Genomic DNA, 144,179 nt, shown 5'->3' on the forward strand with positions numbered 1-144,179 from the left:
TTTTTATAACTCCAGGGAATTCTAGAGTATCTAATGTACAATCATTTACATCAAAAACATCCTTAATTGACTCATATGTAAAATAATATATTCAATGCTTCCACATCTCCAGATCATCTGGCTCGCACACTGTACATGGGGTGGTGCTGCATACATGGACAAGCCAAGCTCAGAATCCTTCAATATGTAGTTTGATCTCATCTTAGAAAAACCCGACTGCCAACACCATTGCCCCATATCTCCAGTCTTCTGCAGGACCAAATTATTGGAAAAGATGAACAATGTTATAAACAAACACAAATAAAATACAAAAACTTCCAAGGGATCTTAGACTTTCATGCAGTTTCTTAGTCATTTGTCAATCAACCTCTTCATGTTGTTGCTATTGTCATTTCCTGTAAGATTGAGTGGAGTTCTTCCTACTATCTCACATGACTCTTTCTACTTTTTAATAATAGACCTGAGCCAGGGACAAGGGGGCATCCTCAACGTCTGGAGGAAAGAAGGTTTAAGCATAATAACAGACGCGGGTTCTTTACTGTAAGAGCAGTGAGACTATGGAACTCTCTGCCGTATGATGTTGTAATGAGTGATTCATTACTAAAATTTAAGAGGGGATTGGATGCCTTTCTTGAAAAGTATAATGTTACAGGGTATATATGCTAGATTCCTTGATAGGGTGTTGATCCAGGGAACTAGTCTGATTGCCGTATGTGGAGTCGGGAAGGATTTGTTTTCCCCAAAGTGGAGCTTACTCTTTGCCACATGGGTTTTTTTTTTGCCTTCCTCTGGATCGACATGTTAGGGCATTTTAGGTTAGGCTATGGGTTGAACTAGATGGACTTAAAGTCTTCCTTCAACCTTAATAACTTTGTTACTTTGGTGGCCTACTCACTGCTTGACTAAAAGGGGTTTTCTACTTTCATTTATTTGTAAAAAAAATCATGCTTGCTGTGATAAAAATAACAAAATCCGCCAGTACTCACCATCCCTGTGTCCAGCGCTATAGCGATATAATCAAGTGAACAGTGCTGCAGCCTATTACTGAGCTTCAAAAGCTCTGCCGATGTTCATAGTACTCGCCACCATAGTCGGTGATAGTCTGAAGCGCTGCCGACATTACGTCACTTCTATAGACTGCAAATAAAAATGGGAGCACCGGCAGAGACACAAAGACCCGGGGATGGTGAGTACCAACTGATTTTGTTATTTTTATCTTGGCTTACATGTTTGTTTGTTTTTTATAAAAAAAAATATGAAAAAGGAAAACCCCTTGAATGCAGAGGACTTTATTAACTGGTAAGCCTTGTCTATAGATACTCAAACAGCTTTTTAATTCCCTTCTTTGAGGTTATTATTGCTTCCTTTATTTATCTGCTTATGTAGTAGACATCAGCAGTGTGAAGTTAAAGGGAGTCTGGCAGTACAAAATGACTGTTTAAACCAAGTACAAGTGCCTGGGTCATGTGACTAGCCATGAGACTACTGAAAAGATTGTTTTATGAACTTATGATAGTAGTTGGCCAAACCCAAGAACTATTGTAACACTTTCAAATCCTCAGGATGATCCCAATCCAGTAGTGCCCAGACTTTCACCGGCTTCATGTAAAAACTGGTGGACGATAACACATATCCTAAAAAAGGGATCTCCTCAACCGAGAACATACTTTTCTATGGTTTGATAAATAATTTATTGTCTCTGAGTATCTGTAAGACCTGCCTGACATGTACCTGATGTGACTCAAGGTCTGGTGAATAAATTAATATGTCATTAAGATAGATTACACCAAATCTACCTACCAGGTGACTAAAGATGTTATTTACAAAGTGCTGATAGACGGTGGGAGCATTCGTCAACCCAAATGGCATCACAAGGTTCTCATAGTGCCCGTCAGACACATTAAAAGCTGTTTTCCACTCATCCCTCTCTTTAATACAAATGAGATTATATGCCTCCCTGAGATCCAGTTTAGAAAACCATTTTGCTCCTATCTGATTAAATAGGTCTGGGATGAGAGGGAGCTGATATGGATGCTTGACTGTGATCGGATTGAGTTTGAGGAAATCTAGGCAGTGGTGTAACACCCTGTCTTTCTTCTTTACAAAGAAAAGCCCTGCAGCAGTGGGGGATGAGGATGGGCTGATAGGACTCTTTGCCAAACTTTCTGCGATATAGTCCTTCATGGCCTGCCTCTCTGGACCAGAGATATTATATTGTCTGCTCTTTGGCAGCTTGGACCCAGGGACAAGATTAACGGAGCAGTCATAAGGATGATGGGGGAAGTTCTTGGCACCCTTGCTTTGAAAACACATACCAAAAGTCAAACAGGTATTTAGGCACAGATTTATGCTGATGACACTAAGATCTACCTTTCTGGACCAGACGTCACCTCTCTGCTGTCCAGAATCCCGGAGTGTCTATCAGCCATATCTTCCTTCTCCTCTCGCTTCCTCAAACTCAATGTGGACAAATCTGAACTCATCATCTTTCCCCATCTCATAGATCTTCCATGCCTAACCTATCTATCTATCGCAATTAACGACATCACGCTTTCCCCCGTACCGGAAGTCCACTGCCTCGGAGTAATCCTCGAGTCTGCCCTGTCCTTCAAACTGCACATCCAAGCTCTCTCCACCTCCTGTCGCCTCCAGCTCAAAAATATCTCCAGAATCCACCCTTCCCTCAACCGTCATTCTACTAAAATGCTTGTGCATGCCCTCATCATCTCCCGCCTTGACTACTGCAACACTTTTGTCTGTGGCCTCCCTGTTAACACCCTTGCACCTCTCCAGTCCATCTTTAACTCTGCTGCCCGACTAATTCATCTCTCTCCGCGCTACTCCTCCGCTTCCCCTCTCTGCAAATCTCTTCACTAGCTCCCATTCCCTCAGCATATCCAGTTCAAATTACTAATACTGACCTACAAAGCCATCCATAGCCTGTCTCCTCCATATATCTCTGAACTAATCTCCCGATATCTTCCCTCATGTAATCTCCGGTCCTCCCAAGACCTCCTTCTCTACTCCAAACTTATCCGCTCCTCACCCAACCGCCTCCAAGACTTCTCCAGAATATCCCCCATCCTCTGTAATTCTTTGCCCCAACACAACCGACTATCAACCACATTCGGATCCTTCAGACGGAACCTGAAAACCCACCTCTTCAGGAAAGCCTACAGCCTGCACTGACCCCGCTGCCTCCTCATCACTACCGAAGTTACCACCTCACCAATGCCGGAGCTCCTGCAACCCTCAACCTATTGTTTCAATCCCCACCATCAGGCCCGGATTTAGGGGGGGCCAAGGGGCCCGGGCCACCCACCAAGCGGGGGCCTCCCACCAATAAAGGGATAAATATCTCAAAACATGTAAAATACACGTCTATTTGCTGTGAACCATTTCTAATGATAGGGAACATTTAACAAAAGAGAAACTATTGAAAGTGTAGGGACCTGGCTACGATCTACATCTCAGTGGCTGATGCAGAGCGTCAGAGTCATGGCACCTGACCTGCGTCAGCATCCACTGACCTGGCTAGCCTAGCCAGACTTCCTTAGTACCCTCCCTGTACCTAATGCTTAACTTATGGCACGCGGCAGCCTTCTCCGATCCCAACAGAAGCTTCTAGGCGTTACCTACCAATAAGGTTCATATCGACTTACAATCACGAATGGGAGGAGATGCGCCTTATCATGAAAAAGCACTGGTCCATTCTAAGTGCGGAGCCCTCCTTAAGAGAATCGTTAGGGACAGGCCCTTCTATGACAGCAAAGCGGTCAAAGAATTTAAAAGACCTTCTGGCTAAGAGCCACTATGTTCCATCTAGAGATAGTCCGTTTGGAATCGGAAGGTCTGTCACGGGATCTATACCCTGCGGCCACTGCCTGGCCTGCACGAATGTCCTGCGCTGTACCACATTTAGCTCATCCGACGGTAAAACTACATTTGATATTAGACACCGCATTTCGTGCGGGAGCACAAATGTCATCTATTACGCCACGTGCGGCTGTGCAAAAATTTACGTCGGACATCCAGGGAACTGAGAAAACGTGTACGTGAGCATGTGTGGGACATTCGTGCGGCTCGGGCAGTGACCGATCTATCCCTCCTTAAAACCATCCCGCGCCATTTCAGGCAATTTCATGAGGGTGATCCCTCATCATTTATGGTGCGGGGGATTGACTTAATACATTTGGGAATCCAAGGGGGGGACTATAAAAAGACCCTCGCGCAGGTGGAGGCCAAATGGATAGTTGTACTAGACACCATGACCCCACGGGGACTTAATGAGTCCCTCTCCTTCTCCTCTTTCCTCTGAGCTCATTGCTTTCTTGGTTCCCAGCCCATTCCTGTATACATGGTTTTGCACCCATTTGGTGGTGCTTATATTTCTTGTTGTCCTTCCCCCGGTCTCCGGGTGTGTGCTTTTATTGTTTTTATTTGTGTTTTTATTTATGTGTTTCTCACTTTATTTCATTTGTTTGTTGTCCAAAGCAGGATTTCCTCATTATCATCTGCCACTTGCCAATCTAAATCAGCGATGGAATCATTAACGGTGCTGGACTATATTAAAACTATTACGATGGGAATATGCTGTACGAACAAACACATTGGAAAGCAGACACGGAGAACATTGGAAGCAACATCCTTTTGATTTATTCTCATTAAACTGTCGGTGCTGCTGCGATGCATATCATTCCCTACGTATAGATATATATTGAATTTATTAGGCACCTTTATTTTATGTGGGTGAACACTTGTTTCCATTATTGGTGCAGTAGGGAGTGCGCCTGCTCTCCGTGCCCCTTGCTCCCTGCTGTGGGGCGGCGCGTCTTTCTCCTCCTCCATGCGGGCGGGGACTGCTCCTCCTCCCCGCTCGCATGTGATGACGATGACGCCCGGCTCCATCTGCGGTGGACTCTGGTGCTGCGGGGCGCATGCGCCGCCATTCCCTTCTGCCATTGGCCGGCCGGACATCACGTGCCGGGTCAAAGGATGATATAAGGTCCTGGCTGGGCAAAGACCTTATCCCCTTGAAAAAGCGGGTTTTCACACCCGCGAAACGCGCGTCGGGGGCACTCACGCCCGGTTCTGGACTCCCCATCGTGTGCCTATAGGTGAGCACTCTTATAGCCTCAGGATCACTATGTGTTTGATCATGGGTTACTGTGAGGCATATGGGTGTGGGTAAGCTGCCCTCATGGGACTCGCTTGTAGCAGGTGTACTCGTTACTGTTTATATGGCAGCTGCCCAGCCTAGCATTCAGTGTGGAGTCCTTGGTGCTCTTATGTGTTGTTCCTGCATATAGTATGTGTTTTTTGTGTATTATAATATTCAGCGTGTTAATAAATTTTCTACTTTTATATATACCTATTTGCTCTTGTGTCCTCCGCATTTATAATTGATATTTTTTGAGCGGGTTTTGTTTGTGTACTGAGGCGGTTCGTACTCTTTACAGCCACAGATGTAACACTGACATAATGTTTTTGAGGTTTCTTTGTCTATCCACTGACCTGGCTAGCCTAGCCAGACTTCCTTAGTACCCTCCCTGTACCTAATGCTTAACTTATGGCACGCGGCAGCCTTCTCCGATCCCAATAGAAGCTTCTAGGCGCTACCTATTCAGCTACCTTCGAGGAAGGAGGCGGAGCCATGATGTCGGCGTGAGAAGAGAAATACTGACTCAGCAACAGCATTGACTCTCAAACGTGTCAGAACAATGCGTTGGTCCTGCAGAGCTGACGCTACTAAAGCCCTTAAGCATGACTATCAGCAGATTAAAGACGTACTTAAACAGATTGTTGATGAATTTGAAGAAAAAAGCTGTGTACGGTGTGAAGCAGAAGGACTGCTAAGGCTTCTTTCACATTTCCGTCGGTACGCGGCTGTCGCTAAGCGTCGGCGCGACGTATCAACGCACGTTTTTAAAATTCGGCACAACGTGGGCAGCGGATGCAGTTTTTGAACGCATGCGCTGCCCATTCTAAAGTCCTGGGGAGGAGCTAGAGATCTCCGCAAGGGCATGTGCAGTCCAAAATGCAGGATGCGATGTACAAAAAAACGTTCCCTTGAACGTTTTTTCATGATGACGGTCCGCCAAAACACAACGCATCCAGTGCACGACGGACGCGACGTATGGCCATACGTCGTGATCCGTCGGCAATACAAGTCAATAGTTAAAAAAAACGCATCCTGCGGGCACATTTGCAGGATGTGTTTTTTTCCAAAACCGACGCATTGTGATGGATCTAAAAAGACGGAAGTGTGAAAGTAGCCTAAGACAAATGAATTAGCTTGAAATTGGTATTAACACCACCTTCTGGAATGATATCCTGCAAAGAACAGATGCTACTAGTAAAAATCAACAACACACAAAACTTGATCTAAACACTGCTGTGGCGTCACTGACCAGCTTAAAAAACTATGTTGCATCAAAGCGTGACTCCTTCAAAATTTATGAGAAGCAAGGCGAAGAGCTGCGTGGTTCATCTGAGTATGTTCAGACGATAACTCGACACAGGCACCGAAACGTGTCTCAATCCATTGGACTATGGCCATACGGAAGAAGTACAACTCAGCCCTTCTGAAAAATACAGAATGGAAACTTTCTTGCCTATCATTGATCAGCTTATCGCTTCTCTTGACCAACGTCTTCAAGCATATAAAGATATATCAAGCAATTTAGGTTTTTTAGCCATCTGAAAGAACTGCACAGCAGAGCAACTTGTCAGTTCTTATTCAGATGACTTGGACATTACATTTATCGATGAACTGTGTCAGTTTGCAACATTTGCCAATTTATTCACAGACGGAGCCAAAAGATATCAGCACTGAACTTTTCATGTACAAGCTTATCATGGGAATGGGTGTGCAGGACACTTTCCCAAATATTAAGATTGCTCTAAGGATATATCTAATTTTGATGGTAACAAACTGCGGTGGTGAGCGTTCCTTATCAAAACTCAAAATTAGTTGAAAAACGATAAAATACATCCATGAAGCAGGAACGACTTGTAAATTTGGCTATCATGAGCATCGAGTCAGATATACTGAGTGAATTGGACATTAGTGATTTTGCAGCACGAAAATCAAGGAAAGTTCCTGGATTGTAAAAAATGAATGATTTTACCTTAACCCCTTCGTGACATGCGCCGGACTAGTACTGCGCTGCCGGTACTGCATTTGTGCCAGCAGCAGTACTAGTACGGCGCACCGATCACCGAGGTCTTGCGCTGAGCTCCGCGGTGATCAGGTGCGGGTGTCAGCTGTATATGACAGCTGACACCCCGCAGCAATGCCCATGATCGGCAGTAGCGCCGATCGCGGGCATTTAACCCCTCTGATGCCGCTGTCAGTAGTGACAGCGGCATAGAGGGGGATCGCGCAGGGACGGGGGCTCCCTGCGCTCTCCCACCGGAGAAACGCGATGAGAACGCGTTGCTCCGGTGACCCGGAAGGAGTCCCCGGATCCAAGATGGCCGCGGGACTCCTTCCGGGTCATGAAATGACATGGCTAGCCGGCGCCTGCTGAGAGTTGCTGAGAGCAGGCGCCGGAAAGCCTCCTGAACTTGCCTGTCAGATCAACAATCTGATCTAATACAGTGATGTCCCACCCTGGGACAATGGTAGAAAGTAAAAAAAAAAAAAATAGAATGTATAAAAAAAAATTTAAAAAATCCCCAAATAAAGAAAAAAAAAAATTCCCAGTAAATCCATTTATTTATGTAAATTAAAAAAAACAATAAAAGTACACATATTTGGTATCGCCGCGTCCGTAACGACCCGCTCTGTAAAACTATCCCACTAGTTAACCCCTTCAGTGAACACCGCAAAAAAAAAAAAAAAAAAACAAGGTAAAAAACATTGCTTTATTATCATACAGGCGAACAAAAAGTGGAATAACACGCGATCAAAACGAAGGATATAAATAACCATGGTACCGCTGAAAACGTCATCTTGTCCCGCAAAAAAAAGCCACCATACAGCATCATCAGCAGAAAAATAAAAAAGTTATAGCTCTCAGAATAAAGCGATGCAAAAACAATTATTTTTTTATATAAAATAGTTTTTATTGTGTAAAAGCGCCAAAACATAAAAAATGATATAAATGAGGTATCAATGTAATCGTACTGACCTGAAGAATAAAGCTGCTTTATCAATTTTACCACACATGGAACAATATAAACGCCCCCCCTAAAAGAATTTCAGGAATTGCTGGTTTTTGTTCATTCCGCCTCATAAAAATCAGAATAAAAAGCGATCAAAAAATGTCATCTGCCCAAAAATGTTACCAATAAAAACGTCAACTCGTCCCGCAAAAAACAAGATCTCACATGACTCTGTGGGCCAAAACATGGATAAATTATAGCTTTCAAAATGTGGTGATGCAAAAACTATTTTTTGCAATAAAAAGCGTCTTGTAGTGTGTGACAGCTGCCAACCCTAAAAATCCGCCAAAAAACCCGCTATAAAAGTAAATCAAACCCACCTTAGTTAGGGAAAAATAATAAAATGTAAAAAAATGTATTTATTTCCATTTTCCCATTAGGGCTAGGGTTAGGACTAGGGTTAGGGCTAGGGTTAGGGTTGGGGTTGGGGTTGGGGCTGGGGTTAGGGTTACCATTGGGATTAGGGTTAGGGGTGTGTTTGGATTAGGGTTTCAGTTATAATTGGGGGTTTCCACTGTTCAGGCACATCAGGGGCTCTCCAAACGCGACATGGCGTCCGATCTCAATTCCAGCCAATTCTGCTTTGAAAAACTAAAACAGTGCTCCTTCCCTTCCGAGTTCTCCTGTGCGCTCAAACAGTGGTTCCCCCCAACATATGGGGTATCAGCGTTCTCAGGACAAGTTGGACAACAACTTTTGGGGTCCAATTTGTCTTGTTACCCTTGGGAAAAAAAAACCTGGGGGCTAAAATATCATTTTCGTGGAAAAAAATATATTTTTTATTTTCACGGCTCTGCGTTATAAACTGTAGTGAAAAACTTGTTGGTTCAAAGTTCTCACAACACATCTAGATAAGTTCCTTGGGGGGTCTAGTTTCCAATATGGGGTCACTTGTGGGGGGTTTCTACTGTTTAGGTACATCAGGGGCTCTGCAAATGCAACATGACACCTGTAGACCAATCCATCTAAGTCTGCATTTCAAATGGCGCTCCTTCCCTTCCGAGCTCTGCCGTGCACCCAAACAGTGGTTCCCCCCAACATATGGGGTATCAGCGTTCTCAGGACAAGTTTGACAACAACTTTTGGGGTCTAATTTGTCCTGTTACCCTTGGGAAAATAAAAACGTGGGGGCTAAAATATCATTTTCATGGAAAAAAATATTTTTTATTTTCACGGCTCTGCGTTATAAACTGTAGTGAAACACTTGTTTGTTCAAAGCTCTCACAACACATCTAGATAAGTTCCTTGGGGGGTCTAGTTTCCAATATGGGGTCACTTGTGGGGGGTTTCTACTGATTAGGTAGATCAGGGGCTCTGCAAATGCAACATGACACCTGCAGACCAATCCATCTAAGTCTGCATTTCAAATGGCGCTCCTTCCCTTCCGAGCTCTGCCATGCACTCAAACGGTGGTTCCCCCCAACATTTGGGGTATCAGCGTACTCAGGACAAATTGGACAATAACTTTTGTGGTCCAATTTCTCCTGTTACCCTTGGCGAAAAAAAAAATTGCGGGCTAAAACATCATTTTGTGGAAAGAAAAAATGATTTTTTAATTTTCACACCGCTACATTCTAAACTTTAGTGAAACAATTGGGGGTTAAAAGTGCTCACCACACATCTAGATAAGTTCCTTAGGGGGTCTTCTTTCCAAAATGGGGTCACTTGTGGGGGTTTCCACTGTTAAGGCACGTCAGGGGCTCTCCAAATGCGACATGGGTTCCGATCTCAATTCCAGCCAATTTTGCATTGAAAAGTCAAATGGCGCTCCTTCCCTTCCGAGCTCTGCCATGCGCTCAAACAGTGGTTTATCCCCATATATGAAGTATCGGCGTACTCAGGACAAATTGCACAACAACTTTTCGGGTCCAATTTATCCTGTTACCCTTGGGAAAAAAAATTTGGGGCAAAAAGATCATTTTTTGTGAAAATTAATAAGAATTTTTTTTTTACGGCTCTACATTATAAACTTCTGTGAAACACGTGGAGGTTCAAAGTGCTCACCACACATCTAGATTAGTTTCTTAGAGGGTCTACTTTCCAAAATGGTGTCACTTGGGGGGGTTTCCACTGTTTAGGCATGTCAGGGGCTCTCCAATCGTGACATGGGCTCCGATCTCAATTCCAGCAAATCTTGCATTGGAAAGTCAAATGGCGCTCCTTCCCTTCCGAGCTCTGCCATGCGCCCAAACAGTGGTTTACCCCCACATATGGGGTATCGGCGTACTCAGGACAAATTGTACAACGACTTTTGTGGTCCAATTTCTCCTGTTACCCTTGGTAAAATGAAACAAATTGGACCTGAAGTAAAAATTTTGTGAAAAAAAAGTTAAAGGTTAAATTTTATTTAAACATTCAAAAAATTCCTGTGAAGCACCTGAAGGGTTAATAAACTTTGTGAATGTGGTTTTGAGTACCTTGAGGGGTGCAGTTTTTAGAATGGTGTCACTTTTGGGCATTTTCTGTCATATAGACCCCTCAAAGTCACTTCAAGTGTGAGGGGGTCCGTAAAAAAATGGGTTTGCAAATTTTGTTGCAAAAATGAGAAATCGCTGATCAACTTTTAACCCTTATAACTCCCTAACAAAAAAAAATTATGTTTCCAAAATTGTGCTGATGTACAGCAGACATGTGGGAAATGTTGTTTTTTAACTATATTGTGTGATATAACTCTCTAATTTAAGGGCATAAAAACTAAAAGTTTGAAAATTGCTAATATTTCATAATTTCAGACAATTTTTTTTTTCACAAATAAATGCAAGTCATATCGAAGAAGTTTTACCACTTTCATGAAGTACAATATGTCACGAGAAAACAATGTCAGAATCACCAGGATCCGTTGAAGCGTTTCAGAGTTATGACCTCATAAAGTGACAGTGGTCAGAATTGTAAAAATTGGCCCTGTCACTTAGGTGAAAACAGGCTTTGGGGTGAAGGGGTTAATTACTCTGTGTAAATGATTTCTGTAAATAAACTTGTTTTCGTTTCATTTAGTGTTTTTGCATTACACATTTCAACACCTTGAAAAATGGGCCTCCCTCCAAAATGGGCCCCGGGCCACCCACCTCTTAAATCCGGCCCTGCCCACCATCCTGTAGAATGTAAGCCCGCAAGGGCAGGGTCCTCGCCCCTCTGTATCAGTCCGTCATTGTTAGTTTGCTTACTGTAAGTGATATCTGTAACTTGTATGTAACCCCTTCTCAGGTATAGTACCATGGAATCAATGGTGCTATATAAATAAATAATAATAATAATATCCACCCTTGCAAGCTGGGTACCCAAGTAGTGTCCTTGGTAATACTCACTTCAATTTACCACCTCCAAAATCTGGAACAAATATTGTCCTGGAAGTATTCCGCCTTCCAACTTGGAGCGAAAACCGCCGTCACTTCCGCCCACATGATGTGCTCCATGGAGACGCATTCTGCAGGCTGGATGTGTAGTCGGTAATACCATGCATGACATGCCTTCTTACCAGCGTCAGTTGTTTGTGATCAACTCCTCTAATACAACACATGATTGGCTTCTTCCGTTTTAAATAACCCTCTGCATATTCTCCCTTTATCCCCTCATCAAAGCTCAGGCGAAACGCGTGTCGCGCAGGTGCAGGCTGCATGCGGGGTCCATACTTACTGGTCAGTATACTGCCTTTGTTCCATGTATTGGCATTAAGCACTTTAAAGGGAACCTGTCACCTGAATTTGGCGGGACAGGTTTGCGGTCATATGGGTGGGGTTTTCAGGAGTTTCATTCACCCTTTCCTTACCCGCTGGCTGCATGCTGGCCGCAATATTCGGTTGAAGTTCATGCTGTGTCCTCCGAAGTACACGCCTGCGCAAGGCAATCTTGTACTGAGTTATTCTGCTCTTTTTCTAATCATATCAATTTTAATTTATTTTAATTTATTTATTAACTCTTGATTGGATTAGATAAACTTATTTATACACTCCATTTACTATTACTTTTTTATTCCATTTGGATCATGTATTCGTGTTTGCTGTAGCTACTAATATTTATTTCATGTGCATGTGCATACCCCGCACCATCCTGGATTTTTTTCTACTTGTTGGCTCCCCCACCCCTTTTTTAATATTATGTAATTTGTAACCAAATAAAATAATTATTTATAATATTGGTTGTTTATCATATTTTTAGGTTATACAACACCTCCCGAGTCTGCCAATCTAACACAGGGTTGTGCAAAGTGAGCCAAGAAAGTCTAAGAACCACAAGAGAGGGCATACCCTCTAGCACATAACAGTCAATACCTTCAGAGTGCATAACCCCCTACTTGTAGATGTAACCCCTGAAAGGATTGAGTAAAATACCCCTGCCTCAGGGGTGTGGAGTCAATGGCGATTTTTGGGTATAGATGTTGACAGTATATGTGGTTTGAGGCCATGAACCTGGATGAACCTAGCATTGATCAAGTTAAGCCTGTCCCTACTGTCAGAAAGACAGAAATAACCACCTTAATTGTGCCCAGATGGATATCAGAAGGCAGAAAAAATTGTGTCCTACCCACGGAGGAGAAATGTACACATGGGTTGTTAACCTCCCCGCAACTCAGGCACCTTAGTTTTCCAGTGAAATAGGGAAGGACACATGCCCACGAAATGGCCTTTTCTACCACAGTAAAAAACATTCTACCCCTTTGCGCCGAACAACAGACTGCATTCCAGAACAGTTTCCCCACCTGACCCAACTGCATGGGTTCCTCAGATGACTCAGGCCGGACTGGGACAAAAAAGCAGCCGTGCCACACAAACCCCACCAGCCCACAAACTATAACACTCCTCACCCCGATCAGTGCTTTACTTTACTTTGTTGTGCCCCTCAGTCTCCTAAAAGGAGATTTTTGAAAAGCCACAGGTGAATGGCGCCACAGTGCGTATGATCGACCACAGCTGCATTTACATGGCGCTCTACAGAGCTCCGATTTTCAGGATCATGGAGGTCCCAGCAGTTGGATTTCCAGAAATTGGAAAGTTATCACCTCTCCAGAGGAGAAGGGATTACTTGGGATAATCCATTTAAACAGCTTTTCCAGAATTTTATTTGAATTTGGCCATAGTAATATTGAAAATACAAAACCAATATTGACCCTTCCAAAGTCCAATGTTGCCTCTTCGACAACAAGACAGGAGAAGTGGTACTGTGCAGTGCATACAGGGCCGGCTCCAGGTTTTTGTAGGCACCGGGTGAAAGAGTCTCAGAGGGCCCCTTTAACACATATCACAATTCATAATGCACAGATAAGGCAGAGAAATATAGGTATAGTACAATGCCAAAGATTTCACTTCTTACATTACATGAGTGATTGTACAATAGGTCAGAAACCAGACAATATAGTCCTCCATACAGTATTATGGGCACCACATAGTCCTCCATACAGTATTATGGGCACCACATAGTCCTCCATACAGTATTATGGGCACCACATAGTACTCCATACAGAATAACATGCTCCATATATTGCACCATACAGTATAGAGCCCCATATATTGCTCTATACAGTATAATGAGCCCCATATATTGCTCCATACAGAATAATGAGCCCCATGTATTGCTACATACAGAATGAGCCCCATATAATGCTCCATACAGAATTATAGGCCCCATATTTTGTTCCATGCAGTATAATGAGCCCCATATAATGCTCCAAACAGTATAATGAGCCCCATATAATTGTCCAAACAGTATAATGAGCCCCATACCTTGCTTCATACAGAATGGGCCCTGTTATGATCAGGTAATTCAGAACCACAATGGACATTGAAGTTCAGAGCACACAAAGTGACCTGACAAATACCAAAAACAAAGGACGAGCTCTGAGACGTGGGAACTCTGCTGACCGCAATCCCTAATCCTAACACACCACACTAGAGGTAGCCGTGGATTGCGCCTAACGCTCCCTATGCAACTCGGCACAGCCTGAGAAACTAACTAGCCCTGAAGATAGAAAAATAAGCCTACCTTGCCTCAGAGAAATTCCCCAAAGGAAAAGGCAGCCCCCCACATATAATGACTGTGAGTAAGATGAAAATACAAACACAGAGATGAAATAGATTTAGCAAAGTGAGGCCCGACTTACTGAATAGACCGAGGATAGGAAAGATAGCTTTGCGGTCAAAACAAAAACCTACAAACAACCACGCAGAGGGGCAAAAAGACCCTCCGCACCGACTAACGGTACGGAGGTGCTCCCTCTGCATCTCAGAGCTTCCAGCAAGCAAGAAAAACCAATAAAGCAAGCTGGACAGAAAAAATAGCAAGCAAAAATAACACAAGCAAAACTTAGCTTATGCAGGATAGACAGGCCACAGGAACGATCCAGGAGGAAGCAAGACCAATACTAGAACATTGACTGGAGGCCAGGATCAAAGCACCAGGTGGAGTTAAATAGAGCAGCACCTAACGACTTAACCTCATCACCTGAGGAAGGAAACTCAGAAGCCGCAGTACCAGTCTCATCCACCAAAGGAAGCTCATAGACAGAACCAGCCGAAGTACCACTCTCGACCACAGGAGGGAGCTTGGCCACAGAATTCACAACAGTACCCCCCCCTTGAGGAGGGGTCACCGAACCCTCACCAGAGCCCCCAGGCCGACCAGGATGAGCCACATGAAAGGCACGAACCAGATCGGCAGCATGGACATCAGAGGCAAAGACCCAGGAATTATCTTCCTGACCATAACCTTTCCACTTAACCAGATACTGGAGTTTCCGTCTCGAAACACGAGAATCCAAAATCTTCTCCACTATATACTCCAATTCCCCTTCAACCAAAACCGGAGCAGGAGGATCAATAGATGGAACCACAGGTGCCACGTATCTCCGCAACAATGACATATGGAACACGTTATGGATGGAAAAAGAAGCTGGAAGAGTCAAACGAAAAGACACAGGATTAAGAACCTCAGAAATCCTATATGGACCAATGAAACGAGGCTTAAATTTAGGAGAGGAAACCTTCATAGGAATATAACGAGATGACAACCAGACCAAATCCCCAACACGAAGTCGGTGACCCACACAGCGCCTGCGGTTAGCGAAACATTGAGCCTTCTCCTGGGACAAAGTCAGATTGTCCACCACATGAGTCCAGATCTGCTGCAACCTATCCACCACAGTATCCACACCAGGACAGTCCGAAGACTCAACCTGCCCTGAACGAGGGTGGAACCCAGAATTGCAGAAAAATGGCGAAACCAAAGTAGCTGAGCTGGCCCGATTATTAAGGGCGAACTCAGCCAAAGGCACAAAGGACACCCATTCATCCTGATCAGCAGAAACAAAACATCTCAGATATGCTTCCAAGGTCTGATTGGTTCGTTCAGTCTGGCCATTTGTCTGAGGATGGAAAGCCGAGGAAAAAGACAAATCAATGCCCATCCTAGCACAAAAGGCTCGCCAAAACCTCGAAACAAACTGGGAACCTCTGTCAGAAACGATGTTCTCTGGAATGCCATGTAAACGAACCACATGTTGGAAAAACAACGGCACCAAATCAGAGGAGGAAGGCAATTTAGACAAGGGCACCAAATGGACCATCTTAGAGAAGCGATCACAAACCACCCAAATGACCGACATTCTTTGAGAGACGGGGAGATCCGAAATAAAATCCATAGAGATATGTGTCCAAGGCCTCTTCGGGACCGGCAAGGGCAAAAGCAACCCACTGGCACGAGAACAGCAGGGCTTAGCCCGAGCACAAATCCCACAGGACTGCACAAAAGAACGCACATCCCGCGACAGAGACGGCCACCAAAAGGATCTAGCCACCAAATCTCTAGTACCAAAGATTCCAGGATGACCAGCCAACACCGAACAATGAACCTCAGAGATAACTTTATTCGTCCACCTATCAGGGACAAACAGTTTCTCCGCTGGGCAACGGTCAGGTCTATTAGCCTGAAATTTTTGCAGCACCCGCCGCAAATCAGGGGAGATGGCAGACAAAATTACCCCCTCTTTGAGAATACCCGCCGGCTCAGACAAACCCGGAGAATCGGGCACAAAACTCCTAGACAGGGCATCCGCCTTCACATTTTTAGAGCCCGGAAGGTACGAAACCACAAAGTCAAAACGGGAGAAAAACAGCGACCAACGAGCCTGTCTAGGATTCAACCGTTTGGCAGACTCGAGATAAGTCAAGTTTTTGTGATCAGTCAAGACCACCACGCGATGCTTAGCTCCTTCAAGCCAATGACGCCACTCCTCGAATGCCTACTTCATGGCTAGCAACTCTCGATTGCCAACATCATAATTTCGCTCAGCAGGCGAAAATTTCCTGCAAAAGAAGGCGCATGGTTTCATCACCGAGCAATCAGAACTTCTCTGCGACAAAACAGCCCCTGCTCCAATTTCGGAAGCATCAACCTCGACCTGGAACGGAAGCGAAACATCTGGTTGACACAACACAGGGGCAGAAGAAAAACGACGCTTCAACTCCTGAAAAGCCTCCACAGCAGCAGAAGACCAATTGACCATATCAGCACCCTTCTTGGTCAAATCAGTCAACGGTTTAGCAATGCTAGAAAAATTAGCGATGAAGCGACGATAAAAATTAGCAAAGCCCAGGAATTTCTGCAGACTCTTCAGAGATGTTGGCTGAGTCCAATCATAAGTGGCCTGAACTTTAACAGGGTCCATCTCGATAGTAGAAGGAGAAAAAATGAACCCCAAAAATGAAATCTTCTGAACACCAAAGAGACACTTTGACCCCTTCACAAACAAAGAATTAGCACGCAGGACCTGGAACACCATTCTGACCTGCTTCACATGAGACTCCCAATCATCCGAGAAGACCAAAATATCATCCAAGTATACAATTAGGAATTTATCCAGGTACTCTCGGAAGATGTCATGCATAAAGGACTGAAACACTGATGGAGCATTAGAAAGTCCGAATGGCATAACCAGGTACTCAAAATGGCCTTCGGGCGTATTAAATGCTGTTTTCCATTCATCGCCCCGTTTAATACGCACAAGATTATACGCACCACGAAGATCTATCTTGGTGAACCAACTAGCCCCCTTAATCCGAGCAAACAAATCAGACAGCAGCGGCAAGGGGTACTGAAATTTGACCGTAATTTTATTTAGAAGGCGGTAATCAATACAAGGTCTCAGCGAACCATCCTTCTTGGCCACAAAAAAGAACCCTGCTCCCAATGGCGACGATGACGGGCGAATATGACCCTTCTCCAAAGACTCCTTCACGTAACTCCGCATAGCGGCGTGCTCAGGTACAGATAAATTAAACAGTCGACCCTTAGGAAACTTACTACCAGGAATCAAATCGATAGCACAATCACAATCCCTATGCGGAGGTAGGGCATTGGACTTGGGCTCATCGAATACATCCCGGTAATCAGACAAGAACTCTGGGACCTCAGAAGGGGTGGATGATGAGATAGACAGAGATGGAACATCACCATGTACCCCCTGACAACCCCAGCTGGACACAGACATTGATTTCCAATCTAATACTGGGTTATGGACTTGTAGCCATGGCAACCCCAACACGACCACATCATGCAGATTATGCAACACCAGAAAGCGAATATCCTCCTGGTGCGCAGGAGCCATGCACATGGTCAGCTGGGTCCAATACTGAGGCTTATTCTTGGCCAAAGGCGTAGCATCAATTCCTCTCAATGGAATAGGACACTGCAAGGGCTCCAAGACAAACCCACAGCGCCTAGCAAACTCCAAGTCCATCAAATTCAGGGCAGCGCCTGAATCCACAAATGCCATGACAGAATAGGAAGACAAAGAGCAGATCAAAGTAACGGACAAAAGAAATTTCGACTGTACCGTACCAATGGTGGCAGACCTAGCGAACCGCTTAGTGCGCTTAGGACAATCGGAGATAGCATGAGTGGAATCACCACAGTAGAAACACAGCCCATTCTGACGTCTGTGTTCTTGCCTTTCAGCTCTGGTTAAAGTCCTATCACACTGCATAGGCTCAGGTTTATGCTCAGATAATACCGCCAAATGGTGCACAGATTTACGCTCGCGCAAGCATCGACCGACCTGAATGGCCAAAGACATAGACTCATTCAGACCAGCAGGCATAGGAAATCCCACCATGACATCCTTAAGGGCTTCAGAGAGACCCTTTCTGAAAATAGCTGCCAGCGCACATTCATTCTATTGAGTGAGCACGGACCACTTTCTAAACTTCTGACAATAAATCTCTATCTCATCCTGACCCTGACACAGAGCCAGCAAATTTTTCTCTGCCTGATCCACTGAATTAGGTTCGTCGTACAGCAATCCGAGCGCCAGAAAAAACGCATCAATATTACATAATGCAGGATCTCCTGGTGCAAGGGAAAATGCCCAGTCTTGAGGGTCGCCACGTAATAAAGAAATAATGATCTTAACTTGTTGTACTGGGTCACCAGAGGAGCGGGGTTTCAAAGCCAGAAATAGTTTACAATTATTTTTAAAATTCAAAAACTTTGCTCTATCTCCAGAAAATAACTCAGGAATAGGAATCTTAGGTTCTAACATAGGATTCTGAACCACTAAATCTTGAATATTCTGTACATTTATAGCGAGATTATCCATCAAAGAGAACAGACCTTGAATGTCCATGTCCACACCTGTGTTCTGAACCACCCTGATGTAAAGGGGAAAAGAAAGACAGAACACAGTGCAAAGAAAAAAAAATGGTCTCAGAACTTCTCTTTTCCCTCTATTGAGAAGCATTAGTACTTTGGGCCTCCATTACTGTTATGATCAGGTAATTAAGAACCACAATGGACATTGAAGTTCAGAGCACACAAAGTGACCTGACAAATACCAAAAACAAAGGACGAGCTCTGAGACGTGGGAACTCTGCTGACCGCAATCCCTAATCCTAACACACCACACTAGAGGTAGCCGTGGATTGCGCCTAACGCTCCCTATGCAACTCGGCACAGCCTGAGAAACTAACTAGCCCTGAAGATAGAAAAATAAGCCTACCTTGCCTCAGAGAAATTCCCCAAAGGAAAAGGCAGCCCCCCACATATAATGACTGTGAGTAAGATGAAAATACAAACACAGAGATGAAATAGATTTAGCAAAGTGAGGTCCGACTTACTGAATAGACCGAGGATAGGAAAGATAGCTTTGCGGTCAACACAAAAACCTACAAACAACCACGCAGAGGGGCAAAAAGACCATCCGCACTGACTAACGGTACGGAGGTGCTCCCTCTGCGTCTCAGAGCTTCCAGCAAGCAAGAAAAACCAATAAAGCAAGCTGGACAGAAAAAATAGCAAGCAAAAATAACACAAGCAAAACTTAGCTTATGCAGGATAGACAGGCCACAGGAACGATCCAGGAGGAAGCAAGACCAATACTAGAACATTGACTGGAGGCCAGGATCAAAGCACCAGGTGGAGTTAAATAGAGCAGCACCTAACGACTTAACCTCATCACCTGAGGAAGGAAACTCAGAAGCCGCAGTACCACTCTCATCCACCAAAGGAAGCTCATAGACAGAACCAGCCGAAGTACCACTCTCGACCACAGGAGGGAGCTTGGCCACAGAATTCACAACAGGGCCCCATATAATGCTCCATACAGAATAGGTCCCATATAATGCTCCATACAGAATATGATGGGCCCCACATAATGCTCCAGTATATGACGGGCCCCGTATATTGCTCAAAACTCCAAATAGAATGGGCGTCATATAATGCTCCATACAGTATATGATGGGCCCTACAGTGCCTTGCGAAAGTATTCGGCTCCCTGGAACTTTTCAACCTTTTCCCACATATCATGCTTCAAACACAAAGATACCAAATGTAAATTTTTGGTGAAGAATCAATAACAAGTGGAACACAATTGTGAAGTTGAACGAAATGTATTGGTTATTTTAAATTTTTGTGGAAAATCAAAAACTGAAAAGTGGGGTGTGCAATATTATTTGGCCCCTTTACTTTTAGTGCAGCAAACTCACTCCAGAAGTTCATTGTGGATCTCTGAATGATCCAATGTTGTCCTAAATGCCTAATGATGATAAATATAATCCACCTGTGTGTAATCAAGTCTCCGTATAAATGCACCTGCTCTGTGATGGTCTCAGGGTTCTGTTTGAAGCACAGAGAGCATCATGAAGACAAAGGAACACCACAGGCAGGTCCGTGATACTGTTGTGGAGAAGTTTAAAGCCGGATATGGATACAAAATGATTTCCAAAACTGTAAACATCCCAAGGAGCACTGTGCAAGCGATCATATTGAAATGGAAGGAGTATCATACCACTGCAAATCTACCAAGGCCCGGCCGTCCCTCTAAACTTTCATCTCAAACAAGGAGAAGACTGATCAGAGATGCAGCCAAGAGGCCCATGATCACTCTGGATGAACTGCAGAGATCTACAGCTGAGGTGGGACAGTCTGTCTATAGGACAACAATCAGTCGTCCACTGCACAAATCTGGCCTTTATGGAAGAGTGGCAAGAAGAAAGCCATGTGGAAGAAGGTGCTCTGGTCAGATGAAACCAAAATCGAACTTTTTGGCAACAATGCCAAACGATATGTTTGGCATAAAGGCAACACAGCTCATCACCCTGAACACACCCCCACTGTCAAACATGGTGGTGGCAGCATCATGGTTTGGGCCTGCTTTTCTTCAGCAGGGACAGGGAAGATGATTAAAATTGATGGGAAGATGGATGGAGCCAAATTCAGGACCATTCTTGAAGAAAACCTGTTGGAATCTGCAAAAGACCTGAGACTGGAACGGAGATTTGTCTTCCAACAAGACAATGACCCCAAACATAAAGCAAAATCTAGAATGGAATGGTTCACAAATAAACGTATCCAGGTGTTAGAATGGACAAATCAAAGTCAAGATCTCAATCCAATCGAGAATCTGTGGAAAGGGCTGAAAACTGCTGTTCACAAACGATCTCCATCAAATCTCACTGAGCTCGAGCTGTTTGCCAAGGAACAATGGGCAAGAATTTCTGTGTCTCCATGTACAAAACTGATAGATACAGGAAAGAAATATATCTTGGTACCGTGTTAGCCATTAGATAGAAAGATATTTAGAATTGAGAGTCCTCAGTGGTTGATACCTATTAATGGCTAACTGAAAAGATGGTAACACATTGCAAGCTTTCGGGACTACACAGGTGTCTTCATCAGGCAAAGACTAAAAGAAATTCTGCAGAATCACATATTTATGCACAACGTAGCATAGAAAAAAACAATAAAAAAAGGGCGGAAAACCATGGATAAGACAGGTGACATGAAGCAGAATTACCTCGAGTGATAAACAGTTATGTCCATAAATATTGTGCCAGTTCTTAGATAAGGAATGTTTTATTGTCTTCTGATTGGGGTCTGGTTCTGTTGTGATGACCCCTCATAGTCTGAGGGGCAAGTTCCTTAGTTGATGTAAAACTAACTTGCCCCTCAGACTATGAGGGGTCATCACAACAGAACCAGACCCCAATCAAAGGAAAATAAAACAATCCTTATCTAAGAACTGGCCCAATATTTATGGACATAACTGTTTATCACTCGTGGTAATTCTGCTTCATGTCACCTGTCTTATCCATGGTTTTCTGCCCTTTTTTTATTGTTTTTTCTATGCTACGTTGTGCATAAATATGTGATTCTGCAGAATTTGTTTTAGTCTTTGCCTGATGAAGAGACCTGTGTAGTCCCGAAAGCTTGCAATGTGTTACCATCTTTTCAGTTAGCCATTAATAGGTATCAACCACTGAGGACTCTCAATTCTAAATATCTTTCTATCTACTGGCTAACACGGTACCAAGATATATTTCTTTCCTGTATCAAAATGGAGGATACCAGAATGTACCGCATCTTTATGGAACTAAAACCACTTCTGAAAAAACGTGCACAAATGGACAGCGACATTTTTTTCCTATCTAAATGCAAAAAGGAGAATCTAATTCCCAAAGGACTCTGGATTACAAACCCAATTCTTCATACCTACAATACCCATTATGCACAGAACCTGTGTCACAGGACTTCTGAGAGATTAAGGAATCATCTTTTGCATGTCTGCTACAGCATAAAGAGTAAAGTCCAAGGGCAATTTGAATCTCTGAGGAAGACACTTACAGAAGACGCAGAGCAAAAATTACAACAATATTACAACAAACTACGGGCCCATCTAATTCATAACAAGGAAAAGAAACTGCACAGATTGCGCCTCAATTCAGGACTCTATGCAAACAGATACAAAACAAAGCCTAACCCAGACAACTTGGACAACCACTCCATTCCAGACACAAATAACTGTGTCATTAATCTCTCAGATTATAAACCCAACAAAGTGGAGCTGGCCGTGCTTTCCAGAGGACTCTCATTTTGTCCTACTAAGGCCCTGGATAAAACTGAACTCTGCAGTGATATGGAACATTTTTTCAGGAGACTGCACCTGAGGGAATATTTCAATGATACAGAAGATTCAGAACCCACCTGGACTGAAGGAAAAGGGATCCTAACAACAAAGAAGAGGTCAGACTGGACACCTCCACCTGGACGCAACCCTCATTTGGATAACTATATAGACTCCTTCAGATATTTGATAAAATCCACCATCATAGATACTAACAGGAGACAAGCATCCAACATCAGTGCCCAGAAGAGAAAGGCCATACAGTCTCTGAAAACCAACAAAGAAAGCATCATCAAACCTGCTGACAAGGGAGGTGCAATAGTCATGATGAACACATCAGACTATATGAAGGAAGCAAACAGACAACTTATGGACACACGCTACTACAAAAAATTGGAGTCGGATCCTACACAGGATTATTACAAGGAACTAAACAAGTTAGTATCTTGTCTGTCCGACGAATCCATAAGAGCCAATGACCTGATACCAGAAAGTCCAAGAACAGGGATATTCTACATGCTTCCCAAAATCCACAAATCTGGAAACCCAGGAAGACCAATTATCTCATGTGTGGGCACCCTTACTGAGCAGGTATCTGGATGAGTAGAGGGTATTCTTAAACCCCTGGTAAAGGATACACCCAGCTTCATTCAGGACACAACTGACCTATTGAATAAACTATCAGCAATAGGTCCTCTACCAGAAGGAACCATCCTGGCCACCATGGATGTGGAATCTTTGTACTCCACTATCCCACACCAGGATGGATTAAATGCCTGCAAATTCTTCCTGGAGAACACAGGGACTGATGCAAATTCAAGAAGAACAAAGAAGAAGATCTATCTACAGGAGACTGGCACAGTAATGGGAAGTAAAATGGCCCCACAGTATGCAAATCTTTTCATGGCCAAGCTTGAAAGCGACTTTTTGTCCTCATGCCCCATCAGACCTCTGGCCTACTACCGCTACATTGATGACATTTTAATCATCTGGACGGAGTCTGAGCCACAGCTAAAGACGTTCCATGAACAGTTTAATCAATTTCATCCTACCATCAACTTGACACTCAACTACTCCTGCACTGAAATTAACTTTTTGGACGCCATCATTAAGCTGCAGAACAATAAAATAGAGACATCCCTGTATCAGAAGCCAATCGACCGTCCAACATCCTTAAATGGGACAGTTTCCATCCAAAACACATAAACTCTATTGTCTACAGCCAAGCCATCAGATACAGTCTTCCAACCCAATGGATAGGGATGAACACCTTGATCGCCTCAGAAAGACCTTTTTGAATCAGGGCTACCATCCAAGAACAATTGAAAACCAGATCACAAGAGCCACCAGAATATCAAGGAATCACCTGCTACATTACAAAGCTAAAGAAGAAAATAACCGGGTACCTCTAGTAGTCACCTACAATCCAAATCTTGAGGTGCTAAGGGGAGCTGCACGGAAATTGCAACCTTTACTGCAAAAAGATGCCCGCTTACAATCCATTTTTCCAGACCCCCCATTACTGTGTTTTAGGCAGCCCCCAAATCTAAGAAGCATCATTGTCAAGAGCTCCCTGTCCTCTTCAACAGCTGCAGGTACCTTTCCTTGCAACCAGAAAAAGTGTAAAACCTGTCCATTTATAATGACCACGTACAAGATAAAGATCCCCAATTCACATCAGGACTACAAGATCCCAGGTACTTTCAGCTGTGTCACATCTAATGTGGTGTACCTAATTATTTGTACTAAATGTCCAACTGGGGGTCTGTATGTGGGGGAGACAGGGCAAAAGCTTAGAACAAGAATGAGTTCTCACCGCCACACAATAAGAGAAAAAAGAATGGATCTACCTGTGGCAATACATTTTTGTCTCCCAAATCATAACATTATGGACATGAAATTACTTGTGTTAAAAGGTAGCTTCAAATCTCAGAGAGACAGAAGAGTCTGGGAATATAAACTGTTGATGACCTTTGACAGTCTCACTGCAGGAATGAATGTGTCGCACGGATTTATGTCTTTTTACATCAACTAAGGAACTTGCCCCTCAGACTATGAGGGGTCATCACAACAGAACCAGACCCTAATCAGAGGACAATAAAACAATCCTTATCTAAGAACTGGCCCAATATTTATGGACATAACTGTTTATCACTTGCGGTAATTCTGCTTCATGTCACCTGTCTTTCCCCCTTTTTTTTTTCTATGCTATGTTGTACATAAATATGTGATTCTTCAGAATTTGTTTTAGTCTTTGCCTGATGAAGAGACCTGAGTAGTCTCGAAAGCTTGCAATGTGTTACCATCTTTTCAGTTGGCCATTAAAAGGTCTCAACCACTGAGGACTCTCAATTCTAAATATCTTTCAAAACTGATAGAGACTGTTGTGAGTTCTGTTTTTGGGCTCCCTCTGGTGGTTACTGATGGTACTGGGTGACTTGTGTTCTCTGCGGTCTCTGGTGTCCACCTGTTCCATCAGTTTATGGGAGTTTCCTATTTAACCTGGCTTTTTTGTCATTTCCTCGCCGGCTATCAATGTAATAAGCGTGTCTTTTTACCTTTGCTCCCTGCGTCTGTTATCTTCAGGACAAGCTAAGTTTTGATTTTCCTGTTCTACGTTTTGCTTAATTTTTGTCTTAGTCCAGCTTGCAGATATGTGATTCCTTGCTGCTGGTTGCTCTAGTGGGCTGAAATTACTCCTCATGTTCCATGAGTTGGCACATGAGTTCAAGTAATTTCAGGATGGTTTTTTGAAGGGTTTTTCGCTGACCGCGCAGTTCACTTTTGTATCCTCTGCTATCTAGCTTTAGCGGGCCTCATTTTTGCTGATTCTATTTTCATAACTACGTATGTGCTTTCCTCTCATTTCACCGTTATTACATGTGGGGGGCTGCTATTTCTGTGGGGTGTTTCTCTGGAGGCAAGTGAGGTCTGTGTTTCTTCTGATAGGGGAAGTTAATCCTTCGGCTGGCGCGAGACGTCTAGGAATCATCGTAGGCACGTTCCCCGGCTACTGCTAGTTGTGTGTTTAGGTTCAGGATCGCGGTCATCACCCTAGAGCTTGTTTTGTTTTTGTGCTTGTCCTTTTGTGATCCCCTGCCATTGGGATCATGACAGTATAGCCGGCCCCAAAAAAAAAAAATTGGTCATCGTTTTGGCTGAAGTAGGAGGAAAAGTAGTCTGAGGAAGTTTTTTTTTTTTTTTTCTCCCCTCCTCAGTGTTTGCTGCCTAGCCTTAATTGCAGCTTGACTGCTTCCTTCCTCCTCTTAATCCTTGAATGTCTCTGACCTCAGCTGTTTATCATGGACGTCCAGAGTTTGGCTTCCAGCCTGAATAATCTTGCTGCTAAGGTTCAAAATATACAAGATTTTGTTGTACATACGCCTATGTCTGAACCTAGAATTCCTATCCCAGAGTTTTTTTCTGGAGATAGATCTAGTTTTCTGAATTTTAGGAACAATTGCAAGTTGTTTCTTTCCTTGAAATCTCGCTCCTCTGGAGACCCTGCTCAGCAGGTCAAGATTGTTATATCTTTCCTGCGGGGTGACCCTCAGAATTGGGCATTTGCATTGGCACCAGGGGATCCTGCGTTGCTCAATGTGGATGCGTTTTTTCTGGCATTGGGTTTGCTCTATGAGGAACCTAACCTAGAGATTCAGGCTGAAAAAGCTTTATTGGCTCTCTCTCAGGGGCAAGATGAAGCAGAAATATATTGTCAGAAATTTCGGAAATGGTCGGTGCTTACTCAGTGTTATGAGTGCGCTCTGGCTGCAAAATTCAGAGATGGCCTTTCTGAGGCCATTAAAGATGTTATGGTGGGGTTCCCGGCGCCTACAGGACTGAATGAGTCCATGACTATGGCTATTCAGATTGATCGGCGTTTACGGGAGCGCAAACCTGTGCACCATTTGGCGGTGTCTTCTGAACAGGCACCTGAGATAATGCAATGTGATAGAATTCAGTCCAGAAGTGAACGGCAAAATTATAGGCGGAAAAATGGATTGTGTTTTTATTGTGGTGATTCAGCTCATGTTATATCAGCATGCTCTAAACGCACAAAAAAGGTTGATAAGTCTGTTGCCATTGGTACTTTACAGTCTAAGTTCATTCTGTCTGTGACGCTGATTTGTTCATTATCATCCATTTCCGTCGATGCCTATGTGGATTCTGGCGCTGCCCTGAGTCTTATGGATTGGTCATTTGCCAATCGCTGTGGGTTTAGTCTGGAACCTCTGGAAGTTCCTATTCCTTTGAAAGGAATTGACTCTACACCTTTGGCTATGAATAAACCTCAGTACTGGACACAAGTGACCATGCGTATGACTCCCGTTCATCAGGAGGTGATTCGCTTCCTGGTACTGTATAATTTACATGATGTCTTAGTGCTTGGTCTGCCATGGTTACAAACTCATAACCCAGTCCTGGACTGGAAAGCAATGTCTGTGTTAAGCTGGGGATGTCAGGGGGTTCATGATGATGCATCTCCGATTTCTATCGCTTCATCTACTCCTTCTGAGATTCCGGTATTTTTGTCTGATTATCGGGAGGTTTTTGAGGAGCCTAAGCTCAGTTCGCTTCCTCCTCACAGGGATTGCGATTGTGCTATAGATTTGATTCCTGGCAGTAAATTCCCTAAAGGTCGTTTGTTCAATCTGTCAGTGCCAGAGCATACTGCTATGCGGAATTATGTTAAGGAGTCCTTGGAAAAGGGACATATCCGTCCATCTTCGTCCCCTTCGGGAGCAGGTTTTTTTTTTGTGGCCAAAAAAGATGGTTCCTTGAGGCCTTGCATAGATTATCGTCTTTTGAATAAGATTACAGTCAAATATCAGTATCCTTTGCCATTGTTGACTGATTTGTTTGCTCGCATTAAGGGGGCTAAATGGTTTACTAAGATTGATCTTCGGGGTGCGTATAATCTTGTGCGGATAAGGCAGGGTGATGAGTGGAAAACCGCATTTAATACGCCTGAGGGCCATTTCGAGTACTTGGTGATGCCATTTGGACTTTCTAATGCTCCTTCTGTCTTCCAGTCTTTTATGCACGATATATTCCGTGAATATCTGGATAAATTTATTATCGTGTATTTGGATGATGTTTTGGTTTTTTCTGATGACTGGGAGTCTCATGTTCAGCAGGTCAGGAAGGTGTTTCAGGTCCTGCGGGCCAATTCTTTGTTTGTAAAGGGTTCTAAATGTCTCTTTGGAGTCCAGAAGATTTCTTTTTTGGGGTATATTTTTTCCCCTTCTACTATTGAGATGGATCCCGTCAAGGTTCAGGCTATTTGTGACTGGACGCAGCCTACATCTCTTAAGAGTCTACAGAAGTTCTTGGGCTTTGCTAATTTTTATCGTTGCTTCATAACTAATTTTTCTAGTGTTGTTAAGCCTTTGACGGATTTGACTAAAAAGGGTGCTGATGTTACTGATTGGTCTCCTGCGGCTGTGGAGGCCTTTCAGGAACTTAAGCGCCGGTTTTCTTCTGCTCCTGTGTTGCGTCAGCCAGATGTTTTGCTTCCTTTTCAGGTTGAGGTTGATGCTTCCGAGATCGGAGCGGGGGCGGTTTTGTCACAGAGAAGCTCCGATGGCTCAGTGATGAAGCCATGTGCGTTCTTTTCTAGAAAATTTTCGCCCGCTGAACGGAATTATGATGTTGGTAATCGGGAGCTTTTGGCCATGAAGTGGGCATTTGAGGAGTGGCGTCATTGGCTTGAGGGTGCTAGACATCGTGTGGTGGTCTTGACTGATCACAAAAATCTGATGTACCTTGAGTCTGCCAAGCGTCTGAATCCTAGACAGGCTCGTTGGTCACTGTTTTTCTCCCGTTTCAATTTTGTGGTTTCATACCTGCCAGGTTCAAAGAATGTGAAGGCGGATGCTCTTTCTAGGAGTTTTGTGCCTGACTCCCCTGGAAATTCTGAGCCCACTGGTATCCTTAGGGATGGGGTGATTTTGTCGGCTGTCTCCCCAGACTTGCGACGTGCTTTGCAGGAGTTTCAGGCGGATAAACCTGATCGTTGTCCGCCGGAAAGACTGTTTGTTCCGGATAATTGGACCAGTAGAGTCATCTCCGAGGTCCATTCTTCTGTGTTGGCAGGCCATCCTGGAATATTTGGTACTAGAGACTTGGTGGCCAGGTCTTTTTGGTGGCCTTCCTTGTCGAGGGATGTGCGTTCTTTCGTGCAGTCTTGTGGAGTTTGCGCTCGGGCTAAGCCTTGCTGTTCTCGGGCCAGTGGATTGTTGTCACATTTGCCTATCCCGAAGAGGCCTTGGACGCACATTTCCATGGACTTTATTTCGGATCTCCCTGTCTCTCAAAAAATGTCCGTCATATGGGTTGTGTGTGACCGCTTTTCTAAGATGGTTCATCTGGTACCCTTGCCTAAGTTACCTTCCTCCTCTGAGTTGGTCCCTCTGTTTTTTCAAAACGTGGTCCGTTTGCATGGCATTCCGGAGAACATCGCTTCTGACAGGGGATCCCAGTTTGTGTCTAGATTTTGGCGGACGTTCTGTGCTAAGATGGGCATTGATTTGTCCTTTTCGTCTGCATTCCATCCCCAGACGAATGGCCAGACGGAACGAACTAATCAGACTTTAGAAACTTATTTAAGGTGTTTTGTTTCTGCTGATCAAGATAACTGGGTTTCCTTTTTGCCGCTTGCCGAGTTTGCCCTTAATAATCGGGCTAGTTCTGCTACCTTGGTTTCTCCTTTCTTTTGTAATTCGGGGTTTCATCCTCGTTTTTCCTCTGGTCAGGTGGAGCCTTCTGATTGTCCTGGAGTGGACATGGTGGTGGATAGGTTGCATCGGATTTGGAGTCATGTGGTGGACAATTTGAAGTTGTCCCAGGAGAGGGCTCAGCAGTTTGCTAATCGCCGTCGCCGCGTGGGTCCTCGACTTCTTGTTGGGGACTTGGTGTGGTTGTCTTCTCGTTTTGTTCCTATGAAGGTCTCTTCTCCTAAGTCCAAGCCTCGGTTCATCGGTCCCTATAGGATCTTGGAAATTCTTAACCCTGTGTCGTTTCGTTTGGATCTCCCGGCATCGTTTGCTATTCATAATTAGAGTTGAGCGACCTTGACCTTTTTAGAGTCGAGCCGGGTTTCGCGAAACCCGACTATCTCAAAAGTCGGGTCGAGTGAAATCGGCCGATTATGACGTAAAGTCGGGATCGACCGAAACACGAAACCCAATGCAAGTCAATGGGGCAGCATAGTCGGCAGTGAGTGGGGGCCAGGAAAACACCTAGAGTGCCCATTTTAATGTCAAAACCATCCATTCTTCTTAATGAAGCTTGTCAAGCGTAATTTACCTTATAATAATTGGAAGGCATTTGAAATTGGGGGTCATTTGGCTAAAGTTGTGTGGGGTAGGGCTGGTTCAAGTAATTAGTGGGCCCAGGAAATCTGGACCACGTCACGGCAGTGGAGCAGGGAGAGGTAAGTATTTCAACTTTGCAAGTGCTGTGATCCTGAGCAAGCAGGGGGGGCCCACTTGTTGGCATTGGCACTGGCACAGGGCCCCCCAAAGTACAGCGGTGTGTTTGCACGGCGGGGGCGCCTCCCACCGGCAGCAACACTTTTGCGTACTATGAGAGGCCCTGTGCCAGTGACGTCGCCAACTAGTATTCCTCCCCCCACCTGATGAAGGAACCTGCACTTTCATCTGCACCTTCCTCTTTGTCCCCGTGTAAAGTGGTATGGTATGCGGGAAGAGCAACCTGACTTTCAGCAGGGTCACAATGTTGTTGTGTAGCATGCACGGGGAATGTTGCGTTATGGGTCAATGTACCAGCAGACTCATCTATCACTGGCTGGGCAATGGGCACGATGAAGTGGAAACACAGATATAGGCCCAAAGAATAAAGTGGGCTAAATGCAGTTCAAAATTGGTAACACAGGAATAACCAGGGGGCATTGCAGTGGAGGACAACTGGAATGAGAGGCTGACACAGAGAGTAGGGCCAAATCAGTAAGTAGTCGAAATGCAGTTCAAAATTGGCAACCGTAGTAAACAGGCGGCACAGCTTTGTTCAGTGGAGGAGAACAGCAAGGAGTGGCAGACACCGATAGTAGGCCCCAACCCAACTAGTAGGCCAAATGCAGTCTAACATTAACAACTACTTAACGAGAGCCTGAAAATGGAATTTCAGGACAGGAAACCAGGAGAACAGCAAGGAGTGGCAGACACCGATAGTAGGCCCCAAACCAACTAGTACGCCAAATGCAGTTGTTCCATTTAACCACAATTTAATGAGAGCCTGAAGATAGAAGCTCAGGAAAGGCAACCTGGGGAACACCTTGGAGTGTAACACACCATCTCTCTCCACCCCATACCCATTTTGTAGGCCTAATGCAGTGTACTTTTCTACAACTACTAAACGAGAGTCGGAAGACCGAAGCAATGGCAAGGAAACCTGGGGAACACCTTGGAGTGTAACACACCATCTCTCTCCACCCCATACCCAATTTGTAGGCCTAATGCAGTGTAGTTTCCAAGAACTACTAAACGAGAGCCGGAAGATCGAAGCTCAGGAAAGGCAACCTGGGGAACACCTTGGAGTGTAACACACCCTCTCTCTACACCCCATACCCAATTTGAAGGCCTAATGCAGTGTAGTTTCCAAGAACTACTAAACGAGAGCCGGAAGATCGAAGCTCAGGAAAGACAACCTGGGGAACACCTTGGAGTGTAACACACCCTCTCTCTACACCCCATACCCAATTTGAAGGCCTAATGCAGCGTAGTTTCCAACAACTACTAAACGAGAGCCGGAAGATCGAAGCTCAGGAAAGGCAACCTGGGGAACACCTTGGAGTGTAACACAACGTCTCTCTACACCACGGAAGGGCTGATTCTTAGGAAGGAAGGCTGTTGGAAATAAGCATTGCGCGTCCGAGGGTGATTATATTCTTATTAGGTGTATACTCACCCTCGGACGCGCCCTGCTTCTTTATTTGGAATGAATGTTTATTTGCAATGTGGTGTTGACTTTCTCTATTATTTTGGTAATTAATGATTTTATTATTTTCATTGTTTTGCATCTTCTCGGCAATAATATAAAGAAGACGCGACAGGACAACACTCGGTGGATGCCATATCTGTGTTTTCAATTTAAAAAACCTTTCAGTTAACTACTTGCAGGAGAAAGTAATTGTAGCTGGTGGCCATTTTTAGTACTGTACCAGATTTTAGTTGTGTGTTTGTTTTTAATGTTAAAATGTCTGCATTTGATATCTCACCAGTATTTTCTTTTTTATAAGCAAAATACTTTTTTTTTTATTTTATGATGTTGGTTCAAGGGGTACACGGGCAGCAGTAGACAGGTCAGTGGAGGCCTAGTGGAAGGAAGGACCGCAGACAGGCTTCGAAGCCCTAACATAATAAATTGGGCTGCCTGTAGGCAATTTAAAATTGGTTCCAGGGGAACACGGGCAGCAGTAGACAGGTCAGTGGAGGCCTAGAGGAAGGAGGGACCGCAGATGCGCCAATGTTTCCCCCATACCAAATTTGTAGGCCTAATGCAGTGTAGTTTCCAACAACTACTAAACGAGAGCCGGAATATCGAAGCTCAGGAAAGGCAACCTGGGGAACACCTTGGAGTGTAACACACCCTCTCTCTACACCCCATACCCAATTTGAAGGCCTAATGCAGCGTAGTTTCCAACAACTACTAAACGAGAGCCGGAAGATCGAAGCTCAGGAAAGGCAACCTGGGGAACACCTTGGAGTGGAACACACCATCTCTCTACACCCCATACCCAATTTGAAGGCCTAATGCAGCGTAGTTTCCAACAACTACTAAACGAGAGCCGGAAGATCGAAGCTCAGGAAAGGCAACCTGGGGAACACCTTGGAGTGTAACACAACGTCTCTCTACACCACGGAAGGGCTGATTCTTAGGAAGGAAGGCTGTTGGAAATAAGCATTGCGCGTCCGAGGGTGATTATATTCTTATTAGGTATATACTCACCCTCGGACGCGCCCTGCTTCTTTATTTGGAATGAATGTTTATTTGCAATGTGGTGTTGACTTTCTCTATTATTTTGGTAATTAATGATTTTATTATTTTCATTGTTTTGCATCTTCTCGGCAATAATATAAAGAAGACGCGACAGGACAACACTCGGTGGATGCCATATCTGTGTTTTCAATTTAAAAAACCTTTCAGTTAACTACTTGCAGGAGAAAGTAATTGTAGCTGGTGGCCATTTTTAGTACTGTACCAGATTTTAGTTGTGTGTTTGTTTTTAATGTTAAAATGTCTGCATTTGATATCTCTCCAGTATTTTCTTTTTTGTAAGCAAAATACTTATTTTTATATTTTCTGATGTTGGTTCCAGGGGTACACGGGCAGCAGTGCCCTGGTCAGTGTAGTAGTAGTTGAAAGAATGGACCGCAGACAGGCATCGAAGGCCTAAAATAAAAAAATTGGGCTGGCTGTAGGCAATTTTAAATTGGTTCCAGGGGTACACGGGCAGCAGTGGTGTGGTCAGTGGAGGCCTAGTGGAAGGAGTGACCGCAGACAGGCATCGAACGCCTAAAATAATAACACATGGCTGTAGGCAATTTTAAATTGGTTCCAGGGGTACACGGGCAGCAGTGGTGTGGTCAGTGGAGGCCTAGTGGAAGGAGTGACCGCAGACAGGCATCGAAGGCCTAAAATAATAACACATGGCTGTAGGCAATTTTAAATTGGTTCCAGGGGTACACGGGCAGCAGTGACCTGGTCAGTGTAGTAGTAGTTGAAAGAATGGACCGCAGACAGGCATCGAAGGCCTAAAATAAAAAAATTGGGCTGGCTGTAGGCAATTTTAAATTGGTTCCAGGGGTACACGGGCAGCAGTGGTGTGGTCAGTGGAGGCCTAGTGGAAGGAGTGACCGCAGACAGGCATCGAAGGCCTAAAATAATAACACATGGCTGTAGGCAATTTTAAATTGGTTCCAGGGGTACACGGGCAGCAGTGGTGTGGTCAGTGGAGGCCTAGTGGAAGGAGTGACCGCAGACAGGCATCGAAGGCCTAAAATAATAACACATGGCTGTAGGCAATTTTAAATTGGTTCCAGGGGTACACGGGCAGCAGTGACCTGGTCAGTGTAGTAGTAGTTGAAAGAATGGACCGCAGACAGGCATCGAAGGCCTAAAATAAAAAAATTGGGCTGGCTGTAGGCAATTTTAAATTGGTTCCAGGGGTACAAGGGCAGCAGTGGTGTGGTCAGTGGAGGCCTAGTGGAAGGAGTGACCGCAGACAGGCATCGAAGGCCTAAAATAATAACACATGGCTGTAGGCAATTTTAAATTGGTTCCAGGGGTACACGGGCAGCAGTGGTGTGGTCAGTGGAGGCCTAGTGGAAGGAGTGACCGCAGACAGGCATCGAAGGCCTAAAATAATAACACATGGCTGTAGGCAATTTTAAATTGGTTCCAGGGGTACACGGGCAGCAGTGACCTGGTCAGTGTAGTAGTAGTTGAAAGAATGGACCGCAGACAGGCATCGAAGGCCTAAAATAAAAAATTGGGCTGGCTGTAGGCAATTTTAAATTGGTTCCAGGGGTACACGGGCAGCAGTGGTGTGGTCAGTGGAGGCCTAGTGGAAGGAGTGACCGCAGACAGGCATCGAAGGCCTAAAATAATAACACATGGCTGTAGGCAATTTTAAATTGGTTCCAGGGGTACACGGGCAGCAGTGGTGTGGTCAGTGGAGGCCTAGTGGAAGGAGTGACCGCAGACAGGCATCAAAGGCCTAAAATAATAACACATGGCTGTAGGCAATTTTAAATTGGTTCCAGGGGTACACGGGCAGCAGTGACCTGGTCAGTGTAGTAGTAGTTGAAAGAATGGACCGCAGACAGGCATCGAAGGCCTAAAATAAAAAAATTGGGCTGGCTGTAGGCAATTTTAAATTGGTTCCAGGGGTACACGGGCAGCAGTGGTGTGGTCAGTGGAGGCCTAGTGGAAGGAGTGACCGCAGACAGGCATCGAAGGCCTAAAATAATAACACATGGCTGTAGGCAATTTTAAATTGGTTCCAGGGGTACACGGGCAGCAGTGACCTGGTCAGTGTAGTAGTAGTTGAAAGAATGGACCGCAGACAGGCATCGAAGGCCTAAAATAAAAAAAATTGGGCTGGCTGTAGGCAATTTTAAATTGGTTCCAGGGGTACACGGGCAGCAGTGGTGTGGTCAGTGGAGGCCTAGTGGAAGGAGTGACCGCAGACAGGCATCGAAGGCCTAAAATAATAACACATGGCTGTAGGCAATTTTAAATTGGTTCCAGGGGTACACGGGCAGCAGTGCCCTGGTCAGTGTAGTAGTAGTTGAAAGAATGGACCGCAGACAGGCATCGAAGGCCTAAAATAATAACACATGGCTGTAGGCAATTTTAAATTGGTTCCAGGGGTACACGGGCAGCAGTGGTGTGGTCAGTGGAGGCCTAGTGGAAGGAGTGACCGCAGACAGGCATCGAAGGCCTAAAATAATAACACATTGCTGTAGGCAATTTTAAATTGGTTCCAGGGGTACACGGGCAGCAGTGGTGTGGTCAGTGGAGGCCTAGTGGAAGGAGTGACCGCAGACAGGCATCGAAGGCCTAAAATAATAACACATGGCTGTAGGCAATTTTAAATTGGTTCCAGGGGTACACGGGCAGCAGTGGTGTGGTCAGTGGAGGCCTAGTGGAAGGAGTGACCGCAGACAGGCATCGAAGGCCTAAAATAATAACACATGGCTGTAGGCAATTTTAAATTGGTTCCAGGGGTACACGGGCAGCAGTGGTGTGGTCAGTGGAGGCCTAGTGGAAGGAGTGACCGCAGACAGGCATCGAAGGCCTAAAATAATAACACATGGCTGTAGGCAATTTTAAATTGGTTCCAGGGGTACACGGGCAGCAGTGCCCTGGTCAGTGTAGTAGTAGTTGAAAGAATGGACCGCAGACAGGCATCGAAGGCCTAAAATAATAACACATGGCTGTAGGCAATTTTAAATTGGTTCCAGGGGTACACGGGCAGCAGTGGTGTGGTCAGTGGAGGCCTAGTGGAAGGAGTGACCGCAGACAGGCATCGAAGGCCTAAAATAATAACACATTGCTGTAGGCAATTTTAAATTGGTTCCAGGGGTACACGGGCAGCAGTGGTGTGGTCAGTGGAGGCCTAGTGGAAGGAGTGACCGCAGACAGGCATCGAAGGCCTAAAATAATAACACATGGCTGTAGGCAATTTTAAATTGGTTCCAGGGGTACACGGGCAGCAGTGGTGTGGTCAGTGGAGGCCTAGTGGAAGGAGTGACCGCAGACAGGCATCGAAGGCCTAAAATAATAACACATGGCTGTAGGCAATTTTAAATTGGTTCCAGGGGTACACGGGCAGCAGTGGTGTGGTCAGTGGAGGCCTAGTGGAAGGAGTGACCGCAGACAGGCATCGAAGGCCTAAAATAATAACACATGGCTGTAGGCAATTTTAAATTGGTTCCAGGGGTACACGGGCAGCAGTGGTGTGGTCAGTGGAGGCCTAGTGGAAGGAGTGACCACAGACAGGCATCGAAGGCCTAACATAACAAAAATGTCAATACAATGGTATTGTCAGTGGCAGGCATTGAAGGATGTCAGCGCATAGACTAAACATTGGTGGAGCTGTGAGATAATTTTGCAAGTGGTAGAGCACTGTTTGAGCTGGGGTGGGGGGAAACTGTCTTGTGGCCGGCGGTACAGGCCCAGGGCCCCTCATATTACAACGGTGTGTCTGACGTTGGGTGCGCACCACCACCGCCAGAGACACTTTATTGTACTAGGAGGGGCCCAGTGGCAGTGCCGTCGACCAAAAGCGGGCTCACCCACCTCTTCAGACAAACTGCACTCTCACGGGTGCTGTCGCCAAGTGTCGATACCACGGCCCCGTGTGGGGAGTTTGGCCATTTAGTGAGGTGTAAACATGTCGTATGCTGGACAATCAGGTGCTGAAAATTACGAGATTGGAAAAGGCATTCAGAATAGTCCACAGGCAAGACCTTTTCATAGGAAAGCTAGGTGTCAGCCGGGCAAGGTGGGGCAAAAGATTTCGAAATCCAGTTGTGGTTCATTTTAATGAAGGTTAGATCATCTACATTTTGGGTAGCCAGACGAGTCCTTTTTTCTGTTAGTATTGAACCTGCAGCACTGAATACTCTTTCTGATAGGACACTAGCTGCCGGGCAAGCAAGCTCCTGCAATGCATATTCTGCCAATTCTGGCCAGGTGTCTAATTTTGATGCCCAGTAATCAAATGGGAATGACGGTTGAGGGAGAACATCGATAAGGGATGAAAAATAGTTTGTAACCATACTGGACAAATGTTGTCTCCTGTCACTTTGAATTGATGCTGCAGTACCTGTCCTGTCTGCGGTCATAGCAAAATCACTCCACAACCTGGTCAGAAAACCCCTCTGGCCAACGCCACTTCTGATTTCTGCCCCTCTAACTCCTCTGGTCTGCTGGCCCCTGCAGCTCGTGTGAGAACGATCACGGGCGCTGTGTGCAGGGAATGCCAGAAGCAAACGGTCAACAAGAGTTGATTGTTTGGTTGCTAATATTAGTTCCAAGTTCTCATGTGGCATTATATTTTGCAATTTGCCTTTATAGCGAGGATCAAGGAGGCAGGCCAACCAGTAATCGTCATCATTCATCATTTTAGTTATGCGTGTGTCCCTTTTGAGGATACGTAAGGCATAATCCGCCATGTGGGCCAAAGTTCCAGTTCTCAAATCTGCGGTTGTGCTTGGTTGAGGGGCAGTTTCAGGCAAATCAACGTCACTTGTGTCCCTCAAAAAACCAGAACCCGGCCTTGCCGCGCCACCAATTTCCAGTGGCCCCGGAAAAGCTTCCTCATTAAAAATATAATCATCCCCATCATCCTCCTCGTCCTCCTCCTCCTCTTCGCCCGCTACCTCGTCCTGTACACTGCCCTGGCCAGACAATGGCTGACTGTCATCAAGGCTTTCCTCTTCCTCAGCTGCAGACGCCTGATCCTTTATGTGCGTCAAACTTTGCATCAGCAGACGCATTAGGGGGATGCTCATGCTTATTATGGCGTTGTCTGCACTAACCAGCCGTGTGCATTCCTCAAAACACTGAAGGACTTGACACATGTCTTGAATCTTCGACCACTGCACACCTGACAACTCCATGTCTGCCATCCTACTGCCTGCCCGTGTATGTGTATCCTCCCACAAAAACATAACAGCCCGCCTCTGTTCACACAGTCTCTGAAGCATGTGCAGTGTTGAGTTCCACCTTGTTGCAACGTCTATGATTAGGCGATGCTGGGGAAGGTTCAAAGAACGCTGATAGGTCTGCATACGGCTGGAGTGTACGGGCGAACGGCGGATATGTGAGCAAAGTCCACGCACTTTGAGGAGCAGGTCGGATAACCCCGGATAACTTTTCAGGAAGCACTGCACCACCAGGTTTAAGGTGTGAGCCAGGCAAGGAATGTGTTTCAGTTGGGAAAGGGAGATGGCAGCCATGAAATTCCTTCCGTTATCACTCACTACCTTGCCTGCCTCAAGATCTACAGTGCCCAGCCACGACTGCGTTTCTTTCTGCAAGAACTCGGACAGAACTTCCGCGGTGTGTCTGTTGTCGCCCAAACACTTCATAGCCAATACAGCCTGCTGACGTTTGCCAGTAGCTGCCCCATAATGGGAGACCTGGTGTGCAACAGTGGCAGCTGCGGATGGAGTGGTTGTGCGACTGCGGTCTGTGGACGAGCTCTCGCTTCTGCAGGAGGACGAAGAGGAGGAGGAGGGGGTGCGAACGGCTACAGCCAATTGTTTCCTAGACCGTGGGCTAGGCAGAACTGTCCCAAACTTGCTGTCCCCTGTGGACCCTGCATCCACCACATTTACCCAGTGTGCCGTGATGGACACGTAACGTCCCTGGCCATGCCTACTGGTCCATGCATCTGTTGTCAGGTGCACCTTTGTGCTCACAGATTGCCTGAGTGCATGGACGATGCGCTCTTTAACATGCTGGTGGAGGGCTGTGATGGCTTTTCTGGAAAAAAAGTGTCGACTGGGTAGCTCGTAGCGTGGTACAGCGTAGTCCATCAGGGCTTTGAAAGCTTCGCTTTCAACTAACCGGTAGGGCATCATCTCTAACGAGATTAGTCTAGCTATGTGTGCGTTCAAACCCTGTGTACGCGGATGCGAGGCTAAGTACTTCCTTTTTCTAACCATAGTCTCATGTAGGGTGAGCTGGACTGGAGAGCTGGAGATCGTGGAACTAGCGGGGGTGCCGGTGGACATGGCAGACTGAGAGACGGTGGGAGATGGTATTGTTGCCACCGGTGCCCTAGATGCAGTGTTTCCTACTACGAAACTGGTGATTCCCTGACCCTGACGGCTTTGGCCTGGCAAAGAAACCTGCACAGATACTGCAGGTGGTGCGGAAAATGGTGGCCCTACACTGCCGGAAGGGATGTTGCGTTGCTGACTAGCTTCATTGGCCGAGGGTGCTACAACCTTAAGGGACGTTTGGTAGTTAGTCCAGGCTTGCAAATGCATGGTGGTTAAATGTCTATGCATGCAACTTGTATTGAGACTTTTCAGATTCTGTCCTCTGCTTAAGGTAGTTGAACATTTTTGACAGATGACTTTGCGCTGATCAATTGGATGTTGTTTAAAAAAATGCCAGACTGCACTCTTTCTAGCATCGGATACCTTTTCAGGCATTGCAGACTGAGCTTTAACCGGATGGCCACGCTGTCCTCCAACAGGTTTTAGCTTTGCCACGCGTTTTGGGCAAGATACGGGCCCGGCAGATGGAACCTGTTGCGATGTTGATGCCTGCTGCGGCCCCTCCTCCTCCGCTTCAGAACTGCTGCCGCCTGCACCCTGTTCCCCCAATGGCTGCCAATCGGGGTCAAGAACTGGGTCATCTATTACCTCTTCTTGTAGCTCGTGTGCAACTTCGTCTGTGTCACCGTGTCAATCGGTGGTATAGCGTTCGTGATGGGGCAACATAGTCTCATCAGGGTCTGATTCTTGATCAGCACCCTGCGATGACAATGTTGTGGTCTGAGTCAAAGGACCAGGATAGTAGTCTGGCTGTGGCTGTGCATCAGTGCACTCCATGTCAGATTCAACTTGTAATGGGCATGGACTGTTAACTGCTTCACTTTCTAAGCCAGGGACGGTATGTGTAAAGAGCTCCATGGAGTAACCCGTTGTGTCGCCTGCTGCATTCTTCTCTGTTGTTGTTTTTGCTGAAGAGGACAAGGAAGCGACTTGTCCCTGACAGTGAACATCCACTAACGACGCGCTGCTTTGACATTTACCAGTTTCACGAGAGGAGGCAAAAGAGCTAGAGGCTGAGTCAGCAAGATAAGCCAAAACTTGCTCTTGCTGCTCCGGCTTTAAAAGCGGTTTTCCTACTCCCAGAAAAGGGAGCGTTCGAGGCCTTGTGTAGCCAGACGACGAACCTGGCTCCACAGCTCCAGACTTAGGTGCAATATTTTTTTTCCCACGACCAGCTGATGCTCCACCACTACCACTACCCTCATTACCAGCTGACAATGAACGCCCCCGGCCACGACCTCTTCCACCAGACTTCCTCATTGTTTTAAAAACGTTACCAAACGAACGGTATTTGTTGCTGTCACACAACTTACACGGTGAGCTATAACTTCAGTATGATTTAGCTACCCCTTTACAGGTGGGTGAGACCACAACGAAAATCAGCCACAATGTTACACACTCTGTTGTTGTTGGCAACAAATGAGATGGCACACACGCAGGACTGTCACTGAAGCGCAAATGTAAATATTTATCTCCCACTGATTTGTGTTTGTTTTTTTTAAAAGGGAGACTTCAGAAAAAAAAAAAAATAAAAAAAAATTATTTTTTACAGAAGAATTTATAAAACAAATAAAATGAAATGATTGTTTCAGGGAGAATTTAGGAAAAAAAAAAAAAAAAAAGGCTTTGTAGGGCCCACTGAGTGAGAGAGGACGCACACAGGAGTCAGGAGTGGCACACAAGCCCAGAGGCCAATATTAATCTCCCACCGATTGATTTAGTTATTTTTTTTGGTAGATTTTGGAACCCAAATCAAGCAAAAAAATTAATAGGCTTTCTATGGCCCACAATTGGGGAGAGAGAGAGAGATAGCACACCCAGGATTCAAGACTGGCACACAAGCAGAAGGGGCAATATGAATCTCCCACAGATTTTTTTTTTTTTTTTTTTCAGGGACACTTGAGAGAAAAAAAATTACAAAAAAAATGATTTTTTTCAGGAATAATTTAGAAACCAAAGAAAATAAAATGATTGTTTCAGGGAGAATTTAGAAAACAAATAAAACAAAAAATAGGCTTTCTAGGGCCCACTGAGTGACAGATGACGCACACAGGAGTCAGGAGTGGCACACAAGCCCAGAGGCCAATATTAATCTCCCACTGATTGATTTAGTGATTTTTTTTGGTAGATTTTGGAACCCAAATCAAGCAAAAAAATTAATAGGCTTTCTATGGCCCACAATTGGGGAGAGAGAGAGAGATGGCACACCCAGGAGTCAAGACTGGCACACAAGCAGAAGGGGCAATATGAATCTCCCACAGATTTTTTTTTTTTTTTTTTTTTTTTCAGGGAGACTTGAGAGAAAAAAAAATACAAAAAAAAAGATTTTTTTCAGGAATAATTTAGAAACCAAAGAAAATAAAATGATTGTTTCAGGGAGAATTTAGAAAACAAATAAAACAAAAAATAGGCTTTCTAGGGCCCACTGAGTGACAGATGACGCACACAGGAGTCAGGAGTGGCACACAAGCCCAGAGGCCAATATTAATCTCCCACTGATTGATTTAGTGATTTTTTTTGGTAGATTTTGGAACCCAAATCAAGCAAAAAAATTAATAGGCTTTCTATGGCCCACAATTGGGGAGAGAGAGAGAGATGGCACACCCAGGAGTCAAGACTGGCACACAAGCAGAAGGGGCAATATGAATCTCCCACAGATTTTTTTTTTTTTTTTTTTTTTTTTTTTTTTCAGGGAGACTTGAGAGAAAAAAAAATACAAAAAAAATGATTTTTTTCAGGAATAATTTAGAAACCAAAGAAAATAAAATGATTGTTTCAGGGAGAATTTAGAAAACAAATAAAACAAAAAATAGGCTTTCTAGGGCCCACTGAGTGACAGATGACGCACACAGGAGTCAGGAGTGGCACACAAGCCCAGAGGCCAATATTAATCTCCCACTGATTGATTTAGTGATTTTTTTTGGTAGATTTTGGAACCCAAATCAAGCAAAAAAATTAATAGGCTTTCTATGGCCCACAATTGGGGAGAGAGAGAGAGATGGCACACCCAGGAGTCAAGACTGGCACACAAGCAGAAGGGGCAATATGAATCTCCCACAGATTTTTTTTTTTTTTTTTTTTAAGGGAGACTTGAGAGAAAAAAAAATACAAAAAAAATGATTTTTTTCAGGAATAATTTAGAAACCAAAGAAAATAAAATGATTGTTTCAGGGAGAATTTAGAAAACAAATAAAACAAAAAATAGGCTTTCTAGGGCCCACTGAGTGACAGATGACGCACACAGGAGTCAGGAGTGGCACACAAGCCCAGAGGCCAATATTAATCTCCCACTGATTGATTTTGTGATTTTTTTCAGGTAGATTTTGGAACCCGAATCAAGCAAAAAAATTAATAGGCTTTCTATGGCCCACTATTTGTGAGAGAGATGGCACGCTCAGGACTGGCACACAAGCCCAGAGGCCAATATTAATCTCCCATTTATTTTTTTTCCAGGGAAAATTTATAAACCCAATAAAAAAAATAATAATAAATAGGCTTTCTATGGCCCACTATCTGAGAGAGAGAGATGGCACGCTTAGGACTGGCACACAAGCCCAAAGGCCAATACTAATCTCCCACTGATTGATTGATTGATTTTTTCAGGTAGAATTATGAACCCAAATCAACCAAAAAAATAAATAGGCTTTCTATGGCCCACTATTTGTGAGAGAGATGGCACGCTCAGGACTGGCACACAAGCCCAGAGGCCAATATTAATCTCCCACTTTTTTTTTTTTCCAGGGAAAATTTATAAACCCAATAAAATAATAAAAAAATAGGCTTTCTATGGCCCACTATCTGAGAGAGAGAGAGATGGCACGCTTAGGACTGGCACACAAGCCCAAAGGCCAATATTAATCTCCCACTGATTGATTTATTGATTTTTTCAGGTAGAATTTAGAACCCAAATCAAGCAAAAAAATTAATAGGCTTTCTATGGCCCACTGAGTGAGAGATGGCACACACAGGAGTAAGGAGTGGCACACAAGCCCTGAGGCCAATATTTTTCTCCCACTGATTGATGTTGTGATTTTTTCTGGTAGATTTTGGAACCCAAATCAAGCAAAAAAATAAATAGGCTTTCTATGGCCCACTGAGTGAGAGATGACACAGACAGAGATGGCACTCTAGCAGAAATGTCAATCTTAATCTCCCACAAAAAAAAAAAAAAAAAAAAAGGAACTGTCCTTCAATTACTATCTCCCTGCAGTAATCTCAGCCAGGTATGGCAGGCAGCAATAAGGAGTGGACTGATGCACAAATTAAATAAAAAGTGTGGACAAACAAACAAGATAGCTGTGCAGAAAGGAAGGAACAAGAGGATTTGTGCTTTGAAAAAAGCAGTTGGTTTGCACAGCGGCGTACACACAGCAATGCAGCTATCAGGGAGCCTTCTAGGGCAGCCCAATGAGCTACAGCGCTGAGGAAAAAAAAAAAAAAAGGAGCTTCCACTGTCCCTGCACACCGAAGGTGGTGTTGGGCAGTGGAAATCGCTACAGCACAAGCGGTTTTGTGGTTAATGGACCCTGCCTAACGCTATCCCTGCTTCTGACGAAGCGGCAGCAACCTCTCCCTAAGCTCAGATCAGCAGCAGTAACATGGCGGTCGGCGGGAACTCCCCTTTATAGCCCCTGTGACGCCGCAGACAGCAAGCCAATCACTGCAATGCCCTTCTCTAAGATGGTGGGGACCAGGACCTATGTCATCACGCTGCCCACACTCTGCGTTTACCTTCATTGGCTGAGAAATGGCACTTTTCGCGTCATTGAAACGCGACTTTGGCGCGAAAGTCGCGTACCGCATGGCCGACCACGCACAGGGGTCGGATCGGGTTTCATGAAACTCGACTTCGCCAAAAGTCGGCGACTTTTGAAAATGTTCGACCCGTTTCGCTCAACCCTATTCATAATGTGTTCCATCGGTCGTTGTTGCGGAAGTATGAGGTACCTGTCGTTCCTTCGCTTGAGCCTCCTGCTCCGGTGCTGGTGGAGGATGAATTGGAGTATGTTGTGGAGAAGATCTTGGATTCTCGTGTTTCCAGACGGAAACTCCAGTATTTGGTCAAGTGGAAGGGTTATGGTCAGGAGGATAATTCTTGGGTGATTGCCTCTGATGTTCATGCTGCCGATTTGGTCCGTGCTTTTCATAGGGCTCATCCTGGTCGCCCTGGTGGTTCTCGTGAGGGTTCGGTGACCCCTCCTCAAGGGGGGGGTACTGTTGTGAGTTCTGTTTTTGGGCTCCCTCTGGTGGTTACTGATGGTACTGGGTGACTTGTGTTCTCTGCGGTCTCTGGTGTCCACCTGTTCCATCAGGTTATGGGAGTTTCCTATTTAACCTGGCTTTTTTGTCATTTCCTCGCCGGCTATCAATGTAATCAGCGTGTCTTTTTACCTTTGCTCCCTGCGTCTGTTATCTTCAGGACAAGCTAAGTTTTGATTTTCCTGTTCCACGTTTTGCTTAATTTTTGTCTTAGTCCAGCTTGCAGATATGTGATTCCTTGCTGCTGGTTGCTCTAGTGGGCTGAAATTACTCCTCATGTTCCATGAGTTGGCACATGAGTTCAAGTAATTTCAGGATGGTTTTTTGAAGGGTTTTTCGCTGACCGCGCAGTTCACTTTTGTATCCTCTGCTATCTAGCTTTAGCGGGCCTCATTTTTGCTGATTCTATTTTCATAACTACGTATGTGCTTTCCTCTCATTTCACCGTTATTACATGTGGGGGGCTGCTATTTCTGTGGGGTGTTTCTCTGGAGGCAAGTGAGGTCTGTGTTTCTTCTAATAGGGGAAGTTAATCCTTCGGCTGGCGCGAGACGTCTAGGAATCATCGTAGGCACGTTCCCCGGCTACTGCTAGTTGTGTGTTTAGGTTCAGGATCGCGGTCAGCTCAGGTTCCATCACCCTAGAGCTTGTTTTGTTTTTGTGCTTGTCCTTTTGTGATCCCCTGCCATTGGGATCATGACAAGAGACATACCCCAAGCAACTTGCACCTGTAATCGTAGCAAAATGTGGCGCAACAAAGTATTGAGTTAAAAGGGCTGAATAACTCATGTTAGGGCATGTTAGGTTAGGCCAGGGGTCCCCAACCTGTAGCTCGGGAGCCACATGTGGCTCGTGGTCCCATGAATTGTGGCTGTCTGTCAGCTTGGTGCATTAGCTCCAGTTATAGCAAACAGGTATGAAAAGCACATCTGAAAATTGAGAATTTTGTGAGCAGCCCTGCACAGAAGAGCAGATTTGGATGCACATACTGTATACTGGTCTTAGGGGTTTTGAGATGATTTAAGTATGGTATGCTGGAGACTAGGGTTGAGCGAAACGGGTCGAACATTTTCAAAAGTCGCCGACTTTTGGCGAAGTCGAGTTTCATGAAACCCGATCCGACCCCTGTGCGTGGTCGGCCATGCGGTACGCGACTTTCGCGCCAAAGTCGCGTTTCAATGACGCGAAAAGCGCCATTTCTCAGCCAATGAAGGTAAACGCAGAGTGTGGGCAGCGTGATGACATAGGTCCTGGTCCCCACCATCTTAGAGAAGGGCATTGCAGTGATTGGCTTGCTGTCTGCGGCGTCACAGGGGCTATAAAGGGGAGTTCCCGCCGACCGCCATGTTACTGCTGCTGATCTGAGCTTAGGGTCAGGTTGCTGCCGCTTCGTCAGAAGCAGCGATAGCGTTAGGCAGGGTCCATTAACCACAAAACCGCTTGTGCTGTAGCGATTTCCACTGCCCAACACCACCTTCGGTGTGCAGGGACAGTGGAAGCTCCTTTTTTTTTTTTTTTCCTCAGCGCTGTAGCTCATTGGGCTGCCCTAGAAGGCTCCCTGATAGCTGCATTGCTGTGTGTACGCCGCTGTGCAAACCAACTGCTTTTTTCAAAGCACAAATCCTCTTGTTCCTTCCTTTCTGCACAGCTATCTTGTTTGTTTGTCCACACTTTTTATTTAATTTGTGCATCAGTCCACTCCTTATTGCTGCCTGCCATACCTGGCTGAGATTACTGCAGGGAGATAGTAATTGAAGGACAGTTCCTTTTTTTTTTTTTTTTTTGTGGGAGATTAAGATTGACATTTCTGCTAGAGTGCCATCTCTGTCTGTGTCATCTCTCACTCAGTGGGCCATAGAAAGCCTATTTATTTTTTTGCTTGATTTGGGTTCCAAAATCTACCAGAAAAAATCACAACATCAATCAGTGGGAGAAAAATATTGGCCTCAGGGCTTGTGTGCCACTCCTTACTCCTGTGTGTGCCATCTCTCACTCAGTGGGCCATAGAAAGCCTATTAATTTTTTTGCTTGATTTGGGTTCTAAATTCTACCTGAAAAAATCAATAAATCAATCAGTGGGAGATTAATATTGGCCTTTGGGCTTGTGTGCCAGTCCTAAGCGTGCCATCTCTCTCTCTCTCAGATAGTGGGCCATAGAAAGCCTATTTTTTTATTATTTTATTGGGTTTATAAATTTTCCCTGGAAAAAAAAAAAATGTGGGAGATTAATATTGGCCTCTGGGCTTGTGTGCCAGTCCTGAGCGTGCCATCTCTCTCACAAATAGTGGGCCATAGAAAGCCTATTTATTTTTTTGGTTGATTTGGGTTCATAATTCTACCTGAAAAAATCAATCAATCAATCAGTGGGAGATTAATATTGGCCTTTGGGCTTGTGTGCCAGTCCTAAGCGTGCCATCTCTCTCTCTCAGATAGTGGGCCATAGAAAGCCTATTTATTATTATTTTTTTTATTGGGTTTATAAATTTTCCCTGGAAAAAAAAAAAAATGGTAGATTAATATTGGCCTCTGGGCTTGTGTGCCAGTCCTGAGCGTGCCATTTCTCTCACAAATAGTGGGCCATAGAAAGCCTATTTATTTTTTTGGTTGATTTGGGTTCATAATTCTACCTGAAAAAATCAATCAATCAATCAGTGGGAGAAAAATATTGGCCTCAGGGCTTGTGTGCCACTCCTTACTCCTGTGTGTGCCATCTCTCACTCAGTGGGCCATAGAAAGCCTATTAATTTTTTTGCTTGATTTGGGTTCTAAATTCTACCTGAAAAAATCATTAAATCAATCAGTGGGAGATTAATATTGGCCTTTGGGCTTGTGTGCCAGTCCTAAGCGTGCCATCTCTCTCTCTCAGATAGTGGGCCATAGAAAGCCTATTTATTATTATTTTTTTTATTGGGTTTATAAATTTTCCCTGGAAAAAAAAAAAAATGGTAGATTAATATTGGCCTCTGGGCTTGTGTGCCAGTCCTGAGCGTGCCATCTCTCTCACAAATAGTGGGCCATAGAAAGCCTATTTATTTTTTTGGTTGATTTGGGTTCATAATTCTACCTGAAAAAATCAATCAATCAATCAGTGGGAGATTAATATTGGCCTTTGGGCTTGTGTGCCAGTCCTAAGCGTGCCATCTCTCTCTCTCAGATAGTGGGCCATAGAAAGCCTATTTATTATTATTTTTTTTATTGGGTTTATAAATTTTCCCTGGAAAAAAAAAAAAATGGGAGATTAATATTGGCCTCTGGGCTTGTGTGCCAGTCCTGAGCGTGCCATCTCTATCACAAATAGTGGGCCATAGAAAGCCTATTAATTTTTTTGTTTGATTTGGGTTCCAAAATCTACCAAAAAAAATCACTAAATCAATCAGTGGGAGATTAATATTGGCCTCTGGGCTTGTGTGCCACTCCTGACTCCTGTGAGCGTCATCTGTCACTCAGTGGGCCCTAGAAAGCCTATTTTTTGTTTTATTTGTTTTCTAAATTCTCCCTGAAAAAAATCATTTTATTTTCTTTGGTTTCTAAATTATTCCTGAAAAAAATCATTTTTTTTGTATTTTTTTTTCTCTAAAGTCTCCCTGAAAAAAAAAAAAAAAAATCTGTGGGAGATTCATATTGCCCCTTCTGCTTGTGTGCCAGTCTTGACTCCTGGGTGTGCCATCTCTCTCTCTCTCCCCAATTGTGGGCCATAGAAAGCCTATTAATTTTTTTGCTTGATTTGGGTTCCAAAATCTACCAAAAATAATCACTAAATCAATCAGTGGGAGATTAATATTGGCCTCTGGGCTTGTCTGCCACTCCTGACTCCTGTGTGCGTCATCTGTCACTCAGTGGGCCCTAGAAAGCCTATTTTTTGTTTTATTTGTTTTCTAAATTCTCCCTGAAAAAATCATTTTATTTTCTTTGGTTTCTAAATTATTCCTGAAAAAAATCATTTTTTTTGTATTTTTTTTTCTCTAAAGTCTCCCTAAAAAAAAAAAAAAAAAAAAAATCTGTGGGAGATTCATATTGCCCCTTCTGCTTGTGTGCCAGTCTTGACTCCTGGGTGTGCCATCTCTCTCTCTCTCCCCAATTGTGGGCCATAGAAAGCCTATTAATTTTTTTGCATGATTTGGGTTCCAAAATCTACCAAAAAAAATAACTAAATCAATAAGTGGGAGATTAATATTGGCCTCTGGGCTTGTGTGCCACTCCTGACTCCTGTGTGCGTCATCTGTCACTCAGTGGGCCCTAGAAAGCCTATTTTTTGTTTTATTTGTTTTCTAAATTCTCCCTGAAAAAATCATTTTATTTTCTTTGGTTTCTAAATTATTCCTGAAAAAAATCATTTTTTTTGTATTTTTTTTTCTCTAAAGTCTCCCTAAAAAAAAAAAAATAAAAAAAAAATCTGTGGGAGATTCATATTGCCCCTTCTGCTTGTGTGCCAGTCTTGACTCCTGGGTGTGCCATCTCTCTCTCTCTCCCCAATTGTGGGCCATAGAAAGCCTATTAATTTTTTTGCATGATTTGGGTTCCAAAATCTACCAAAAAAAATAACTAAATCAATAAGTGGGAGATTAATATTGGCCTCTGGGCTTGTGTGCCACTCCTGACTCCTGTGTGCGTCATCTGTCACTCAGTGGGCCCTAGAAAGCCTATTTTTTGTTTTATTTGTTTTCTAAATTCTCCCTGAAACAATCATTTTATTTTCTTTGGTTTCTAAATTATTCCTGAAAAAAAATCATTTTTTTTGTATTTTTTTTTCTCTCAAATCTTCGTGAAAAAAAAAAAAAAAAAATCTGTGGGAGATTCATATTGCCCCTTCTGCTTGTGTGCCAGTCTTGACTCCTGGGTGTGCCATCTCTCTCTCTCTCCCCAATTGTGGGCCATAGAAAGCCTATTAATTTTTTTGCTTGATTTGGGTTCCAAAATCTACCAAAAAAAATCACTAAATCAATCAGTGGGAGATTAATATTGGCCTCTGGGCTTGTGTGCCACTCCTGACTCCTGTGTGCGTCATCTGTCACTCAGTGGGCCCTATAAAGCCTATTTTTTGTTTTATTTGTTTTCTAAATTCTCCCTGAAACAATCATTTTATTATTCCTGAAAAAAATCATTTTTTTTTGTATTTTTTTTTCTCTCAAGTCTCCTTGAAAAAAAAAAAAAAATCTGTGGGAGATTCATATTGCCCCTTCTGCTTGTGTGCCAGTCTTGACTCCTGGGTGTGCCATCTCTCTCTCTCTCCCCAATTGTGGGCCATAGAAAGCCTATTAATTTTTTTGCTTGATTTGGGTTCCAAAATCTACCAAAAAAAATAACTAAATCAATCAGTGGGAGATTAATATTGGCCTCTGGGCTTGTGTGCCACTCCTGACTCCTGTGTGCGTCATCTGTCACTCAGTGGGCCCTAGAAAGCCTATTTTTTGTTTTATTTGTTTTCTAAATTCTCCCTGAAACAATCATTTTATTTTCTTTAGTTTCTAAATTATTCCTGAAAAAAATCATTTTTTTTGTATTTTTTTTTCTCTCAAGTCTCCCTGAAAAAAAAAAAAAAAAAAAAAATCTGTGGGAGATTCATATTGCCCCTTCTGCTTGTGTGCCAGTCTTGACTCCTGGGTGTGCCATCTCTCTCTCTCTCCCCAATTGTGGGCCATAGAAAGCCTATTAATTTTTTTGCTTGATTTGGGTTCCAAAATCTACCAAAAAAAATAACTAAATCAATCGGTGGGAGATTAATATTGGCCTCTGGGCTTGTGTGCCACTCCTGACTCCTGTGTGCGTCCTCTCTCACTCAGTGGGCCCTACAAAGCCTTTTTTTTTTTCTTTTTCCTAAATTCTCCCTGAAACAATCATTTCATTTTATTTGTTTTATAAATTCTTCTGTAAAAAATAATTTTTTTTTAATTTTTTTTTTTTCTGAAGTCTCCCTTTTAAAAAAAACAAACACAAATCAGTGGGAGATAAATATTTACATTTGCGCTTCAGTGACAGTCCTGCGTGTGTGCCATCTCATTTGTTGCCAACAACAACAGAGTGTGTAACATTGTGGCTGATTTTCGTTGTGGTCTCACCCACCTGTAAAGGGGTAGCTAAATCATACTGAAGTTATAGCTCACCGTGTAAGTTGTGTGACAGCAACAAATACCGTTCGTTTGGTAACGTTTTTAAAACAATGAGGAAGTCTGGTGGAAGAGGTCGTGGCCGGGGGCGTTCATTGTCAGCTGGTAATGAGGGTAGTGGTAGTGGTGGAGCATCAGGTGGTCGTGGGAAAAAAAATATTGCACCTAAGTCTGGAGCTGTGGAGCCAGGTTCGTCGTCTGGCTACACAAGGCCTCGAACCCTCCCTTTTCTGGGAGTAGGAAAACCGCTTTTAAAGCCGGAGCATCAAGAGCAAGTTTTGGCTTATCTTGCTGACTCAGCCTCTTGCTCTTTTGCCTCCTCTCATGAAACTGGTAAAAGTAAAAGCAGCGCGTCGTTAGTGGATGTTCATGGTCAGGGACAAGTCGCGTCCTTGTCCTCTTCAGCAAAAACAACAACAGAGAAGTCCCTGGCTTAGAAAGTGAGGCAGTTAACAGTCCATGCCCATTACAAGTTGAATCTGACATGGAGTGCACTGATGCACAGCCACAGCCAGACTACTATGCTGGTCCTTTGACTCAGACCACAACATTGCCCTCGCAGGGTGCTGATCAAGAATCAGACCCTGATGAGACTATGTTGCCCCATCACGAACGCTATACCACCGACCGACACGGTGACACAGACGAAGTTGCACACGAGCTACAAGAAGAGGTAATAGATGACCCAGTTCTTGACCCCGATTGGCAGCCATTGGGGGAACAGGGTGCAGGCGGCAGCAGTTCTGAAGCGGAGGAGGAGAGGCCGCAGCAGGCATCAACATCGCAACAGGTTCCATATGCCGGGCCCGTATCTTGGCCAAAACGCGTGGCAAAGTCAAAACCTGTTGGAGGACAGCGTGGCCATCCGGTTAAAGCTCAGTCTGCAATGCCTGAAAAGGTATCCGATGCTAGAAAGAGTGCAGTCTGGCATTTTTTTAAACAACATCCAATTGATCAGCACAAAGTAATCTGTCAAAAATGTTCAACTACCTTAAGCAGAGGGCAGAATCTGAAAAGTCTCAATACAAGTTGCATGCATAGACATTTAACCACCATGCATTTGCAAGCTTGGACTAACTACCAAACGTCCCTTAAGGTTGTAGCACCCTCGGCCAATGAAGCTACTCATCAACGCAACATCCCTTCCGGCAGTGTAGGGCCACCATTTTCTGCACCACCTGCAGTATCTGTGCAGGTTTCTTTGCCAGGCCAAAGCAGTCAGGGTCAGGGAATCTCCAGTTTCGTAGTAGGAAACACTGCATCTAGGGCACCGGCGGCAACAAAACCATCTCCCACCGTCTCTCAGTCTGCCATGTCCACCGGCACCCCCGCTAGTTCCACGATCTCCAGCTCTCCAGTCCAGCTCACCCTACATGAGACTATGGTTAGAAAAAGGAAGTACTTAGCCTCGCATCCGCGTACACAGGGTTTGAACGCCCACATAGCTAGACTAATCTCGTTAGAGATGATGCCCTACCGGTTAGTTGAAAGCGAAGCTTTCAAAGACCTGATGGACTACGCTGTACCACGCTACGAGCTACCCAGTCGACACTTTTTTTCCAGAAAAGCCATCCCAGCCCTCCACCAGCATGTTAAAGAGCGCATCGTCCATGCACTCAGGCAATCTGTGAGCACAAAGGTGCACCTGACAACAGATGCATGGACCAGTAGGCATGGCCAGGGACATTACGTGTCCATCACGGCACACTGGGTAAATGTGGTGGATTCAGGGTCCACAGGGGACAGCAAGTTTGGGACAGTTCTGCCTAGCCCACGGTCTAGGAAACAATTGGCTGTAGCCATTCGCACCCCCTCCTCCTCCTCCTCCTCCTCGTCCTCCTGCAGAAGCGAGAGCTCATCCACAGACCGCAGTCGCACAACCACTCCATCCGCAGCTGCCACTGTTGCACACCAGGTCTCCCATTATGGGGCAGCTACTGGCAAACGTCAGCAGGCTGTATTGGCTATGAAGTGTTTGGGCGACAACAGACACACCGCGGAAGTTCTGTCCGAGTTCTTGCAGCAAGAAACGCAGTCGTGGCTGGGCACTGTAGATCTTGAGGCAGGCAAGGTAGTGAGTGATAACGGAAGGAATTTCATGGCTGCCATCTCCCTTTCCCAACTGAAACACATTCCTTGCCTGGCTCACACCTTAAACCTGGTGGTGCAGTGCTTCCTGAAAAGTTATCCGGGGTTATCCGACCTGCTCCTCAAAGTGCGTGGACTTTGCGCACATATCCGCCGTTCGCCTGTTCACTCCAGCCGTATGCAGACCTATCAGCGTTCTTTGAACCTTCCCCAGCATCGCCTAATCATAGACGTTGTTACAAGGTGGAACTCAACACTGCACATGCTTCAGAGACTGTGCGAACAGAGGCGGGCTGTTATGTTTTTGTGGGAGGATACACATACACGGGCAGGCAGTAGGATGGCAGACATGGAGTTGTCAGGTGTGCAGTGGTCGAAGATTCAAGACATGTGTCAAGTCCTTCAGTGTTTTGAGGAATGCAAAAGGATCCAAATTCCCCCTGATGGCATAGATATTGAGTTTTATATACTCCTGCAGCATTCTCTACAGTCATTCACAATGTGTTCTGCTGGTGCATGCGCTGGCCTAAAAAACTATGTGAATTGACTCACAGAAATTGCTTATGCCACTTACACTGCTGCTAATGTTTTTGCGATGACGCCTTGACGTTCACTGCTGTCTTGGGGAAAACCGCTCTTAAAATTGTCTACAATCGTGTTTCGATATTCCAGCATGCGCTCATCCCTTTCCAGGGGGGGTGAAGTGTCTGGCTAAATTTACTCTTGTAACGTGGATTGCCGCTGCCACAGTCACTGAAACATGTGCAGAGTGAAATTCCATGACGGAACATCGCACATCAGTTAACCGGTAGGCCAAAAGATCTCTGCAGCGATAAAAGTGTATGACCAACGCAGTGCAAATGATGGAAGTGAGCACACAGCAATGCAGCAGAGTATCCAGGCCAGGATAGTCAAGGAGAAATTGCTGTACCACCAGGTTGAGGACATGAGCCATGCAAGGCACTTGTGTGAGGTTGCCCTAGGGCCACCACCACGTTTGCACCATTATCGCACACGGTTCCAGGGTCAGTGGAGACAACCATTGCTCTAAGTCAGCCTGGATAGCTATCCACAACTCTTGAGCTGTGTCACCACGATCTCCAAGGCATGCCTTGGGGATTCAAAGACTTCTAGAGCAGCCCCTTCCACCCTGACCTCACTTTTTCCCACTCATGTTGTAAGTAGCCTTCCCCTCTTGTAACCTGCTGGAAGATCGATTTGACACTGGACAGGATCCTATCTAGTTAACTGACAAGTTTCTTTTCAGCAGCTGAAGTAGCACACTATGTCTTCACTATGACACTGAGACAATGGTGCCAGCAAAACAAGATGTCTGCTTTTTATATGGCTTGAGACATGTGACTTTGGCAGCCAATCACAGAAGACCTTGTGTCATGTCGTTGAGGATGGTTTCTGCGCACTGATTTGCTGCCGGAATCAACACACAAAGTTAAGGGGAAGAAAAAAAAGAGCGTGACACTGCTCTAACCTCTCCACATACTCCTCTAACCTTTCCACAACGCCTCCCATCATCAAACATGCCCCCCACCCCGCTCATCATGCAGCTCCACTATCCTAGCCAAAGTAATAAAAAAAGCATTAGTGGAAACACTATGATTTACTGATTTACATAGCAGAGGATGGAGTACTAGACTACTAGACACCAGGGGTTGGAGAACTAAACTTCTAAACACCTAGGATTGGACAACTAAACCACTACACACTTGAAGGAGAACTAAACTACTATACAACAGGGGTTGGAGAACTAAAGTTCAAAACACCTAGGGATGGAGAACTAAACCACTACACACCAGGGAATGGAGAACTAAACCACTACACAACAAAGGATAGTGAACTAAATCACTAGACACCAAGTCTTGGAATCCCCAAGGCTTGCGGTACAAACTTCTGTATCTAACACTTCCACCACTTCTTCTGCCTCCTCCAACTTCTCTAGCGCCTCCACCTGCACCCTCAATCTATCTCTTAAAGAGACGCATTCCAACAGTGCACCTCTGTACTGTGCAGCCAGGCATCAACACAATTAGGCAGTTCTAAATTAATATGCCTCGGAGATCGCAGTCACACAGCTCAAGAATTGTGGCCAGCTATACAGGCTGAGTTTGAGCAATGGTTGCAAAGAATGGCGTGTGAAATAACGCTGCAAACCTGGTGTCAGCCCTAACCTGGGGCAACCTCAAACACGTGCCTTGCATGGCTCACATCATTAAAATGGAGGCACAGAAATCTCTCAGCCACTATCCCGGCCTGGAAGCACTGCTGCAGAAAGCACGGTCACTGTGTGCTCAATTCTATCGTTCGCACCGCGTAGGTCATGGACTCGCATCGCTACAGAAGTCTTTCAGGGAACAGGTTAACCGGTTGATATGCAATGTGCCAACACGTTGGAAATCAACTCTGCACATATTTTAGTGACTGTGGCAGCGGCGATAATCCCTGGTGCAGTATGTCCTTTTTCATAGCTTGGGCCAACGCAGCATGGACGTGGTGGAAATTACATTTGCGGTGTGGGCACAGATGAAGGACCTCGGCACCCTTCTGCACAGGTTTCAAATGGCTACTAAGATGGTTAGCGCTGATGATGCCATCATCAGCATCACTATTTCGGTCATCTACAAGCTGGAAAACACTTTGAATAGTCTGCGGGAAGAGGTGGTGGTCCCAGAGGAAGAGGAGAAAGCAGAGGAGGATGAGAAAGAGATAACAATATTGCAAAGTTCTGTACTGTTGTCGCACAAGTGGGTGCCATGGGAGGGTGGAACAAAATCTTAAGCGTGGTTTTCCCCAAGACAGCAGTCGGGCACACCGTGTGCATCGCAGTTATAGACTTCCAACCATGGAAACGTCGAGTCATCAACGTAAAAACATTAGCAGCAGCAGTTTAAGTAGCAGAAGCAATTTATGTAAGTCATTTCACACAACTTTTTAGACCATCCTGTGCACCAGCAAAACAGGGTACAAGTCTGACACATAGTGAATGACTGGAGAGGATGGTGTGGGAGTATCTCGCGTTCGCAGATATTGGACCCTTTTGCATTTTGCTCTTCAAAAATGGAAGAGTGCCCTGAGATCACCTGAGTCACATCTTGTCATGCCCGGCTGCCAGCGTTCTCTCAAAACGTGTCTTTAAAGGTTGCTGCTGCTGTCTTGACAGATAAGCGCATCCGGATGTCCCCTGGATTTCCAGTTACTTTTGCGATGGTGTCGTTTTAAGTGTTCTGCAGTGATCTCGCATTATTGCAGTCTGTGACACCTTTGTTATGGATTCTTTGCCTGCTCTTGCTTCTGTTGCTGATGTTACTAACAATTGTGTCTCCATATGGTGGTTTGTCAGGAGTGGAAGGGGTGTCAAAGCCCCATTACACAATTTCTGCTTTGGGGAAATTGATGACACCTTAGTGGTGTCTGCCCCTAATGTTTGGACTCCAAATTGGGTTTCCTTCATGTGTGTTGCTTGAATTTGGCAGGGCTCTCAGAGCACCAGGGCTACTCATCCGCCTGTTACTGATCAATTTTTCAGCTAGAAATGCTGGTCCAAGCCCTGTCCTAGGCCCTGACCCATGCATCCATGCTGCCAAATTATACTTACTAATTATTTGTACTCTATTGTACTCTAGGTGAGTTGAGCGGTTGGAAAGTTGTAACACGGGGGAAAACGAGGGTAATTGTGGTGCCACATCTGCAGACTGTACTGTGTTGGATGTTAAGGTGGAGGCTTCCTGGCTGTACCCCAATATTAGCCCTAATTGTTTTGATTAGCAAATGGGGCCTCCTGGCTGCACTCCAATATTGGCCAAAATGATTTTGATTAGTAAATGTGACTTCCTGAGTCCTGACTGCAACATACTATTAGCCCAAACAATTTTGAGTAGGAATTGTGGACTCCTGCCTGCACAACAGTATTAGCACAGACTAGTTAGATGCTGACAAGTCGATTTCACACAGGACAGGATCCGATCTAACTATATGACAGCTTGCAGCAGCAACAGGAGGGGACTCTCTGCGCTATTACACTGAGAAAATGGAGTCAGCAAAATAACATGTCCTTTTTTATGGAGAGGGACATGTGACTTCAGCAGCCATTGACAGAAGCTCTTGTGTCTGGACTTTGTGGATGGTTTCTGTGCCCTGATTGGCTACTGGAATGTACACATGTTAAGTTAAGAAAAAAGAACCACACCATCCCCTCATAAAAAAACATCATCCCTGCTCATCATACAGCACCACTAGCCTAGCAAAAGCATTAGTGGAAACACAATCATTTACCGAACTGTGACCGAATTTTGCCTACTTTGAGGAAAAATGTTCAGAAAACATAAAGAAGAATATAATACTGTTTGCAGGGAATGCAGGGCAAGAGTTAGAAGCGCTAAAGCCAGTAATTAAGTAAGGCTTGCAAGGGAGACCAAAAGCAGTAAAAAAAAAAAAGGATTTTGGGGGTATGTTAAAAACAAAAGTCAAACGTGCTATAGAATTTTAACAGGATGAAAAGGTTGAAGTGGTCAAAAATTATGCTGAAAAGGCCAATTTTTTTTTGCATCTGTGTTCTCTAAGGAAACAAAAGGGAAAAAAATGTGGTTGTTGTTCTGCGCTGCTGAGTGACTGAAAGTCAAGACGTATTAGTAATTGTGATTTTATTCAACGCGTTTCAGAGTACAAAAGACTCCTTCATCAGGAAATATCACAAAATACTTTTTTGTGGCATTTCCTGGTGAAGGAGTCTTTTGTACTCTGAAACGTGTTGAATAAAACCACAATTCCTAATACGTTTTGACGTTCAGTGATTCAGCAGCGCAGAACAACAGCCATGTTTTTGTTCCCATTTCTGATATCTTACATTCGGTCTCGTTGGACCCGTGGATTTGCTGCAGCGAATCTTTATAATGCTTTATTTGAGCTACATCTGGTGAGTGCAATCATATTGTATTGACCACTTATATCCCATATAAGACCCTATTTTTGCCCTATTTCCACTTACAGCTTTCCAATAAAACAAATGTAACATCAACTGATATTCACGGTGCCATCTAAGTAATAAAATAATCCACACTATCTATAACTAGAGAGCTGGTGAGGGAACACTTAGCTAAATTTAATGAATTTAAATCTCCTGGTCCAGATGAATTACATCCTAGGGTACTGAACGAGGAGAAGAAATTGCAGAACCACTAGCCAGAATCTTTGAAAATCCTGGAAAAGAGGAGATGTCCCAGAAGATCGGAGAAGGGTAAATGTTGTCCCTACCTTCAAAAAAGGAAAGAAGATGGAGCCAGGAAATTACAGGCCAGTGAGCCTTACTTCTATACCAGGAAATATATTTGAACAAATTATTAAACAACATGTATGGAAGTATTTAGATTAGAATGCAGTTAGCAGGGTTAGCTAACACTAGAGAAGACAGTGAAAGGATTCAGAAGGCTCTAGATAAGCTTGAACAATGGGCAGCAACTAACAGAATGGAATTTAACAGGGAGAAATGCAAGATTCTACATCTGGGCAAGAAAAATGAAAATTACATCTATAGAATGGGAGGAATAGAATTAACCCTAGAATGCGTAACTGGCCCGGTAGCTTACTTATTGCAAACAATTATAATTACAATGTTGTGCATTTTTCATATCTTACTTTGCAATTTTGATATAAACTTGTAAAACTTTATTAATTTGAGATTATCCATATGATTTGCACAAGGGCCTAAAAGGCCTGAGTTATGTTTAAGTGTATGATTCAGACATCATGCATTATAGCACGTGTGGAAAAGACTTGGGTATACTACCAGATCACAGACTACAACAGTCAATAATGAGACGCACACAATTCTAGGATGCATTAAGAGAAGCACCAGGTCTACATAGATCACATGAAGAAATTATTCCCCTCTACCCCTCCTTGGTCAGGCCTCATCTGGAATACTGGGTCCAGTTCTGGGCACCACATTTAAAAAAAATACATTGAAAAATTGCAGCAAGATCAGAGAAGAGCTGCCGGTGAGCGGACTGTAAAGTATGTCCAAAGGATCTGGGAATGTTTGCTTGTATAAAAGAAGGCTTAGAGGAGACTTGATAGCTGTAGGGATGTCACAGTGTAGAGGAATCATCATTATTATCATTTGCACAAGGAAACATGAGAAGTAATGGGATTAAACTGAAAGGGAGAAGATACAGATTAGATATTAGAAAAAACTTTTTAACAGTGAGGGTGATCAATGAGAGGAAAAGGCTGCCATGAGAGGTGGTGAGTTCTCTTTAAATGGAAGTCTTCAAACAGAGGCTGGACAGATATCAGTCTGAGACGGTTTAGTGACTCCTGCATTGAGCCGGGGGTTGGACACGATGACTCTAACATTCTATGATTCCATGATTCTTATAGTCTTATGTAACGGTTGGCCTACATTTGCAGAGTGTAATAGGGCATACCAGGGCTCGCCCACGGTATGCGAGGGCACCATTTGCGTATTTATATGGTGCCAACCTCCGCGACAAGGCAGGGAACACAAGATGGTAACAGGGCTATTCTTTCTTTACTAAGGCTACAATGTCCCCTCTTCACTTTCCCCTTTGGCTGACACTGACATGTCCTGCAAACAATATACCGTATTTTTCGGACTACAAGACGCACTTTTTCCCCCCCAAAAAAGGGGGGGAAATGGGGGGTGCGTCTAATAGTCGCAATGCAGGCTTACCGTGGCGGCAGAGGTGCGGTGGCAGAGGTGCGGTGGCAGAGGTGCGGTGGCAGAGGTGCAGCGGCAGAGGAGGCGCAGTAAGCGGGGTCCCTTTCCCCGGTATGGTGATTCAGCAGCCCGGTAAGCAGCAGAGCCGGGTGAATCCTGTTGTTATCGGTGGGCGCGGCCATTTTCCCGAGGCCGCGCGTGCGCAGATGGAGCGCTCTGCTTCCCGGGGCTTCAGGAAAATGGCCGCCGCGATATCCATCTGCGCACGCTTGGCCTCCCGCGGCCATTTTCCTGAAGCCCCGGGAAGCACAGGGCTTCATCTGCACACGCGCGGCCTCAGGAAGATGGCCGTGCCCACCGATAACAACAGGATTCACCCGACTCTGCTTCTTACCGGGCTGCTGAATCACCATACCGGGGAAAGGGACCCCGCTTACTGCGCCTCCTCTGCCGCTGCACCTCTGCCACCGCACCTCTGCCACCGCACCTCTGCCGCCACGGTAAGTCTGCATTGCCTGCACTGTAAGCCTGGGACCCCTCTCACACCATACCTCTCACTGCACCTCCTGATCCCAGCACCTCCTGATCCCAGCACCTCCTGATCCCAGCACCTCCTGATCCCAGCACCTCCTGATCCCAGCACCTCCTCATCCCAGCACCTCCTGATCCCAACACCTCCTGATCCCAGCACCTCCTGATCCCAGCACCTCCTGATCCCAACACCTCCTCATCCCAGCACCTCCTCATCCCAGCACCTGTTCATCCCAGCATCACCCCACCTCTGCCGACACCTTGCCTCCTGTGACCCTGCCCTGCCACCGCCAGCCCTCAGGTAAGATACTGTAAATTCGGACAATAAGACGGACCCCCATCTTATAAAAAATCTTTTTTTCTGCAATTTTCACCCCAAATTTGGGGTGCGTCTTATGGTCCGGTGCGTCTTATAGTCCGAAAAATATGGTACTATTTTGGCTAATAACCTGTTTGGCAATTTGAGGACTTATTTATTTCTTTTTCTTCTTTAATATTTTAAAAGTAACAAATAAAGTAAGATTTCATGTAGTGTCATTGCTGTGATTGAGGGAGGGCTGGATGTGAGCAATTTGAGGCTTCGGCCTCCGCTGCAGAGCGGATCTGTGCTGTGTACTTTGCATATAACAATACAATGTATTTATTTGTGTCATGCATTTCTCACCTTTTTGTGTTTTAATTGTGGAGCACCTGCGGCTGTTACAAAACACTTGCATGGATGACCTGTTTGTTAGGGATTCCCCGCATGTGTTGTGGCTGCCGGACAGATGTGAGACATGAAGCCGCGGGGACTCGAACATATGATTTGAGCACACTGAAGACATCCGGTTAGCATATGAGCATGCGCAGATAACACCTTATCCCAGCACGTTCGCTCATCACTGCACAGGGTAAAAAACAAGCTCTCACCCAGCCCCAGATCCTGAAAAAATAGAAACGCTACGGGTCTCCATTTTTTTTTTTTTTACCAACGGATTTTTTTCACCACTTAAACAAAAAAGAACCTAGACATGTTTGGCATCTGTGAACTCGTAATGACCTGGAGAATCATAATCACAGGTCAGCTTTAGCATTTATTGAACATGGTAAAAAAACAAACAAAACAAAATTGTGGAAATGGAAAAATAAAAACGTGATGGATCTTGGAAGAAGGGAAGCAAAAAAATAAAATGCAAAAATCCCATAGCAGTTAATGGGTTAATATTAATGATGTAAATGATTTCTCCCTTAGGTCACTTATCATTGATTCTCTATTTGTCGCATTTGTTAATAGGAAACTCTGTGACCAATGAGATAAAAGTTCTATGGAGGAAAAAACCGTGCGGTACAAAATCTATGCAATATTTCCCATAACATGACAGAGTATATATCTATGGGGAGTAGTCACAGTCGTGTTGTTCAGCAATCGTATTCACATTCTGTTTATTTTTTTCTTGCATTTTTAAAAAATCTGTAGCTTGTCAATTCTCTCATGGGTTTTACAGCATTTTTCATCCATTCAAGTGAATAGAAAAAAAACGTCGTAAGTAAAAACACTGGAAAATTGCCTGGATTGTAAGCAGCGTTTTTCTTGGCAAAAGTCTGGTTTTTGAGCTAGAAAAAAAATGCTACGAAAAACCAACGTGTGAACAAACCCTTATCCTGGTTGTGTTCTAACCAGACATAAAATAGAACGGCCATGATGACACGGAGACATATTACATTCTATGGTGTTTCCACTTCATATATTGCCAGGCAGCATCTATTTGTAGAGCAGCTCCTTGAGGATTCTATCACAAGATTCCGTGATGACATCACTGGTGACACTCGGCCATTATGACATCACTGGTGACGGTCAGCCATTATGACATCACTGGTGATTCTCGGCTATTATGACATCACAGACGTCATTCCCTACTTCTACAATGTACACGGAATCTCAGGTGCCATTTTTGGTTCCGTAGTGACTGAGCGCACTTGTGATTTATAGCACTTCTGACTTATCGCACTTGTGACTGAGTGCACTTCTGACTGATCGCACTTGTGACTGATCGCACTTGTGACTGATCGCACTTGTGACTGATCGCACTTGTGACTTATCGCACTTGTGACTTATCGCACTTGTGACTGATCGCACTTGTGACTGAGCGCACTTCTGACTTATCGCACTTGTGATTTATAGCACTTGTGACTTATCGCACTTGTGACTTATCGCACTTGTGACTTATCGCACTTGTGACTTATCGCACTTCTGACTTATCGCACTTCTGACTGATCGCACTTGTGACTGATCGCACTTCCAGTTTATCACTATGCCTGGAATTCGTCTAGAACTTTCTCAACTAAGAGAACTATGGATGATTGTTATCAACAATCGCCCTGACATTGAGCTTCTACCACCCGATGGCGTCCTCAGCTTCACTCACCGGCTGGTGGTGCAGCTAGTAAAGGATTGCCTGAAGAAACACCAACAACATCAACTAACGTCAGAGTATCTGACTGATTTATGTTACAACATCAGGACATTACTACACCAGGTAAGTGGCGGACGCTCCGCACAAAACTTCTCCATAATCATAGATGATAATGGTGGGAGAGAAGCTTCTCCTTTCCTCCAATATACCATATTAGGCAGACCATAACATTCACCCCAAATTTTGGGAAAGAAAATAGGAAGAACATTTTTTTTTTATAAAATGGGGGTCTGTCTTACAGTCTGCTTACCGGGGGGGTGTGGTGGCAGTGGAGGGGGGTCACAGGGGACAGCTGCAGGAAGCCGGCGGCGGCAGGAGTGGGGCTATGCTGCAGGCCTCGGGCTGGGGGGAGGAGGGGGTGTCTCGGAGGTGTAAGGTTTCGGGCTCTGGGCTTCAAGGAAATGTTGGAGATGAGGCAGGAGCGGAGCCCCCGCTCTGCTCATTGATTTTATGGAGGTGGTTTTTAAGAAAATGGCCGCTGGAGACGGAACATGTGCAGATTGAGATTGAGCCAAGATCTGAATCTGCGCATGCACCACCTATAGCAGCCATTTTCCTGAAGCCCTCCAGCAGGAAATCAATGGGCAGAGCTGGGACTGTGATCCTGCCTCACCGCCAACATTTTCTTGATGCCCGGGGTCAGCAGCCTCCCACCGCTGGAAGAACCCCTCCTCCCAGCCTGGAGCCCGCAGCATTGCCCCACTCCTGCCTCCGCTGACTTACTGCGACCCTGCCTCCTGTGACCCCGCTCCACCGCTGTCACCCCCAGTAAGCTACATTTGGACTATAAGACGCACCCCCATTTAACTCCCAAACTTTTTGTGAAAAAAGTGCATCTTATAGTCCGAAAATTACAGTAAAACATGATGAGTCCCCAGATATATGTCCTTGTATCTGCAGACAGAGGAGCAGATGTCACATACGATGGCCGCCTCCATTGTGCCCTTTCTCATCTGAATTTTTTTTTTACATCTTTGCTTCTTTATAGGCTGAAGAAAGATCTCAAACGGAAGATTTGGATTTCTTTAAAGAACTGGCCGGAGAAGTCCTGTCTATACTGGAACCCTCATTGGAACGCCCGGTAAGGATCAATATTAATATACGGATCTGAGGAGACTTTCTGAGAAAAGTTCTCATGATGGCGCGTGATTTGTAGAGTTACAATTGCTGCATCTGTAAATGTTGGTTTAGTCCTTTCTGGTTTATGTATTTGGTGATTTAGGGAAATCTTCCACATATTAATTACATATATTATATCTATATTAGGAAACACCAAGAGGCGATGCCAAATGTGGGGAGAATGTGACCCCAGAAACCCCTGACCCTAATAGGAGTCAGCCGGAGCCGAGCAGCGATCTGATGACAGGTGAGCCGATCACTACAGGGAATATCCGGAGATTACACAGAGCAGGGAACAATGGCAGATTCACTCTCTGCTCCATGTGATGGGAACCTGGCAGCACATGTTACATGTAGGAGTGGTGGTAGGGCGGTAGAGGACAATAGGACAAAAGGAAACCTTTTTGTGCAGAAATTCAATGTGCCAGTCAGGAGAAATGTAATGTAGAAGCCATATGCAAATCAGGATGGAAGTGCACTGGGGGCGTGGAAGAAGAGATCCGAGTGCAGTGACACGCCCCCAGTGCACATCCAGGCTAATTTCCATATGACTCCTATGCTTCTGCTCTCTTCCCATCACTCACATGTGCAGCGAGGGTGGGGGCTCATCATTCATGTGATGATTGGGGGTCCTGCACCATTTACATTACATTTATCTATGGATGCGCTGTACGTTCTCATATGTAGAATCCCCATATAACGAGGATTAATCCCATTTACAGACGTCATTTCTCTGTTATATTGCAGGATTATGTATGATTGATGTATGATGTATGAGTATTATGTATATAGGATTGATATTGACTAATGCATTTTATTTCTTCATCACTTTATCACTATTTTAGAACCATCAGCGCTGGCGAATCCCGACAGTGGAATCTGTGAGATCCCGGAGATCCAAGAATCCGCCGGTGTAAGTATCATAGAGATATAGGGGTGTCTGTGTATCACCAGATCATGGGGTGTGAGTGACCCGTCCAGTGTTATCCCCCATATAACCATGGGATGGCGCTAAGTGTAGAGGAAACTATGGTGTTAGATAATAGCATTTATACTATAGGGAATCAGCGATCAGGTGTTTGCTATCCCGTTTGAGAGCAGCATGATGTAGAGGCAGAGAACCTGATTCTAACGATGTATCGATTACTTTACTGGGTGCAGCAGTTGAGATAAAATCACTATTTTTTCTGATGCAGATCTGTCAGTGCTCTAAATGCTGAGCCTTGCATAATATTGCCCACACCAGTGACCATCATCTTTCTGTGTATACTGTGCATAGGCAGAAAGCTGCTCATAAATGGTGGTGGCAGGGTTACACAGAGCAATAGGACTACATAGCCAGTCTTCTATTGATATCTAGTGCTGCTAAAACACTGATTTTATTGAAACAATAGAACATGGCCTAGTAAGTAACATATCACTGGAATCAGGGTCTCTTCTCCTACATCATGCTGCTCTCAGATTACACAGAAAAAACTTGTTGACAGATTCCTTGTAAGTTCTTCTCTGTGTGATCTCTCTCATTACCCAGCACTGTACAATGATGTATGATGACTAGTGTATGGAGGACCCCCTTATATTAGTAATCATCCATGAGGAGCGTCTGGCTTGTATCGTCCCCTACATCGGATCAGTGGAAATCAGCTGAGACATAATATAGGAGAAGTTTCTGCATCTGTAATTTTTTCCTACAGCTTCAATATCTTAATTTCATTTCTTATTCTGTTATAGAGCGTTATCAAATCATTGATCCCGGTGAGAAAACCACATATGAGCGACTATGAAACTTACAAACTGATCAGCAGCGGACATTTTGGGTGAGATTTCTATTAACATAATCCACATTTCTCGGGATTTCCTATGACAATGCTTCTGCCTCTGTGCACTGAAGTGTTATCATAGGGAAAAGATAGGATCTGTGACAAATCAGTTAAGGAAAGGGATAAATAATATAAATACATTACACTCACCGCTCCTAGACCTCATCTGTTCTTATGCTGCCGCCTCCACCACATCCTCCCGATCCAGTGCTCTGTCCTCTTCTTTTTGGGGCTCCATTAGGCCTGTCCCACACATCCAGATAATTCCGGTACTGGAAAAAATCGGTACCGGAATTATCCGTGTCCATGTGCCCTTACGTTTCTGAGGCACATCAGTGTGGCACACGTGCGGCACACGTGTGCCGCCCGTGTGCCCACTGGGTACCACACGCATCGTGCTGGGTACCACACGTACCAGCATCTGGTGCTGAAGCCGCGATCCATATCTTCCCTGCAGCAGCGTTTGCTGTAGAGAAGATATGAATAATTGTGTTTAAAATAAAGATCTATGTGCCCAACGCCCTCCCACCCCCTGTGCATTCCCCCGCTGTTCTGAAAATACTCACCCGGCTCGCTCCCTCGCCGGCACTGCTTCCTGTTCTGGCCGCATCTTCTCCTGTATGCGGTCACGTGGGGCCGCTCATTTACAGTAATGAATATGCGGCTCCACCCCTATGGGAGGTGGAGCCGCATATTCATGACTGTAATGGGCGGCACCACGTGACCGCTGATACAGTAGAAGATGCGGCCAGAACAGGAAGCAGCGCCGGCGAGGGAGCGAGCCGGGTGAGTATTTTCAAAACAGCGGGGGGGTGCACAGGGGGTGGGAGGGCGGGGGGCACATAGATCTTTATTTTAAACACAATTATTCATATCTTCTCTACAGCAAACGCTGCTGCAGGGAAGATATGGATCACGGCTTCAGCACCAGTGGGGGGGACAGCGCTTAATGTAGCGCTATCTCCTGCACGGCACACGGACTGCATACGGACAACGTCCGTGTGTGGTATGTGTTTTACACGGACCCATTGACTTTAATGGGTCCGTGTAATCCGTGCGCTCCCACGAACACTGACATGTCTCCGTGTTTGGCACATGGAGACACGGTCCGCAAAAAATCAATGACATCTGAACAGATGCATTTATTTTAATGTGTCTACGTGTGTCAGTGGCTCTGGTACGTGAGGAAACTGTCACCTCACGTACCGGAGACACTGACGTGTGAAACCGGCCTTATGGAGCGGATAATAGTGATCGGTCACACATGGTCATGTGAGGGGTGACCCGATACTGACGTCAATGACATCTGCACCCCCCACCATGACTATGTGAGTCCCATCACTGGCCTCAGCAGAACAAGGGAGCCCTGGAGCACTTTCAATTTAGACCAATTTTTTATTTGGACTGAATCGTATCTACTGGTCGGTTATAGCGAATCTGCCCAAGATGAATTTCGGTAGATTCTCTCATCTATAATGTGACCTGGGTGAGGGTCTGGCAGACGGGGCATTGTGCAGACCTCCCATCATCTATGTAGGGCTATTTCATGGATTTCTAGATGTGGATTTCTAGTGATGGCCGGACTGCTGGTATTAAACATTAGTACAGAAGATCATGTAATGATTTGTATATACTGACTGTTAATAAGGGTTCATTATAAACCATGGATTCTCTTTCTCTCCAGGTCCGTCCACTTAGTGCGCCATAAAGACTCTCAACAGATCTTTGCGATGAAGAAAATAGCAAAGCGGGACCTGGATATTCCACAGAAAGTGGAATGGGCCTATCTGGAGAGAGACATCCAAATATTTGCAGACTGTCCCTTTGTGGTCCCCATGCTCTGCTCCTTCCCAACTAGATCTCACCTGTGTATGGTCCTGGAGTATGTAGGAGGTAGGACACGTACATTGTATTATATTCACCCCATGTCTGCTGACATCTTATCACCGCTCATATCATTAAGATTTACATCCCCACAGAGCATTTGTTATAGGTTATTTATTACCATGCTGCCCACAAAGTCTTTGATCTGTGTGATCTCCCTGTATGTTTCCACTCCCTTCTCATCATACGTCATGGTGATCTGCTGTACAAACCCCTCACCGGTCATATTTCCTTTCTTCTATAGGTGGAGACTGTGGGACCCTTCTAACCACCAGGGGTCATTTATCTGTCCCCTTGGCCCGCATGTACTTTGCAGAAGCGCTTCTTGGTGTGGAATACCTGCATAGTTACGGTGTGGTGCACAGAGACCTGAAGCCGGATAAGTAAGTGCCCCCGTGATAAAATAAACTTGGATAGTTACCATTTATTATCTCGCAGTCTGTGGGGCTAAAACCATCTTCTCTTTCACAGCCTTATGATAACACCTGCTGGACACATTAAGGTCACCGATTTTGGTCTTTCAAAAGTTGGTCTAATGATACCAAAAACCAACAACTTCAAGGAATCAGCAGAAGACATCGCCAGAGAGTACCAGGACCGTAAGGTTGGCATTACCTACAGGAACTTAGCTTGTTATGTAGAAATCTCATCATACTATTGCCTTTTTTCTACATTCTTCATTTCTAGAGAACTTTTCCACTGATATTTTATCTTCTGTCATTCTGTTTTTTAACTTGTCATAATATCGTTTCATCGGTTTTCACCTCTATATTCTGTTGGTTTGCAGTTGTGTGGCACCCCGTGTTACATAGCCCCAGAGGTCATCCGGAAAGAAGGCTATGGAAGACCTGTTGACTGGTGGGCAATGGGGATCATCCTACATGAATTTCTGCTGGGAAGTATACCATTTGATGGTGATACTGTAACTGAGCTTTATAAAATGGTTCTCTATGGTGAGTAGAATACTGCAATCATTGCATTGATTGGTTACATTGGTTTAGTTATATATTTTGCTTTTTCTTACAGTGCAATAATGAGGTTTCTTTTCTGTATTTTTCTATGTAACAGGAGACATAGTTTGGGAATGTGACCGCGCTCCTCCCTTGGATGCTCAGAACCTCATCACTGAGCTGCTCAGAAAAAATCCTGTGCACAGACTTGGGACAGGTAACAGATATAATAGTATTAATATTCCCTTATTACACCAAGGACATATCGTTCATGTCTATGAGGATTAGCACTTTCTATCTGCTCGTCCATTTATTGATCTCCATACTAGGCCTTTCAGTCATTTTCCTTCATGTCAGCTCAGTTATATCATTAGTTCAGATTATGATATACTGCTCAGATATGGAGCAATCACTGACAATATCCGCATCACTTTTGTTTTTCATTTTCCAGGAGGAGCATTTCAGATCAAGGATCATCCATTCCTTAACGGCTTAGACTTTGACAATCTACTAAGTCAGAAGCCAGAGTATGTCCCTCAGCTTTTATCAGATATGGACACCAGCTGTTTTATCAGTAAGTAGAATGAGACTTGGGCAGCACGGTGGCTCAGTGGTTAGCACAGCAGCCTTGCAGCGCTGGGGTCCTGGGTTCAAACCCCACTAAGGACAACATCTGCAAAGAGTTTGTATGTTCTCCCCGTGTTTGCGTGGGTTTCCTCCGGGTTCTCCGGTTTCCTCCCACATTCCAAAGACATACTGATAGGGAATTTAGATTGTGAGCCCCATTGGGGACAGCGACGATAATGTGTGCAAACTGTAAAGCGCTGCGGAATATGTTAGCGCTATATAAAAATAAAGATTATTAAATAAAGATTATTAATGAGACGGCATATAGACTATGTGTCTGTTTGTCTCGTTTTCCTTAATATGTGACAATTGGTTCTCAATAATATTAGTGATAAATGGCGACTGTGTTATAAGGACAACCTCTAAAAACACTTTATTACCTATATCTTGTAGATCATTCTGATATAAACAAACATCTGGTCTCAGAGGATGAGGGAACAAGTGAGAATAATGATAGCCTTGACTTCCAAAATTATACATCATCTTCTGAAAAGCTTTGTAAAGTAAGTATGTGATGAATAAGTCCAAAATATGTTAAAAAACAAAGCTCTAAAAGTACAAAAAAATAATTTTATATTTTATTGTTGTCCGGATTTAGCTCTGTACCACCACTACGAGTATGGTGAACATTGAGGATCCCAAGACCCCTCCAGAGTGTACCCCAGCATCCAGCACAATTATCTCAGAAATGTGAGTAGATTATTTGGTCATTACTGGGAGCTGCAGGCTGATATATGTGCACAACACAAATATAGGACATAAATACCATAATATCAAATGCAGCGTCCACTGCCCCATGGTTAGCGGTCATTGTGCTTTTGGCTTCAGAAACTTCTGGTGAGAACAGCCCATGTTTGCAATCGATCATGCATTTCTAGTAATGCTCGCATTGTTGGAGAGATGTTGTATAATATGCCAGACACTCTTGGTAGTTATATTCTGATCCATTGAATAAAAGACCTCTAGTATGGCCTATTAGGCCTTATGCTTCCTTGTTATTCACACATTTTTCTTCTTCCAAACAGGCAGCAAGAATCTGTACCTGTATGTAATAGAGACTATGCTATTACCATCTTGCCATCCTCGTCTCCACTGTCAGGTATGTCCATGTCAACAGCATCAACAATGTGAATGTTGTCTTCAAGGTTCAAATATTTCCACATGGTTTTTCTGCAATTGGTCTCCTATGGTATCTATATTTCATGACTCCCAACTATGTTGACCATGGGTCCATAGTGGATCCCTATTTCTCTAATTTTGTACAGGACTTTTTGTGTGTTCCTTGAATGACTTTGTAGCATCCAGGAGTATAGAGATAAATAGCGACTGTGTTATACTGACAATTTCTAACAATGCTTCCTTACCTATGTCTTGTAGATCCCTGTGATAAGAGCAAGAATCTGGTCTCAGAGGATGAGGAGGGCAAAAGTGAGAATGAGGAGAATGTTTTCTTCCTAAAAGTAACATCTTCTGAAAGTATTTCTAAAGTAAGTATGTGATCAATAAATGTAAAATATGTAAAAAAAAAAAAGACATCTAAGAAAAAAGACCTCTAAAAGAGAGAAAAAAATATTTAATATCTTCTTGTTATCCGCATTTAGCACTCTACCGCCACTAAGGGGACAATGAACGCTGAAGATCCCAAGTCCTCTCCAGAGTGTACCGCAGCATCCAACACTGACATCTCAGAAATGTGAGTAGATTATGGGGTCATTGCTGGGAGCTCCAGGCTGATATATGTGCAGAACACCAAATATAGGACAGAAATACCATAATATCACATGCAGCATCCACCGCCCCATGGTTAGCGGTCATTGTGCTTTTGGCTTTAAAAACCGCTGGTGAGAACAGCCCATGATTGCGGAAAGTCATGCACTTTTCGTGCTCTCCCCCACACTGTAGGAGAGATGTAGTATTACATGTCAGATATTCTTGGTAGTTGTTTTCCGCTCTGTTCTATAAAACCTAGTTCACTTGTGATTTACACACTTTTCCTCTTTCAATCAGGCAGAAAGAATCTGTTTCTGTGTCTGATAGAGACAATGCTGTTACCATCTTGCCATCCTCGTCCCCCCTGTCAGGTATGTCCATGTCTACAGCACCAACAATGTGAATTGTGACTTCAAGGCGCAAATATTTCCACATGGTTTTTCTATGATTGGTCTCCTATGGTATCTATATTTCATGGATCCCAGCTATGTTGACCATGGGCCCATGCTGAATCCGTATTTCTCTAATTTTGTACAGGACTTTTTATGTAGTCCTTGAATGACTTTGTAGCATCCAGGAGCTTAGAGATCAATAGCGACTGTGTTATACTGACAACCTCATACAATACTTCCTTACCTATGTCTTGTAGATCACTCTGAGAAGAGCAACCATCTGGTCTCAGAGGATGAGGAGGGCAAAAGTGAGAATGAGGAGAACGTTTTCTTCCTAAAAATAACATCTTCTGAAAGTATTTCTAAAGTAAGTATGTGATCAATAAATCTTAAATATGTAAAAAAAAAGACGTCTAAGAAAAAAGACCTCTAAAATTAGAAAAAAAAATGTAATATCTTCTTGTTATCCGCATTTAGCACTCTACCACCACTAACGGGACGATGAAAGATGAAGATCCCAAGTCCCCTCCAGAGTGTACCGCAGCATCCAACACTGACATCTCAGAAATGTGAGTAGATTATGGGGTCATTGCTGGGAGCTCCAGGCTGATATATGTGCAGAGCACCAAATATAGGACAGAAATACCATAATATCACATGCAGCATCCACCGCCCCATGGTTAGCGGTCATTGTGCTTTGGCTTTAGAAACCGCTGGTGAGAACAGCCCATGATTGTGGCCGGGCATGGATGTTTCATGCTCTCCCCCACACTGTAGGAGAGATGTAATATTACATGCCAGATATTATTGGTAGTTGTTTTCCGCTCCGCTCTATAAAAGTTTTGAGCAGACAATCTTCCCCACTATGGCAGTCATATGTCCTATTAGGCCTTATAGTCGGTGTTCTTATAGTGAGACAACCCCTGTTATACTGTTTACTTGTGATTTACACGTGTTTCTTCTTCCAAACAGGCAGAAAGAATCTGTCCCTGTATCTGATAGAGACAACGTTATTACCATCTTACCATCCTCGCCTTCACTATCAGGTATGTCCATGTCTACAGCATCAACCATGTGAATGTTGACTTCAAGGCTCAAATATTTCCACACGGTTTTTCACTTATTGGTCTCCTATGTTATCCATGTTATTTCATGGATCCAAATTATTTTGATCATGGACCCATACCATGTGTGTCTTCGTTCGCACACTCAATTTAAACCATGGGGCCCCTGTACATCCTACTCGGAAGCCCGCTGAGGACCTGGACCCAACAAAGAATCAACCGGTGTACTGGTGCTCCAGTCCGACCCCGACTAGAGATGAGCGAACCCAAACTTAAAAGTTCAGGGTTCTCCCGGAAGTCAGTTGCAATGTTTGGAGTTTTGGGGGAATTCCGGAGAGAGAGAGAGATCATTTTCCAGCTGAAAATTTCAGGTCCCTATTGCTTTCAATGGGGTTTGGATTCTAGTTCAAATTCTGGTATAGTTCTGGTACCCGAACCCAACTTTGGATTAAAGTTTAGATCAGGTACCAGAAAACGAACTTCCACAGCTGTGCTCATCCCCAATCAGGACTACATGGGACAGGACTAGAACTATTCTACTACATACAGAAAAGATAGAGAACAGATCCTATAAGAATATATTGTTTCTAATTTTTTTTTACTTTCTGATCAGAATCTCAAGCTCAAGAAGACAGAAAATCCGTAATAAATCTGAGTACAGAGCAACAAAACTCAGAAAATGCAAAAAAGGGGAAAAAGAGACGAGGTAAGTGTGAGAATCAGCTCCATGTTGGGTGATGTCAATGAGAATCATTCGTTTGGAGCAGATGTCATCTGTCGGTGATGGGATTGTCACATGTATGATGGCTGACAATGATCCCTGACCTCTGTGTGATAATATTCCTGTAACCGCACAGTAGTATCATGCCATATGGAGGCCCATCACTTAATAATAATTTTATTTATATAGCGCCAACATATTCCTCAGCACTTTACATTATAACTTACATTATATTTACTTCTCTTCTCATAGGTTCCATCTTCCGCCGGATCTTATCATCCTGCCGACGCGGATTATCCAGGGCTGCTCGAGTATTTGCTTGTTGTCATTGTTGTCCTAGAACCATCTAAAAGACAGGAGACCTAAGCATCCAGCGCCCTGAAGTCCAGCAGATCCACCATCACCGCTGGACCTGTATAGAAGGACCTTCACCAGCTTCCTGTGGCCTTCTGACTCTTACATCACTACCCGGACATGTTTCGGTAACGCCTCTGTCACCAGGCTCCGCGGTATTCATACTGTTCGCCTGACTTGGCCTTTACTGAACATCTGGCATCTGACTACGGCTGTCTTCCTAACATTGATTTAATCTATTGATAATATTCATGGTTTTGTTTATCCCATCCTTCAATTCCATTATTAATTTAAATAAAAGTAAAATCAGTTATTGTTGCTCGGATTCCTCTTCATTTTGAACTCACAAATAATTATTTGAGACATTATTACTAGAAGGAGCTCAGGATGGAGGTTATGTTACCAAAATGGGGACATTATACCAGTCAGGGACGATAATGGGGACACTATACCAGTCAGGGATGATACATGGGGGCTCATTCAGTCAGGGGTGAAACAAGAAATGAGGGAGGAGGGTCCTCACTCATCCCTTAGTGACTGAGCCCTCTCACCCTAAAAAGAACTACCCCTATAACGATACTCTTTATTAATTTATCAAAAAAACAGATAATACCCAAAAAATAACAAAAACTTTATAAAAAACATCCCAAAGGGGAATGTCAGCCCGGGAATCTGGGCAGTGGCCCATAAGGGGTTAAAACCGGATAAATTGTTGTCAGCTGTAAGGATGAAAATTGTGTTTAACATTGTATTATCCCTTTATGTGTTACTTTTCAGCATTTGCTGGGTCAAATATTTTGCATATTTTCTCACGGGTAGTCGAATTTTGCCCAAAATGTTTTGTTTGTTTGTGTGTGTGTTTTTTGGTAAAATCATGGCAAATGCAAAGCCAAATTTATCGCTAGACGTCAGGAAGCTTATTATTCTGAGAGAGAAGTCAGGCATAAGCCAAAAACAAGTAGCTATTGGATTCAGCTGCTGTCAGAGTCAAGTGTCACATATAATAAAAAGGTTATGGTACAGCTGACAAACCTAGGAGTTGACAACCATTAAAAACTTCCTCCAAAGTTGATCACTTGATAATTAACCGCGCTGTGGAAAAAGTGTATAGCGCCCCCTAGAGTCGGATTTTCTCTGGGGTCTCGGTTGCCGGGGGTAGCCAAAACCCCAGAGGACATGATTCGGATTGGTTTTTACCGACCCCAGGGTTGCGATTGCTGGTAATTAACCGTTTTCTGGCGACCGCAAAAAAAACCCAAAAATGTGATTTGCCATTTAATTTCTCTGTCCTCCGATGTGATCTCACATCAGAGGACAGAGAAATGGGGTCCCTGATCACCCCCTGATACTTACCCATGTCTCCCGGTGTTCCTTGTGCTTCCCCATGGGCGCTGCCATCTTCTTCCAGCAAAAAATGGCGGGCGCATGTGCAGTGCGCCTGCCATCCAGCACCAGGTGGATCTTGGGGTCTCGGCTGCTGGGGGTAGCCGAGACCCCAAAGAACATGATCGTGGTCGGTTTTTATCGACCCCTGTTTCGCGATCGCTGGTATTAATAGTTTACCTGCGAACGGAAAAAAAAGTGCGATGTGTCATTCTCTGTCCTCAGAAAACAGATAAATAGGGGATCGGGGACCACGTCATACTTACCAATGGATTCTACTGCTTCTGCTTCCCCTGCTGGCTGCCGGCTTCTTCCTCCGGTAAGAAAATGGCGGGCGCATGCGCAGTGCGCCCGCCGTGATGTACCAGCTGGATTCTTCCTCGTTTCATTTTGGTCACTGTGATAGATCCTATCACAGTGATCAAAATAAAAAAATAGTAAACAACCCCCCCTTTATCACCCCCTTAGTTAGGAAAAAATAATAAAATAAATAAAGTATGTATTTCCATACTCCAATTAGGGTTACAGTTGGGCTAAACTAAGTTGGGCTAAAGTTAGGGATAGGGTTGGGTCTAAAGTTAGGGTTAGGGCTAAAGTTAGGGTTAGGGCTGGGGCTAAAGTTAGGGTTAGGGTTAGGGCTAAAGTTAGGGTTAGGGCTGGGGCTAAAGTTAGGGTTAGGGTTGGGGCTAAAGTTAGGGTTAGGGTTGGGATTAGGGTTTGGATTAGGGTTAGGGTTGTCATTAGGGTTAGAGTTGCCATTAGGGTTAGGGTTGCCATTAGGGTTAGGGTTGTCATTAGGGTTAGGGTTGTCATTAGGGTTAGGGTTGGCATTAGGGTTAGGGTTGGCATTAGGGTTAGGTTTGGGATTAGGGTTAGGTTTGGGATTAGGGTTATGGTTGCGATTAGGGGTGTATTGGGATTAGGGTTAGATTTGAGGTTAGGGTTGAGATTAGGATTAGGGGTGTGTTGGGCTTAGGGTTTTGATTAGGATTAGGGTTGTTTTGGGGTTAGGGTTGAGATTATAGGGTTATGGTTAGGGTCGTGATTAGGATTATGGATCGAGTTGGGATTAGGGTTAGGGGAGTGTTGGGGTTAGGGTTGGAGTTAGAATTGGGGGGTTTCCACGGTTTAGGTACATCAGGGGGCCTCCAAATGCGACAGCCAATTTTGCGCTCAAAAAGTCAAATGGTGCTCGATCTCTTCTGAGCTCTGCCGTGCACCCAAACAGTGTGCTCACAGAAAAGGCCCCAGTGAAAAATGTAACATTTAAAATATATCCTTTATTAAATAATAACTAAAAAATCTTAACCAGTGCTTCATTCAAAACCATCACCATTAAAAATGCATGCAACAGAAAAGGCCAAGGTGGTGCCTGGCCCTATACCGCACTATATGCACCCTACCTATCAGCGGAGGATGGCACCCTATCCCAGCACAGATGGTGCCCCTGCTCACCGTCATCTGTCCCTTCTACTCCTGAATAACCCTTTAGGGTGGGGTAAGGAAAATCAATTGCATGCATACGGTACACACAATGATATGGGTAGAACCTCTCATGACTAGGGGTCAATAATATACTGTCCCTACTATGATCCTATCGATCTGCGGAGGTTGGCACCCTATTATTTTGCGTAAATGGTGCCTCCGCTCCTCGACGGCTGGCCCCACTATATCCCTAATCTTGTAAACTTGAGGATTTCTTCCAATCTATGGTGCTTTAGTGCCTCAATGTGCAAAAAATGGTTACAAGACTACTGGAATTTTCCAAAGGTTCTCAATACATGGGTCTCTCAAGTGTCCATTCACACACAACTCAGAAGTAGAGATACCCCCAAATAAATCTGCAAGATAAATATTATATTTAGTATAATTTATCAGATATCCAATGATTATGCCCATAACCAAAACCAGTAGCTAGTTTGTCCACATCAAAAAAATTAATAAGTGTATCCATAACAACTCCATAAGTATGTCCACAACAACTCAACTTGGGCGTTCAAAATGCTCACCACACATCTAGATAAATTCCTTGGGGGTCTAGTTTCCAAAATGGGGTCACTTATGGGGGGTTTCTACTGTTTAGGTACATCAGGGACTCTGAAAATACAACATGACACCCGCAGACCATTCCATCAAAGTCTGCATTTTAAAACGTCCCTACTTCCCTTCCGAGCCCCGATGTGTGCCCAAAGAGTGGTCCCCCCCACACATGAGGTATCAGCGTATTCAGGACAAATTGGAAAACAACATTTGGGGTCCAATTTCTCCTGTTACCCTTGGGAAAATAAAAAATTGGGGGCTAAAAAAATCATTTTTGTGGAAAAAAAATATTTTTTATTTTCACGACTCTGCATTATAAACTTCCGTGAAGCAATTGGGCATTCAAAGTGCTCACCACACATCTAGATAAGTTCCTTTGGGGGTCTAGTTTCCAAAATGGGGACACTTGTGAGGGCTTTCTACAGTTTATGCTTATTAGGGGCTCTGCAAAAGCTACATTACGCCCGCAGACCATTCTGTCTAAGTCTGCATTCCAAAACTGCGCTTCTTCCCCAAACCTGATGTGTTAGGGTGCTGCAAAATGACAGAGCATAGATGTGCCACCTCTAGGATGAGCTGCTGCAGTTGTCCTGTCAAAGCAGTGATAGGATCCATAATGGATAAAAAAAATTGTTTCGGTCAGAGCTAACGTCACGGCTCTTGTCAGGTGTCCCAGGACCAGGAGCTCCTTCCATGTCCCTAATGCTATACATATATGCTAGCCACCTTAGGGAGAGACCCAAGTTGGGCTAAATGTAGCGGGACGAAAGAGACTGAAAAGCCCTCTACTTAAAGGAAATACATAGTGGATGCTTTCCTGAAACGGAAAGTACTTGCAAGCAGCATAATACAAAGAATAGCAGGTTTACCCAGAATCCTTTGCAGTAGGCGGAGCTAATGCTATAGGCACCCTAGCTCATCCTGCTCCCTGGATTAATTCTGATGGTGAAGATGCCGGGGCCACGTACTTTGCCTTAGCTCCTGAATCTGTCCTCAGACTGTACCCTTCCCCCAGCCAGAGAAGAGGGGAATAGTAGTGTACCGTAGTACACTAACGGGACTAACAAGGGTAACGAAAAATACCAAACGTATAAATATACTCACACATAAAGCAGAGGAATGCATCAAGGAGTGGAGGATGCGGTTAAACCAAAGTAGGAGACGAAAGGGAATTATCACACACACAAAACCTAGCAACAGTCACAGATAAATCCAGCAAATGACTTCTTCAATAATAACCGACAACAACCTCCAGCCATGCAGGATAAGCCTTCTCTGACAATGAGTGCTAGCCAGTGCCTAGTTTATATAGGAGATGGGAGTGGCTAATAGTGCACAGCTGAGAGCCTTAATGCTCCAGGAGCTCTCAACTGAGTAGATTAACCCCTGCACTGCTAAAATAAATTTGCACCATTTAATATGGAGGTGAAGTGCTTCTTATCAGTGCAGAAGTAGGAGAAATCAGATACTCCTTTCTGTCGCGGTAAACCCATGACAACTTGCCAAAGTAATAATAAAAGCATTAGTGGAAGCGCAATGATTTACCAAACTGTGACCGAGTTGGAGTAAAAATATTCTTGAAAATATTTTTGGGAAACATGACATTAATATCTCCCTTCTGGGACCTCCAGAGGCGAAGATATCCTGAAAGTTGGAGATATCTTCGTTTTTGGGATCTTAGCCACATCTCTTGATCAGCCCCATATGAGTTCACTGAAGAGAGGTACGTGAGCGTGGTTTTTATCCAATAATAGCAAATTTCGAGCTTGTGTCAGTTGGTTCTGGAATACAAAGTTGCTGTGTTGCTCTTTTGTGTCCCTGAAAAAGGATCTTCCCTCCAACATGATCTGCAACATTTCTGTGACACAAGTTCAGCACTTTTCTTTTGTTATCACTTTTTATTTTATATGACTCTATATACTGTATTGCTTTGTCCATTTCGTAACAACATTGTATATTTTTATAAAAACTGCCTATTTTTCGGATTAAATATGTAAAATGTAATTGCTTTGTTCCTCTTGCTCTATAAACTGCATTCCCTGAAGCCATAACATATCTGTAACAGGTGGCTAATTGGCCTGTATAAATGCTTGGTGGTGGCTGCTAGTTCCTATTGCTACATATAGTCCATGCGTTGGAATTGGATTTGTATATACTATATATTCACAGTGAGCTCCCCAATAACTGGCCTAGCAGTGAATACAGCTGTGGCCTCATCCATCACTCATTAGTCAATTGCATAATTATCTTGACAATTGATATACACATGGGAAGAAGGAATCAATATCACCATTACACACTGAATGGGAAACCACTGGGTAAATCTGACAGGGAGAAGGACTTGGGGATCCTAGTTAATGATAAACTTACCTGGAGCAGCCAGTGCCAGGCAGCAGCTGCCAAGGCAAACAGGATCATGGGGTGCATTAAAAGAGGTATGGATACACATGATGAGAGCATTATACTGCCTCTGTACAAATCCCTAGTTAGACCGCACATGGAGTACTGTGTCCAGTTTTGGGCACCGGTGCTCAGGAAGGATATAATGGAACTAGAGAGAGTACAAAGGAGGGCAACAAAATTAATAAAGGGGATGGGAGAACTACAATACCCAGAAAGATTAGCGAAATTAGGATTATTTAGTCTAGAAAAAAGACGACTGAGGGGCGATCTAATAACCATGTATAAGTATATAAGGGGACAATACAAATATCTCACTGAGGATCTGTTTATACCAAGGAAGGTGACGGGCACAAGGGGGCATTCTTTGCGTCTGGAGGAGAGAAGGTTTTTCCACCAACATAGAAGAGGATTCTTTACTGTTAGGGCAGTGAGAATCTGGAATTGTTTGCCTGAGGAGGTGGTGATGGCGAACTCAGGCGAGGGGTTCAAGAGAGGCCTGGATGTCTTCCTGGAGCAGAACAATATTGTATCATACAATTAGGTTCTGTAGAAGGACGTAGATCTGGGGATTTATTATGATGGAATATGGGCTGAACTGGATGGACAAATGTCTTTTTCGGCCTTACTAACTATGTTACTATGATATTGTCGCCAATAGTAGCCGGTGATCCCTAAAAAAGCCTGCAATTGCTTCTTAGTTACCGGCCTAGGTCAACTTTGTATGGCCTCAACTTTATTAATTTGAGGTTTGATCAAGCTTCTGCTAATAACAAACCCCAGGTACTTGGACTCCTCTAGCCCTAAGGCACATTTTTCCGGATTTATTGCTAGACTTACCACACTGATCACATTGCACTTTATGAAGACGTCTTCCCCAGTATGCACTGAAGACAACCACATCAACAAGCTGCTGCGTAACTGTTATGTGGCCTCAAAATTAAATCCATCATTCTCTGAAAGGTTGCGTGCGCTCCATGTAGACCAAATGGCATGTTCTTGTATTGATACCAACCCTCCAGGGTGGAAAAAACATTTGACTTCAGTCGAGATTGCTTCTAGTATTCACCAAACCTGCTGCTGTCCGTTCTGTTTGTCTACAATATATATATATATATATATCTGAAGGCGATTGTCTCTGCTGTGAAGATACGCGATGTGCAGCAATTGAAACAACGGATACTGGAAGCCTGGGCTGGCATTTCTTCTGCCGTGTTGCTATCAGTGTGTTAAGAGTGGGAGAAGAGGGTTGCATTCACAATCCAACACAATGGGCAGAACTTTGAACGCATTTTATAAGTGGCCATAAACTTGTAAATAACTCATGAAAAAATAAAGTTACATTAAAAGAAAGCACACCATTGTTTTTCTTGTGAAATTCTCAATACGTTTGATGTGCCACATGACCATTTTCCCACTGGAAAAAATAAAGTTGGATCCAAAATGGCCGAATTCTAAATGGCCGCCATGTTCACCACCCATCTTGGAAAGTTTGCCCCAAACAGGAAGTTGATATCACCAACCATTCCCATTTTATTTAGGTGTATCCATAAACATGGCCCACCCTGTAGTATATCTTGTCATCAGTTTAGCATTTGATAAAAGTATCTCACACTATCCTTATGGAGAGAAATGACCAAGTATGGGATTGACAAGGCTACGGTTAGGTGGATTCATAACTGGCTCAGTGATCGTACTCAAAGAGTGGTAATAAATAGTTTCACATCCAATTGGAAAAGTGTTTCAAGTTGGGGACTCACAAGGCTCTGTCCTGGCCCCAGTGTTGGTCAATATTTTTTATAAATGATAAGGGAACTGAAGGTAAACTAATCAAGTTGGCAGACAATGCAAAGCTAGGAGGGTTAGCTAACACTAGAGAAGACAGGAGAAAGGATTCAGAAGGATCTAGATAAGCTTCAACAATGGGCAGCGACTAATAGAATGGTATTTAACAGGGAGAAATGCAAGATTCTACATCTGGGCAAGAAAAATGAAAATTGCATCTATACAATGGGAGGAATAGAATTAACCCTACAATGCTTAACCGGCCCGGTAGCTTACTTATTGCAAACAATTATAATTACAATGTTCTGCATTTTTCATATCTTATTTTCCAATTTTGAAATAAAATTGTAAACGTTTATTTATTTGAGTTCCATATGGCCTGAGTTATGTGGAAGTGTATATTTCAGACGTCACGCATTATAGCACATGTGGAAAAGACTTGGGCATACTACCAGATCACAGACTACAAGAGTGTGATGCAGTCAGCAGTGTGATGTAACAGCACAAAAGGCACAGTTCTAGGATGTAATAAGAGAAGCACCGGGTGTAGATCACATGAAGAAATTATCCCCCTCTACCCCTCCTTGGTCAGGCCTCATCTGGAATACTGGGTCCAGTTCTGGGCACCGCATTTTAAAAAAATACATTGAAAAACTGGAGCAAGTTCAGAGAAGAGCTACCAGGATGGTGAGCGGACTGTAAAGTATGTCCAAAGGATCTGGGAATGTTTAGCTTGCAAAAAAGAAGGCTAAGAGACTTCATAACTGTATACTAATACACTGAGCTTAAAGGGAAGGTGGCATAAAAACTTTTTTTTTTCCAGCAATTGAAAAAATGTAAAGAATTAATGTTTAAATTTTCTTTAAAAATATTATAATTTGTTTATAATTTAGTAAAATATGAAAAATATATTTAAAAGGTTTTGCATTTCCACTTTTATACATTAGTGGGAGCAGCTAATGAAATTTGACAAAAACCTAGTGTACAACTAGCTCACATTACTGCACTGCAGTAATTATGGGCGGAGTCTGCTGACATGGCTGTGAACACAGCGAGAAGACATTTTGTTGGTGACTGCAAAGTTATACTGACAAGTAGACAGTCACCGAGGATGGCAGGCAGCAAGGATTCTGGGAGATATATGGTGGAGGGAGCAGGGTGACAGCAGTACAGAGTATTTCAGGAGAGCAGCATGCTGGTCTATGGGGGGCACCCTGTTAGGTGCACGGAGCAGCCGGAAATTGTACATAGAGCGCTGTCTTTTATACACATGGATGGACCGTCTGCTCCACAGAAATCCAGGAAACATTTCTGCGGATTGATGGCCTGTTCTGATCCAGACTTTGCATGCAAAGACCCCACTCCCCTCCTCAGATCCTGTCTTCTCCATCCTATCCTGGCGATGTGTGAAAGCAAGGTGACAGGCACAGTCTGGGTGATGCTGGGAAGGAAATGTAGCCATATAGTAACGCTAAAAATGAGACCCCTCTCTTCAGCTGCCTCACCAGCCTTCCACTAACTGCACCGAACTGGAGGTCATGCTGCCCCCTCTATTACCCCAGACCCGTGTGCAGGTGCCCAGCCAGAACCACCCTAGAATGGGTCCCCTTTCTGAAGATAATACTGCCATAGTGTTCTCACATAACACCGCCATACAGATCACACATAATACTGTCCTATAGTTCTCACATAATACCATCATATAGATCGCAAATAACAAAGCCATAGTGTTCTCACATAATACCATCATATAGATCAAACATAATACCGCCATATACTTCACACATGATACCTGTTGTGAATTCCATTTCTCGGGCTCCCTCCGGTGGTTGGAAATGGCACTTTTGTGAGTTCTGCTCTTGGGCTCCCTCCTGTGGTTTTAAGTGGTATGGCTGCTCCTTGGATTTAGCAGTCTGCAGCTGATTTCACTGATTACTTTTCTGCTCTGCTATTTATGCCTGGCTTTTTCCTTAAGCCAGTGCCTCTGGCCAATGTTCCTGGTTGGATTCACATCTCTACTTGGATTTCTGATCAGTTCAGCAAAGATAAGTCCTGGCTTTGCTCTTTTCTGTCCACATGTTGTGTGTTGTGAATTCTGTGGCTGAATTCACTCCTGTGGTCACAAGTGGTACTGCAGCTTCTGAGCTTCCTCCCTCAGGTGTTCTGGTGAGCTCGTTGGCTGCTTTGTTATTTAACTCCACCTGATTCTGTTTTCCTTGCTCCTTGTCAATGTTCCAGTGTTGGATCTGAGCTTCTGGATCTTTCCTGTGGCCTGCTGCTCTGCTTAGATAAGTGCTTCTTTGCTTTTGTTGCTACTTTTTCTGTCCAGCTTGTTTATTCGTTTTGCTGGAAGCTCTGAGACGCAAAGGGTGTACCGCCGTGCCGTTAGTTCGGCACGGTGGGTCTTTTTGCCCCCTTTGCGTGGTTTTTTGCTTTAGGGTTTTTTGTAGACTGCAAAGTTCTCTTTGCTATCCTCGCTCTATCTAGAATATCGGGCCTCACTTTGCTGAATCTATTTCATCCCTACGTTTGTCTTTTCATCTTGCTAACAGTCATTATATGTGGGGGGCTGCCTTTTCCTTTGGGGTATTTCTGTGAGGCAAGTCAGGCTTGTTTTTCTATCTTCAGGCTAGTCAGCTCCTCAGGCTGTGCCGAGTTGCATAGGTAGTGTCAGGCGCAATCCACAGCTGCCTTTAGTTGTGTTTAGGATAGGTTCAGGTATTGCGGTCTACAGAGATTCCACGTCTCAGAGCTCGTTCTATTGTTTTTTGGGTTATTGTCAGATCACTGTATGTGCTCTGATTGCTGGCTCACTGTGTCACTGGATTGCCTACATAACAGTACAAGGAGCCAACCTAATGATTCTCAATAGAGGGAAAAAAGAAGTTCTGACATCATTTTTTTTTCTCAGCTCTGTGTTCAGTCTTTTTTTCCCCCTAGACATTTGGGTGTTTCAGGACACAGGTGTGGACATGGATATTCAGGGTCTGTGCTCTTCAATGGATAATCTCGTTACAAATGTACAAAGGATTCAAGATACTATTGATCAGAAATCTATGTTAGAACCAAGAATTCCTATTCCTGATTTGTTTTTTGGTGATAGAACTAAGTTTCTTAATTTCAAAAATAATTGTAAGCTATTTCTGGCCTTGAAACCTCATTCTTCTGGTAATCCTATTCAACAGGTTTTGATTATTATTTCTTTTTTGCGCGGCGACCCTCAGGACTGGGCATTTTCTCTTGCGCCAGGAGACCCTGCATTGAGTAATGTCAATGCATTTTTCCTGGCGCTCGGATTACTTTACGATGAGCCTAATTCAGTGGATCAGGCTGAGAAAAATTTGCTGGCTTTGTGCCAGGGCCAGGATGATATAGAAGTATATTGTCAGAAATTTAGGAAGTGGTCAGTACTCACTCTGTGGAATGAATCTGCGCTGGCAGCTTTGTTCAGAAAGGGTCTCTCTGAGGCTCTTAAGGATGTCATGGTGGGTTTTCCTATGCCTACTGGTTTGAATGAGTCTATGTCTTTGGCCATTCAGATCGGTCGACGCTTGCGCGAGCGTAAATCTGTGCACCATTTGGCGGTATTGTCTAAGATTAAACCTGAGCCTATGCAGTGCGATAGGACTATGACCAGAGTTGAACGGCAAGAACACAGACGTCTGAATGGTCTGTGTTTCTACTGTGGTGATTCCACTCATGCTATTTCTGATTGTCCTAAGCGCACTAAGGTCTGCCGTCATTGGTACTGTACAATCCAAATTCCTTCTGTCCATTACCTTGATATGCTCTTTGTCATCGTATTCTGTCATGGCGTTTGTGGATTCAGGCGCTGCCCTGAATCTGATGGATTTGGATTATGCTAAATGTTGTGGGTTTTTCTTGGAGCCTTTGCGGTGTCCTATTCCGTTGAGAGGAATTGATGCTACACCTTTGGCCAAGAATAAACCTCAGTACTGGACCCAGCTGACCATGTGCATGGCTCCTGCACATCAGGAAGTTATTCGCTTTCTGGTGCTACATAATCTGCATGATGTGGTCGTGTTGGGGTTGCCATGGCTGCAAACCCATAATCCAGTATTGGATTGGAACTCTATGTCGGTATCCAGCTGGGGTTGTCAGGGGGTACATGGTGATGTTCCATTTTTGTCTATTTCGTCATCCACTCCTTCTGAGGTCCCAGAGTTCTTGTCTGATTATCAGGATGTATTTGAAGAGCCCAAGTCCGATGCCCTACCTCCGCATAGAGCTATCAATTTGATTCCTGGTAGTAAAATCCCAAAAGGTCGATTATTTAATTTATCCGTGCCTGAACACGCCGCTATGTGCAGTTATGTGAAGGAATCCCTGGAGAAGGGACATATTCGCCCATCGTCATCACCACTGGGAGCAGGGTTCTTTTTTGTAGCCAAGAAGGATGGTTCGCTGAGACCGTGTATTGATTACCGCCTTCTTAATAAAATCACTGTTAAATTTCAGTATCCCTTGCCATTGTTATCTGACTTGTTTGCTCGGATTAAGGGGGCTAGTTGGTTCACTAAGATAGATCTTCGTGGTGCGTATAATCTGGTGAGAATCAGGCAAGGAGATGAATGGAAAACTGCATTTAATACGCCCGAGGGTCATTTTGAGTATCTAGTGATGCCGTTCGGACTTGCCAATGCTCCATCTGTGTTTCAGTCTTTTATGCATGACATCTTCCGTGAGTATCTGGATAAATTCCTGATTGTTTACTTGGATGACATTTTGATCTTCTCAGATGATTGGGACTCTCATGTGAAGCAGGTCAGAATGGTTTTCCAGGTCCTGCGTGCTAATTCTTTGTTTGTGAAGGGATCAAAGTGTCTCTTCGGTGTGCAGTAAGTTTCATTTTTGGGGTTCATCTTTTCCCCTTCTACTATCGAGATGGATCCGGTTAAGGTCCAAGCCATCCAGGATTGGATTCAGCCGACATCTCTGAAAAGTCTGCAAAAGTTCCTGGGCTTTGCTAATTTTTATCGTCGCTTCATCTGTAATTTTTCTAGCATTGCCAAACCATTGACCGATTTGACCAAGAAGGGTGCTGATTTGGTTAATTGGTCTTCTGCTGCTGTGGAAGCTTTTCAGGAGTTGAAGCATCGTTTTTGTTCTGCCCCTGTGTTGTGTCAACCAGATGTTTCTCTTCCGTTCCAGGTCGAGGTTGATGCTTCTGAGATTGGAGCAGGGGCGGTTTTGTCACAGAGAGGTTCTGGTTGCTCAGTGTTGAAACCATGTGCTTTCTTTTCCAGGAAGTTTTCGGCTGCTGAGCGTAATTATGATGTGGGCAACCGAGAGTTGCTGGCCATGAAGTGGGCATTCGAGGAATGGCGTCATTGGCTTGAAGGAGCTAAGCATCGCGTGGTGGTATTGACTGATCATAAGAACCTTACTTATCTCGAGTCTGCCAGGCGCTTGAATCCTAGACAGGCCCGTTGGTCATTATTTTTTGCCTGCTTCGATTTTGTGATTTCGTACCTTCCGGGCTCTAAAAATGTGAAGGCGGATGCTCTGTCTAGGAGTTTTGTGCCCGACTCTCCGGGTTCATCTGAGCCGGCGAGTATCCTCAAGGAAGGAGACATTGTGTCTGCCATCTCCCCTGATTTGCGGCGAGTGTTGCAAAAATTTCAGGCGAATAAACCTGATCGTTGTCCGGCGGAGAAACTGTTCGTCCCTGATAGGTGGACTAGTAAAGTTATCTATGAACTTCATTGTTCGGTGTTGGCTGGTCATCCTGGAATCTTTGGTACCAGAGAGTTAGTGGCTAGATCCTTCTGGTGGCCATCTCTGTCACGGGATGTACGTACTTTTGTGCAGTCCTGTGGGATTTGTGCTAGGGCTAAGCCCTGCTGTTCACGTGCCAGTGGGTTGCTTTTGCCCTTGCCGGTCCCAAAGAGGCCTTGGACACATATTTCGATGGATTTCATTTCTGACCTTCCCGTTTATCAAAAGATGTCAGTCATTTGGGTGGTCTGTGATCGCTTTTCTAAAATGGTCCATCTGGTGCCCTTGGTTAAATTGCCTTCCTCCTCTGATTTGGTGCCTTTGTTCTTCCAGCATGTCGTTCGTTTGCATGGCATTCCTGAGAATATTGTTTCTGACAGAGGTTCCCAGTTTGTTTCAAGGTTTTGGCGAGTCTTTTGTGGTAGGATGGGCATTGACCTATCTTTTTCCTCGGCTTTCCATCCTCAGACTAATGGCCAGACCGAACGAACCAATCAGACCTTGGAAACATATCTGAGATGTTTTGTTTCTGCAGACCAGGATGATTGGGTGTCCTTTTTGCCGTTGGCTGAGTTCGCCCTTAATAATCGGGCCAGCTCGGCTACCTTGGTCTCTCCATTTTTCTGCAATTCTGGGTTCCATCCTCGTTTCTCTTCAGGACAGGTTGAGTCTTCGGACTGTCCTGGTGTGGATTCTGTGGTGGACAGGTTGCAGCAGATCTGGACTCAGGTAGTGGACAATTTGACCTTGTCCCAGGATAAGGCTCAACTTTTCGCTAATCGCAGACGCCGTGTGGGTCCCCGACTTCGTGTTGGGGATCTGGTTTGGTTATCTTCTCGTCATATTCCTATGAAGGTTTCCTCTCCTAAATTTAAACCTCGTTTTATTGGTCTGTATAGGATTTCTGAGATTCTCAATCCGGTGTCTTTTCGTCTGACCCTCCCAGACTCCTTTTCCATACATAATGTATTCCATAGGTCGTTGTTGCGGAGATACGTGGCACCTATGGTTCCATCTGTTGAGCCTCCTGCCCCGGTTTTGGTGGAGGGGGAATTGGAGTATATTGTGGAGAAAATTTTGGATTCTCGTGTTTCTATTGAGGTCTACAGAGATTCCACGTCTCAGAGCTCGTTCTATTGTTTTTTGGGTTATTGTCAGATCACTGTATGTGCTCTGATTGCTGGCACACTGTGTCACTGGATTGCCTACATAACAGTTGTGGACTTCATTGTTCAGCACATTCTATGTTTTTGTCCAGCTTGTCAGTATGGATCTTTTCAGTTAAGCTGGAAGCTCTGGGAAGCAGATTTACCCTCCACACCTTTAGTCAGGTGTGGAGATTTTGTAAACTCTGTGTGGATTTTTCTAGTTGTTTTTTACTGACCGCACAGCACTCTGTTCTATTCTTTCTATTTAGCTAGACTGGCCTCCTTTGCTACATTCTGGTTTCATTTCTATGTATGTCATTTCCCTCTCCACTCACAGTCATTATTTGTGGGGGGCTGTCTGTCCTTTGGGGATTTTCTCTGAGGCAAGATAGCTTTCCTGCTTCTACCTTTAGGGGTAGTTAGATCTTCGGCTGTGACGAGGTGTCTAGGGAGCGTTAGGAACATCCCACGGCTACTGCTAGTTGTGTGTTAGGCTTAGGAACTGCGGTCAGTATAGTTACAACCTCCCTCTGAGCTTGTCCCATGTTGCTCTTAAACCACCAGATCATAACAGATACCGCCATATACTTCACACATAACGACGCCATATAGATCTCACATACCACCAGTGTTCTCACAATACCGCCATATAGATCACACATAATGGGGGAGAGTAGTGCATAGGAGAGGATTAGATACACGACCCAGCAGTTAGTATCACACACAGGAGGATTAGATACACAGCTCAGCAGTCAGTTTCACACCGGATAGTATTAGATACACAGCTCAGTCAGTATCACACAGGATAGGATTAGATACACGGCTCAGCAGTCAGGATCACACAGGGGAGGATTAGATACACGTCTCAGCAAAGTATCACACAGGGGAGGATTAGATACACGTCTCAGCAAAGTATCACACAGGAGAGGATTAGATACACGGCTTAGCATAAAGTATCCCACAGGAACGGATTAGATAAAGGTCTCAGCACAGTATCACACAGGGTAGGATTAGATACACAGCTCAGCAGACAGTATCACACAGGGTAGGATAAGATACATGGCTCAGCAGACAGCATCACACAGAAGAGGATTAGATACACAGCTCTGTCAGTATCACACAGGATATTATTAGATACACAGTCAGCACAGTAACACACATGGGAGGAGATACACTGCACAGAGTCAGCATCAAAAGGATAGGATTCGATTACCTCTCCCCCTTCCCCGCCGATATTACTTCACTGCTGCCGACGCTGCTCCTTTCTCCCTCCTGTGCCGTCCGTGGTCTCCTCCTATAACAGCAGGGCTCTCAAGTGGAGCTCACAGACACACTGTGAGCTCCAGAAAGATGGCGCCGATCTCCTCCCTCTGCTGTGATGTGGACAGCTCAGGAGGCGTGGCCAGATCACAGCAGGGAGCAGCTCAATGCAAAGTATAGGGTCGGATGCCGACCGCAGATGTCTATGCCCAGGGCAGCCTTATTTGCAGAGTGTAAGTGTCGTGCAGCTACACTTACACGCCTGCAAAGCAAAATGGCGGCGCCCAGTAGCTGAAAAAATTATTAATAATGAAAAAATGTTAAAGTTAAAAAACGTAATTTGTATTAAAAATAATTGTTTATATAAAAAAAAATATATATACACAAAATAAAATGCGGCACCTTCCCTTTAAGGTTTATTTCAGAAATTTATCACAACACAATTAATTTTCTGGACATTAGGATTGGAAGGGATGAGACGGTGCATCTTGTGGCTGAAACGTTTTATAAGTCCACTACTACCGATGATCTGTTATGATGGGATACCCACCACCCCTCCAGCCTAAAGAGAGGGATTCAGAAAGGGCAATACCTCTGGAATATAAGGTACGATTCTTCATTCCTGATGTTTTGCAACCAGGCCTGTGACCTTAGGGATAGGTTTTGAGAGAGGGTTTTAACAATGAGTAACCTTAATGAGGCCTTTTAAACAGCCAAACCATGTGGGTAGATTTATCCAATTGGTGCCCAGCATGTATTTTCAGGAAAAGAAATCCCTGAAATGGATGGAGAACAGGGATAAAAGCACCTTTAGATGTTTCAAATGCAAATTCTGCATATACAGTGGGTACGGAAAGTTTTCATACCCTTTACATTTTCCACTCTTTGTCTCATTGCAGCCATTTGGTAAATTCAAAATAGTTATTTTTTTTCTCATTAATGTACACTCTGCACCCCATCTTGACTGAAAAAGTAGTAATTGTTGCAAATTTATTAAAAAAGAAAAACTGAAATATCACATGGTCATAAGTATTCAGACCCTTTGCTCAGTATTGAGTAGAAGCACCTTTTGAGCTAGTACAGCCATGCGCAGGGGCTGACTGGCAAATTTTAGCCTGGGGGGCAAGCACACAGCAGTGGCCCATGAGTAGCGGCTCATCCTTAAAGGGGTTGTCGGATCTTATGCTACATGTCTACAGACACTATGTGTGAATCCTCATATCATGCGCTATGAAGATTCTCTGGTGCCGGCAACAGGTGGTCTTGTGACTGCAAGCATGCGATATATATATTCCCAGCCACATTTCGACTAGACTGTTTTGGGCCTTGTTCAATACAGTTGCATTAGGCCATGCAAGTCTGGTCGGCATGTGACCGCATGTATGCAAATCACAAACTTACAGCCACACACCCGCCAAATGACCACAGCACTGCCAGCAATGTGAGAAGCACAAGTCTGCAGTCCAAAGAATGACAGAGTGAATGCACCAATGGCACACACACACACGCACAGCCCCACTGTATAATGACACACACACACAGCTACACTGTATAATGACACACAGCCCCACTGTATAATGACACACACAGCCCCACTGTATAATGACACACACACATAGCCACACTGTATAATGACACACACACATAGCCACACTGTATAATGACAGGCACACACAGCCCCACTGCATAATGACACACACACACAGCTACACTGTATAATGACACACAGCTACACTGTATAATGACACACACAGCCCAACTGTATAATGACACACACACACAGCCACACTGTATAATGACACACACATAGCCCCACTGTATGACACACACAGCCCCACTGTATAATGACACACACATAGCCCCACTGTATGACACACACAGCCCAACTGTATAATGACACACACATAGCCCCACTGTATGACACACACAGCCCCACTGTATGACACACACACACGCACAGCCCCACTGTATAATGACACCCACACAGCCCCACTGTATGACACACACAGCCCCACTGTATAATGACACACACACACGCACAGCCCCACTGTATAATGTCACACACACAGCCCCACTGTATGACAGGCACATGCACAGCCCCACTGTACAATGACAGGCACACGCACAGCCCCACTGTATAATGACAGGCACACGCACAGCCCCACTGTATAATGACAGGCACACGCACAGCCCCACTGTATAATGACACACACACAGCCCCACTGTATGACACACACACGCACAGCCCCACTGTATAATGACACATACACGCACAGCCCCACTGTATAATGACACACACACACGCACAGCCACACTGTATAATGGCATACACACACGCACAGCCCCACTGTATAATGACACACATGCACAACCCCACTGTATAATGACACACACACGCACAGCCCCACTGTATAATGACACATGCACAGCCCCACTGTATGACACACACACGCACAGCCCCACTGTATAATGACACATGCACAGCCCCACTGTATAATGACATACACACACCCACAGCCCCACTGTATAATGACACACACGCACAACCCCACTATATAATGACAGGCACACGCACAGCCCCACTGTATGACACACACAGCCCCACTGTATGACACACACACACGCATAGCCCCACTGTATAATGACACCCACAGCCCCACTGTATAATGACACCCACACAGCCCCACTGTATGACACACACAGCCCCACTGTATAATGACACACACACACGCACAGCCCCACTGTATAATGAGACACACACAGCCCCACTGTATGACAGGCACATGCACAGCCCCACTGTATAATGACAGGCACACGCACAGCCCCACTGTATAATGACAGGCACACGCACAGCCCCACTGTATAATGACACCCACAGCCCCACTGTATAATGACACCCACACAGCCCCACTGTATGACACACACAGCCCCACTGTATAATGACACACACACACGCACAGCCCCACTGTATAATGACACACACACACGCACAGCCACACTGTATAATGGCATACACACACAGCCCCACTGTATAATGGCACACACACACAACCCCACTGTATAATGACACACACACGCACAACCCCACTGTATAATGACACACACGCACAACCCCACTGTATAATGACACACACACGCACAACCCCACTGTATAATGACACACACACGCACAGCCCCACTGTATAATGACAAACACACACCCACAGCCCCACTGTATAATGACACACACGCACAACCCCACTATATAATGACAGGCACACGCACAGCCCTACTGTATGACACGCACAGCCCCACTCTATAATGACACACACACGCACAGCCCCACTGTATAATGACACACACACAGCCCCACTATATAATGACATACACACACACACACATGTACAGCCCCACTGTATAATGACACACACACGCACAGCCCGACTGTATAATGACACACACACACACACGCACACACGCAACAGCACCACTCTATAATGACAGGCACACGCACGGCCCCACTGTATGACAGGCACACGCACGGCCCCACTGTATAATGACAGGCAAACGCACGGCCCCACTGTATAATGACAGGCACACGCACGGCCCCACTGTATAATGACACACATGCACAGCCCCACTGTATAATGACAAACACACACAGCCCCACTGTATAATGACAGGCACACGCACGGCCCCAATGTATAATGACAGGCACACGCACGGCCCCACTGTATAATGACACACACACACACAGCCCCACTGTATAATGACAGGCACAAGCACAGCCCCACTATATAATGACAGGCACACGCACGGCCCCTCTGTATAATGACACACACATGCACGGCCCCACTGTATAATGACACACACACTCACACACAGCCCCCCTCTGTATAATGACAGGCACACGCACAGCCCCACTATATAATGACAGGCACACGCACGGCCCCACTGTATAATGACAGGCACACGCATGGCCCCACTGTATAATGACAGGCACATGCACGGCCCCACTGTATAATGACACACACACACACACACACACCCATTGTATAATGACAGGCACACGCACGGCCCCACTATATAATGACAGGCACACGCACGGCCCCACTGCATAATGACACGCACACGCACGGCCCCACTGTATAATGACACACATGCAGCTCACAGATGCACGCAGCACACACACGCACGCAGCTCACACACACGCACGCAGCTCACACACACGCACGCAGCTCACACACACGCACGCAGCTCACACACACGCACGCACGCAGCTCACACACACGCACGCAGCTCACACACACACGCACGCAGCTCACACACACGCACGCAGCTCACACACACACATGCACGCAGCTCACACGCACACATGCACGCAGCTCTCACACACACACACGCACGCAGCTCACACACACACGCACGCAGCTCACACACACACGCACGCAGCTCACACACACACACACACACACTCTCCTCATACACACACACACTCTCTCCTCATACACACACACACTCTCTCCTCATACACACACAGACACTCTCCTCTGTGGTGCAGGGGCGGCTGATGTCCATGTGCAGCTCTTCAGTTTCTCCTGCTCACAGCTCTGCACTGTCCCGGCACCTCCCCCATCTCTCCTTCTCTGCCGGGATAGCAGATAAGAGCAGGAGAAGCCGGAGCTCCGTGCACACACAGGCCGGTATGCCGGTATGCTGACCTTTCATCTTGGCTGCTGGCTCTCTCCCTCAGAGTGGCAGTGGCGCATAGGAGCCTGCTCATCACATACCCCTGCAGCCTGCATGTTAGGGCTGCTGGCGGGATGACACCATCGCGCACTACAGGTGCGCTATGTATTAGTCACTGCCAGTCCTCCAGCGGCCCTGTGCAGCTGCTTAGACACCGACCCGGGGGGCATATGCATTTCTGCCACCTCGGCCAGCCCGCGCCTGGCCATGCGTCTTCTTGGGAATGATGCAGCAAGTTTTTCACCCCTGGATTTGGGGATCCTCTGCCATTCTTCCTTGCAGATCCTCTCCAGGTCCGTCAGGTTGGATGGTGAACCTTGGTGGACAGCCATTTTCAGGTCTCTCCAGAGATGCTCAGTTGGGTTTAGGTCAGGGCTCTGGTTGGGCCAGTCAAGAATGGTCACAGAGTTGTTCTGAAGCCACTCCTTTGTTATTTTAGCTGTGTGCTTAGGGTCATTGTCTTGTTGGAAGGTGAACCTTCGGCCAAGTCTGAGGTCCAGAGCACTCTGGAAGAGGTTTTCATCCAGGATATCTCTGTACCTGGTCGCATTCATGTTCCCTTCAATGGCAACCAGTCATCCTGTCCCTGCAGCTGTAAAACACCCCCATAGCATGATGCTGCCATCACCATGTTTTACTGTTGGGATTGTATTGGGCAGGTGATGAGCAGTGCCTGTTTTTCTCCACACATACCGCTTAGAATTATCACCAAAAATGTCTATCTTCGTCTCATGAGACCAGAGAATCTTATTTCTCATAGTCTGGGAGTCCTTCATGTGTTTTTTTAGCAAACTCTATGCAGGATTTCATATGTCTTGCACCGAGAAGAGACTTTCGTCTGTCCACTCTGCCATAAAGGCCCAACTGGCAGAGGGCTGCAGTGATAGTTGACTTTATGGAACTTTCTCCCTTCTCCCTACTGCACCTCTGGAGCTCAGCCACAGTGATCTTGGGGTTCTTCTTTACCTCTCTCACCAAGGCTCTTCTCCCACGATTGCTCAGTTTGGATGGATAGCCAGGTCTAGGAAGACTTCTGGTGGTCCTAAACTTCTTCCATTTAAGGATTATGGAGGCCAATGTGCTCTTAGGAATCTTGAGTACTGCATAAATTCTGTTGTAACCTTGGCCAGATCTGTGCCTTGCCACAATTCTGTCTCTGAGCTCCTTGGCCAGTTCCTTTGACCTCATGATTCTCATTTGGTCTGACATGCACTGTGAGCTGTGAGGTCTTATATACACAGGTGTGCGCCTTTCCGAATCAAGTCCTATCAGTTTAATTAAAAACAGCTGGACTCCAATGAAGGAGTAGAACCATCTCAAGGAGGATCACAAGGAAATGGACAGCATGTGACTTAAATATGAGTGTCTGAGCAAAGGGTCTGAATACTTATGACCATATGATATTTCATTTTTTCTTTTTTTTATTAAATTTGCAAAAATTACTACATTTCTGTTTTTTCAGTCAAGATGGGGTGCAGAGTGCACATTAATGTGAAAAAAATGAACTTTTTTGAATTTACCAAATGGCTGCAATGAAACAAAGAGTGAAAAATGTAAAGGGGTCTGAATACTTTCTGTACCCACTGTATATCAGTATAACCAATAGTTTTATGAGTGAGGCCACAGGGAAGGTCTATAAATGTATACATTTTGCCAATAGTCATGCAGCAGGAGTAATCTATATGCCCCTGGTTTTCTGATTACATTGAGTAAACCAAATTAGAACTTAGGCCGGCGTCACACATGCGAGAAACACGTCCGTGTCTCGCATGTGAACAGCAAGCTGTGGCGCCGGCACTTCGGAGCGGAGCGTGCGGCCGCATAGGAACACATGGAGCCGCACGCTCCGCTCCGAAGTGCCGGCGCCAGAGCTTGCTGTTCACATGCGAGACACGGATGTGTTTCTCGCATGTGTGACTCCGGCCTTAGGAAGAGGGTAGGAGACCACATCGGGAATGTCAAAGCGTATGATACCCCTGTCTCCAAATATATCATGGAAAACCATAGAGATAGTTTGGATTGCTTTGGATTTAGTGTTCTGTAAGTGGTTACACCATCACTGAGAGGAGGTGACTGGCACCCATAAGATCCTGCAAAAAGAAGCCAAATGGATCTATGGAATGAATAGTGTTAAACCAATGGGCCTAAATGACCAAATACAATTTGTCTGTTTTCTATGATTCCCCTTCATTATGCACAAACCCCCTCCCCTCGCTGGGTTCTTATCATTGACTTTTACAAGTTCTATGTCCTTATATTATTCCACTTGCTGTGTGATATTGGTTGTACCCGATATTTCCCACTATTCGGCAATTGACTCATGGATTTTGGTATCTTTTGCCCTTGTTTTATCTGAATCGAGCTTTACATATCGGCATTACTTGCATGTTTTCCTCAAATGAACATGTTTTTTTTTCTAATAGGCCAACTTATTTGTCTCCAGTGTCATTAATCTGTATATTGTTATTCTGGGACGATGTTTACCTGGTTATAGGGATACTATATTATCTAACCTCCTGTACAAACAGGTGATGCGGAGACGTCTTTGTATTTTGGCACAGTGTCTACTTGTCTAGAGCACTATAGCTGCAGTGTACTAGGTGCACTATATATACTATTTATCCTCTGCACATGAGCCACTGACCAGTATGTAGATTCGCTCTATGGTCAATTTTGGATCAATGGTGCCTCCCGGCCACATGGCTAACGATACAGACGCGACCTATTTACCCAGCTGGAGCACAAACGCACTCCAGGACTAGTTCCTGCCTGGCGCCGTGGCACGATGGAGTGGCGCGGCATCATATCCTAAGCATGCACAATAATTCACGGGAGCGCAAATGTGTCCCAAGACCACTCCCTGATGGGCGCTGAGACTTGTATGAGTGGAATGGTGAAACCTATGACGTGTGCCCAATGAGGCTGGAACACATATTTGTACCAGTAGCACGTTATTTCTGCGGGAGGACTACTTCTGGGGCCATATCCACAGCACTAGTACATGATGGGCATCATTCTCATACACGCAGCCTGACCACATTGAGTCTCGGCAATATTATGGACATCATGTCTACACATGCACTGGGCACTTTATTACTACTGTGCATAAGAGCAGCTATGGTCACATCTGGAGCTAAGTATTTTATTTTAGTGTGTACTCCTGATGAACCTATTTAGGCGAAACGCGAGAAATATAGCAAACTATGTGCATTAGCTAATTAACTTTGACGTGTCATTTCTTTCATGTTTATGGCAAACTGAATACAGGTGAGATACTTCATGCCTATTGGCGCACATTTTGTTAATATTCTTCTTCATGAGGACAGTTTTATTCTACCTACTTGGGTCTTTAACGGGATTTATATTTGACCTATGAGAGAGCGTACTATGTTCATTTGGCAGATTAACTCGGGCATGTTATTGTTCGTGTTTATGATAAGTTGAATACCAGGATTGCAGTTCTGTTTGTATACAGGATATTTACTTTTAATGCTGGCAGTGTCAGTCTCGAGTGGAGTGGAACGGGCTGCCACGAGAGGTGGTGAGTTCTCCTTCAATGGAAGTCTTCAAACAGAGGCTGGACAGACATCTGTATGAGATGGTTTAGTGACTCCTGCATTGAGCAGGGGGTTGAACACGATGACCCTGGAGGTCCCTTCCAACTCTAACATTCTATGATTCCATGATTCAGTCTTATATAACGGTTGGCCTACATTTGCAGGGTGTAATAGGGCATACCAGGGCTCGCCCACGTTGTGCGGGGGCACCATTTGCGTATTAATATGGTGCCATCCTCCGCGACAAGGCCGGGAACACAAGATGGTAACAGGGCTATTCTTTCTTTACTAAGGCTACAATGTCCCCTCTTCACTTTCCCCTTTGGGTGACACTGACATGTCCTGCAAACAATATACTATTTTGGCTAATAACCTGTTTGGCAATTTGAGGACTTATTTTATTTCTTTTTCTTCTTTAATATTTTAAAAACAACAAATAAAGTAAGATTTCATGTAGTGTCATTGCTGTGATTGAGGGAGGGCTGGATGTGAGCAATTTGAGGCTTCGGCCTCCGCTGCAGAGAGGATCTGTGCTGTGCACTTTGCATAGAACAATACAATGTATTTATTTGTGTCATGCATTTCTCACCTTTTTGTGTTTTAATTGTGGAGCACCTGCGGCTGTTAAAAAACACTTGCATGGATGACCTGTTTGTTAGGGATTCCCTGCATGTGTTGTGGCTGCCGGACAGATGTGAGACATGAAGCCGCGGGGACTCGCACATATTATTTAAGCACACTGAAGACATTCGGTGAGCACATGAGCATGCGCAGATAACACCTTATCCCAGCACGTTCGCTCATCACTACTCAGGGTAAAGAATAAGCTCTCACCCAGCCCCAGATCCTGAAAAAATAGAAACGCTACGGGTCTCCATTTTTTATTTTTTTTTTACCAACGGATTTTTTCCACTTAAAGAAAAAAGAACCTAGACATGTTTGGCATCTGTGAACTCGCAATGACCTGGAGAATCATAATCACAGGTCAGCTTTAGCATTTATTGAACATGGTAAAAAAACAAACAAAACAAAATTGTGGAAATGTCCTTTTTTTTTGCGATTTCAACTCCCTTGGAGTTTTTTTCCGTATTCCAGTGCACTATATGGTAAAATAAATGAGGACATTAAAAAAAAAAAACTTGTTCCATCAAACAAAAAGACCCTCATATGGCCATATTGATGGAAAAATAAAAAAAGTGATGGATCTAGGAAGAAGGGAAGCAAAAAAATAAAATGCAAAAATCCCATAGAAGTTAATGGGTTAATATTAATGATGTAAATGATTTCTCCCTTAGGTCACTTATCATTGATTCTCTATTTGTCGCAGTTGTTAATAGTAAACTCTGTGACCAATGAGTTAAAAGTTCTATGGGGAAAAAAAACGTGAGGTACAAAATATCCGCAATATTTCCCATAACATGACAGAGTATATACAAAAAAAATGCTACGAAAAACCAACGTGTGAACAAACCCTTATCCTTGTTGTGTTCTAACTGGACATAAAATAGAACGGCCATGATGACACGGAGACATATTACATTCTATGGTGTTTCCACTTCATATATTGCCAGGCAGCATCTATTTGTAGAGCCGCTCCTTGAGGATTCTATCACAAGATTCCGTGATGACATCACTGGTGACACTCGGCCATTATGACATCACTGGTGATTGTCAGCTATTATGACATCACTGGTGATTGTCAGCTATTATGACATCACAGACGACATTCCTTACTTCTACAATGTACACGGAATCTCAGGTGCCATTTTTGGTTCCGTAGTGACTGAGCGCACTTGTGACTGATCGCACTTGTGACTGATCGCACTTGTGACTGATCGCACTTGTGACTGATCGCACTTGTGACTGATCGCACTTCCAGTTTATCACTATGGCTGGAATTCGTCTAGAACTTTCTCAACTAAGAGAACTATGGATGATTGTTATCAACAATCGCTCTGACATTGAGCTTCTACCACCCGATGGCGTCCTCAGCTTCACTCACCGGCTGGTGGTGCAGCTAGTAAAGGATTGCCTGAAGAAACACCAACAACATCAACTAACGTCAGAGTATCTGACTGATTTATGTTACAACATCAGGACATTACTACACCAGGTAAGTGGCGGACGCTCCGCACAAAACTTCTCCATAATCATAGATGATAATGGTGGGAGAGAAGCTTCTTCTTTCCCCCAATATACCATATTAGGCAGACCATAACATTCACCCCAAATTTTGGGAAAGAAAATAGGAAGAACATTTTTTTAAATAAAATAGGGGTCTGTCTTACAGTCCGAATTTCCGGTCGCTTACCGGAGGGGGTGTGGCGGCAGTGGAGGGGGGTCACAGGAGACAGCTGCAGGAAGCCTGAGGCGGCAGAAGTGGGGCTATGCTGCAGGCTTCGGGCTGGGAGGAGGAGGGGGTGCCTCAGAGGTGTGAGGTTTCAGGTTCTGGGCTTCAAGAAAATGTTGGAGATGAGGCAGGAGCGGAGTCCCCGCTCTGCTCATTGATTTTAATGGAGGTTGTTTTTAAGAAAATGGCCGCTGGAGGCGGAACATGTGCAGATTGAGATTGAGCCAAGATCTGAATCTGCGCATGCACCACCTATAGCAGCCATTTTCCTGAAGCCCTCCAGCAGGAAATCAATGGGCAGAGCTGGGACTGTGATCCTGCTTTGACCCTGGTATTGTCGAAGGAGTAGACTTTGCCGTTACAACACCCCCACCCATTTTATCCCCACCCGTGGCCCCCCAACTATCATTCTTAACCCAATGAAAACACAACCACTGTAATTCTTTTGGAATGATCTAGGCCACAGTAGCCTTTTTATTAAAACATATAACAATAATACATTAATAACAATAAATAACATTTTAAAGGCTAGAAGGAGTCCTAGGAGCTCCAAGAATCTGGTGATTGACAAGCCATACCGTGAACATACATAACACCAACTTTACCCCCAGCCGTTCAAAACCCTGGCTCGGGAGCACCAAAACCCAAACGAGGGTTCACTGTTCACGGTAAAAAATCCCAGGAGATCCAGCCACCCCTGCCGGAACTCCCCAACCACCATTCACCAGATTCAAAAGATACCAACACTAAAACAGAGGAGCCATATGCCAAAATGGATCCCCAAATCCAATATTTACCAACTCCCAGGACTCCCCCCAGCCGCCACAACGAAAGGCCCTTTGAACCCCTCAAAGGCCCGAGACCCCACCACTCCGAAAAAATATGGCCCGTTCAATGCCCTCCTGAATAGCGAGGGCCCAAAAGTCCATTCCTACCGCATTCAAATGGACCCCATCCGCCAACCAAAAGGCCCCCTCCCCTTTCTCCAGCTCAAAATGCCGCACCGCCACGCCTCCGTTCCTGGCCACGAAACTGGACACCGCCCGATTAACCTTTATCCGGGCTTTATTCAACTTGTCCAGTGACCTCATGTTCCTCCACCGTTTCCTCGGCACGATTTCTGACCAAACAATGGTCAAACCAGGGTACAGGACCCACAAACGCAGACAATCCTGCTTAATGTCTTTAATCAATCCCTAAATGGACGGGCCCCCAAGTCATTCCCCCCGACGTGCAAAACTAAAATATCTGGAGCCCTGTCCAACCGGGCACCGTCATTAATTTCCTTTAGAACTCTACGCCATACCAACCCCCGAAAACCCAACCACCGGATTACCGCCTCCTATCGATCGAAACCCAATTGCCTCCCCTCGCTCCGCACGTCGGTGCGCTGCGCTCCCCAATAATCGTACGAATGGCCGAATATCCACACCAACAAAGGCGAGGGACCTGAAAAAACACAAAGCAGAAACTCAAAATCAACACATGAACCAACAGCCAAACCGTCCCCGCCTTCCAAAGAGCCCCACAATATTTACGGGCGCACATAGCTCTGATATCTATCCGAACGCCACCTCCCAATGCGCTGAATTGCCGGAGCCCCCAGGCCTCCCAACGCTGCTTCCGTCACTGCCCCAATCCTAAAAGAGTGGGGAGCAAAACCACCCACATCCAAACCCAGCAACCCAATTGCCTTTCTAAAAATCACCGTAAACTGATACCGGGACAACAAGGAACCATCCATATGGCATAATAACGACCGGTCACGACTAGGCCCCAAATCCCAAAAATCTTTCAAACAGGTAACCGGGCACATAACAGACCCAGGCACCGAACCCAACGCGATCCTGCTCCCCCTACCTTCCTGATCCACCTTAGACCGCCGCAGCCACAACTCGACTCTGCCCGCCAATAACAGCACGTCCCGAGCCAACAAACCTCCCACAACCTTCTTGCTAGGTGAAACCAACTCGCCCACCCGTAATGCCCCAAAAAAGGCTAAAGAAAACGCTAGGCGAAATAAGCGCAATTCAAAACCCGACACGCAGACCGACTCCAAGACCCCACCCAGTCTTTCCAACAAGCCGAAAGACACGGGACGCCTGGTATCCATGCGCCGCGGCCCCCGCCGGAAACCCTTGACCACTTGCTTCACCAGAAAAATCTTTGTTAAATTCAATTGACCACGCAATTTAAAACCGAAAGCCAAAGCTGACATAACCCGTGACACCTTAGCCGGAGACCAACCCGCTGCAGCTCCCCGACTCAACCAAGACAACAACACTCCCACTTGCTCCTGCTCGCCCGACCCACACCCAGCAGCCCCCAACACTTCCATCCACTCCACCCAAGTAGCCTGGTAAGCCTCCCACGTTCTGGGAGCCAAGGACGACTTGATCAACGCCTCCGCGTCTCGGACGCCACAAGCCAAAGCTCCGCAGGGCATTCCAACCCAACGACCTCCGCCTCCGGAGCCAGCGACCGAAAACGTTCGAACTGTGAACGAGAAAGAGCGTCAGCAATGGAATTATGAGCACCAGGAACATGCGTCGCAGTCACCTGTGCGTTCAAACTCAAACACGACAAGACCAGCTGTCTCAACACCCGCACAACAGGAGGCGATGAAGCCGACAGATCGTTTATCGCACAAACCACTCCCATATTGTCGCAGTAAAAATGAACACGCCTGTTCCGAAAAGCCTGCTGCCACAAATGCACCGCTACCAAGATAGGAAAAATTTCCAAAAGTGCAATATTCCGAACCAAGCCAGAAGAAATCCACGATGGCGGCCATGTTGCCGCGCACCATTGTCCCTTAAAATATGCCCCGAAGCCTGACCCCCCCGGCTGCGTCCGTAAACAAATCCAACGACTCGTTATCAAACACTCCCTCCTGTAACAACGAACGGCCGTTGTAACTCTGCAAAAACTCACTCCACACCGTCAAATCCTCTTTATGGTCAGCTGACAACCGCACAAAATGTTGAGGAGCACTAACTCCTGCCGTAGCCATGGCCAATCGCCTCGAAAAAACTCTGCCCATAGGCATAACTCGACAAGCGAAATTAAGCTTCCCGAGGAGCGATTGCAAATCCCTTAACGTTAACTTCCGCAAACGACAAGCCCGCAACACCTCCTCGCGCAAACTCACAACTTTGTCGATGGGCAACCTGAACTCCCACTGAATAGTATCAATCACGATACCCAGAAACGACAAACACGTGCTCAGGCCCTCCGTTTTTCCCGGAGCCAACGGAACTCCGAAGCGATGCGCCACCAATTCAATTGCTCTCAAAAGCGTCTTACAACGGTCAGACCCCGCCGGGCCGACGCACAAAAAGTCATCCAGATAATGAATGACAGAATCACACCCCGAAACATCACAAACCACCCACTCCAAAAAGGAACTAAACGCCTCAAACAACGCGCAAGATAGCGAACACCCCATAGGCAAACACCTGTCAACAAAAAAGCGATCCTCCCAAAAACAACCCAGCAGCCGAACGCTATCTGGATGAACAGGCAACAACCGAAAAGCGGATTCTATATCTGTCTTAGCTAGCAGGGCCCCTTTTCCAGATTTCTGAACCCATTCTGCCGCCGTGTCAAACGACGCGTAAACAACAGAGCATAGCCCCGGGTCAATCCCATCATTAACTGACATACCCCTGGGATAAGACAGATGCTGAATCAAACGAAATTTCCCTGCCTCTTTCTTAGGCACGACCCCCAACGGGGAAACCACCAAATCCACAAAGGGCGGTGACTCAAACGGGCCCGCCATCCGACCCAACGCAACCTCCTTCCGCAACTTCTCGGAAACCACTTCGCATGCAACAAAGCCGACCGCAAATTCTTCCTAACACAAGGAATATCATAAGAAGTGGCCGGGATTACAAAACCCTCCCGAAAACCTGCCAACAATAACTCCGCTTTTTCCCTATCTGGATATCTACTTAGATAAGGGACCATCTTTTCCCACATCACCGGTGTCACCCCCATGGGTATTACCGCTTCCTAACTTGCCTCTACCCTTTTTGAAACATTTTGCGGCGCCATGTATGGAGCCACTACAGTGTGAACACAAGTGTTTAAACTTGCAGTTAGCCCCGAATCTACACTGGCCTTCGTTAAACTGCCAACAGACACCCAATTTTTGACCCCCTGTTTGACTTCCTGAACTAGAGGCGCTCGCGGCACTGGACTGAAAACCCTGGCCGGAACTTCCGGCCCCCCCGTGAAAGGGGTTGCCGAACTTGTACTGCGCCATAACCCGCAACCATAACCCAATATCTTTTTGATCCCAGCGAATTGCTGGCCGAACTGCCTTCCTCTGTCTGAACTGCTCATCATACCTGAGCCACACCTGACCACCATAAACCCGATGAGCCTCGCTAATCGAATCCAAGTAACAGAACAGACCCGAGCAATTCTCGGGCGCCTTTTCTTCAATCACACTAGCCAGAATGACAAAAGCCTGCAGCCAGTTACCAAACGTCTGAGGAATCAGGCGCCATCGCCGCTTTTCCTCGTCTTCCTTCTTACCCTCCTCCTTTTTCTTTTTATCCAAATTAAATTTCTCTAACGGAAGTAACGAGAATATCTCGACATATTCGTCCTTCGCAATCTTTTCTCTAACTTCCTTTTTTAGATGCGCCCCCAACGGGCCCTCAAAACACACATAAACTTCGCCATGGGCCCTGTCATCTAAATGCACCCTACACTCTTTTTCCTTCTCCATCTGCACTGAAACTGATATCGGCGCTGGAGCCGCTACTGGCGCCACCACCGCCCCAAAAGCCCCCACCTGCGGGCTCAACCAAGCCCCTAAATGCCGCTGCGCAGACATACCTTGCTCCAACCTAGCTAACAAATCCTGCACGCTACCCAAAAGCTCACGAACCCCTGCTGAACCTGCATCACCCGCAACCCTCTCAACACTACCAACCCCCTGACTACCCAAAAAAGCAGGCGATGCCAAATTAGGTAAACACAGACCTGACACAGACGCATACTCACAGGGCTGCAAGGGATCTGTGGGCCCCCCAGCCGGAGTGCTGGCATCCAGACGTCCCCGACTCGCCGTGTCCGCGAAAGATCCGCCCGAATCTGCCCGACCCTGACGTCCCGTGAGGTCCACTTGCGTGCCCTGTCCAGGTACAGGCACGGCAGATAAGGGATCCAGACTCTGACTTCCCGGGGAGAAAGGTGCCTGCGTGGACGAGCTGGCAGCGCACCAGCTCACATCCGTCCCAGCGCCGACCGCTGCAGCCATGAAGCCGTCCTGTCGCCCAGATGCAGGAGAGGACCCTGCCGCTGAAGGTGGAGCCAGCCCGGGTCCGTCCAGCCGCGGGCCGCCCGCCCCGACGTTGCTTGCAGTAACCGCCGTCCACCCAGATGCGGCCGAGGCAGGCCACGCGGCAGGAGCCACACCACTGCGGCCTCCCGCTCTAACAGGCCCCAGTCGTTGCCGTGCGTGTCGAGGCCCCGCCCCCGCTGCACCGCGAGGTGCAGGCCTCGTAACCGCCGATGAGCCCCGACCGGCAGATGGATTCCTCCCAGGCCGGGGCCCCGCAGCCGCTGATCTTACCGGCGCCCGGCCTGGAGGGTCTCGGGAGGGGCTCCTGCGCCTTCGGTGGGCTCAAGGACCGGAGTCTGGGGAAAGACGCTCGGGGGGCCGCGTCCTCCGAAAACGCCGCTCCAGCGGCGCCGCAGCACCAGACGAACCTGCGGCGCCTGACGATCCTGCAGCGCCGGACAGCCCTGCCGCCGACATGATGTGGGCCACCTGCTCCTGCAGCCACCCGGGGGGATGAAGCGCTGCCGCCGCCCTGAGGCCCTCGAGGATCGCGTCGATGCCAGATATGTCAGGTATGTCTGCTCACGATCCTCCGAGAGCGGGAAGTGACGGCCCCCACCCCCAAACTCCCATAAACCCCCGAGCTAGCTCCTCCCCTTGCTCGTTCAAATTATCTACCCCTCTCCCCCCACTGTCATGCAGGCCTTCACCTACGCCGTGGGGGGGGGAGGGGTACGGCTCGCTCCGGCCTTTCCTCACCGCAAACATTTTCTTGAAGCCTCGGGTCAGCAGCCTCCCACCGCTGGAAGAACCTCTCCTCCCAGCCCGGACCCCGCAGCATTGCCCCACTCCTGCCTCCGCTGACTTACTGCGACCCTGCCTCCTGTGACCCCGCTCCACCGCTGTCACCCCCAGTAAGCTACATTTGGACTATAAGACACCCCCCCATTTAACTCCCAAACATTTTGTGAAAAAAGTGCATCTTATAGTCCGAAAATTACAGTAAAACATGATGAGTCCCCAGATATATGTCCTTGTATCTGCAGACAGAGGAGCAGATGTCACATATGATGGTCGCCTCCATTGTGCCCTTTCTCATCTGAATTTTTTTTTTTATATCTTTGCTTCTTTATAGGCTGAAGAAAGATCTCAAACTGAAGATTTGGCTTTCTTTAAAGAACTGGCCGGAGAAGTCCTGTCTATACTGGAACCCTCATTGGAACGCCCGGTAAGGATCAATATTAATATACGTATCTGAGGAGACTTTCTGAGAAAAGTTCTCATGATGGCGCGTGATTTGTGGAGTTATAATTGCTGCATCTGTAAATCTTCCACATATTAATTACATATATTATATCTATATTAGGAAACACCAAGAGGCGATGCCAAATGTGGGGAGAATGTGACCCCAGAAACCCCTGACCCTAATAGGAGTCAGCCGGAGCCGAGCAGCGATCTGATGACAGGTGAGCCGATCACTACAGGGAATATCCGGAGATTACACAGAGCAGGGAATAATGGCAGATTCACTCTCTGCTCCATGTGATGGGAACCTGGCAGCACATGTTACATGTAGGAGTGGTGGTAGGGCGGTAGAGGACAATAGGACAAAAGGAAACCTTTTTGTGCAGAAATTCAATGTGCCAGTCAGGAGAAATGTAAGGTAGAAGTCATATGCAAATCAGGATGGAAGTGCACTGGGGGCGTGGAAGAAGAGATCCGAGTGCAGTGACACGCCCCCAGTGCACATCCAGGCTAATTTCCATATGACTCCTATGCTTCTGCTCTCTTCCCATCACTCACATGTGCAGCGAGGGTGGGGGGCTCATCATTCATGTGATGATTGGGGGTCCTGCACCATTTACATTACATTTATCTATGGATGCGCTGTACGTTCTCATATGTAGAATCCCCATATAACGAGGATTAATCCCATTTACAGACGTCATTTCTCTGTTATATTGCAGGATTATGTATGATTGATGTATGATGTATGAGTATTATGTATATAGGATTAATATTGACTAATGCATTTTATTTCTTCATCACTTTATCACTATTTTAGAACCATCAGCGCTGGCGAATCCCGACAGTGGAATCTGTGAGATCCCGGAGATCCAAGAATCCGCCGGTGTAAGTATCATAGAGATATAGGGGTGTCTGTGTATCACCAGATCATGGGGTGTGAGTGACCCGTCCAGTGTTATCCCCCATATAACCATGGGATGGCGCTAAGTGTAGAGGAAACTATGGTGTTAGATAATAGCATTTATACTATAGGGAATCAGCGATCAGGTGTTTGCTATCCCGTTTGAAAGCAGCATGATGTAGAGGCAGAGAACCTGATTCTAACGATGAATCGATTACTTTACTGGGTGCAGCAGTTGAGATAAAATCACTATTTTTTCTGATGCAGATCTGTCAGTGCTCTAAATGCTGAGCCTTGCATAATATTGCCCACATCAGTGACCATCATCTTTCTGTGTACACTGTGTATAGGCAGAAAGCTGCTCATAAATGGTGGTGGCAGGGTTACACAGAGCAATAGGACTACATAGCCAGACAGTCTTCTATTGCTATCTAGTGCTGCTAAAACACTGATTTTATTGAAACGATAGAACATGGCCTAGTAAGTAACACATCACTGGCATCAGGGTCTCTGCTCCTACATCATGCTGCTCCCAGATTACACAGAAAAAAACTTGTTGACAGATTCCTTGTAACTTCTTCTCTGTGTGATCTCTCTCTCATTACCCAGCACTGTACAATGATGTATGATGACTAGTGTATGGAGGACCCCCTTATATTAGTAATCATCCATGAGGAGCGTCTGGCTTGTATCGTCCCCTACATCGGATCAGTGGAAATCAGCTGAGACATAATATAGGAGAAGTTTCTGCATCTGTAATTTTTTCCTACAGCTTCAATATCTTAAATTCATTTCTTATTATGTTATAGAGCGTTATCAAATCATTGATCCCGGCGAGAAAACCGCATATGAGCGACTATGAAACTTCTAAACTGATCAGCAGCGGACATTTTGGGTGAGATTTCTATTAACATAATCCACATTTCTCGGAATTTCCTACGACAATGCTTCTGCCTCTGTGCGCTGAAGTGTTATCATAGGGAAAAGATAGGATCTGTGACAAATCAGTTAAGGAAAGGGATAAATAATATAAATACATTACACTCACCGCTCCTAGACCTCATCTGTTCTTATGCTGCCGCCTCCACCACATCCTCCCGATCCAGTGCTCTGTCCTCTTCTTTTTGAGACTCCATTATGGAGCGGATAATAGTGTTCGGTCACACATGGTCATGTGAGGGGTGACCCGATACTGACGCCAATGACATCTGCTCCCCCCACCATGACTATGTGAGTCCCATCACTGGCCTCAGCAGAAGAAGGGAGCCCTGGAGCACTTTCAGTTTAGACCAATTTTTTTATTTGGACTGAATCGTATCTACTGGTCGGTTATAGTGAATCTGCCCAAGATGAATTTCGGTAGATTCTCTCATCTAGGGGTGTGTCTATATGTAAAATCGTCCTTAAAACCCATCCGGCGTGATAATATAGGTGAATTTAATGAACATGTAGAATCCCTGTGGGTGGAGATAAGGGGAGGGGGAAAAAATAATAAATTACTGATAGGGGTTTGTTATAAATCTCCAAAAATAATGGAAGCAATGGAGAATATCCTCGTAAAGCAAATAGATGAAGCTGCGACTCAAGGAGAAGTCATTATTATGGGGGACTTCAACTACCCTGAAATAGATTGGGGAACAGAAACCTGCAGTTCCAGCAAAGGTAATCGGTTTTTGACAACTGTGAGAGACAATTACCTTTCACAGCTGGTTCAGGACCCAACAAGAAGGGGGGCACTGCTAGACCTAATATTAACCAACAGGCCAGACCGCATAGCAAATATAAGGGTTGGGGGTCACTTGGGAAATAGCGATCACAAAATAATAAGTTTTCATGTATCCTTTAAAAAGATGTGTAATAGAGGGGTTACAAGGACACTAAACTTCAGGAGGGCAAATTTCCAACGGATGAGAGAGGATCTTGGTGCAATTAACTGTGACGATATCATGAGACACAAAAATACACAAAGAAAATGGGAAACATTTATTAGCATCCTGGATAGAACCTGTGCACAGTATATACCGTATGGGAATAAACATACTAGAAATAGGAGGAAACCAATATGGCTAAATAGAGCTGTAAGGGGCGCAATAAGTGACAAAAAGAAAGCATTTAGAGAATTAAAGGAAGTAGGTAGTGAGGAGGCATTAAATAAATACAAAAAATTAAATAAATTCTGTAAAAAGCAAATCAAGGCAGCAAAGATTGAGACAGAGAGACTCATTGCCAGAGAGATTAAAAATAATCCCAAAATATTCTTTAACTACATAAATAGTAAGAAACTAAAAAATGATAGTGTTGGCCCCCTTAAAAATAGTCTGGGTGAAATGGTGGATGAGGATGAGGAAAAAGCCAATATGCTAAATAACTTTTTTTCATCAGTATTTACACAAGAAAATCCCATGGCAGACAAAATGACTAGTGATAAAAATTCCCAATTAAATGTCACCTGCTTAACCCAGCAGGAAGTGCGGCGGCGTCTAAAAATCACTAAAATTTACAAATCTCCGGGCCCGGATGGGATACATCCCCGAGTACTGCAGGAATTAAGTACAGTCATTGATAGACCATTATTTTTAATCTTTAAAAACTCCATAATAACAGGGTCTGTACCACAGGACTGGCGTATAGCAAATGTGGTGCCAATATTCAAAAAGGGAACAAAAACTGAACTCAGAAACTATAGGCCAGTAAGCTTAACCTCTACTGTGGGTAAAATCCTGGAGGGCATTCTAAGGGATGCTATACTGGAGTATCTGAAGAGGAATAACCTCATGACCCAGTATCAGCACGGGTTTACTAGGGACCGTTCATGTCAGACTAATTTGATCAGTTTCTATGAAGAGGTAATTTCCGGACTGGACCAAAGGAACCCAGTAGATGTAGTGTATATGGACTTTTCAAAAGCTTTTGATACGGTGCCACACAAAAGGTTGATACAAAAAATGAGAATAATGGGGATAGGGGAAAATATGTGTAAGTGGGTGGAGAGCTGGCTCAGGGATAGGAAACAAAGGGTGGTTATTAATGGAGCACACTCGGACTGGGTAGCGGTTAGCAGTGGTGTACCACAGGGGTCAGTATTGGGCCCTCTTCTTTTTAACATATTTATTAATGACCTTGTAGGGGGCATTCAGAGTAAAATTTCAATATTTGCAGATGACACTAAACTCTGCAGGGTAATCAATACAGAGGAGGACAATTTTATATTACAGGATGATTTATGTAAACTAGAAGCTTGGGCTGATAAATGGCAAATGAGCTTTAATGGGGATAAATGTAAGGTCATGCACTTGGGTAGAAGTAATAAGATGTATAATTATGTGCTTAATTCTAAAACTCTGGGCAAAACCGTCAATGAAAAAGACCTGGGTGTATGGGTGGATGACAAACTCATACTCAGTGGCCAGTGTCAGGCAGCTGCTACAAAGGCAAATAAAATAATGGGATGCATTAAAAGAGGCATAGATGCTCATGAGGAGAACATAATTTTACCTCTATACAAGTCACTAGTTCGACCACATTTAGAATACTGTGCACAGTTCTTGTCTCCGGTGTATAAGAAAGACATAGCTGAACTGGAGCGGGTGCAGAGAAGAGCGACCAAGGTTATTAGAGGACTGGGGGGTCTGCAATACCAAGATAGGTTATTACACTTGGGGCTATTTAGTTTGGAAAAAGGAAGACTAAGGGGTGATCTTATGTTAATGTATAAATATATGAGGGGACAGTACAAACACCTTTCTGATGATCTTTTTAATCATAGACCTGAAACAGGGACAAGGGGGCATCCTCTACGTTTGGAGGAAAAAAGGTTTAAGCATAATAACAGACGCGGATTCTTTACTGTGAGCAGTGAGACTATGGAACTCTCTGCCGTATGATGTTGTAATGAGTGATTCATTACTTAAATTTAAGAGGGGACTGGATACATTTCTGGAAAAGTATAATGTTACAGGGTATATAAACTAGATTCCTTGATAGGGCGTTGATCCAGGGAACTAGTCTGATTGCCGTATACGGAGTCGGGAAGGAATTTTTTTCCCCAAGGTGGAGCTTACTCTTTGCCACATGGGTTTTTTTGCCTTCCTCTGGATCAACATGTTAGGGCAAATTAGGTTAGGCTATGGGTTGAACTAGATGGACTTAAAGTCTTCCTTCAACCTTAATAACTATGTAACTATGTAACTATATTTCATGGGCAGCACGGTGGCGCAGTGGATAGCACCGCAGCCTTGCAGCGCTGGGGTCATGGGTTCTTATCCCACCCAGGACAACATCTGCAAAGAGTTTGTATGTTCTCTCCGTGTTTGCGTGGGTGTTCTCCGGTTTCCTCCCACATTCCAAAGACATACTGTTAGGGAATTTAGATTGTGAGCCCCAACGGGGACAGTGATGATAATGTGTGCAAACTGTAAAGCGCTGCGGAATATGTTAGCGCTATATAAAAATAAAGATTTATTTTATTTTAACTATCTATAATGTGACCTGGGTGAGGGTCTGGCAGACGGGGCATTGTGCAGACCTCCCATCATCTATGTAGGGCTATTTCATGGATTTCTAGATGTGGATTTCTAGTGATGGCCGGACTGCTGGTATCAAACATTAGTACAGAAGATCATGTAATGACTTGTATATACAGACTGTTAATAAGGGTTCATTATAAACCATGAATTCTCTTTCTCTCCAGGTCCGTCCACTTAGTGCGCCATAAAGACTCTCAACAGATCTTTGCGATGAAGAAAATAGCAAAGCAGAACCTGAATACTCCACAGAGCGTGGAATGGGCCTATCTGGAGAGAGACATCCAAATATTTGCAGATTGTCCCTTTGTGGTCCCCATGCTCTGCTCCTTCCCAACTAGATCTCACCTGTGTATGGTCCTGGAGTATGTAGGAGGTAGGACACGTACATTGTATTATATTCACCCCATGTCTGCTGACATCTTATCACCGCTCATATCATTAGGATTTACATCCCCACAGAGCATTTATTATAGGTTATCTATTACCATGCTGCCCACAAAATCTTTGATCTGTGTGATCTCCCTGTATGTTTCCACTCACTTCTCATCATACGTCATGGTGATCTGCTGTACAAACCCCTCACCGGTCATATTTCCTTTCTTCTATAGGTGGAGACTGTGGGACCCTTCTAACCACCAGGGGTCATTTATCTGTCCCCTTGGCCCGCTTGTACTTTGCAGAAGCGCTTCTTGCTGTGGAATACCTGCATAGTTACGGTGTGGTGCACAGAGACCTGAAGCCGGATAAGTAAGTGCCCCCGTGATAAAATAAAGTTGGATAGTTACCATTTATTATCTCGCAGTCTGTAAGGCTAAAACCATCTTCTCTTTCACAGCCTTATGATAACACCTGCTGGACACATTAAGGTCACCGATTTTGGTCTTTCAAAAGTTGGTCTAATGATACCAAAAACCAACAACGTCAAGGAATCAGCAGAAGACATCGCCAGAGAGTACCAGGACCGTAAGGTTGGCATTACCTACAGGAACTTAGCTTGTTATTTATAAATCTCATCATACTATTGTCTTTTTTCTACATTCTTCATTTTTAGAGAACTTTTCCACTGATATTTTATCTTCTGTCATTCTGTTTTTTAACTTGTCATAATATCGTTTCATCGGTTTTCACCTCTATATTCTGTTGGTTTGCAGTTGTGTGGCACCCCATGTTACATAGCCCCAGAGGTCATCCTGAAAGAAGGCTATGGAAGACCTGTTGACTGGTGGGCAATGGGGATCATCCTACATGAATTTCTGCTGGGAAGTATTCCATTTGATGGTGATACTGTAACTGAGCTTTATAAAATGGTTCTCTTTGGTGAGTAGAATACTGCGATCATTGCGTTGATTGGTTACATTGGTTTAGTTATATATTTTGCTTTTTCTTACAGTGCAATAATGAGGTTTATTTTCTGTATTTTTCTATGTAACAGGAGACATAGTTTGGGAATGTGACCGCGCTCCTCCCTTGGATGCTCAGAACCTCATCACTGAGCTGCTCAGAAAAAATCCTGTGCACAGACTTGGGACAGGTAACAGATATAATAGTATTAATATTCCCTTATTACACCAAGGACATATCGTTCATGTCTATGAGGATTAGCACTTTCTATCTGCTCGTCCATTTCTTGATCTCCATACTAGGCATTTCAGTCATTTTCCTTCATGTCGGTTCAGTTATATCATTAGTTCAGATTATGATATACTGCTCAGATACAGAGCAATCGCTGACAATATCCGCATCACTTTTGTTTTTCATTTTCCAGGAGGAGCATTTCAGATCAAGGATCATCCATTCCTTAACGACTTAGACTTTGACAATCTACTAAGTCAGAAGCCAGAGTATGTCCCTCAGCTTTTATCAGACATGGACACCAGCTGCTTTATCAGTAAGTAGAATGAGACGGCATATAGACTATGTGTCTGTTTGTCTCGTTTTCCTTAATATGTGACAATTGGTTCTCAATAATATTAGTGATAAATGGCGACTGTGTTATACGGACAACCTCTAAAAACACTTTATTACCTATATCTTGTAGATCATTCTGATATGAACAAACATCTGGTCTCAGAGGATGAGGGAACAAGTGAGAATAATGATAGCCTTGACTTCCAAAATTATACATCATCTTCTGAAAAGCTTTGTAAAGTAAGTATGTGATCAATAAGTCCAAAATATGTTAAAAAAACAAACCTCTAAAAGTACAAAAAAATAATTTTATATTTTATTGTTGTCCGGATTTAGCTCTGTACCACCACTACGAGTATGGTGAACATTGAGGATCCCAAGACCCCTCCAGAGTTTACCCCAGCATCCAGCACAATTATCTCAGAAATGTGAGTAGATTATTTGGTAATTACTGGGAGCTGCAGGCTGATATATGTGCACAACACAAATATAGGACATAAATACCATAATATCAAATGCAGCGCCCACTGCCCCATGGTTAGCGGTCATTGTGCTTTTGGCTTCAGAAACTTCTGGTGAGAACAGCCCATGTTTGCAGTCAATCATGCATTTCTAGTAATGCTCGCACTGTCGGAGAGATGTTGTATAATATGCCAGACACTCTTGGTAGTTGTATTCTGATCCATAGAATGAAGTTTTGAATAAAAGACCTCCAGTATGGCCTATTAGGCCTTACGCTTCCTTGTGATTCACACATTTTTCTTCTTCCAAACAGGCAGCAAGAATCTGTACCTGTATGTAATAGAGACTATGCTATTACCATCTTGCCATCCTCGTCTCCACTGTCAGGTATGTCCATGTCGACTCAACAGCATCAACAATGTGAATGTTGTCTTCAAGGCTCAAATATTTCCACATGGTTTTTCTGCAATTGGTCTCCTATGGTATCTATATTTCATGAATCCCAACTTTGTTGACCATGGGTCCATAGTGGATCCCTATTTCTCTAATTTTGTACAGGACTTTTTATGTGTTCCTTGAATGACTTTGTAGCATCCAGGAGCATAGAGATAAATAGCGACTGTGTTATACTGACAATTTCTAACAATGCTTCCTTACCTATGTCTTGTAGATCCCTCTGATAAGAGCAAGAATCTGGTCTCAGACTATGAGGAGGGCAAAAGTGAGAATGAGGAGAATGTTTTCTTCCTAAAAGTAACATCTTCTGAAAGTATTTCTAAAGTAAGTATGTGATCAATAAATCTAAAATATGTAAAAAAGACATCTAAGAAAAAAGACCTCTAAAAGAGAGATACAAATATTTAATTTCTTCTTGTTATCCGCATTTAGCACTCTACCAGCACTAACGGGACGATGAAAGATGAAGATCCCAAGTCCCCTCCAGAGTGTACCGCAGCATCCAACACTGACATCTCAGAAATGTGAGTAGATTATGGGGTCATTGCTGGGAGCTCCCGGCTGATATATGTGCACAACACCAAATATAGGACAGAAATACCATAATATCACATGCAGCATCCACCGCCCCATGGTTAGCGGTCATTGTGCTTTGGCTTTAGAAACCGCTGGTAAGAACAGCCCATGATTGTGACCGGGCATGGATGTTTCGTGCTCTTCCCCACTGTAGGAGAGATGTAGTATTACATGGCAGATATTATTGGTAATTGTTTTCCGCTCCGCTCTATAAAAGTTAGTTTTGAGCAGACGATCTTCCCCACTATGGCAGTCATATGTCCTATTAGGCCTTATAGTCGGTGTTCTTATAGTGAGACAACCCCTGTTATACTGTTTCCTTGTGATTTACACGTGTCTCTTCTTCCAAGCAGGCAGAAAGAATCTGTCCCTGTATCTGATAGAGACAACGTTATTACCATCTTACCATCCTCGCCTTCACTATCAGGTATGTCCATGTCTACAGCATCAACCATGTGAATGTTGACTTCAAGGCTCAAATATTTCCACATGGTTTTTCACTTATTGGTCTCCTATGTTATCCATGTTATTTCATGGATCCAAATTATTTTGATCACTGACCCATACCATGTGTGTCTTCGTTCGCACACTCAGTTGAAACCATGGGGCCCCTGTACATCCTACTCGGAAGCCTCGCTGAGGACCTGGACCCAAAAGAGAATCATCCGGTGTACTGGTGCTCCAGTCCGACCCCGACTAGAGATGAGCGAACCCAAACTTAAAAGTTCAGGGTTCTCCCGGAAGTCAGTTGCAATGTTTGGAGTTTTGGGTGAATTTTGGAGATTGAGAGATCATTTTCCAGCTGAAAATTTCGGGTCCCTGTTGCTTTCAATGGGGTTTGGATTCTAGTTCAAATTCTGGTATAGTTCTGGTACCCGGATGTAACTTTGGATTAAAGTTTAGATCGGGTACCAGAAAACGAACTTCCACAGCTGTGCTCATCCCCAATCAGGACTACATGGGACAGGACTAGAACTATTCTACTATATACAGAAAAGATAGAGAACAGATCCTATAAGAATGTATTGTTTCTAATATTTTTTTTTACTTTCTGATCAGAATCTCAAGCTCAAGAAGACAGAAAATCCGTAATAAATCTGAGTACAGAGCAACAAAACTCAGAAAATGCAAAAAAGGGGAAAAAGAGACGAGGTAAGTGTGAGAATCAGCTCCATGTTGGGTGATGTCAATGAGAATCATTCGTGTGGAGCAGATGTCATCTGTCGGTGATGGGATTGTCACATGTATGATGGCTGACAATGATCCCTGACCTCTGTGTGATAATATTCCTGTAACCGCACAGTAGTATCATGCCATATGGAGGCCCATCACTTAATAATAATTTTATTTATATGGCACCAACATATTCCTCAGCACTTTACATTATAACTTACATTATATTTACTTCTCTTCTCATAGGTTCCATCTTCCGCCGGATCTTATCATCCTGCCGGCGCGGATTATCCAGGGCTGCTCGAGTATTTGCTTGTTGTCATTGTTGTCCTAAAACCATCTAAAAGACAGGAGACCTAAGCATCCAGCGCCCTGAAGTCCAGCAGATCCACCATCACTGCTGGACCTGTATAGAAGGACCTTCACCAGCTTCCTGTGGCCTTCTGACTCTTACATCACTACCCGGACATGTTTCGGTAACGCCTCTGTCACCAGGCTCCGCGGTATTCATACTGTTCGCCTGACTTGGCCTTTACTGAACATCTGGCATCTGACCACGGCTGTCTTCCTAACATTGATTTAATCTATTGATAATATTCATGGTTTTGTTTATCCCATCCTTCAATTCCATTATTAATTTAAATAAAAGTAAAATCAGTTATTGTTGCTCGGATTCCTCTTCATTTTGAACTCACAAATAATTATTTGAGACATTTGTTATGATAGGCAATTCAGGAACACAATGTACATAGCAATCAGAGCACACACAGTGATCTGACAACAACCCAAAATAACAGAACGAGCTCTGAGACGTGGGAACTCTGTAGACCGCAATTCCTAATCCTCTCCAAACACAACTAGAGGCAGCTGTGGATTGCGCCTAACGCTCCCTATGCAACTCGGCACAGCCTGAGAAACTAACTAGCCTGAAGATAGAAAAATAAGCCTACCTTGCCTCAGAGAAATACCCCAAAGGAAAAGGCAGCCCCCCTCTCTGTCGTCCTATTCTGTAATGGCATTTGTGGATTCAGGCGCTGCCCTGAATTTGATGGACTTGGAGTTTGCCAGGCGCTGTGGGTTTTTCTTGGAGCCCTTGCAGTGTCCTATTCCATTAAGAGGAATTGATGCTACACCTTTGGCCAAGAATAAACCTCAGTACTGGACCCAGCTGACCATGTGCATGGCTCCTGCACATCAGGAGGATATTCGCTTTCTGGTGTTGCATAATCTGCATGATGTGGTCGTGTTGGGGTTGCCATGGCTACAAGTCCATAATCCAGTATTAGATTGGAAATCTGTTATGACCCCAATGGCGAGGGTCTCAGAGGAACGTGGAAGTCTGCAAGATACAAAAATCCAGCTCATAGGGCAGTGGTAACTGGGTTGACCATATATCTACTCCTAACGCCAACACTAGAAGTAGCCGGGGGTCATACCTACGTTGATCCTAGATGACTCGCGCCAGCCGGAGAATCTAACTACCCCTAGTAGAGGAAAACAAAGACCTCTCTTGCCTCCAGAGAAAGGGACCCCAAAGCAGGATAGAAGCCCCCCACAAATAATAACGGTGAGGTAAGAGGAAATGACAAACACAGAAATGAACCAGGTTTAGCACAGAGAGGCCCGCTAACTAATAGCAGAATATAGAAAGGTAACTTATATGGTCAACAAAAAACCCTATCAAAAATCCACACTGGAAATTCAAGAACCCCCGAACCGTCTAACGGTCCGGGGGGAGAACACCAGCGCCCTAGAGCTTCCAGCAAAAGTCAGGATACAGATTAGGAACAAGCTGGACAAAAATACAAAACCAAAAACAAATAGCAAAAAGCAAAGTAAATGACTTAGCTGAATAACCGGACCAGGATCAGTAGACAAGAGCACAGCAGATTAGCTCTGATAACTACGTTGCCAGGCATAGAACTGAGTGTCCAGGGAGCTTATAAAGCAACGCCCCTAACTAACGACCCAGGTGCGGATAAAAGGAAAGACAGAAAAACCAGAGTCAAAAAACTAGTAACCACTAGAGGGAGCCAAAAAGCAAATTCACAACAGTACCCCCCCCTTAGTGAGGGGTCACCGAACCCTCACCACGACCACCAGGGCGATCAGGATGAGCGGCATGAAAGGCACGAACTAAATCGGCCGCATGAACATCAGAGGCGACCACCCAGGAATTATCCTCCTGACCATAGTCCTTCCACTTGACCAGGTACTGAAGTCTTCGCCTGGAGAGGCGAGAATCCAAGATCTTCTCCACCACGTACTCCAACTCGCCCTCAACCAACACCGGAGCAGGAGGCTCAGCAGAAGGAACTACAGGCACAACGTACCGCCGCAACAAGGACCTATGAAATACATTGTGAATAGCAAACGACACAGGAAGATCCAGACGAAAAGATACAGGATTAAGGATTTCCAATATCTTGTAAGGACCAATAAAACGAGGTTTAAATTTAGGAGAGGAGACCTTCATAGGAACAAAGCGGGAAGAAAGCCATACCAAATCCCCAACGCGTAGTCGGGGACCCACACCGCGGCGGCGGTTGGCAAAGCGCTGAGCCCTCTCCTGTGACAACTTCAAGTTGTCCACCACATGATTCCAGATCCGCTGCAACCTATCCACCACAGAATCCACCCCAGGACAGTCAGAAGACTCCACATGACCTGAAGAAAAGCGAGGATGGAAACCAGAGTTGCAGAAAAAAGGCGAAACCAAGGTGGCGGAACTAGCCCGATTATTAAGGGCAAACTCAGCCAACGGCAAGAATGTCACCCAATCGTCCTGATCAGCAGAGACAAAACACCTCAAATAAGCCTCCAAAGTCTGATTGGTTCGCTCCGTCTGTCCATTAGTCTGAGGATGGAAAGCAGACGAAAACGACAAATCAATGCCCATCCTACTACAAAAGGATCGCCAGAACCTGGAAACGAACTGGGATCCTCTATCTGACACAATATTCTCAGGGATGCCGTGCAAACGAACCACGTTCTGGAAAAACACAGGAACCAGATCGGAAGAGGAAGGCAGCTTAGGCAAAGGAACCAAATGGACCATCTTGGAGAAGCGATCACATATCACCCAGATAACAGACATGCCCTGAGATAGCGGAAGATCAGAAATGAAATCCATGGAGATATGTGTCCAAGGTCTCTTCGGGACAGGCAAGGGCAAGAGCAACCCGCTGGCACGAGAACAGCAAGGCTTAGCTCTAGCACAAGTCCCACAGGACTGCACAAATGACCGCACATCCCTTGACAAAGAAGGCCACCAAAAGGACCTGGCCACCAGATCTCTGGTGCCAAAAATTCCCGGGTGACCTGCCAACACCGAGGAATGAACCTCGGAAATGACTCTGCTGGTCCACTTATCCGGAACAAACAGTCTGTCAGGTGGACAAGACTCAGGCCTATCAGCTTGAAATCTCTGCAACACACGTCGCAGATCCGGAGAAATAGCTGATAAGATAACTCCATCCTTAAGAATACCAACAGGATCAGCGACTCCAGGAGCATCAGGCACAAAGCTCCTAGAAAGAGCATCGGCCTTCACATTCTTTGAACCTGGTAAATACGAGACAACAAAATCAAAGCGGGAGAAAAACAATGACCAGCGGGCCTGTCTCGGATTAAGGCGTTTAGCAGACTCGAGATACATCAGATTTTTGTGATCAGTCAAGACCACCACACGATGCTTAGCACCCTCGAGCCAATGACGCCACTCCTCAAATGCCCACTTCATGGCCAACAACTCCCGATTGCCCACATCATAATTTCGCTCGGCAGGCGAAAACTTCCTAGAGAAAAAGGCACAAGGTTTCATAACAGAGCAACCAGGGCCTCTCTGCGACAAAACGGCCCCTGCTCCAATCTCCGAAGCATCCACCTCAACCTGAAAGGGAAGTGAGACATCGGGCTGGCACAAAACAGGCGCCGAAATAAACCGGCGTTTCAACTCCTGGAAAGCCTCCACGGCAGCAGGAGCCCAGTTAGCTACATCGGAGCCCTTCTTGGTCATATCCGTCAAAGGTTTCACAATGCTAGAAAAATTAGCGATAAAACGACGGTAGAAGTTAGCGAAACCCAAGAACTTCTGAAGACTCTTAACTGACGAGGGCTGAGTCCAATCAAGAATAGCTCGGACCTTGACCGGGTCCATCTCCACAGCAGAAGGGGAAAAAATAAACCCCAAAAAGGGAACCTTCTGTACACCAAAGAGACACTTTGAGCCTTTGACAAACAAAGAATTTTCACGCAAAATTTTAAAGACCAACCTGACCTGCTCCACATGCGAGTCCCAATCATCAGAAAAAACCAAAATATCATCCAGATAAACGATCAAAAATTTATCCAGATACTTCCGGAAAATGTCATGCATAAAGGACTGAAAAACTGAAGGCGCATTGGAGAGCCCAAAAGGCATCACCAAGTACTCAAAATGACCTTCGGGCGTATTGAATGCGGTTTTCCATTCATCACCTTGCTTAATGCGCACAAGGTTGTACGCACCACGAAGGTCTATCTTGGTGAACCACTTGGCACCTTTAATTCGGGCAAACAAGTCAGACAACAGCGGCAGAGGATACTGAAATTTGACAGTGATCTTATTTAAAAGCCGATAATCAATACAAGGCCTCAAAGATCCGTCCTTTTTAGCCACAAAAAAGAATCCTGCACCAAGAGGGGAAGAAGACGGACGAATATGTCCTTTCTCCAAAGACTCCTTGATATACGAACGCATAGCGGTATGTTCAGGTACCGACAGATTAAAGAGTCTTCCCTTAGGAAATTTACTGCCTGGAATCAAATCTATAGCACAGTCACAGTCCCTATGAGGAGGCAATGCACTGGACCTGGACTCGCTAAAGACATCCTGATAATCAGACAAATACTCCGGAACTTCCGAAGGCGTAGAAGAAGCAATAGACACAGGCAGGGTATCCCCATGAATACCACGACAGCCCCAACTAGAAACTGACATAGCCTTCCAGTCCAGGACGGGATTATGGGTCTGTAACCATGGCAGCCCTAAAACAACCAAATCATGCATTTTATGTAAAACAAGAAAACGTATCACCTCGCGGTGTTCAGGAGTCATGCACATGGTAACCTGTGTCCAATACTGCGGTTTATTTGCTGCCAATGGCGTAGCATCAATACCCCTAAGAGGAATAGGATTTTCTAATGGTTCAAGAGTAAAACCACAGCGCTTAGCAAATGACAGATCCATAAGACTCAGGGCAGCACCTGAATCTACAAACGCCATGACAGGATAAGACGACAGTGAGCAAATCAAAGTTACAGACAGAATAAATTTAGATTGCAAATTTCCAGCGGTGACCGGACCAACAACCTTAGCTATACGTTTAGAGCATGCTGAGATAACATGTGTAGAATCACCACAGTAGTAGCACAAGCCATTCCGGCGTCTATGAATTTTCCGCTCATTTCTGGTCAGGATTCTATCACATTGCATTAAATCAGGTGTCTGTTCAGACAACACCATGAGGGAATTTGCGGTTTTTCTATCACATTGCACCGAATTAGGTGTCTGTTCAGACAACACCATGAGGGAATTTGCGGTCTTGCGCTCCCGCAATCGCCGGTCAATTTGAATAGCCAGTGCCATAGCATCATTCAGACCTGTGGGAATGGGAAAACCCACCATAACATCTTTAATGGCATCAGAAAGACCATTTCTAAAATTAGCGGCCAGTGCACACTCGTTCCAATGTGTCAGCACGGACCATTTCCGAAATTTTTGGCAATACACTTCAGCCTCGTCCTGCCCCTGAGACATAGCCAGCAGGGCCTTTTCTGCCTGAATCTCAAGATTGGGTTCCTCATAAAGTAAACCGAGCGCCAGAAAAAACGCATCAATATCAGCCAATGCCGGATCTCCTGGCGCCAGCGAAAAAGCCCAATCTTGAGGGTCACCCCGTAAGAACGAAATAACAATTTTTACTTGCTGAGCGGAGTCTCCAGATGAACAGGGTCTCAGGGACAAAAACAATTTACAATTATTCTTGAAATTCCTAAACTTAAACCTGTCTCCGGAAAACAGTTCAGGAATCGGTATCTTAGGTTCTGACCCAGGACTTCTGATAACATAATCTTGTATGCCCTGCACACGAGTAGCCAGCTGGTCCACACTTGTAATCAAGGTCTGGACATTCATGTCTGCAGCAAGCATAAGCCACTCTGAGGTAAAGAGGATGAAGAAAAAAAAAATGAGAGAGGAGAAAAAAAAACTCAGAATCTTCTTTCTTATAATCCCTCTTTTGCAATGCATTAAACATTTAATATTGGCCTGGCAAACTGTTATGACCCCAATGGCGAGGGTCTCAGAGGAACGTGGAAGTCTGCAAGATACAAAAATCCAGCTCATAGGGCAGTGGTAACTGGGTTGACCATATATCTACTCCTAACGCCAACACTAGAAGTAGCCGGGGGTCATACCTACGTTGATCCTAGATGACTCGCGCCAGCCGGAGAATCTAACTACCCCTAGTAGAGGAAAACAAAGACCTCTCTTGCCTCCAGAGAAAGGGACCCCAAAGCAGGATAGAAGCCCCCCACAAATAATAACGGTGAGGTAAGAGGAAATGACAAACACAGAAATGAACCAGGTTTAGCACAGAGAGGCCCGCTAACTAATAGCAGAATATAGAAAGGTAACTTATATGGTCAACAAAAAACCCTATCAAAAATCCACACTGGAAATTCAAGAACCCCCGAACCGTCTAACGGTCCGGGGGGAGAACACCAGCGCCCTAGAGCTTCCAGCAAAAGTCAGGATACAGATTAGGAACAAGCTGGACAAAAATACAAAACCAAAAACAAATAGCAAAAAGCAAAGTAAATGACTTAGCTGAATAACCGGACCAGGATCAGTAGACAAGAGCACAGCAGATTAGCTCTGATAACTACGTTGCCAGGCATAGAACTGAGTGTCCAGGGAGCTTATAAAGCAACGCCCCTAACTAACGACCCAGGTGCGGATAAAAGGAAAGACAGAAAAACCAGAGTCAAAAAACTAGTAACCACTAGAGGGAGCCAAAAAGCAAATTCACAACAGAAATCCATGTCGGTGTTCAGCTGGGGTTGTCAGGGGGTACATGGTGATGTTCCATTTCTGTCAATTTCGTCATCCACCCCTTCTGAGGTCCCAGAGTTCTTGTCTGATTACCGGGATGTATTTGATGAGCCCAAGTCCGATACCCTACCTCCGCATAGGGATTGTGATTGTGCTATCAATTTGATTCCTGAAGACACAAAAGAGAATAGTAAAACCAAAAACACTCAGTTTGAAAAAATGTTGCAGTAATCCGCAAGTGCTAGTAAAAGATGTAAAAAACAGGGTATTTGGTTGATACGTTTTTTGCAAAAAATGTATACTAAGCTGCTCTACCAATCTTCACGGTATACCCTTATCAGAGCAGTCCTAACTAATGTATGCAATCCCTATCTGATGTATTTAAAAACCTGATCATCTGTATATAACCTGTGTGAACAGGGTTCAGAGAGGAAAAATCCATGTGTGCATACAGGGTAGAACAGCTTTTGTGCAGATAGCCCAAGAGGAGTGGTGGAACTCCCCAGTCTTGTAGACACAAGAGAGCAATTATGGAAACAGGAACACATGGGCTACTTGCACAGTGAACAAGTCTGTATGATCATGTTCACACACCACCAAGAAACCTGAAGACACAAAAGAGAATAGTAAAACCAAAAACACTCAGTTTGAAAAAATGTTGCAGTAATCCACAAGTGCTAGTAAAAGATGTAAAAAACAGGGTATTTGGTTGATACGTTTTTTGCAAAAAATGTATACTAAGCTGCTCTACCAATCTTCACGGTATACCCTTATCAGAGCAGTCCTAACTAATGTATGCAATCCCTATCTGATGTATTTAAAAACCTGATCATCTGTATATAACCTGTGTGAACAGGGTTCAGAGAGGAAAAATCCATGTGTGCATACAGGGTAGAACAGCTTTTGTGCAGATAGCCCAAGAGGAGTGGTGGAACTCCCCAGTCTTGTAGACACAAGAGAGCAATTATGGAAACAGGAACACATGGGCTACTTGCACAGTGAACAAGTCTGTATGATCATGTTCACACACCACCAAGAAACCTGAAGACACAAAAGAGAATAGTAAAACCAAAAACACTCAGTTTGAAAAAATGTTGCAGTAATCCGCAAGTGCTAGTAAAAGATGTAAAAAACAGGGTATTTGGTTGATACGTTTTTTGCAAAAAATGTATACTAAGCTGCTCTACCAATCTTCACGGTATACCCTTATCAGAGCAGTCCTAACTAATGTATGCAATCCCTATCTGATGTATTTAAAAACCTGATCATCTGTATATAACCTGTGTGAACAGGGTTCAGAGAGGAAAAATCCATGTGTGCATACAGGGTAGAACAGCTTTTGTGCAGATAGCCCAAGAGGAGTGGTGGAACTCCCCAGTCTTGTAGACACAAGAGAGCAATTATGGAAACAGGAACACATGGGCTACTTGCACAGTGAACAAGTCTGTATGATCATGTTCACACACCACCAAGAAACCTGAAGACACAAAAGAGAATAGTAAAACCAAAAACACTCAGTTTGAAAAAATGTTGCAGTAATCCGCAAGTGCTAGTAAAAGATGTAAAAAACAGGGTATTTGGTTGATACGTTTTTTGCAAAAAATGTATACTAAGCTGCTCTACCAATCTTCACGGTATACCCTTATCAGAGCAGTCCTAACTACATTTTTTCAAACTGAGTGTTTTTGGTTTTACTATTCTCTTTTGTGTCTTCAGGTTTCTTGGTGGTGTGTGAACATGATCATACAGACTTGTTCACTGTGCAAGTAGCCCATGTGTTCATGTTTCCATAATTGCTCTCTTGTGTCTACAAGACTGGGGAGTTCCACCACTCCTCTTGGGCTATCTGCACAAAAGCTGTTCTACCCTGTATGCACACATGGATTTTTCCTCTCTGAACCCTGTTCACACAGGTTATATACAGATGATCAGGTTTTTAAATACATCAGATAGGGATTGCATACATTAGTTAGGACTGCTCTGATAAGGGTATACCGTGAAGATTGGTAGAGCAGCTTAGTATACATTTTTTGCAAAAAACGTATCAACCAAATACCCTGTTTTTTACATCTTTTACTAGCACTTGCGGATTACTGCAACATTTTTTCAAACTGAGTGTTTTTGGTTTTACTATTCTCTTTTGTGTCTTCAGGTTTCTTGGTGGTGTGTGAACATGATCATACAGACTTGTTCACTGTGCAAGTAGCCCATGTGTTCCTGTTTCCATAATTGCTCTCTTGTGTCTACAAGACTGGGGAGTTCCACCACTCCTCTTGGGCTATCTGCACAAAAGCTGTTCTACCCTGTATGCACACATGGATTTTTCCTCTCTGAACCCTGTTCACACAGGTTATATACAGATGATCAGGTTTTTAAATACATCAGATAGGGATTGCATACATTAGTTAGGACTGCTCTGATAAGGGTATACCGTGAAGATTGGTAGAGCAGCTTAGTATACATTTTTTGCAAAAAACGTATCAACCAAATACCCTGTTTTTTACATCTTTTACTAGCACTTGCGGATTTCTGCAACATTTTTTCAAACTGAGTGTTTTTGGTTTTACTATTCTCTTTTGTGTCTTCAGGTTTCTTGGTGGTGTGTGAACATGATCATACAGACTTGTTCACTGTGCAAGTAGCCCATGTGTTCCTGTTTCCATAATTGCTCTCTTGTGTCTACAAGACTGGGGAGTTCCACCACTCCTCTTGGGCTATCTGCACAAAAGCTGTTCTACCCTGTATGCACACATGGATTTTTCCTCTCTGAACCCTGTTCACACAGGTTATATACAGATGATCAGGTTTTTAAATACATCAGATAGGGATTGCATACATTAGTTAGGACTGCTCTGATAAGGGTATACCGTGAAGATTGGTAGAGCAGCTTAGTATACATTTTTTGCAAAAAACGTATCAACCAAATACCCTGTTTTTTTACATCTTTTACTAGCACTTGCGGATTACTGCAACATTTTTTCAAACTGAGTGTTTTTGGTTTTACTATTCTCTTTTGTGTCTTCAGGTTTCTTGGTGGTGTGTGAACATGATCATACAGACTTGTTCACTGTGCAAGTAGCCCATGTGTTCCTGTTTCCATAATTGCTCTCTTGTGTCTACAAGACTGGGGAGTTCCACCACTCCTCTTGGGCTATCTGCACAAAAGCTGTTCTACCCTGTATTCACACATGGATTTTTCCTCTCTGAACCCTGTTCACACAGGTTATATACAGATGATCAGGTTTTTAAATACATCAGATAGGGATTGCATACATTAGTTAGGACTGCTCTGATAAGGGTATACCGTGAAGATTGGTAGAGCAGCTTAGTATACATTTTTTGCAAAAAACGTATCAACCAAATACCCTGTTTTTTACATCTTTTACTAGCACTTGCGGATTACTGCAACATTTTTTCAAACTGAGTGTTTTTGGTTTTACTATTCTCTTTTGTGTCTTCAGGTTTCTTGGTGGTGTGTGAACATGATCATACAGACTTGTTCACTGTGCAAGTAGCCCATGTGTTCCTGTTTCCATAATTGCTCTCTTGTGTCTACAAGACTGGGGAGTTCCACCACTCCTCTTGGGCTATCTGCACAAAAGCTGTTCTACCCTGTATGCACACATGGATTTTTCCTCTCTGAACCCTGTTCACACAGGTTATATACAGATGATCAGGTTTTTAAATACATCAGATAGGGATTGCATACATTAGTTAGGACTGCTCTGATAAGGGTATACCGTGAAGATTGGTAGAGCAGCTTAGTATACATTTTTTGCAAAAAACGTATCAACCAAATACCCTGTTTTTTACATCTTTTACTAGCACTTGCGGATTACTGCAACATTTTTTCAAACTGAGTGTTTTTGGTTTTACTATTCTCTTTTGTGTCTTCAGGTTTCTTGGTGGTGTGTGAACATGATCATACAGACTTGTTCACTGTGCAAGTAGCCCATGTGTTCCTGTTTCCATAATTGCTCTCTTGTGTCTACAAGACTGGGGAGTTCCACCACTCCTCTTGGGCTATCTGCACAAAAGCTGTTCTACCCTGTATGCACACATGGATTTTTCCTCTCTGAACCCTGTTCACACAGGTTATATACAGATGATCAGGTTTTTAAATACATCAGATAGGGATTGCATACATTAGTTAGGACTGCTCTGATAAGGGTATACCGTGAAGATTGGTAGAGCAGCTTAGTATACATTTTTTGCAAAAAACGTATCAACCAAATACCCTGTTTTTTACATCTTTTACTAGCACTTGCGGATTACTGCAACATTTTTTCAAACTGAGTGTTTTTGGTTTTACTATTCTCTTTTGTGTCTTCAGGTTTCTTGGTGGTGTGTGAACATGATCATACAGACTTGTTCACTGTGCAAGTAGCCCATGTGTTCCTGTTTCCATAATTGCTCTCTTGTGTCTACAGGACTGGGGAGTTCCACCACTCCTCTTGGGCTATCTGCACAAAAGCTGTTCTACCCTGTATGCACACATGGATTTTTCCTCTCTGAACCCTGTTCACACAGGTTATATACAGATGATCAGGTTTTTAAATACATCAGATAGGGATTGCATATATTAGTTAGGACTGCTCTGATAAGGGTATACCGTGAAGATTGGTAGAGCAGCTTAGTATACATTTTTTGCAAAAAACGTATCAACCAAATACCCTGTTTTTTTACATCTTTTACTAGCACTTGCGGATTACTGCAACATTTTTTCAAACTGAGTGTTTTTGGTTTTACTATTCTCTTTTGTGTCTTCAGGTTTCTTGGTGGTGTGTGAACATGATCATACAGACTTGTTCACTGTGCAAGTAGCCCATGTGTTCCTGTTTCCATAATTGCTCTCTTGTGTCTACAAGACTGGGGAGTTCCACCACTCCTCTTGGGCTATCTGCACAAAAGCTGTTCTACTCTGTATGCACACATGGATTTTTCCTCTCTGAACCCTGTTCACACAGGTTATATACAGATGATCAGGTTTTTAAATACATCAGATAGGGATTGCATACATTAGTTAGGACTGCTCTGATAAGGGTATACCGTGAAGATTGGTAGAGCAGCTTAGTATACATTTTTTGCAAAAAACGTATCAACCAAATACCCTGTTTTTTACATCTTTTACTAGCACTTGCGGATTACTGCAACATTTTTTCAAACTGAGTGTTTTTGGTTTTACTATTCTCTTTTGTGTCTTCAGGTTTCTTGGTGGTGTGTGAACATGATCATACAGACTTGTTCACTGTGCAAGTAGCCCATGTGTTCCTGTTTCCATAATTGCTCTCTTGTGTCTACAAGACTGGGGAGTTCCACCACTCCTCTTGGGCTATCTGCACAAAAGCTGTTCTACCCTGTATGCACACATGGATTTTTCCTCTCTGAACCCTGTTCACACAGGTTATATACAGATGATCAGGTTTTTAAATACATCAGATAGGGATTGCATACATTAGTTAGGACTGCTCTGATAAGGGTATACCGTGAAGATTGGTAGAGCAGCTTAGTATACATTTTTTGCAAAAAACTTATCAACCAAATACCCTGTTTTTTACATCTTTTACTAGCACTTGCGGATTACTGCAACATTTTTTCAAACTGAGTGTTTTTGGTTTTACTATTCTCTTTTGTGTCTTCAGGTTTCTTGGTGGTGTGTGAACATGATCATACAGACTTGTTCACTGTGCAAGTAGCCCATGTGTTCCTGTTTCCATAATTGCTCTCTTGTGTCTACAAGACTGGGGAGTTCCACCACTCCTCTTGGGCTATCTGCACAAAAGCTGTTCTACCCTGTATGCACACATGGATTTTTCCTCTCTGAACCCTGTTCACACAGGTTATATACAGATGATCAGGTTTTTAAATACATCAGATAGGGATTGCATACATTAGTTAGGACTGCTCTGATAAGGGTATACCGTGAAGATTGGTAGAGCAGCTTAGTATACATTTTTTGCAAAAAACGTATCAACCAAATACCCTGTTTTTTACATCTTTTACTAGCACTTGCGGATTACTGCAACATTTTTTCAAACTGAGTGTTTTTGGTTTTACTATTCTCTTTTGTGTCTTCAGGTTTCTTGGTGGTGTGTGAACATGATCATACAGACTTGTTCACTGTGCAAGTAGCCCATGTGTTCCTGTTTCCATAATTGCTCTCTTGTGTCTACAAGACTGGGGAGTTCCACCACTCCTCTTGGGCTATCTGCACAAAAGCTGTTCTACCCTGTATGCACACATGGATTTTTCCTCTCTGAACCCTGTTCACACAGGTTATATACAGATGATCAGGTTTTTAAATACATCAGATAGGGATTGCATACATTAGTTAGGACTGCTCTGATAAGGGTATACCGTGAAGATTGGTAGAGCAGCTTAGTATACATTTTTTGCAAAAAACGTATCAACCAAATACCCTGTTTTTTACATCTTTTACTAGCACTTGCGGATTACTGCAACATTTTTTCAAACTGAGTGTTTTTGGTTTTACTATTCTCTTTTGTGTCTTCAGGTTTCTTGGTGGTGTGTGAACATGATCATACAGACTTGTTCACTGTGCAAGTAGCCCATGTGTTCCTGTTTCCATAATTGCTCTCTTGTGTCTACAAGACTGGGGAGTTCCACCACTCCTCTTGGGCTATCTGCACAAAAGCTGTTCTACCCTGTATGCACACATGGATTTTTCCTCTCTGAACCCTGTTCACACAGGTTATATACAGATGATCAGGTTTTTAAATACATCAGATAGGGATTGCATACATTAGTTAGGACTGCTCTGATAAGGGTATACCGTGAAGATTGGTAGAGCAGCTTAGTATACATTTTTTGCAAAAAACGTATCAACCAAATACCCTGTTTTTTACATCTTTTACTAGCACTTGCGGATTACTGCAACATTTTTTCAAACTGAGTGTTTTTGGTTTTACTATTCTCTTTTGTGTCTTCAGGTTTCTTGGTGGTGTGTGAACATGATCATACAGACTTGTTCACTGTGCAAGTAGCCCATGTGTTCCTGTTTCCATAATTGCTCTCTTGTGTCTACAAGACTGGGGAGTTCCACCACTCCTCTTGGGCTATCTGCACAAAAGCTGTTCTACCCTGTATGCACACATGGATTTTTCATCTCTGAACCCTGTTCACACAGGTTATATACAGATGATCAGGTTTTTAAATACATCAGATAGGGATTGCATACATTAGTTAGGACTGCTCTGATAAGGGTATACCGTGAAGATTGGTAGAGCAGCTTAGTATACATTTTTTGCAAAAAACGTATCAACCAAATACCCTGTTTTTTACATCTTTTACTAGCACTTGCGGATTACTGCAACATTTTTTCAAACTGAGTGTTTTTGGTTTTACTATTCTCTTTTGTGTCTTCAGGTTTCTTGGTGGTGTGTGAACATGATCATACAGACTTGTTCACTGTGCAAGTAGCCCATGTGTTCCTGTTTCCATAATTGCTCTCTTGTGTCTACAAGACTGGGGAGTTCCACCACTCCTCTTGGGCTATCTGCACAAAAGCTGTTCTACCCTGTATGCACACATGGATTTTTCCTCTCTGAACCCTGTTCACACAGGTTATATACAGATGATCAGGTTTTTAAATACATCAGATAGGGATTGCATACATTAGTTAGGACTGCTCTGATAAGGGTATACCGTGAAGATTGGTAGAGCAGCTTAGTATACATTTTTTGCAAAAAACGTATCAACCAAATACCCTGTTTTTTACATCTTTTACTAGCACTTGCGGATTACTGCAACATTTTTTCAAACTGAGTGTTTTTGGTTTTACTATTCTCTTTTGTGTCTTCAGGTTTCTTGGTGGTGTGTGAACATGATCATACAGACTTGTTCACTGTGCAAGTAGCCCATGTGTTCCTGTTTCCATAATTGCTCTCTTGTGTCTACAAGACTGGGGAGTTCCACCACTCCTCTTGGGCTATCTGCACAAAAGCTGTTCTACCCTGTATGCACACATGGATTTTTCCTCTCTGAACCCTGTTCACACAGGTTATATACAGATGATCAGGTTTTTAAATACATCAGATAGGGATTGCATACATTAGTTAGGACTGCTCTGATATGGGTATACAGCTTAGTATACATTTTTTGCAAAAAACGTATCAACCAAATACCCTGTTTTTTGCATCTTTTACTAGCACTTGCGGATTACTGCAACATTTTTTCAAACTGAGTGTTTTTGGTTTTACTATTCTCTTTTGTGTCTTCAGGTTTCTTGGTGGTGTGTGAACATGATCATACAGACTTGTTCACTGTGCAAGTAGCCCATGTGTTCCTGTTTCCACAATTTGATTCCTGGTAGTAAATTCCCAAAAGGTCGATTGTTTAATTTATCCGTACCTGAGCACACCGCTATGCGCAGTTATGTGAAGGAATCCCTGGAGAAGGGGCATATTCGCCCGTCATCGTCGCCATTAGGAGCAGGGTTCTTTTTTGTAGCCAAGAAGGATGGTTCGCTGAGACCTTGTATAGATTACCGCCTTCTTAATAAGATCACGGTTAAATTTCAGTACCCCTTGCCATTGTTATCTGACCTGTTTGCTCGGATTAAGGGGGCTAGTCGGTTCACAAAGATAGATCTTCGTGGTGCGTATAATCTGGTGCGAATTATGCAAGGCGATGAATGGAAAACTGCATTTAATACGCCCGAGGGTCATTTTGAGTATCTAGTGATGCCGTTCGGACTTGCCAATGCTCCATCAGTGTTTCAGTCCTTTATGCATGACATCTTCCGAGAGTACCTGGATAAATTCCTGATTGTGTACTTGGATGACATTTTGATCTTCTCGGATGATTGGGAGTCTCATGTGAAGCAGGTCAGAACAGTTTTTCAGGTCCTGCGTGCTAATTCTTTGTTTGTGAAGGGATCAAAGTGTCTCTTTGGTGTGCAGAAGGTTTCATTTTTGGGGTTCATCTTTTCCCCTTCTACTATCGAGATGGATCCTGTTAAGGTCCAGGCCATCCATGATTGGACTCAGCCGACATCTCTGAAAAGTCTGCAAAAGTTCCTGGGCTTTGCTAATTTTTATCGTCGCTTCATCTGCAATTTCTCTAGTATTGCTAAACCATTGACCGATTTGACCAAGAAGGGTGCTGATTTGGTCAATTGGTCTTCTGCTGCTGTGGAAGCTTTTCAAGAGTTGAAGCGTCGTTTTTCTTCTGCCCCTGTGTTGTGTTAACCAGATGTTTCGCTTCCGTTCCAGGTCGAGGTTGATGCTTCTGAGATTGGAGCAGGGGCTGTTTTGTCGCAGAGAGGTTCTGATTGCTCAGTGATGAAACCATGCGCTTTCTTTTCCAGGAAGTTTTCGCCTGCTGAGCAAAATTATGATGTGGGCAACCGAGAGTTGCTGGCCATGAAGTGGGCATTCGAGGAGTGGCGTCATTGGCTTGAAGGAGCTAAGCATCGCGTGGTGGTATTGACTGATCATAAGAACTTGACTTATCTCGAGTCTGCCAAGCGCTTGAATCCTAGACAAGCTCGTTGGTCGTTGTTTTTTGCCCGTTTTGACTTTGTGATTTCGTACCTTCCGGGCTCTAAAAATGTGAAGGCGGATGCTCTGTCTAGGAGTTTTGTGCCCGACTCTCCGGGTTTATCTGAGCCGGCGGGTATACTCAAGGAAGGAGTAATTGTGTCTGCCATCTCCCCTGATTTGCGGTGGGTGCTGCAAAAATTTCAGGCTAATAAGCCTGATCGTTGCCCAGCGGAGAAACTGTTTGTCCCTGATAGGTGGACGAATAGAGTTATCTCTGAACTTCATTGTTCGGTGTTGGCTGGTCATCCTGGAATCTTTGGTACCAGAGAGTTAGTGGCTAGATCCTTTTGGTGGCCGTCTCTGTCGCGGGATGTGCGTACTTTTGTGCACTCCTGTGGGATTTGTGTTCGGGCTAAGCCCTGCTGTTCTCGTGCCAGTGGGTTGCTTTTGCCCTTGCCGGTCCCGAAGAGGCCTTGGACACATATCTCTATGGATTTTATTTCTGACCTTCCCGTTTCTCAAAAGATGTCAGTCATGATCAAATTAAGACGAGTAACTAAGTTAAAAGTTTTCTTTCTTTATTAGGGCAATTTGTTTCTGGCCTAACTAGGTCAGTGGCCCAAAAAGCAAGGTTATTGCTTATCTGTTAGTTTTGTTCTTTCTTGTTTTGTTATTATGTTTCCCCTGCCCCTTCCTCTTCCCCTCCTGTTCCCCTATTCCCCTTCCCCCCTTCTCCCAACCACTTCCTTTTCTTTGATGTAGATGCATACTAATATTTCACAAATGCATTATATTGGTTTTGTTTAAAAAAAAATTGTTAATAAAAATTATTTGAAAACAAAAGATGTCAGTCATTTGGGTGGTCTGTGATCGCTTTTCTAAGATGGTCCATCTGGTACCCTTGTCGAAATTGCCTTCTTCCTCTGATTTGGTGCCTTTGTTCTTCCAGCATGTGGTTTGTTTGCATGGCATTCCAGAGAATATCGTTTCTGACAGAGGTTCCCAGTTTGTTTCGAGGTTTTGGCAAGCCTTTTGTGGTAGGATGGGCATTGACTTGTCTTTTTCCTCGGCTTTCCATCCTCAGACTAATGACCAGACCGAACGAACCAATCAGACCTTGGAAACATATCTGAGATGCTTTGTTTCTGCTGATCAGGATGACTGGGTGTCCTTTTTGCCTTTGGCTGAGTTCGCCCTTAATAATCGGGCCAGCTCGGCTACCCTGGTTTCACCGTTTTTCTGCAATTCTGGGTTCCATCCTCGTTTCTCTTCAGGACAGGTTGAGTCTTCGGACTGTCCTGGTGTGGATACTGTGGTGGACAGGTTGCAGCAGATTTGGACTCAGGTAGTGGACAATTTGACCTTGTCCCAGGAGAAGGCTCAACTTTTCGCTAATCGCAGACGCCGTGTGGGTCCCCGACTTCGTGTTGGGGATCTGGTTTGGTTATCTTCTCGTCATATTCCTATGAAGGTTTCCTCTCCTAAGTTTAAACCTCATTTTATTGGTCCGTATAGGATTTCTGAGGTTCTTAATCCTGTGTCTTTTCGTCTGACCCTCCCAGATTCTTTTTCCATACATAACGTATTCCATAGGTCATTGTTGCGGAGATACGTGGCACCTATGGTTCCATCTGTTGACCCTCCTGCCCCGGTTTTGGTGGAGGGGGAATTGGAGTATATTGTGGAGAAGATTTTGGATTCTCGTGTTTCAAGACGGAAACTCCAGTATCTGGTTAAATGGAAGGGTTATGCTCAGGAAGATAATTCCTGGGTTTTTGACTCTGATGTTCATGCTCCCGATCTTGTTCGTGCCTTTCATGTGGCTCATCCTGGTCGGCCTGGGGGCTCTGGTGAGGGTTCGGTGACCCCTCCTCAAGGGGGGGGGGGGTACTGTTGTGAATTCTGTGGCAGAGTTCACTCCTGTGGTCACAAGTGGTACTTCGGCTGATTCTCTCTGGGAGCTTCCGTTTGTGGAGGAAAGTGGTACTGCAGCTTCTGAGTTTCCTCCCTCAGGTGATCTGGTGAGGTCGTTAGCTGCTTCTCTACTTAACTCCACCTAATGCTTTGATTCATGCTTCCTGTCAATGTTCCAGTGTTGGACTTGTGTTTCTCTGGATCATTCCTGTTGGCTGCTGCTCTGCATAGCTAAGTGCTTCTTTGCTATTTGTTGCTATTTTTTCTGTCCAGCTTGTCTATTTGTTTTGCTGGAAGCTCTGGGACGCAAGGGGTGTACCTCCATGCCGTTAGTTCGGTACGGAGGGTCTTTTTGCCCCCTTTGCGTGGTTTTCTTTAGGGTTTTGTGTAGACCGCAAAGTTATCTTTCCTATCCTCGTTCTGTCTAGAATATCGGGCCTCACTTTGCTGAATCTATTTCATCCCTACGTTTGTCTTTTCATCTTACTCACAGTCATTATATGTGGGGGGCTGCCTTTTCCTTTGGGGTATTTCTCTGAGGCAAGGTAGGCTTATTTTTCTATCTTCAGGCTAGTTAGTTTCTCAGGCTGTGCCGAGTTGCATAGGGAGCGTTAGGCGCAATCCACAGCTGCCTCTAGTTGTGTTTGGAGAGGATTAGGAATTGCGGTCTACAGAGTTCCCACGTCTCAGAGCTCGTTATGTTATTTTGGGTTGTTGTCAGATCACTGTGTGTGCTCTGATTGCTATGTACATTGTGTTCCTGAATTGCCTATCATAACAGTACAGGAAGCCAAAAGTACTAATGTTTCTCAATAGAGGGAAAAAAGAAGTTCTGAGACCATCCACAAACGCCATGACAGAATATGATGACAAAGAGCATATCAAGGTAACGGACAGAAGAAATTTTGACTGTACTGTACCAATGGTGGCAAATCTTGCGAACCGCTTAGAGCGCTTAGGACAATCAGAAATGGCATGAGTGGAATCACCACAGTAGAAACACAGACCATTCAGACGTCTGTGTTCATGCCGTTCAACTCTGGACAAAGTCCTATCGCACTGCATAGGCTTAGGTTTAATCTCAGGTAATACCGCCAAATGGTGCACAGCTTTACGCTCACGCAAGCGTCGACCGATCTGAATGGCCAAAGACATAGATTCATTCAGACCATCAGGCATAGGAAATCCCACCATGACATCTTTAAGGGCTTCAGAGAGACCCTTTCTGAAAATCGCTGCGAGCGCAGCTTCATTCCATTGAGTGAGTACAGACCACTTTCTAAATTTCTGACAGTATACCTCTATCTCATCCTGACCCTGACACAAAGCCAGCAAATTTTTCTCTGCCTGATCCACTGAATTAGGCTCATCGTACAGCAATCCGAGCGCCAGGAAAAACGCATCAATATTACCCAATGCAGGATTTCCCGGCGCAAGGGAAAATGCCCAGTCTTGAGGGTCCCCACGCAAAAAAGAAATAATAATTCTCACTTGTTGAGCTGGGTCACCGGAGGAGTGAGGTTTCAAGGCCAAAAACAGCTTGCAATTATTTTTTAAATTCATAAACTTGACTCTATCACCAAAAAACAAATCAGGAATAGGAATTTTAGGTTCTAACATAGGCTTCTGAACCACCAAGTCTTGAATCTTTTGTACATTTATAACGAGATTATCCATTGAAGAGCACAGACCCTGAATGTCCATGTCCACACCTGTGTCCTGAACCACTCAAATGTCTAGGGGAAAAAAAAGACAAAACACAGTGCAAAGGAAAAAAAATGGTCTCAGAACTTCTTTTTTCCCTCTATTGAGAAACATTAGTACTTTTGGCTTCCTGTACTGTTATGATAGGCAATTCAGGAACACAATGTACATAGCAATCAGAGCACACACAGTGATCTGACAACAACCCAAAATAATAGAACGAGCTCTGAGACGTGGGAACTCTGTAGACCGCAATTCCTAATCCTCTCCAAACACAACTAGAGGCAGCTGTGGATTGCGCCTAACGCTCCCTATGCAACTCGGCACAGCCTGAGAAACTAACTAGCCTGAAGATAGAAAAATAAGCCTACCTTGCCTCAGAGAAATACCCCAAAGGAAAAGGCAGCCCCCCACATATAATGACTGTGAGTAAGATGAAAAGACAAACGTAGGGATGAAATAGATTCAGCAAAGTGAGGCCCGATATTCTAGACAGAACGAGGATAGGAAAGATAACTTTGCGGTCTACACAAAACCCTAAAGAAAACCACGCAAAGGGGGCAAAAAGACCCTCCGTACCGAACTAACGGCACGGATGTACACCCCTTGCGTCCCAGAGCTTCCAGCAAAACAAATAGACAAGCTGGACAGAAAAAATAGCAACAAATAGCAAAGAAGCACTTAGCTATGCAGAGCAGCAGGCCACAGGAATGATCCAGAGAAACACAAGTCCAACACTGGAACATTGACAAGAAGCATGAATCAAAGCATTAGGTGGAGTTAAGTAGAGAAGCAGCTAACGACCTCACCAGATCACCTGAGGGAGGAAACTCAGAAGCTGCAGTACCACTTTCCTCCACAAACGGAAGCTCCCAGAGAGAATCAGCCGAAGTACCACTTGTGACCACAGGAGTGAACTCTGCCACAGAATTCACAACAGACATTATTACTAGAAGGAGCTCAGGATGGTGGTTATGTTACCAAAATGGGGACATTGTACCAGTCAGGGATGATAATGGGGACATTATACCAGTCAGGGATGATACATGGGGGCTCATTCAGTCAGGGGTGAAACAAGAAATGAGGGAGGAGGGTCCTCACTCATCCCTTGGTGACTGAGCCCTCTCACCCTAAAAAGAACTACCCCTATAACGATACTCTTTATTAATTTATCAAAAAAACGGATAATACCCAAAAAATAACAAAAACTTTATAAAAAACATCCCAAAAAAGGGGAATATCAGCCCGGGAATCTGGGCAGTGGCCCATAAGGGGTTAAAACCGGATAAATGGTTGTCAGCTGTAAGGAAGAAAATTGTGTTTAACCCCTCTGTGACCTTAGACGTACTATCCCGTCGAGGTGCCCTGGGCTTATCTGACCCTGGACGGGATAGTACGTCATAGCCGATCGGCCGCGCTCATGGGGGGAGCGCGGCCGATCGCGGCCGGGTGTCAGCTGCTTATCGCAGCTGACATCCGGCACTATGTGCCAGGAGCGGTCACGGACCGCCCCCGGCACATTAACCCCTGGCACACCGCGATCAAAGATGATCGCGATGTGCCGGCGATGCAGGGAAGCACCGCGCAGGGAGGGGGCTCCCTGCGGGCTTCCCTGAGACCCCCGGAGCAACACGATGTGATCGCGTTGCTGCGAGGGTCTCACCTCCCTCCCTGCTCCCTCCAGCCCCGGATCCAAGATGGCCGCGGATCCGGGTCCTGCAGGGAGGGAGGTGGCTTCACAGAGCCTGCTCAGAGCAGGCACTGTGAAGCCTGCAGCGCTGCATGTCAGATCAGTGATCTGACAGAGTGCTGTGCAAACTGTCAGATCACTGATCTGTGATGTCCCCCCCTGGGACAAAGTAAAAAAGTAAAAAAAAATTTTTCCAAATGTGTAAAAAAAATTAAAAAAAATATTCCAAAATAATGAAAAAAAAAAAAATATATTATTCCCATAAATACATTTCTTCATCTAAATAAAAAAAAAAAACAATAAAAGTACACATATTTATAAAACTGTCCCACTAGTTAACCCCTTCAGTAAACACCGTAAGAAAAAAAAAAAAACGAGGCAAAAAACAACGCTTTATTATCATACCGCCGAACAAAAAGTGGAATAACACGCGATCAAAAGGACAGATATAAATAACCATGGTACCGCTGAAAGCGTCATATTATCCCGCAAAAAAAGAGCCGCCATACAGCATCATCAGCAAAAAAATAAAAAAGTTATAGTCCTGAGAATAAAGCGATGCAAAAATAATTATTTTTTCTGTAAAATAGTTTTTATCGTATAAAAGCGCCAAACCATAAAAAAATGATATAAATGAGGTATCGCTGTAATCGTACTGACCCGAAGAATAAAACTGATTTATCAATTTTACCAAACGCGGAACGGTATAAACGCCTCCCCCAATAGAAATTCATGAATAGCTGGCTTTTGGTCATTCTTCCTCACAAAAATCGGAATAAAAAGCGATCAAAAAATGTCACGTGCCCAAAAATGTTTTCAATAAAAACGTCAACTCGTCCCGCAAAAAACAAGACCTCACATGACTCTGTGGACCAAAATATGGAAAAATTATAGCTCTCAAAATGTGGTATTGCAAAAAATATTTTTTGCAATAAAAAGGGTCTTTCAGTGTGTGACGGCTGCCAATCATAAAAATCCGCTAAAAAACTCGCTATAAAAGTAAATCAAACCCCCCTTCATCACCCCCTTAGTTAGGGAAAAATAAAAAAAAATGTATTTATTTCCATTTTCCCATTAGGGCTAGGGTTAGAGTTAGGGTTAGGGCTAGGGCTAGGGTTAGGGCTAGGGTTAGGGCTAGGGTTAGGGCTAGGGCTAGGGTTAGGGCTAGGGTTAGGGCTAGGGCTAGGGTTAGGGTTAGGGCTAGGGTTAGGGCTAGGGTTAGGGCTAGGGCTAGGGTTAGGGCTAGGGTTAGGGCTAGGGTTAGGGTTAGGGTTAGGGCTAGGGTTAGGGCTAGGGTTAGGGCTAGGGTTAGGGCTAGGGTTAGGGTTAGGGTTGGGGCTACAGTTAGGGTTGGGGCTAAAGTTAGGGTTAGGGTTTAGATTACATTTACAGTTGGGAATAGGGTTGGGATTAGGGTTAGGGGTGTGTCAGGGTTAGAGGTGTGGTTAGGGTTACCGTTGGAATTAGGGTTAGGGGTGTGTTTAGATTAGGGTTTCAGTTATAATTGGGGGGTTTCCACTGTTTCGGCACATCAGGGGCTCTCCAAACACGACATGGCGTCCGATCTCAATTCCAGCCAATTCTGCGTTGAAAAAGTAAAACAGTGCTCCTTCCCTTCCGAGCTCTCCTGTGTGCCCAAACAGGGGTTTACCCCAACATATGGGGTATCAGCGTACTCAGGACAAATTGGACAACAACTTTTGTGGACCAATTTCTCCTGTTACCCTTGGGAAAATACAAAACTGGGGGCTAAAAAATAATTTTTGTGGGAAAACAAAAAGATTTTTTATTTTCACGGCTCTGCGTTATAAACTGTAGTGAAACACTTGGGGGTTCAAAGTTCTCACAACACATCTAGATAAGTTCATTGAGGGGTCTAGTTTCCAATATGGGGTCACTTGTGGGGGGTTTCTACTGTTTAGGTACATTAGGGGCTCTGCAAACGCAATGTGACGCCTGCAGACCATTCCATCTAAGTCTGCATTCCAAATGGCGCTCCTTCCCTTCCGAGCCCTCCCATGCGCCCAAACGGTGGTTCCCCCCCACATATGGGGTATCAGCGTACTCAGGACAAATTGGACAACAACTTTTGGGGTCCAATTTCTCCTGTTACCCTAGGGAAAATACAAAACTGGGGGCTTAAAAAATAATTTTTGTGGGAAAAAAATTTTGTTTTATTTTTATGGCTCTGCATTATAAACTTCTGTGAAGCCCTTGGTGGGTCAAAGTGCTCACCACACATCCAGATAAGTTCCTTAGGGGGTCTACTTTCCAAAATGGTGTCACTTGTGGGGGGTTTCAATGTTTAGGCACATCAGTGGCTCTCCAAACGCAACATGGCGTCCCATCTCAATTCCTGTCAATTTTGCATTGAAAAGTCAAACGGCGCTCCTTCCCTTCCGAGCTCTCCCATGCGCCCAAACAGTGGTTTACTGCCACATATGGGGTATCAGCGTACTCGGGACAAATTGGACAACAACTTTTGAGGTCCAATTTCTTCTCTTACCCTTGGAAAAATAAAAAAATTGGGGGCAAAAATATAATTTTTGTGAAAAAATATGATTTTTTATTTTTACGGTTCTGCATTATAAACTTCTGTGAAGCACTTGGTGGGTCAAAGTGCTCACCACACCTCTAGATAAGTTCCTTAGGGGGTCTACTTTCCAAAATGGTGTCACTTGTGGGGGGTTTCAATGTTTAGGCACATCAGTGGCTCTCCAAACGCAACATGGCGTCCCATCTCAATTTCTGTCAATTTTGCATTGAAAAGTCAAACTGCGCTCCTTCCCTTCCGAGCTCTCCCATGCGCCCAAACAGTGGTTTACTGCCACATATGGGGTATCAGCGTACTCAGGACAAATTGGACAACAACTTTTGAGGTCCAATTTCTTCTCTTACCCTTGGAAAAATAAAAAATTGGGGGCAAAAATATAATTTTTGTGAAAAAATATGATTTTTTATTTTTACGGTTCTGCATTATAAACTTCTGTGAAGCACTTGGTGGGTCAAAGTGCTCACCACACATCCAGATAAGTTCCTTAGGGGGTCTACTTTCCAAAATGGTGTCACTTGTGGGGGGTTTCAATGTTTAGGCACATCAGTGGCTCTCCAAACGCAACATGGCGTCCCATCTCAATTCCTGTCAATTTTGCATTGAAAAGTCAAATAGCGCTCCTTCCCTTCCGAGCTCTCCCATGCGCCCAAACAGTGGTTTACTGCCACATATGGGGTATCAGCGTACTCAGGACAAATTGGACAACAACTTTTTGGGTCCAATTTCTCCTGTTACCCTTGGTAAAATAAAACAAATTGGAGCTGAAGTAAATTTTTTGTGTAAAAAAGTTAAATGTTCATTTTTATTTAAACATTCCAAAAATTCCTATTAAACACCTGAAGGGTTAATAAACTTCTTGAATGTGGTTTTGAGCACCTTGAGGGGTGCAGTTTTTAGAATGGTGTCACACTTGGGCATTTTCTATCATATAGACCCCTCAAAATGACTTCAAATGAGACGTGGTCCCTAAAAAAAAATGGTGTTGTAAAAATGAGAAATTGCTGGTCAACTTTTAACCCTTATAACTCCCTAACAAAAAAAAAAATTGGTTCCAAAATTATGCTGATGTAAAGGAGACATGTGGGAAATGTTACTTATTAAGTATTTTGTGTGACATATCTCTGTGATTTAATTGCATAAAAATTCAAAGTTTGAAAATTGCGAAATTTTCAAAATTTTCGCCAAATTTCCGTTTTTTTCACAAATAAACGCAGGTACTATCAAAGAAATTTTACCACTATCATGAAGTACAATATGTCACGAGAAAACAATGTCAGAATCACCAGGATCCGTTGAAGCGTTTCGGAGTTATAACCTCATAAAGGGACAGTGGTCAGAATTGTAAAAATTGGCCTGGTCATTGACGTGCAAACCACCCTTGGGGGTAAAGGGGTTAACACTGTATTATCCCTTTATGTGTTACTTTTCAGCATTTGCTGGGTCAAATATTTTGCATATTTTCTCATGGGTAGTCGAATTTTTGGCTAAAATGTTTTGTTTGGTTGTGTGTGTGTTTTTTGGTAAAATCATGGCAAAGGCAAAGCCAAATTTATCGCTAGAAGTCTGGAAGCTTATTATTCTGAGAGCGAAGTCAGGCATAAGCCAAAAATAAGTAGCTATTGAATTCAGCTGCTCTCAGAGTCAAGTGCCACATATAATAAACAGGTTATGGTACAGCTGACAAACCTAGGAGTTGACAACCATTAAAAACTTCCTCCAAAGTTGATCACATTATTAACCCCTTAACGACCGCCAATACGCCTTTTAACGGCGGTAGTTAAGGGTACTTAAACCACAGCGCCGTTAATTAACGGCGCTGTGAAAAAAGTGTATAGCGCCCCTTAGATTCGGATTTTCTCTGGGGTCTCGGTTGCCGGGGGTAGCTGAAACCCCAGAGCACATGATTCGGATTGGTTTTTACCGACCCCAGGGTTGCGATCGCTGGTAATTAACCGTTTACTGGCGACCGCAAAAAAAACCCCAAAAATGTGATTTGCCATTTCATTTCTCTGTCCTCCGATGTGATCTCACATCAGAGGACAGAGAAATGGGGTCCCGGATCACCCCCCGATACGTACCCATGTCTCCCGGTGTTCCTTGTGCTTCCTCATGGGCGCTGCCATCTTCTTCCAGCAAAAAATGGCGGGCGCATGTGCAGTGTGCCTGCCGGCCGGCACCCGTTGGATCTTGGGGTCTCTGCTGCTGGGGGTAGCCGAGACCCCAAAGAACATGATCGGGGTCGGTTTTTCCTGATACCTGTTTCGCGATCGCCGGTATTAACTGTTTACCTGCGAATGGAAAAACAAAGTGCGATGTGTCATTCTCTGTCCTCTGATGTGATCGCACATCAGAGGACAGAGAAATAGGGGATCGGGGACCCTGTCACACTTACTGTCATACTTACCAGTGTTCCTGGATCCTACTGCTTCTGCTTCCCCTGCTGGCCGCCGGCTTCTTCCTCCGGTAAGAAAATGGCGGGCGCATGTGCAGTGCGCCCGCCGTGAACTGCCGGTTGGATTCTTCCTCATTTCATTTTGGTTACTGTGATAGATCCTATCACAGTGATCAAAATAAAGAAATAGTAAACAACCTCCCCCCCTTTATCACCCCCTTAGTTAGGAAAAAATAATAAAATTAAAAAAGTACCGTATATACTCGAGTATAAGCCGAGATTTTCAGCCCATTTTTGGGGGCTGAAAGTCCCCCTCTCGGCTTATACTCAAGTCAAACCCGAGGGTCGGCAGGGGAGGGGGAGCGGGGGCTGTCTAGTTATACTCACCTACTCCTGGTGCGGTCCCTGCAGTCCCTGCTTCTTCCAGCGCTGCAGATTCTTCCTGTATTGAGCAGTCACATGGTACCGCTCATTACAGTCATGAATATGCGGCTCCACCTCCCATAGAGGTGGAGCCGCATATTCATGACTGTAATGATCGGTAACTGTGACCGCTCAATACAGGAAGAAGATGCAGCGGTGGAAGAAACAGGGACCGCGCCGGGAGCAGGTAAGTATACGGGGAGGGGAGCGCTGTGTGATATTTACCTGCTCCTCGTTCCCGTGCTGCTCCGTCTCTAGCGTCCTCTAGCAGTGACGCTCAGGTCGGAGGGTGCGGTGACGTAGTCAGTGCGCGCCCTCTGCTGAGCGTCAGTGCTGGAGACGGAGCCGCACGAGGAGCAGGAAAATATTGAAAGCGCCGGGGTACTGAGCGAAGAGAGGTGAGTATGTGATTTTTTTTTATTGCAGCAGCAGCATTATATATGGCACAGCTTTATAAGGAGCATTTATGGGGCCATAATGAACGGTGCAGAGCATTCTATATGGCACGGATTTCTATGGAGCATCTATGGGGCCATAATGAATGGTGCAGAGCATTCTATATGGCATGGATTTCTATGGAGCATCTATGGGGCCATAATGAACGGTGCAGAGCATTATATATGGCACAGCTTTATATGGAGCATCTATGGGGCCATAATGAATGGTGCAGAGCATTCCATAATGCACGGATTTCTATGGAGCATCTATGGGGCCATAATGAACGGTGCAGAGCATTCTATATGGCACGGATTTGTATGGAGCATCTATGGGGCCATAATGAACGGTGCAGAGCATTCCATAATGCACGGATTTCTATGGAGCATCTATGGGGCCATAATGAATGGTGCAGAGCATTCTATATGGCACAGCTTTATATGGAGCATCTATGGGGCCATAATGAACAGTGAAGAGCATTATACATGGCACAGCTTTATATGGAGCATCTATGGGGCAATAATGAACGATATGGAGCATTATATATGGCACAGCTTTATATGGAACATCTATGGGGCAATAATGAACAGTATGCAGCATTATATATGGCACAGCTTTATATGGAGCATCTTATGGGGCAATAATGAACAGTGCAGAGCATTCTATATGGCACAGCTTTATATGGAGCATCTATGGGGCAATAATGAACGGTGCAGAGCATTATATGTGGCACAGCTTTATATGGAGCATCTATGGGGCAATAATGAACAGTATACAGCATTATATATGGCACAGCTTTATATGGAACATCTATGGGGCCATAATGAACGGTATGCAGCATTATATGTGGCACAGCTTTATATGGAGCATCTTATAGGGCAATAA

General features: G+C 44.6%; 1 protein-coding gene and 2 long non-coding RNA genes across 3 annotated transcripts; all 3 read left to right on the forward strand.

The window, feature by feature from the left end:
• Positions 1–4,945: 4,945 nt before the first annotated feature.
• LOC138658354 (microtubule-associated serine/threonine-protein kinase 3-like) lies at positions 4,946–72,949 on the forward strand. The gene is made up of 22 exons (XM_069745809.1): positions 4,946–5,117; positions 62,992–63,084; positions 63,270–63,369; positions 63,968–64,035; positions 64,854–64,939; positions 66,627–66,835; positions 67,071–67,209; positions 67,298–67,430; positions 67,614–67,779; positions 67,895–67,993; positions 68,228–68,350; positions 68,797–68,906; positions 69,002–69,093; positions 69,429–69,502; positions 69,781–69,890; positions 70,005–70,096; positions 70,411–70,484; positions 70,763–70,872; positions 70,983–71,074; positions 71,478–71,551; positions 72,183–72,275; positions 72,543–72,949. The coding sequence occupies exons 3-22, from the start codon at positions 63,363–63,365 to the stop codon at positions 72,638–72,640; spliced, it is 2,049 nt and encodes a 682-aa protein (XP_069601910.1). The 5' UTR covers positions 4,946–5,117; positions 62,992–63,084; positions 63,270–63,362; the 3' UTR covers positions 72,641–72,949.
• Positions 72,950–105,451: 32,502 nt separating this feature from the next.
• On the forward strand, positions 105,452–107,349 carry LOC138658352 (uncharacterized). Its single transcript, XR_011317462.1, has 4 exons — positions 105,452–105,561; positions 105,700–105,799; positions 106,399–106,466; positions 107,292–107,349. It is a non-coding gene; the product is annotated as an uncharacterized lncRNA (long non-coding RNA).
• A 3,993-nt stretch (positions 107,350–111,342) lies between these two features.
• On the forward strand, positions 111,343–111,955 carry LOC138658353 (uncharacterized). The gene is made up of 3 exons (XR_011317463.1): positions 111,343–111,381; positions 111,617–111,755; positions 111,844–111,955. It is a non-coding gene; the product is annotated as an uncharacterized lncRNA (long non-coding RNA).
• Positions 111,956–144,179: the final 32,224 nt, after the last annotated feature.

Source organism: Ranitomeya imitator, chromosome 1 (genome assembly GCF_032444005.1).
Source record: "Ranitomeya imitator isolate aRanImi1 chromosome 1, aRanImi1.pri, whole genome shotgun sequence".
Taxonomy (NCBI): domain Eukaryota; kingdom Metazoa; phylum Chordata; class Amphibia; order Anura; family Dendrobatidae; genus Ranitomeya; species Ranitomeya imitator.

What these genes read in the sequence shown, in the direction of transcription:
- LOC138658354 (XM_069745809.1), top strand. An exon ending in AGATCCAAGAATCCGCCGGT is followed by an intron (nt 64,036 to 64,853) that starts GTAAGTATCATA and finishes ATTCTGTTATAG; the next exon opens with AGCGTTATCAAATCATTGAT. An exon ending in ATCCTCGTCCCCCCTGTCAG is followed by an intron (nt 70,485 to 70,762) that starts GTATGTCCATGT and finishes TATGTCTTGTAG; the next exon opens with ATCACTCTGAGAAGAGCAAC.